The 117,402-nt window shown below is 48.1% G+C and overlaps 2 protein-coding genes across 2 annotated transcripts; both read left to right on the top strand.

The window, feature by feature from the left end:
* The first annotated feature begins 23,437 nt into the window (after positions 1-23,437).
* On the top strand, positions 23,438-49,406 carry EPCAM (epithelial cell adhesion molecule). Its single transcript, XM_038751583.1, has 10 exons — positions 23,438-23,487; positions 27,220-27,461; positions 34,709-34,816; positions 39,848-40,088; positions 42,073-42,138; positions 42,218-42,281; positions 43,278-43,379; positions 43,568-43,768; positions 45,871-45,915; positions 48,885-49,406. The coding sequence occupies exons 1-10, from the start codon at positions 23,438-23,440 to the stop codon at positions 48,924-48,926; spliced, it is 1,161 nt and encodes a 386-aa protein (XP_038607511.1). The 3' UTR covers positions 48,927-49,406.
* Positions 49,407-54,415: 5,009 nt separating this feature from the next.
* Positions 54,416-117,112, top strand: MSH2 (mutS homolog 2). Its single transcript, XM_038751671.1, has 16 exons — positions 54,416-54,661; positions 61,766-61,917; positions 65,658-65,936; positions 69,766-69,912; positions 78,936-79,085; positions 83,347-83,480; positions 84,962-85,161; positions 86,995-87,104; positions 89,497-89,620; positions 92,026-92,176; positions 94,725-94,822; positions 97,667-97,912; positions 103,271-103,475; positions 110,262-110,509; positions 114,305-114,480; positions 116,621-117,112. The coding sequence occupies exons 1-16, from the start codon at positions 54,451-54,453 to the stop codon at positions 116,819-116,821; spliced, it is 2,832 nt and encodes a 943-aa protein (XP_038607599.1). The 5' UTR covers positions 54,416-54,450; the 3' UTR covers positions 116,822-117,112.
* Positions 117,113-117,402: the final 290 nt, after the last annotated feature.

The raw sequence follows: 117,402 nt of genomic DNA on the forward strand, positions 1-117,402 counted from the left end.
GCTCAGTCTTAGTCCCCATTTTACAGATGAGGGAACTGGGGCACAGAGAAATGAAGTGACTTGCCCAAAGTCACCCAGCTGACAAGTGGCGGAGCCGGGATTTGAACCCATGACCTCTTACTCCAAAGCCCGGGCTCTTTCCGCTGAGCCGCGCTGCTTCACAAATAACAAAAGCAGCGTAGCTGTTGAGAAGCAGCGTAGCTCAGCGGAAAGAGCCCGGGCTTTGGAGTCAGAGGTCATGGGTTCGAATCCCAGCTCTGCCTATTGTCAGCTGTGTGACTTGGGGCAAATCACTTAACTTCTCTGGGCCTCAGTTACCTCATCTGGAAAATGGGGATTAAGACTGTGAGCTCCCCGTGGGACAACCTGATCACTTTGTAACATCCCCAGCGTTTAGAACAGTGCTTTGCACATAGTAAGCGCTTAATAAATGCCATTATTATTATTATTAAATAACAAATAACATTTTTTAAAAAGGGATTTAAGCTGATCCTCACAATGCCACGCACCTAGTAAGCGCTTAACAAATAACATTTTAAACAAAGAGGTTTAAGCTGATCCTCACGGAAGGATCCGGCACTTAGAACAGTGCTTTGAACGTAGTAAGCGCTTAATAAATGCCATTATTTTTATTATTATTATTATCCTCGCTGATGGAGACGTCAGGTTGGTTCTTACATATTTTTTGTGTAAGCACTTTGCCCTACTGAACCGGTATCCATTTCAAAGAGGAGTAAGCATGTTAGGACACATTCTAGGGGTGGAGATTGAGAGTCCAGCACTCTCCTGGAGAGAGGAGATTAAACAGTTGGAAACCAAAACCCCAGTATAGTCTGCTAGGGCTGGCGATTCCTGAAAGGGCCTGCTTTTCTTAAAGCCCCATACGGGGCAGATTTCCTCTAGACTATAAGTGGGCAGGAATGTATCTGTTTGTTGTTATACTGTGCTCTCCCTAGCATTTAGTACAGTACTTTGCACATAGTAAGCGCTAAGTAAATACAGTCTGCTTGGGCTGGCGATTCCTGAAAGGGCCTGCTTTTCTTAAAGCCCCATACCGGGCAGATTTCCTCTAGACTATAAGTGGGCAGGAATGTGTCCGTTTGTTGTTATAGTAAGCACTTAACAAATGCCATTATTATTATTATTATTATACCGTGCTCTCCCTAGCATTTAGTACAGTACTTTGCACATAGCAAGCGCTCAATAAATATGACTGAATCAATTTCCACCAAAGTTACCTCATCTGGAACGTGGGGATTAAGACGGTGAGCCCCACGTGGGACAGGGACTGTGTCCAACCTGATTAGATTGTACTTTCCTAGCACTCGGTACAGTACTTTGTACATAGTAAGCGCTAAGTAAATACAGTCTGCTAGGGCTGGCGATTCCTGAAAGGGCCTGCTTTTCTTAAAGCCCCATACCGGGCAGATTTCCTCTATACTATAACTGGGCAGGAATGTGTCTGTTTGTTGTTATAGTAAGCGCTTAACAAATGCCATTATTATTATTATTATTATTATTATACTGTGCTCTCCCTAGCATTTAGTACAGTACTTTGCACATAGTAAGCGCTCAATAAATATGACTGAATCAATTTCCACCAAAGTTACCTCATCTGGAACATGGGGATTAAGACCGTGAGCCCCACGTGGGACAGGGACTGTGTCCAACCTGATTAGATTGTACTTTCCTAGCACTTAGTTCAGTACTTTGCACATAGTAAGCGCTAAGTAAATACAGTCTGCTAGGGCTGGCGATTCCTGAAAGGGCTTGCTTTTCTTAAAGCCCCATACTGGGCAGATTTCCTCTAGGCTATAAATGGGCAGGAATGTATCCGTTTGTTGTTATACTGTGCTCTTCCTAGCATTTAGTACAGTACTTTGCACATAGTAAGCACTAAGTAAATACAGTCTGCTAGGGCTAGCGATTCCTGAAAGGGCCTGCTTTTCTTAAAGCCCCACACCGGGCAGATTTCCTCTAGACTATAAGTGGGCAGGAATGGGTCCGTTTGTCGTTATAGTAAGTGCTTAACAAATGCTATTATTATTATTATTATTATTATACTGTGCTCTCCCTAGCATTTAGTACAGTACTTTGCACATAGTAAGCACTCAGTAAATATGCCAGAATCAATTTCCACCAAAGTTACCTCATCTGGAACATGGGGATTAAGACTGTGAGCCCCACGTGGGACAGGGACTGTGTCCAACCTGATTAGATTGTACTTTCCTAGCACTTAGTACAGTACTTTGCACATAGTAAGCGCTAAGTAAATACAGTCTGCTAGGGCTGGCGATTCCTGAAAGGGCCTGCTTTTCTTAAAGCCCCATACTGGGCAGATTTCCTCTAGACTATAAATGGGCAGGAATGTATTTGTTTGTTGTTATAATGTGCTCTCCCTAGCATTTAGTACAGTACTTTGCACATAGTAAGCACTAAGTAAATACAGTCTGCTAGGGCTGGCGATTCCTGAAAGGGCCCGCTTTTCTTAAAGCCCCATACCGGGCAGATTTCCTCTAGACTATAAGTGGGCAGGAATGTGTCCGTTTGTTGTTATAGTAAGCACTTAACAAATGCCATTATTATTATTATTATTATACTGTGCTCTCCCTAGCATTTAGTACAGTACTTTGCACATAGTAAGCGCTCAATAAATATGACTGAATCAATTTCCACCAAAGTTACCTCATCTGGAACATGGGGATTAAGACCGTGAGCCCCAAGTGGGACAGGGACTGTGTCCAACCTGATTAGTATTGTACTTTCCTAGCACTTAGTACAGTACTTTGCACATAGTAAGCGCTAAGTAAATACAGTCTGCTAGGGCTGGCGATTCCTGAAAGGGACTGCTTTTCTTAAAGCCCCATACTGGGCAGATTTCCTCTAGACTATAAATGGGCAGGAATGTATCCGTTTGTTGTTATACTGTGCTCTCGCTAGCACTTAGTACAGTACTTTGCACATAGTAAGCGCTCAATAAATATGACTGAATCAGTTTCCACCAAAGTTACCCCATCTGGAACGTGGGGATTAAGACCGGGAGCCCCACGTGGGACAGGGACTGTGTACAACCTGACTAGAGTATAATTTCCAAGCGCTTAGTACAGTGCTCTGCACACAGTAAGTGCTCAATAAATAATAATGACGGCATTTGTTGAGCACTTACTACTGTTCTAAGCGCTGGGGAGGTTACGAGGTGATCACGTTGTCCCATGGGGGGTTCACAGTTTTAATCCCCATTTTACAGTTGAGGGAACTAAGGCACAGAGACGTGACTTGCCCAAAGTCACCCAGCTGACAGTTGGTGGAGCCGGGATTTGAACCCATGACCTCTGACTCCAAAGCCCGGGCTCTTTCCACTGAGCCACGCCGCTTCTCCACTAAATACAACTGAACGAACGAATGAATGAGTTCTAATCCCGGCTCTCCCACTTGTCTGCTGTGTGACCTTGGGTAAGTCACTTAACTTCTCTGTGCCTCAGTTCCCTCACCCATAAAATGGGGATTAGGACCGTGAGCCCTATGTGGGGCAGGGACTGTCCAACCTGATTATCTTGTATCTACCCCAGTGCTTACGACAGTGGCTTGGCACATAACAAGTGCTTAACAAGTGCCATTATTATTATTCATTCATTCATTCAATCGCATTTATTGAGCACTTACTGTGTGCAGAGCACTGTACTAAGCGATTATTATTATTATTACAGTGCCTGGCTCATAGTAAGCGCTTAACAAATGCCATTAAAAAAAAAAAAAAACAGAATCCCATGACAGACGAAGATGTTGACAGCCAAAGACCTCCCCATCCCTGCCTTCCCAGCTGAATGAATTCAGCGGGGGAGAGAAATGGGAATCCTGTCATTTTTTTGGTACTTGATAAATGCCTATTTTGTGCCTGTACTACACACTGGGGTAGATACAAGACAATCAGGTTGGACGGAGTCTCTGTCCCACATAGGACTCACCGTCTTAAATCACAGGGAGGAGGATTTAATATAGATGAGGAAACCGAGGCACCTAGAAACGAAAAGACTTACCTTCTAGACTGTGAGCCCGTTGTTGGGTAGGGACCGTCTCTCTATGTTGCCAACTTGGACTTCCCAAGCGCTTAGTACAGTGCTCTGCACACAGTAAGCGCTCAGTAAATACCACTGAGTGAATGAATGAATGAATAAGTGGCAGAGACAGGACTAGAACCCAGATGATGATGATGGCATTTGTTAAGCGCTTACTATGTGCCTAGCACTGTTCTAAGCTCTGGGGTAGGTACACAGTAATCAGGTTGTCCCACGGGGGGCTCGCAGTCTTAATCCCCATTTTCCAGATGAGGGAACTGAGGCACAGAGACGATAATCAATCAATCAATCAATCAATCAATCAATCAGTCGTATTTATTGAGCACTTACTGTGTGTAGAGCACTGTACTAAGCGCTTGGGAAGTCCAAGTTGGCAACATATAGAGACAGTCCCTACCCAACAGTGGGCTCAAGTTCACAAGCAGGAGCGTGGCTCAGTGGAAAAGAGCCCGGGCTTTGGAGTCAGAGGTCGTGGTTTCAAATCCCGGCTCCGCCACTTGTCAGCTGGGTGACTCTGGGCAAGCCACTTAACTTCTCTGGGCCTCAGTGACCTCATCTGTAAAATGGGGATTAAGACTGTGAGTTCCCCCCCATGGAACAACCTGATTACCTTGTAACCTCCCCAGTGCTTAGTAACAGTGCTTTGCACATAATAAGCGCTTAATAAATGTCCTTATTATTATTACTAATAACTTCTCTGGGCCTCAGTTACCTCATCTATAAAATGGGGATTAAGACTGTGAGCCCCACATGGGACAACCTGATCACCTTGTAACCTCCCCAGCGCTTAGAACAGTGCTTTGCACATAGTAAGCACTTAATAAATGCCACCATCATCACTATTATTATTATTATTATTATTAAGTAACTTGCCCAAAGTCACACAGCTGACAAGCGGCGGAGCCAGGATTAGAACCCACGACCTCTGACTCCCAAGCCCGGGCTCTTTCCACTAAGCCACGCTGCTCCCAAGCACTTAGTACAGTGCTCTGCACACAGTAAGGGCTCAATAAATACAATCGATTGATTGATTGATTGCTCCGCAGACCCTCGGACTCTCCCGGCACCGCCAAATGTCAGCTGTGTGACTTTGGGCAAGTCAATTCACTTCTCTGGCCCTCAGTTCCCTCATCTGTAAAATGGGGATAAAGACTGTGAGCCCCCCGTGGGACAACCTGATCACCTTGTAACCTCTCCAGCACTTAGAACAGTGCTTTGCACATAGTAAGCGCTTAATAAATGCCATCATTTATTGATTGATTTATTGATGATGCCATCATCATCATCTTTTAGACTGTGAGCCCACTGTTGGGTAGGGACTGTCTCTATATGTTGCCAACTTGTACTTCCCAAGTGCTTAGTACAGTGCTCTGCACACAGTAAGCGATTCTGCCTCCTCTCCATCCCCCCCACCTTACCTCCTTCCCCTCCCCACAGCACCTGTATATATGTACATATGTTTGTACATATTTATTGCTCTATTTTATTTGTACACATTTATTCTATTTATTTTATTTTGTTAATATGTTGTGTTTTGTTCTCTGTCTCCCCCTTCTAGGCTGTGAGCCCACTGTTGGGTCGGGACCGTCTCGATATGTTGCCAACTTGTACTTCCCAAGCGCTTAGTCCAATCAATCAATCAATCGTATTTATTGAGCACTTACTGTGTGCAGAGCACTGTACTAAGCGCTTGGGAAGTCCAAGTTGGCAACATCTAGAGGCAGTCCCCACCCAACAGTGGGCTCACAGTCTAAAAGGGGGAGACAGAGAACAAAACCAAACATACTAACAAAATAAAATAAATAGAATAGATATCAACATCATCAATCGTATTTATTGAGCACTTACTGTGTGCAGAGCACTGTATTAAGCGCTTCGGAAGTACAAATTGGCAACATATAGAGACAGTCCCTACCCAACAGTGGGCTCACGGTCTAAAAGGGGGAGACAAAACCAAACATACTAACAAAATAAAATAAATAGAATAGATATGTACAAAATAAATAAATAAATAAATAAATAGAGTAATAAATCTGTACAAACATATATCCATATATACAGGTGCTGTGGGGAAGGGAAGGAGGTAAGATGGGGGGGATGGAGAGGGGGGCGAGGGGGAGAGGAAGGAAGGGGCTTAGTCTGGGAAGGCCTCCTAGTCCAGTGCTCTGCACACAGTAAGCGCTCAATAAATATGATTGAATGAATGAATGAATGAATACGATTGATTGATTGATTGATTGATCATTATTCCGCCTCCAGAGATAAATTAGTTTGTCAGCTCTCTCTCTCCTACCCCAGGAGAAAGAGGCACCCTAAGGGGCCCGGTTTATCATCATCATCATCAATCGTATTTATTGAGCGCTTACTATGTGCAGAGCACTGTACTAAGCGCTTGGGAAGTACAAGTTGGCAACATTATCATCATCATCAATCGTATTTATTGAGCGCTTACTGTGTGCAGAGCACTGGACTAAGCGCTTGGGAAGTCCAAATTGGCAACATATAGAGACAGTCCCTGCCCAACATTGGGCTCACAGTCTAAAAGGGGGAGACAGAGAACAAAACCAAACATACTAACAAAATAAAATAAATAGAATAGATATGGACAAGTAAAATAAATAAATAGAGTAATAAATATGTACAAACATATATACAGGTGCTGTGGGGAAGGGAAGGAGGTAAGATGGGGGGGATGGAGAGGGGGACGAGGGGGAGAGGAAGGAAGGGGCTCAGTCTGGGAAGGCCTCCTAGTCCAGTGCTCTGCACACAGTAAGCGCTCAATAAATACGATTGAATGAATGAATGAATGAATAGGATTGATTGATTGATTGATCATTATTCCGCCTCCAGAGATAAATTAGTTTGTCAGCTCTCTCTCTCCTACCCCAGGAGAAAGAAGCACCCCAAGGGGCCCGGTTTATGAAATCGGGCCGGAAGAAACTGGAATAAAAGGGGAGGTTGAGGGGCGAAGAAAATGGAATAAAAGGGAGTTGGGGGACGGGCTTAGCCAACATTTCCCCGTCCGGTGTCACAGTAAAACAGAGAACTATTTACCTGCCCTGTTGTGGGAGGCAACTGTCTGCTCAGGGCCAACATTTCAAACAAAGGAGGTGAGGAGGAAGCCAGAGACTCACAGAAACCAGTGTTGGGTGTGGATGGGTCAGGGTGGAAAGTGCTCGCCCAGTAGCAGAAGGAGTCACCGCTTACCCTCTGGACGGGAGCAATTAAAAAAGGTTAACTGCGCGAGAGGCCTGCTGGGTGGACGAAGCCATTTTCCAGTGCATGACTTATCATCATCATCATCATCATCAATCGTATTTATTGAGCGCTTACTGTGTGCAGAGCACTGGACTAAGCGCTTGGGAAGTCCAAGTTGGCAACTTATAGAGACAATATATGTTGCCAATTTGTACTTCCCAAGCGCTTAGTCCAGTGCTCTGCACATAGTAAGCGCTCAATAAATACGATTGATGATGATGATATAGAGACAGTCCCTACCCAGCAGTGGGCTCACAGTCTAAAAGGGGGAGACGGAGAACAGAACCAAACATACTAACAAAATAAAATAAATAGAATAGATATGTAAATATATAGAATAGATATGTAAATAAATAGAATAGATATGTAAATGAATAGAATCACATTTATTGAGCGCTTACTGTATGCAGAGCAACATATAGAGACGGTCCCTACTCAACAGTGGGCTCACGGTCTTATAATACCCCCACGTGCCCCACGTGGGACAACCTGATTGCCTTGTATTCCCCCCCCCCCCCCGGTGCTTAGAACAGTGCTTTGCACATAGTAAGCGCTTAACAAATGCCATCATTATTATTATTATTTCAAGTTGCCCTTATAATAATTATAACGGTGGCATTTGTTAAGCACTTCCTATGTGCAGAGCACTGCTCTAAGCGCGGGGTGGGGGGATACAAGGTGATCAGGTTGTCCCACGGGGGGGCTCACAGTCTTCATCCCCATTTTACAGATGAGGTCACTGAGGCACAGAGAAGTGAAGAGACTTGCCCAAGTTCACACAGCAGACGTGGCAGAGATTGGATTCGAACCCATGACCTATGACTCCAAAGCCCGGGCTCTTTCCACCGAGCCACGCTGCTTCTCTTGAAGCAGTCCTCCTCTTAATAATAATAATAATAATAATGGCATTTGTTAAGTGCTTCCTATGTGCAGAGCACTGTTCTAAGCGCTGGGGAGGATACAAGGTGATCAGGTTGCCCCACGTGGGGCTCACAGTTTTAATCCCCATTTTACAGATGAGGTCACTGAGGCCCAGAGAAGTGAAGTGACTTGCCCAAAGTCACCCAGCTGACAATTGGCGGAGCCAGGAATCGAACCCATGACCTCTGACTCCAAAGCCCAGGCTCTTTCCATTGAGCCACGCTGCTCTTATGACTGATTAATTTTAGCATCTCTTCGTCACTCAGAGGAGAGAGCCAAGGTTGATGAGGTGTGGGGAGTCCATAAAGTGAGTCACCTAAGGAGGTTGATTTATTTATTTATTTTACTTGTACATATTTATTCTATTTATTCTATTTGTTTTATTCTGTTAATATGTTTGGTTTCGTTGTCTGTCTCCCCCTTCTAGACTGTGAGCCCGCTGTTGGGTAGGGACCATCTCTATATGTTGCCAATTTGTACTTCCCAAGCGCTTCGTACAGTGCTCTGCACATAGTAAGCGCTCAATAAATACGATTGATGATGAATGAATGAATGAGGGAATTGGGGGAGGGACTTTTCCCAAGGAGATGCACATCCTTTGCGCACCCCTCCCTCAAAGCACTTATCTGAGCTCATAATAATAATAATAATGATGATAATGGTATTTGTTCAGCGCTTACTATGTGCCCAGCACCGTTCTAAGCACTGCGGTAGTTACAAGGTGATCAGGTTGTCCCCCGTGGGGCTCACAGTCTTAACCCCCATTTTACAGATGAGGGAACTGAGGCACAGAGTGGTAAAGTGACTTGCCCAAGGTCACACAGCGGGTAAGTGGCGGAGCCAGGATTCAAACCCATGACCTCTGACTCCCAAGCACGCGCTCTTTCCACTGAGCCACACTGAGTGCTTACTCTGTGCAGAGCACTGTATTACTACTACTAATAATAATACTAATAATGATGGCATTTATTAAGCGCTTACTATGTGCAAAGCACCGTTCTAAGCGCTGGGATAGTTACAATAATAATAATAATGATGATGACATTTATTAAGCGCTTACTATGTGCAAAGCACTGTTCTAAGCCCTGATACAAGGTCATCAGGTTGCCCCCCGTAGGGCTCACAGATAATCAGGCTGGACACAGTCCCCATCCCACAGGGGACTTAATCTAGCGCTTAGAGCAGTGCTTCGCACTTAGTAAGCGCTTAACAAATGCCATCATTAAAAGGGAGTAGGATTTAATCCCCATTTTATAGAAAGCTGATGAATCACGTATGAAACATCTCTACCTCACGGACATTCAACAGTTTAAACTACGGCTCAAAATAAAGACAGGGAAGACGTTCAGGGAAGCCGAAAGCCCTACTCTTTGGAGACGGAACAGCTCGGTCATCAGTGGGTTGAAAACTTTGCTTCTTTGGCTCGTCAGATATTAAATTAAATGCAGATTACACATGAATCACGTGTGAAACATCTCTACCTCATGGACATCCAACAGTTTAAACTACAGCTCAAAATAAAGACAGGGAAGACGTTCAGGGAAGCCGAAAGCCCTACTCTTTGGAGATGGAACAGCTCGGTCATCAGTGGGATGAAAATTTTGCTTCTTTGGCTCGTCAGATATTAAATTAAACGCCGATTACGCGTGAATCACGTACGAAGCATCTCTACCTCACGGACATCCAACAGTTTAAACTACAGCTCAAAATGTAGACAGAAAAGATGTTCAGGGAAGCCGAAAGCCCTACTCTTTGGAGACGGAACAGCTCGGTCATCAGTGGGTTGAAAACTTTGCTTCTTTGGCTCGTCAGATATTAAATTAAACGCAGATTACGCATGAATCACGTGCGAAGCATCTCTACCTCACGGACATCCAACAGTTTAAACTACAGCACAAAATATAGACAGGGAAGATGTTCAGGGAAGCCGAAAGCCCTACTCTTTGGAGACGGAACAGCTCGGTCATCAGTGGGTTGAAAACTTTGCTTCTTTGGCTCGTCAGATATTAAACGCAGATTATGCATGAATCACGTACGAAGCATCTCTACCTCACGGACATCCAACAGTTTAAACTACAGCTCAAAATAGAGACAGGGAAGATGTTCAGGGAAGCCGAAAGCCCTACTCTTTGGAGACGGAACAGCTCGGTCAGCGGTGGGTTGAAAACTTTGCTTCTTTGGTTCGTCAGATATTAAATTAAACGCCGATTACGCATGAATCACGTGTGAAACATCTCTACCTCATGGACATCCAACAGTTTAAACTACAGCTCAAAATGTAGACAGAAAAGATGTTCAGGGAAGCCGAAAGCCCTACTCTTTGGAGACGGAACAGCTCGGTCATCAGTGGGTTGAAAACTTTGCTTCTTTGGCTCGTCAAATATTACATTAAATGCAGATTACGCATGAATCACGTGTGAAGCATCTCTACCTCACAGACAGCCAACAGTTTAAACTACGGCTCAAAATAGAGACAGGGAAGACGTTCAGGGAAGCCGAAAGCCCTACTCTTTGGAGACGGAACAGCTCGGTCATCAGTGGGTTGAAAACTTTGCTTCTTTGGCTCGTCAGATATTAAATTAAATGCAGATTACGCATGAATCTCGTGCGAAGCATCTCTACCTCACGGACAGCCAACAGTTTAAACTACGGCTCAAAATATAGACAGGAAAGACGTTCAGGGAAGCTGAAAGCCCTACTCTTTGGAGACGGAACAGCTCGGTCATCAGTGGGTTGAAAACTTTGCTTCCTTGGCTCGTCAGATATTAAATTAAACGCAGATTACGCATGAATCACGTGCGAAGCATCTCTACCTCACGGACATCCAACAGTTTAAACTACAGCTCAAAATAAAGACAGGGAAGGTGTTCAGGGAAGCCGAAAGCCCTACTCTTTGGAGACGGAACAGCTCGGTCATCAGTGGGATGAAAACTTTGCTTCTTTGGCTCGTCAGATATTAAATTAAATGCAGATTACGCATGAATCACGTATGAAGCATCTCTACCTCACGGACACCCAACAGTTTAAACTACGGCTCAAAATAGAGACAGGGAAGATGTTCAGGGAAGCCGAAAGCAATGCTCTTTGGAGACATAACAGCTCAGTCATCTTGAAAACTTTGGCTCGTCAGATATTTTGCTCCAAGCCAAACTGGGTGTGACTCCGAACGAGCGAAACAAACTGGTTGACTGAAGTCCAACGAGCCAACTAACATTGCCTAAAGTGTTTTTTCTGTGTTTTTTTTTTTCCTTAGAAGACTAGGTTTCTTCTTTTCAAGAGTTTAAGCAGGTCGTAGATGACGAGGCTCACTGAGGCTGTAAGATAAATTTGTTTGGATTCATTCATTCATTCGTTCAATCGTATTTATTGAGCCCTTACTGTGTGCGGAGCACTGTACTAAGTGCTTGGGAACATATTCAATTTGTACTTCCCAAGCGCTTAGTACAGCGCTCTGCACACGGTAAGCGCTCAATAAATACGATTGATGATATAGAGATGGTCCCTACCCAACAACGGGCTCACAGTCTAGAAGGGGATAATGCATTTAATAATAATAATAATAATAATGATTTTTAGAACAGTGCTTCGCACATAGTAAGCGCTTAAATAATGCCATCAAAAAAATAATGATGGCATCTGTTAAGCGCTTACTATGTGCGAAGCACTGTTCTAAAGTGGGGGGGATACAAGGTGATCAGGTTGTCCCACGGGGGGCTCACAGTCTTAATCCCCATTTTCCGGAGAAGTGAAGTGACTTGCCCAAAGTCACACAGCTGACAAGTGGCGGAGCCGGGATTAGAACCCACAACCTCTGGCTCCCAAGCCCGGGCTCTTTCCACTGAGCCACGCTGCTTCTCCGTATCATTTAGTATCGTCAGTAGTATTTAGAAGCATTCATTCATTCGATCGGATTTAGTGAGCGCTTACTGTGCACCGAGGACTGGACTAAGCGCTTGGAAAGTGAGCCCGCTGTTGGGTAGGGACTGTCTCTATATGTTGCCAATTTGTACTTCCCAAGCGCTTAGTACAGTGCTCTGCACATAGTAAGTGCTCAGTAAATACGATTGATGATGATGATGAAAGTATAATATAGACTGTGATCTCACTATTGGGTAGGGACTGTCTCTATATGTTGCCTTAGAACAGTGTTTTGCACAGAGTAAGCGCTTAATAAATGTCATCATTATTATTTCTTAAGTGTTTACTATGTGCTAAGCACTGGGGAGGATACAAGGTGATCAGGTTGCCCCACGGGGGGCTCACAGTCTCCATCCCCATTTTATAGATGAGGGAACTGAGGCACAGAGAAGTGAAGCGACTTGGCCAAAGTCACACAGCTGACAATTTTAGACTTTTAGATCTTTTAGACTGTGAGCCTACTGTTGGGCAGGGACTGTCTCTATATGGTGCCAGCTTGTACTTCCCAAGTGCTTAGTACAGTGCTCTGCACACAGTAAGCGCTCAATAAATACGATTGATTGATTGATTGACAATTGGTGGAGTCGGAATTTGAACTCATGACCTCGGACTCCAAAGCCCAGGCCCTTTCCACTGATCCACGCCACTTCTCCCAAAGAATCAATGTTCTTTCTATCCTGTTTTTTCCCCGTCCAGCTTTCGGATCCACGCATGGCTTACCCATTTCTTTTTATAAACACGGCCTTTTTGGCTTTTTCTAAACTACAGGATATTACAAATCTAAATTCCGGAAGTTCCCAATCAACGTGGTCAATAAAGTCGCCAATTGCTTCTATCTTTCAGTCCCTAAAGAACTGACTCCTTTCTGAATAGACCGCTCTTAATCCGACCTATATGGGAACGCCTTTCTGACAAATGGCAGCGTGGCTTAGTGGAAAGAGCAAGGGCTTGGGAGTCCGAGGTCGTGGGTTCAAATCCTGACTCCGCCCCTTTGGGCAAGTCACTTCACTTCTCTGTGCCTCAGTTCCCTCATCTGTAAAATGGGGATGAAGATTGTGAGCCCCACGTGGGACAACCTGATCACCTTGTATCCCCCCCCCCAGTGCTTAGAACAGTGCTGGGTACATAGTAAGCTCTTAAATATCATATTTTACTTGTCCATATCTATTCTATTTATTTTATTTTGTTAGTATGTTTGGTTTTGTCTCCCCCTTTTAGACTGTGAGCCCACTGTTGGGTAGGGACTGTCTCTATATGTTGCCAATTTGTACTTCCCAAGCGCTTAGTACAGTGCTCTGCACACAGTAAGCACTCAATAAATACGATTGATGATGATGATGATGATCAGTATTATTATATGGACTATGTCGGTGCTGACCACTGGCATTGCCTATAATTGAGACAGAAACCCTGACCAAAAAAATACCTAAAAACTTGGGAGCCCTTGGGGTATATATCTGTCACCAGAATTTTCAAAAATACTTTCCATCTGGGGCCAAAGGACATAGTAAGCACTTAATAAATGCCATTATTATTTTTTTTATTATTATGTAACATCAAACGACTGCAGGAATAATACCTTTTGCGCACTTACTGTGTGCAGAGGACGGCACTTAATGCTGGGAGAAAATACACAGGCGCGAATTAAAAGCGGGCCCTGTCCCTCGTGGGGCTTTACGCCCTAACAACGATCAAACGATGAAAAGAAAAAGCTCGGAAAGAATGGGATCCATTACTCGGCAAAATATTAAAGGTAATAACAATCCACATTACCGGGGACACAGAATCACACGCCGAGTGAGTCAGAGGGAATACTGTGGTTTCTTGGTGACAGAACACAACAGTCATTCTTAATAATTCCCTCCTCATTCATCTAAGAAGATAACATAAAAAGACATCGCGGTAAAGCCCTGACACACAGATTCGAGGAGATAAATTCCTGCAAAATTCAAACGATGCTAGAGTTGGACCAGCAATCCGAGACGTCAGAGTAAAACCAGTACTAGAAAGTGAAGTTATTTTTTTGAGTCATATTTCCCGAGGGGCAATCATTTCTCTGCCAAATAACAGACTCGACCAACAGGTCCGCAGTGCCCGATGATTATTTCGTGGATTTTTGTCTTCTATTGTTGGGGGAATCCCAAAGCTTTCTACTGGAAAGGTTTTTTCTTCTACATCTCAGCAGAGGCGTTTGCGTAACAGCGTACCCAAATAAATGGTGACACTGTAATAGGCTTTGAATTGACTGATTGATTGATTGATTGATTGAAACTTTAGACTTGAGAAATTTTTAGACTGTGAGCCCACTGTTGGGTAGGGACTGTCTCTATATGTTGCCAATTTGTACTTCCCAAGCGCTTAGTACAGTGCTCTGCACATAGTAAGCGCTCAGTAAATCAATCAATCAATCAATCGTATTTATTGAGCGCTTACTATGTGCAGAGCACTGTACTAAGTGCTTGGGAAGTACAAATTGGCAACACATAGAGACAGTCCCTACACAACAGTGGGCTCACAGTCTAAAAGGGGGAGACAGAGAACAGAACCAAACATACCAACAAAATAAAATAAATAGGATAGAAATGTACAAGTAAAATAAATAAATAAATAAATAAATAGAGTAATAAATATGTACAACCATATATCCCTATATCCAGGTGCTGTGGGGAAGGGAAGGAGGTAAGATGGGGGGATGGAGAGGGGGACGAGGGGGAGATGATGATTGATGATTGATGATGATGATTGAAACTCAGTTGTTGGGGGAAAGCGGTCTTGGCGAAGAGGACGGCATCAAGACACGGAACTCTTCATTATTTCGTGAAAACGTGACCGTGGATTTTCCAGGAATTTTCCCCTTCTCCGGACGGTGAGCTTGCTGCGGGCAGGGACGGTCTCTCTTTATTACTGCGTTGCACTTTCCCCGGCGCTTAGTACGGTGCTCTGCACACAGTGAGCGGTCGATAAATTCGAGTGAATGAATGAATGAATGAAATCCATAGATCAATCAATCAATCGTATTTATTGAGCGCTTACTGTGTGCAAAGCACTGTACTAAGCGCTTGGGAAGTACAAGTTGGCAACATATAGAGACAGTCCCTACCCAACAGTGGGCTCACAGTCTAAAAGATCAATCTTGCTTAGCTCCATTTTATGACTGGGTAGATTTACTATCTGTAAATATCTGGATCTGTGACCTTTGGACGTTTGATTTTCGCCCCACCCTCAACCTCATAGTACGTATCTTTAAATTATATCTTAGAAATGATTTATGTATCTTAATGTCCGTTTCCCCTCTAGGTTGTAAGCTCACTGAGGGCAGGGAATGTGTCCTCTCCCAGGTGCTCCGTACAGTGCTCCGCACATAGTGAGCGCTCATCATCAATCGTATTTATTGAGCGCTTACTATGTGCAGAGCACTGTACTAAGCGCTTGATAAATACTCAATAAAAATAGCTCAATAAATACCTCTGATGATGATGACGAGGACTACTATGACGGTACTATAATCGTAGGCGTAGACGCCGCGCGTAAGCGATTTCTCGGCCGGTATTTTAGAACGTGGCTTTTTCTGTTCAACAGAAAAGGTAACTAGTGGCGGGCGTATCTACCAACATCAATCAATCAATCGTATTTATCGAGCGCTTACTGTGTGCAGAGCACTGTACTAAGCGCTTAGGAAGTCCAAGTTGGCAACATATAGAGACGGTCCCTTCCCAACAGTGGGCTCGCAGTCTAGACACGGCGAGCACTAAACCATAAAAACGGTCTGAACGCTTCTTTCGACGCTCGAGTTTCTTTTCCCAGGTTTTGCTGCCGAGGAATGATGATTTCCCACACGGAAATGACGAGCTCTCACCCAGGCTCTCCTCTGGGGAGACAGAGTGATGGGAAACGAACTTGTCTAAAGACCACAAAACCATTTTGAGAGTCCCCTAGATCCGAATATCGCAAACCCAATATTAAAATTCTCCCCCTGCGGCCTTGAGCGATGAACGGGGGTGAGCCCCGAAGGATCTGCAATAAATGATTTATCATGGATTCGGGCAGGTTCATTTTACATAATAATAATGATGATGGCATTTGTTAAGCGCTTACTATGTGCAAAGCACTGTTCTGAGAGCTCGTTCTTTGGTTGGGGCAGTGGTTTTCGTTTTATTTTGTGTGTGTGCTGGGGGTTTTTTCTGGTGGGGGAAAAGCAGCGTGGCGAAGTGGGAAGAGGACGGGCCCGGGTTCTAATCCTGCCTCTGACGCCTGCCTCCCCATCCCCCCCGCCTTACCTCCTTCCCCTCCCCACAGCGCCTGTATATATATATATATATGTTTGTACGTATTTATTACTCTATTTATTAATGTATTTAATTAATTAATTAATTTATTTATTTTTATTTTATGTAGTTTTAATTTATTTTATTTATTTATTATTTATTTTATTTATTTTATATATTTGTTTTATTTTATTTATTTTATTTGTACATATTTATTCTATTTATTTTATTTAGTTAATATGTTTTCGTTTTGTTCTCCGTCTCCCTGTGAGCCCACTGTTGGGTAGGGACCATCTCTATATGTTGCCAACTTGTACTTCCCAAGCGCTTAGTACAGTGCTCTGCACACAGTAAGCGCTCAAGAAATACGATTGGATGAATGAATGAATGAATGAATGAATGAATGAATGAATTTGACTTTGGGCAAGTTGACCCACTTGTCTCTGCTCAGTTTCTGCTCAGTCTCTGCTCAGTTTCCTCATCTGTAAAGTGGGCATTAAAGACTTAATAATAATAATAATAATGATAGCAGTTGTTAAGCGCTTACTATGTGCAACGCACTGTTCAAAGCGCTGGGGATGATACAAGGTGATCAGGTTGTCCCACGCAGGGCTCCCCGTCTTCATCCCCGTTTTCCAGATGAGGGAACTGAGGCCCAGAGAAGTGAAGTGACTTGCCCAGAGTCACACAGCTGACAAGGGGCGGAGGCAGGATTTGAACCCACGACCGCCGACTCCCAAGGCCGTGATCTTTCCGCTGAGTCACGCTGTTGCTCTCCCTTCTCCTTAGATGGCCGATTTGTACCTTCCAAGCAGTTAGTACAGTGCTCTGCGGACAGTAAGCGCTCAATAAATACAATTGAATGAATGAATGAACAAAGACGGCTGACTGAATGAGCACTGTGAATGAGAAGGTGGAGAAGGTGGTGAGAAAGTCGAGAAGCAGCGTGGCTCAGTGGAAAGAGCCCGGGCTTTGGAGTCAGAGGTCATGGGTTCAAATCCCGGCTCCGCCAATTGTCAGCTGTGTGACTGTGGGCAGGTCACTTGACTTCTCTAGGCCTCAGTTCCCTCATCTGTAAAATGGGGATTAAGACTGTGAGCCCCCCATGGGACAACGTGATCACCTTGTAACCTCCCCGGCGTTGCACGGAGTAAGCGCTTAACGAATGCCATCATCATTATTATCAAGCGCTTAGTACAGTGCTTTGCACATAGTAAGCGCTCAATAAATACGAGTGATGATGATGAATTGTGTTGGAGGGAGAAGTGGGGCCTGGGGCTTTGGGGTCTCTGGGATGTCCCCCTCCTTGTCTGGCTCATTCATTCAATCGTATTTATTGAGCGCTTACTGTGTGCAGAGCACTGTACTAAGCGCTTGGGAAGTACAAATCAGCAACGTATAGAGATGGTCCCTACCCAACAACGGGCTCACAGTCTTGTGCTATATGTCAAGGGCTGTACGTGGGGTAGTGGAGAGGGCACCGGCTGAGGATTCAGAAGGTTGTGGGTTCTAATCCTGCTTCTGCCACTTGTCTGCTGTACAACCCTGGGCAAGTCACTTCCCTTCCCCAGCCCTCAGTCACCTCATCTGTAGAATGGTGATTGAGACTGTGAACCCCACGTAGGGCAGGGACTGGGTCAACCCGATTTGTTTGTATCCACCCCAGCGCTTAGTACAGTGCCTGGAACCCAATAAGAGCTTAACAGATATTCATTCAATCGTATTTATTGAGCACTTACTGTGTGCAGAGCACTGTACTAAGCGCTTGGGAAGTACAAGTCGGCAACACATAGAGACGGTCCCTACCCAACAACGGGCAATATCACAATCAGTATTATTATTATTATCACTAAGTCACTTAACTTCTCTGTGCCTCAGTTACCGCATCTGTAAAATGGAGATTAGTCAGTCATTCAATCGAATTTATTGAGTGCTTCCTGTGTGCAGAGCACTGTACTAAGCGCTTGGAAAGTACAATTCAGCAACAAATAGAGAAAATCCCTACCCAACAATGGGTCACAGTCCCTCCATCGGCCTCCATTTCCCCTTTCTCCCCATCCCCATCCCCACCCCTGCCCCCCATTCATCATCATCATCATCATCAATCGTATTTATTGAGCGCCTACTGTGTGCAGAGCACTGTACTAAGCGCTTGGGAAGTACAAATTGGCAACATATAGAGACAGTCCCTACCCAACAGTGGGCTCACAGTCTAAAAGGGGGAGACAAAACCAAACATACTACAAAATAAAATAGATATGCACAAGTAAAATAAATAAATAAATAAATAAATAAATAAATAAATAAATTCATTCACTGTCGTATTTATTGAGCGCTTACTATGTAGATTTATTGTGGGCAGAGCACAATTGTCAGCTATGTGACTTTGGGCAAGTCACTTAACTTCTCTGTGCCTCAGTTCCCTCATCTGTAAAATGGGGATGAAGACTGTGAGCCCCCCCCCCCCGCCCCGTGGGACGACCCGATCACCTTGTAACCTCCCCAGCGCTTAGAACAATCAATCAATCAATCAATCAATCAATCGTATTTATTGAGCGCTTACTATGTGCAGAGCACTGTACTAAGCGCTTGGGAAGTACAAATTGGCAACACATAGAGAAAGTCCCTACCCAACAGTGGGCTCACAGTTTAAAAGAACAGTCTAAAACAGTCTAAAAGAACAGTGCTTTGCACATAGTGAGCGCTTAATAAATGCCATTGTTATAGTTAGTTATAGAGGGGGGAGTGCGGGACTGTGAGGAGGAAGTAACTCTATTTATTTCTACTGATGTCGCTGAGGCCTATTTCCTTGTTTTGATGCCTGCCTCCCCCCCTCTGGACTGTCAGCTTGTTGTGGACAGGGATTGTCTCTCTTGGTGGCTGAATTATCCCCTCCCAGGCACTTAGTACAGTGCTCTGCCCACAGGAAGCGCTCAATAACTACAACTGAATGGACGAATGAATGCCTTCCCCCCCTCTGGACTGTGAGCCCGGTATGGGAGGGGATTGTTTCCTTTGTGGCTGAATGGTCCTCTCCCAAGCGCTTAGTACAGTGCTCTGCCCAAAGGAAGTGCTCAATAAATACTATTGACTGAATGAATACCTGCCTCCCCCGCTCTGGACTGTGAGCCTGTTGTGGCCCGGAATTGCCTCTCTTGGTGGCTGAATGGTCCTCTCCCAAGCGCTTAGTACAGTGCTCTACCCACCGGAAGTGCTCAATAAATATGACTGAATGAATGAATGCCTGCCTCCACCCCCTCTGGACTGTGAGCCCGGTGTGGCCTGGAATTGCCTCTCTTGGTGGCTGAATGGTCCTCTCCCAAGCGCTTAGTACAGTGCTCTGCCCACAGGAAGTGCTCAATAAATACTATTGACTAAATGAATGCCTGCCTCACCCCTCTGGACTGTGAGCCCGGTGTGGACAGGAATTGTCCCTCTTTTTGTGGCAGAATGGTCCTCTCCCAAGCGCTTAGTACAGTGCTCTGCCCACAGGAAGTGCTCAATAAATACTATTGAATGAATGAATGCCTGCCTCTCCCCCCTCTGGACTGTGAGCCCGGTGTGGACAAGAATTGTCCCTCTTTTTGTGACTGAATGGTCCTCTCTCAAGCGCTTAGTACAGTGCTCTGCTCACCGGAAGTGCTCAATAAATATGACTGACTGAATGAATGAATGAATGCCTGCCTCCCCCCCTCTGGACTGTGAGCCTAAATGGTCCTCTCCCAAGTGCTTAGTACAGTGCTCTGCCCACAGGAAGTGCTCAATAAATACTATTGACTAAATGAATGCCTGCCTCACCCCTCTGGACTGTGAGCCCGGTGTGGACAGGAATTGTCCCTCTTTTTGTGGCTGAATGGTCCTCTCCCAAGCGCTTAGTACAGTGCTCTGCCCACAGGAAGTGCTCAATAAATACTATTGACTGAATGAATGCCTGCCTCTCCCCCCTCTGGACTGTGAGCCCGGTGTGGACAGGAATTGTCCCTCTTTTTGTGGCTGAATGGTCCTCTCCCAAGCGCTTAGTACAGTGCTCTGCCCACAGGAAGTGCTCAATAAATACTATTGACTGAATGAATGCCTGCCTCTCCCCCCTCTGGACTGTGAGCCCGGTGTGGACAGGAATTGTCCCTCTATTTGTGGCTGAATGGTCCTCTCCCAAGCGCTTAGTACAGTGCTCTGCTCACCGGAAGTGCTCAATAAATATGACTGACTGAATGAATGAATGAATGCCTGCCTCCCCCCCTCTGGACTGTGAGCCTAAATGGTCCTCTCCCAAGTGCTTAGTACAGTGCTCTGCCCACAGGAAGTGCTCAATAAATACTATTGACTGAATGAATGCCTGCCTCCCCCCTCTGGACTGAGAGCCCGGTGTGGACGGGAATTGTCCCTCTTTTTGTGGCTGAATGGTCCTCTCCCAAGCACTTAGTCCAGTGCTCTGCCCACAGGAAGTGCTCAATAAATACTATTGAATGAATGAATGCCTGCCTCTCCCCCCTTTGGACTGTGAGCCCGGTGTGGACAAGAATTGTCCCTCTTTTTGTGGCTGAATGGTCCTCTCCCAAGCGCTTAGTACAGTGCTCTGCCCACCGGAAGTGCTCAATAAATATGACTGACTGACTGAATGAATGAATGCCTGCCTCCCCCCCTCTGGACTGTGAGCCTAAATGGTCCTCTCCCAAGTGCTTAGTACGGTGCTCTGCCCACAGGAAGTGCTCAATAAATACTATTGACTGAATGAATGCCTGCCTCCCCCCTCTGGACTGAGAGCCCGGTGTGGACGGGAATTGTCCCTCTTTTTGTGGCTGAATGGTCCTCTCCCAAGCACTTAGTCCAGTGCTCTGCCCACAGGAAGTGCTCAATAAATACTATTGAATGAATGAATGCCTGCCTCTCCCCCCTCTGGACTGTGAGCCCGGTGTGGACAAGAATTGTCCCTCTTTTTGTGGCTGAATGGTCCTCTCCCAAGCGCTTAGTACAGTGCTCTGCCCACCGGAAGTGCTCAATAAATATGACTGACTGACTGAATGAATGAATGCCTGCCTCCCCCCCTCTGGACTGTGAGCCTAAATGGTCCTCTCCCAAGTGCTTAGTACGGTGCTCTGCCCACAGGAAGTGCTCAATAAATACTATTGACTGAATGAATGCCTGCCTCCCCCCTCTGGACTGAGAGCCCGGTGTGGACGGGAATTGTCCCTCTTTTTGTGGCTGAATGGTCCTCTCCCAAGCACTTAGTCCAGTGCTCTGCCCACAGGAAGTGCTCAATAAATACTATTGAATGAATGAATGCCTGCCTCTCCCCCCCTCTGGACTGTGAGCCCGGTGTGGACAAGAATTGTCCCTCTTTTTGTGACTGAATGGTCCTCTCTCAAGCGCTTAGTACAGTGCTCTGCTCACCGGAAGTGCTCAATAAATATGACTGACTGAATGAATGAATGAATGCCTGCCTCCCCCCCCTCTGGACTGTGAGCCTAAATGGTCCTCTCCCAAGTGCTTAGTACAGTGCTCTGCCCACAGGAAGTGCTCAATAAATACTATTGACTAAATGAATGCCTGCCTCACCCCTCTGGACTGTGAGCCCGGTGTGGACAGGAATTGTCCCTCTTTTTGTGGCTGAATGGTCCTCTCCCAAGCGCTTAGTACAGTGCTCTGCCCACAGGAAGTGCTCAATAAATACTATTGACTGAATGAATGCCTGCCTCTCCCCCCTCTGGACTGTGAGCCCGGTGTGGACAGGAATTGTCCCTCTATTTGTGGCTGAATGGTCCTCTCCCAAGCGCTTAGTACAGTGCTCTGCTCACCGGAAGTGCTCAATAAATATGACTGACTGAATGAATGAATGAATGCCTGCCTCCCCCCCTCTGGACTGTGAGCCTAAATGGTCCTCTCCCAAGTGCTTAGTACGGTGCTCTGCCCACAGGAAGTGCTCAATAAATACTATTGACTGAATGAATGCCTGCCTCACCCCTCTGGACTGAGAGCCCGGTGTGGACGGGAATTGTCCCTCTTTTTGTGGCTGAATGGTCCTCTCCCAAGCACTTAGTCCAGTGCTCTGCCCACAGGAAGTGCTCAATAAATACTATTGAATGAATGAATGCCTGCCTCTCCCCCCTCTGGACTGTGAGCCCGGTGTGGACAAGAATTGTCCCTCTTTTTGTGATTGAATGGTCCTCTCTCAAGCGCTTAGTACAGTGCTCTGCTCACCGGAAGTGCTCAATAAATATGACTGACTGAATGAATGAATGAATGCCTGCCTCCCCCCCTCTGGACTGTGAGCCTAAATGGTCCTCTCCCAAGTGCTTAGTACAGTGCTCTGCCCACAGGAAGTGCTCAATAAATACTATTGACTAAATGAATGCCTGCCTCACCCCTCTGGACTGTGAGCCCGGTGTGGACAGGAATTCTCCCTCTTTTTGTGGCTGAATGGTCCTCTCCCAAGCGCTTAGTACAGTGCTCTGCCCACAGGAAGTGCTCAATAAATACTATTGACTGAATGAATGCCTGCCTACCCCCTTCTGGACTATGAGCCCGGTGTGGACAGGAATTTTTCTTTTTGTGGCAGAATGGTCCTCTCCCAAGCGCTTAGTACAGTGCTCTGCCCACAGGAAGTGCTCAATAAATACTATTGACTGAATGAATGCCTGCCTCCCCCCCCTCTGGACTGTGAGCCCCGTGTGGACAGGAATTGTCCCTCTTTTTGTGGCTGAATAGTCCTCTCCCAAGTGCTTAGTACAGTGCTCTGCCCACAGGAAGTGCTCAATAAATACTATTGAATGAATGAATGCCTGCCTCCCCAACTCTGGACTGTGAGCCCGGTGTGGACAGGAATTGTCCCTCTTTTTGTGGCAGAATGGTCCTCTCCCAAGCGCTTAGTACAGTGCTCTGCCCACAGGAAGCGCTCAATAGGTAGGATTGGATGAATGAATGGATGGATGAATGAATGAAGGGGTGAGGGAAGGAATGCAAAGTGAGGGGTGCGGCGTGTGGGGGAGGGGCGGCGCGCGCATGCGCGCTGAGCCACCCTCGGGTTTCCCCCGAGAGGGGCCCGGCCTCAAGTGGGGGTGGGGAGGGGGGGAGGGGCTGAGAGCTCACCTCCTCATTCATTCATTCATTCATTCATTCATTCATTCGTATTTATTGAGCGCTTACTGTGTGCAGAGCACTGTAGTAAGCGCTTAGGAAGTCCAAGTTGGCAACATATAGAGACGGTCCCTACCCAACAGCGGGCTCACAGTCCAGGAGGCCTTCCCAGAATGAGCCCCCTGTTTTAATAATAATAATAATAACAATAATAATAATAATAATAATATACTCTCTTTGTGTTATTATTGTGTTTATTATTATTATTATTATTATTCTCTGGGCCTCAGTGACCTCATCTGTGAAATGGGGATTGAGACTGTGAGCCACCCTTTTACAGATGAGGGAACTGAGCCACAGAGAATAATATCAATCAGTCAATCGTGAGCCACAGAGAATAATATCAATCAATCAATCAATCGTATTTATTGAGCGCTTACTGTGTGCAGAGCGCTGTACTAAGCGCTTGGGAAGTCCAAGTTGGCACCATATAGAGACGGTCCCTACCCAACAGCGGGCTCACAGTCCCGGAAGCCTTCCCAGAATGAGCCCCCCGTTTTAATAATAATAATAATAATAATAATAATAAACAACTCTCTTTGTGTTATTATTGTGTTTATTATTATTATTATTATTCTCTGGGCCTCAGTGACCTCATCTGTGAAATGGGGATTGAGACTGTGAGCCACCCTTTTACAGATGAGGGAACTGAGCCACAGAGAATAATATCAGTCAATCGTGAGCCATAGAGAATAATATCAATCAATCAATCAATCAATCAATCAATCTTATTTATGGAGCACTTACTGTGTGCAGAGCACTGGACTAAGCGCTTGGGAAGTCCAAGTTGGCACCATATAGAGACGGTCCCTACCCAACAGCGGGCTCACAGTCCAGGAGGCCTTCCCAGAATGAGCCCCCGTTTTAATAATAATAATAATATACTCTCGTTGTGTTATTATTATTATTATTATTATTATTATTATTATTATTATTATTATTATTATTCTCTGGGCCTCAGTGACCTTATCTGTGAAATGGGGATTGAGACTGTGAGCTACCATTTTACAGATGAGGGAACTGAGCCTCAGAGAATAATAATAATAATAATGATATAATTATCATATCACAATAATATATCATTAATATGATGATATATAATGATGATACAATATAATGACATATTAATATATCATTAATAATAATCATTATAACGTCATCCCCCTGGCCTGGAATGCCCTCCCTCTGCCCATCGCCAAGCTAGCTCTCTTCCTCCCTTCAAGGCCCTACTGAGAGCTCACCTCCTCCAGGAGGCCTTCCCACACTCAGCCCCTTCCTTCCTCTCCCCCTCCTCATCCTCTCCATCCCTCCCACCTTACCTCCTTCCCTTCCCCACAGCATCTGCATATATGTATATATGTTTGTACATATTTATTACTCTATTATTTATTTATTTTACTTGTACAGATTTATTCTATTGATTTTATTCTGTTAATACGTTTTGTTTTGTTGTCTGTCTCCCCCTTTTAGACTGTGAGCCCACTGTTGGGTAGGGACTGTCTCTATATGTTGCCAATTTGTACTTCCCAAGCGCTTAGTACAGTGCTCTGCACATAGTAAGCGCTCAATAAATACGATTGATGATGATGATGATGCATATTTGTTGGGTAGGGACCGTCTCTATCTGTTGCCGACTTGGACTTCCCAAGCGCTTAGTACAGTGCTGTGCCCCCAGGAGCGCTCAATAAATACGATTGAATGAATAAATATGTATATACATATTTGTTGGGTAGGGACCGTCTCTATCTGTTGCCGACTTGGACTTCCCAAGCGCTTAGTACAGGGCTCTGCACACAGGAGCGCTCAATAAATACGACTGAATGAACGAATGAATGAATGTATATGTACATATTTGTTGGGTAGGGACAGTCTCTGTTGCTGACTTGGACTTCCCAAGCGCTTAATACAGTGCTTTGCACACAGGAGCGCTCAATAAATACGATTGAATGAATAAATATGTATATACATATTTGTTGGGTAGGGACCGTCCCTATCTGTTGCCGACTTGGACATCCCAAGCGCTTAGTACAGTGCTCTGCCCCCAGAAGCGCTCAATAAATACGATTGAATGAACGAATGAATGAATATATATATATATATATATACATATTTGTTGGGTAGGGACCGTCTCTGTTGCCGACTTGGACTTCCCAAGCGCTTAGTACAGTGCTCTGCCCCCAGGAGCGCTCAATAAATACGATTGAACGATTGAACGAACAAATGAATGTCTAGATACATATTTGTTGGGTAGGGACCGTCTCTACATGTTGCCGACTTGGACTTCCCAAGCGCTTAGTACAGTGCTCTGCACACAGTAAGCGCTCAATAAATATGATTGATGATGATGATGATGATTTGTTGGGTAGGGACCGTCTCTATCTGTTGCTGACATGGACTTCCCAAGCGCTTAGTCCAGTGCTCTGCACACAGGAGCGCTCAATAAATACGATTGATTGAATGAATGAATGAATATATATATATGTATATATATATGTATATATATATATATACATATTTGTTGGGTGGGGACCGTCTCTATCTGTTGCCGACTTGGACTTCCCAAGCGCTTAGTACAGTGCTCTGCCCTCAGGAGCGCTCAATAAATAGGATTGAATGAATAAATATGTATATACATGTATGTTGGGTAGGCACCATCTCTATCTGTTGTCGACTTGGACTTCCCAAGTGCTTAGTACAGTGCTGTGCCCCCAGGAGCGCTCAATAAATACAATTGAATGAATGAATATATATATATATATATATATATATATATACATATATATATACATATTTGTTGGGTAGGGACCGTCTCTATCTGTTGCCGACTTGGACTTCCCAAGCGCTTAGTACAGCGCTCTGCCCCTAGGAGCGCTCAATAAATACGATTGAATGAATGAATATAATGATGTCATTTATTAAGCGCTTACTATGTGCAAAGCACTGTTCTAAGCATAAATATATATGTACATATTTGTTGGGTAGGGACCGTCTCTATCTGTTGCCGAATTGGACTTCCCAAGCGCTTAGTACAGTGCTGTGCCCCCAGGAGCGCTCAATAAATACGATTGAATGAATGAATATATATATATACACATATATATATATACATATTTGTTGGGTAGGGACCGTCTCTATCTGTTGCCAACTTGGACTTCCCAAGCGCTTAGTACAGTGCTCTGCACACAGGAGCGCTCAATAAATACGATTGAATGAACGAATGAATGAATGTATATGTACATATTTGTTGGGTAGGGACCGTCTCTGTTGCCGACTTGGACATCCCAAGCGCTTAGTACAGTGCTGTGCCCCCAGGAGCGCTCAATAAATACGACTGAATGAATAAATATAATGAGGTCATTTATTAAGCGCTTACTACGTGCAAAGCACTGTTCTAAGCACATATTCGTTGGGTAGGGACCGTCTCTAGATGTTGCCGACTTGGACTTCCCAAGCGCTCAGTACAGTGCTCTGCACACAGTAGGCGCTCAGTAAATACGGTTGAATGAATGAATGAACGAAGGCGGGGCTGAGGAGAAGGGGGGAGGGGGAGGAGCGCACACCTGAGGCGGCCGGGCCGTCTGCGCCTGCGCCTCGGCAGGTGGGGGGTGGGGGGCGGGGACGGTGACGTCACGGATCCCGCCGAACAGGTCGGGCGGGTGGGCGGGGCCGGCCGGCCGGGGCTGCTCCTGGCGCCAGTCGGCTGCTTCCCCTCCGTCCGCTTGCTTCGTCTCTTCGTCTCTCTTCGTCTCCGTCCGTCCGTGCGCGCGCGCGCTCCCCTGCGGCTGCTCGCCCCCGCGCGCGCGCGCTCCCGCCCCCCCGATGGCGCTCCCGGCGCTGGGCTGCGCGCTCCTGCTGGCCGCCGCCGCCGCGCTCGCGTCGGCCGACGAAGGTGAGGCGGGGGCGCGCGCGGTGGGGGGGGGGGTGCTGGGGGGGGGGGGTTTACTGTGCTGGCCGCCCCCGGCTCTTTTAGTAATAATGATGGCATTTATTAAGCGCTTACTGTGTGCAAAGCACTGTGCTAAGCGCTGTTCTAAGCCCTTTTCCCGGGCCGCGCCCTTCCGCCCGCGCAGGTGAGGACACCTGGCCGGGCCGGGCCGGGCCGGGCCGGGCGGGGAGCGCGGTGACCTGTTGGCCCGGAGCCCCGCCCTTCCCCCCTCCCCCTCTCTCCCACCCCCATCCCCTCCCCCCTTTCCCACCCCCTTCCATTTCCTCCCCCCTCCCATCTCCTCCTTTTTCCCCCCTCTCCCACCCCCTTCCATTTCCTCCCTCTCTTCCACCCCCTGCTTTTTTCTCCCCCCCCTCCCATCTCCTCCTTTTTCTTCCTCCCTCTCCCATCTTCTCCTTTTTCTCCCCTCTCTCTCCCACCCCTTTCCATTTCCTCCCCCCTTTCTCCCATCTCCTTTTTCTTCCCTCTCTCTCCCATCTCCTCCTTTTTCTCTCCTCTCTCTCCCACCCCCTTCCATTCCCTCCCTCTCTCCCACCCCTTTCTTTTTTCACCCCCCTCTCTCCCATCTCCTCCTTTTTCTTCCCTCTCTCCCATCCCCTTCTTTTTTCTCTCTTCTCTCTCCCATCGCCTCCTTTTCTTCCCCCTCTCTCTTACCCCCTTCCATTTCCTCCCTCTCTCCCACCCCCTTCTTTTTTCTCCCCCCTCCCATCTCCTCCTTTTCTCCCCTCTCACCCACCCCCTTCCATTTCCTCTCCCACCTCCTTCTTTTTCCCCCATCTCTCCCACCCCCTTCTTTTTTTTTCCCCTCTCCCATCTCCTCGTTTACCTACCCCCTCACTCCCATCTCCTCCTTTTCCTCCCCCCTCACTCCCATCTCCTCCTTTTTCTCCCCTCCCTCTCCCATCGCCTCCTTTTTCTCTCCTCTCACCCACCCCCTTCCATTTCCTCCCCCCTCTCCCACCTCTATTTTTTTCCCCTCTCTCCTAGCCCCTTTTCTCCCCCTCTCCCTCCTTCTCCATTTCCTCCCCCATCTCCTCCTTTTTCTCCCCCCTCACTCCCATCGCCTCCTTTTCTCCCCCTCTCTCCCTACTTCTCCATTTCCTCCCCCATCTCCTCCTTTTTCTCTCCCCTCTCTCCCACCTCCTCTTTTCTCCCCCACCTCCTCTTTTCTCCCCCACCTCCTTTTTTCTCCCCCCTCCCACCTCCTTTTTTCTCCCCCCTCTCTCCCACCTCCTTTTTTCTCCCCTCTCTCTCCCACCTCCTTTTTTCTCCCCTCTCTCTCCCACCTTTTTTCTCCCCTCTCTCTCCCACCTCCTTTTTCTCCCCCTCTCTCCCACCCCTTTTTTCTTCCTTCTCTCCCACCCCTTTTTTCTCTCCCCTCTCTCCCCCACCTTCGTTTTTCTCCCCTCTCTCCCATCTCCTCCTTTTCTTCCCCTCCTCCTCCACTTCCTCCCCCTCCCTCCCATCTCCTCCTTTTTCTCCCCCTCCTCCATTTCCTCCCCCTCCCATCTCCTCCTTTTTCTCCCCCTCTATCCCCCTCCTCGTATTTTCTCCCCCCCTCCTCCGTTTCCTACCCCTCCCGTCTCCTCCTTTTTCTCCCCTCTGTCCCCCTCGTCCTCCATTTCCTCCCCGTCTCCCATCTCCTCCTTTTTCTCCCTTCTCCCCCTCCTCCATTTCCTCCCCCTCTCTCCCATCTCTCCCTCCCTCTCCCTCCTCCTCCATTTCCTCTCCCCTCTCTCAAATCCTCCTTTTTTCTCCCCCTCTCCCTCCTCCTCCATTTCCTCCCCCATCTCCTCCTTTCCCCCTCCTCCATTTCCTCCCCCTCTCTCCCATCTCCTCCATTTCTTCTCCCCTCTCCCCCTCCATTTCCTTCTCCCGCTCTCCCCTCTCCTCCTTTTGCTCCCCTCTCTCTCCCTCCTCCATTTCCTCCCCCCTCTCTTCCGTCTCCTCCATTTCCTCCCCCTTTCTCCCACCTCCTCTTTCTCCTTCTCCCCCACCCCCTTCCTTTCTCTCCCCGTCTCTCCTACCTCCCGCCCTGTTTCACCCCCATCTCCCGCCCCCTCCCTTCGCCTCTCTCCCACCCCCTCCTTTTCCTCCCCCACTCTCCCACCCCTTCCCGTCTCCTTTCCCCTTTCCCCCTTTTCCTCTGTCCCCCTCCCTCCCTCCCTCCCTCCCCACCCCGGATGAGCTCCAGCTGGACTCCGGGGAACTCCCTCCCTTAGCCCCAACAGTGCACCTTTGCCGAATCCTACCTTCCAAGCGCTTAGTCCAGTGCTGTGCACACAGTAGGCGCTCAATAAATACCATTGGATGAAGGAATGAAAGTGCACCTGCCATGTCCCTGCGACTGCTCCCCCTCTCCACCAGCACTGGGCGTGTCTTGCCACTCAGGGCGGCTTAATCATCCCCTCGGGCCCAGAAAGCCCTGGGAGTCAAAGGACCTGGGTTCAAATCCCGACTCCGCCATTTGTGAGCCCCCCCGTGGGACAACCTGATCACCTTGTAACCTCCCCAGCGCTTAGAACAGTGCTTTGCACATAGTAAGCGCTTAACAAATACCATCATCATTATTATTAGTTGTCTGCTGCGTGACCTCGGACAGGTCGCTTCGCTTCTCTGGGCCTCAACAACGGAGCTTAAGACAAGAGCCCGGACTTGGGAGTCAGAGATCATGGGTTCGAATCCAGGCTCCGCCACTTGCCGGCTGTGTGACCTTGGGCAGGTCACTTCACTGGGCCTCAGTGACCTCATCTGGAAAATGGGGGTGAAGACCGTGAGCCCCCCGTGGGACAGCCTGATCACCTTGTAACCTCCCCAGAGCTTAGAACAGTGCTTTGCACATAGTCAGCGCTTAATAAATGCCATAATTATTATTATTAACAAATACCATTTAAAAAAAGGCCGTGAGCCCCTGGGGGGGGCGCAGAATGAGTAGCTTGGATCGACCTCAGCGCTTAGTACAGTTCCTGGCACGTAGTAAGCCCTTAGCAAATACCAGGAAGCAAAGTAAAGTGGTTTTCAGCTTCACCCCAGGGCCGCCCCTGGAGAGCGCAGACTTCTCTAGGTGGAAGTTGTGGTTGCTTCTGGAAAAAAACGCAGTCAGTTGGGGGCAAAGATTTCTTTTTTTCCGAGCGCCCCTCTCCCCCTCCACCTCAATCAATCAATCAATCGTATTTATTGAGCGCTTACTGTGTGCAGAGCACTGTACTAAGCGCTTGGGAAGTCCAAGCTGGCAACATAGAGAGACGGTCCCTACCCAACAGCGGGCTCACAGTCTAGAGCCCGGGCTTTGGAGCCAGAGGTCATGGGTTCGAATCCCGGCTCCACCACGTGTCTGCTGTTTGACGTTGGGCAAGTCACTTAACTTCTCTGAGCCTCAGTTCCCTCATCTGTAAAATGGGGATTAATACTGTGAGCCCCACGTGGGACAACTTGATCACCTTATATCCCCCCCAGCGCTTAGAACAGTGCTCTGCACATAGTAAGCGCTTAACAAATGCCATCATCATCATTATTATTATTATTATTTATTCTATTTATTTTATTTTGTTGATTTGTTTTGTTGTCTGTCTCCCCCTTCTAGACTGTGAGCCCGCTGTTGGGTAGGGACCGTCTCTATATGTTGCCGACTTGTACTTTCCAAGCGCTTAGTACAGTGCTCTGCACACAGTAAGCGCTCAATAAATACGATTGAATGAATGAATGAATAGAAGGGGGAGACAGAGAACAAAACCAAACATATTAACAAAATAAAATAAAGAGAATAGATAGGTAGAATAGATAAAATAAATAGAATAGATGCCTCCTGAGGGAAGGCACAGGGTTATGGGAGGGAAAAGGGGAGTCTAAACCTGGGTTATGCAAAATAAGAGATACAGGTAAGTCAGGACCAGGAACGTGTCCCAAAGGGAAAGGGTAGTAATTACCCTCCGTCTGTTGGGAACAGGAAGAAGCGGTCCCGTGGAGACAGTTGTTGCAACAGAGAAATTCCAGTTGTTGGAAACAAAGGGAAAGAAAACAGGCATAAAAATAGAAAGGAACCCTCTCTGGAAGACTGAGCCCCCTTTTCCCTCTCCTCCTCCCCATCCCTCCCGCCTTACCTGCTTCCCCTCCCCGCAGCACCTGTATATCTGTTTGTACAGGTTTATTACTCTGTTTTACTTGCACATATTTGCCATTCTATTTATTCATTCATTCAGTCATATTTATTGAGCGCTTACTGTGTGCAGAGCACTGGACTAAGCGCTTGGGAAGTCCAAGTCGACAACATCTAGAGACGGTCCCTACCCAACAGCGGGCTCACAGTCTAGAAGGGGGAGGCAGAAAACAAACCATATTAACAAAATAAAATAGAGAAGCAGCGTGGCTCAGTGGAAAGAGCCCAGGCTTTGGAGTCGGGGTCATGGGTTCAAATCCTGGCGCCACCACTCGTCAGCTGCGTGACTTTGGGCAAGTCACTTAACTTCTCTGGGCCTCAGTTCCCTCATCTGGAAAATGGGGATCAAGACTGTGAGCCCCCCGTGGGACCACCTGATCACCTTGTAACCTCCCCAGCGCTTAGAACAGTGCTCTGCACATAGTAAGCGCTTAATAAATGCCATTAAAAATAATAAAAAACAAATAAACAAAATTTTGTTAATCATGTGCATTTAACTTTAATTCTATTTGTTCTGGCGACTTGACACCCGTCCACATGTTTTGTTTTGTCCGTCTCCCCCTTCTAGACTGTGAGCCCGTTGTTGGGTAGGGACCGTCTCTATATGTCGCCAAGTATGTAAGTATGAGCTTACTATGCTCCAGGCACTGAACTAAGTGCCGGGGTGAATATAAAGATCAATCAATCATCAATCGTATTTATTGAGCGCTTACTGTGTTCAGAGCACTATACTAAGCGCTTGGGAAGTACAAGTTGGCAACATATAGAGACAGTCCCTACCCAACCGTGGGCTCACAGTCTAAAAGGGGGAGTCAGTGAACAAAACCAAACATACTAACAAAATAAAATAAATGGAATATGTATGTACAAGTAAAATAAATAAATAGAGTAATAAATATATACATACATATATACAGGTGCTGTGGGGAAGGGAAGGAGGTAAGATGAGGGGGATGGACGAGGGGGAGAGGAAGGAAGGTTATAAAGATAACCAAGTCCCACACAGGGCTCTCAGTCTTCATCCCCATTTTATCTTGTAGACTGTGAGCCTGTTGTTGGGTAGGGACCGTCGCTATATGTTGCCAACTTGTACTTCCCAAGCGCTTAGTCCAGTGCTCTGCACACAGTAAGCGCTCAATAAATGTGACTGAATGAATGGTTTATTCGAAAGAAGAGCTATAGGTAAGTCAGGACCAGGGAAAGTTTCCCGAGGGTAAAGGGTAGTAACTGCCCGCCATTTATTGCAAAGAGGAAGGAGCCGACCTGTGGAGACGGTTGTGGCGATGGAGAAATGGTGGTTTGTGGAAACAAAGGGACAGAAAACAGGCATAAAAATGGAAAGGGACTCCGCGGAAGTTGGTAGGGACCTGTTTGGGGCCCGTGGAAGCATTGAGGCAGTCGCGTTTAGTGAGAGCTTACCGTTTGCAGAGTGTTGTTTTAGTGCTTGGGAGAGTACAATATAACAAGAGTTGGCAGATAATAATAATAATGATGATGATGGCATTTTTTAAGCGCTTACTATGTGCAGAGCACTGTTCTAAGCGCTGGGGAGGTTACAAGGTGATCAGGTTGTCCCACTGGGGACTCACAATCAATCCTCATTTTACAGATGAGGGAACAGAGGCCCGGAGAAGTGAAGTGACTCGCCCAAAGTCACACAGCTGACAATAGGCGGAGCCGGGATTTGAACCCGTGACCTCGGACTCCAAAGCCCGGGCTCTTTCCACTGAGCCACGCTGCTTCTCCAATAGATTTCCTGCCCCCAGGAAGCTTACAGTCTAGAGGACAACTGAAGCTGAACTACATAGTTACTGCTCTATTCATTTTATTAATGATGTACATATAGCTAATAATTCTAGCTATAATTAGAGTAGCAGCGTGGCTCAGTGGAAAGAGCTCGGGCTTGAGAGTCAGAGGTCATGGGCTTAAATCCCGGCTCAGCCAATTGTCAGCTGTGTGACTTTGGGCGAGTCACTTCACTTCTCTGGGCCTCAGTTCCCTCATCTGGAAAATGGGGATGAAGAGTGGGAGCCCCACGTGGGACAACCTGATCACCTTGTAACCTCCCCAGCGCTTAGAACAGTGCTTTGCACATAGTAAGTGCTTAATAAATGCCATTATTATTATTACCGTGTAACCTCCCCAGCGCTTAGAACAGTGCTCTGCACATAGTAAGCGCTTAATAAATGCCATTATTATTATTATATTCTGTTTATTCTGATAGTTTTAACACCTGTCTACTTATTGTCTTCTAGACTGTGGGCCCGCTTTTGGGTAGGGACTGTATATGTTGCCGACCTGTACTTCCCATTCATTCATTTAAACGTATTGAGCGCTTACTGTATGCAGTGCACTGTACTAAGCGCTTGGGAAGTCCAAGTCGGCAACTTATAGAGATGATCCCTACCCAACAGCGGGCTCACCGTCTAGAAGGGGGGAGACAGACAACAAAACATGTAGACAGGTGTCAAAATCAAGCGCTTAGTATGAATGAATGAACTGTGGTAGTTTATATCATTCATTCAATCGTATTTATTGAGCGCTTACTGTGTGCAGAGCAGTGTACTAAGCGCTTGGGAAGTCCAAGTCGGCAACATATAGAGACGGTCCCTACCCAACAGCGGGCTCACAGTCTAGAAGGGGGAGACAGACAGCAAAGAAGCAATGTAAAAACAGTTATTTGGCGAGTTATTTTTAGACTGTGAGCCCACTGTTGGGTAGGGACTGTCTCTATATGTTGCCGACTCGGACTTCCCAAGCGCTTAGTACAGTGCTCTGCACACAGTAAGCGCTCAATAAATACGATTGATTGATTGATTGAGCGCACCAAGGTGGTAACTGTCAGTGGAATGATGAGGTTGAATTTACTCTGTGAGAATAACACCAAATCGGTCATCCATGGAGGGTCTTCCGCGGATAACACCATCCTAAGCTCTCGGAAGAGTTGAATAAAGTCATAATACATCCCTCCTTGCCCCCAAAGAGCGCGTAATCTATTTTTATAAAAGCAACATCCTTATCTTTCCTCCCTCAGGTTGCATCTGCGACTCCAGCAAGCTGACAACAAACTGCTCTTCCCTTCCAAGTGGGGAATGCCAGTGTCAGGCCCTGGGTTCGCCGAATAAAGTCCTGTGTTCGAACCGTAAGCGTTAAAACATAGGTGGACTGACTGACGTCTGTCCGCTTGAAACATTTATCGGGCGGTGGCGGAAGACGCGTTAGCGTCTCGAGTTTCGGTTCCCTGAGATCCACCTCCTAGTGAATTGTCCCATTTGTCGGTCAACGGATATTTATTTTGCACCCACTTGGTACCCAGCTCTGTATAAGGCCGTCTCAAATTAAAAAAAACGCTTAGTACAGTTCTCCGCACGCAGTAAGGGCTGAAGCAGCGTGGCTCAGTGGAAAGAGCAAGGGCTTGGGAGCTGGAGGTCATGGGTTCTAATCCCGGCTCCGCCACTTGTCAGCTGTGTGACTGTGGGCAAGTCACTTCACTTCTCCGTGCCTCAGTTACCTCATCTGTAAAATGGGGATTAAGACTGGGAGCCCCACGTGGGACGACCTGATCACCTGGTATCCCCCCCAGCGCTTAGAACAGTGCTTCGCACGTAGTAAGCACTTAACCAGTGCCATCATCATTATTATTATTATTATTAATAAATACGATTGAATGAATGAATAAAAAATATAGGTGGTCTCTGGTCTCAGTAGGAGAGCCTTCATTCATTCATTCATTCAATCTAAAATAAATAGACCAGCCAGGCAAACGTTATTCATTCATTCAGTCGTATTTATTGAGCACTTACTGTGCGCAGAGCACTGTACTAAGCACTTGGGAAGTACCAGTTGGCGACGTATGGAGACGGCCCCTACCCAACAGCGGGTTCACAGTCTAGAAACGTTATGTACATATTAGTACGGTAATTACAAAAATGCCCTGATAGAAGTCAGTCAGTCATTTATTAAGCGCTTATTGTGTGCAGACCACTGGATTAAGCTCTTGGGAGAGCATTCATTCATTCAGTTCATTCAGTTGTATTTATTGAGCGCTTACCGTGTGCAGACCACTGGACTAGGCGCATTGGAGAAGCAGCGTGGCTCAGTGGAAAGAGCCCGGGCTTTGGAGTCAGAGGTCATGGGTTCGAATTCCGGCTCCACCAGCTGTCAGCTGTGTGACTTTGGGCAAGTCACTTCACTTCTCTGGGCCTCAGCTACCTCATCTGTCAAATGGGGATTAAAACTGTGAGGCCCTCCGTGGGACAACCTGATCACCTTGAAACCTCCCCAGCGCTTGGAACAGTGCTTGGCACATAGGAAGCGCTTAGCAAATACCATTATTATTATGGAAAGTATAATTCAGCAATAAAGAGAGACAATCCACAACGGATTTACTGGCTCGAAGCGGGGAGACAGACATCAAAACAAGTAAACAGGCATCAGTAGCATCAAAAGAAATAGAATTATAAATATAGACACATCACAGAAAGTAAACAGGCGTTAATATAAATAGAATTATAGATATGCACATATATAAACAAGGGCTATAGGGTGGCGGGGGGTACATTATAGCAGTATAACAGACAACATTCTCTGCCCACAGCGTGCTTCCAGTCTAGAGGAGGCAACAGACGTCAATGTAAATAAATTACAGACAGGTCCTAAAATCCATTCCTCCGACGAATCGCTTGAATTCTTACTCTGAACAGAATTCCCTGCTAGGCACCGGGGAGAATATGGTACAGTATCAATCAATCAATCAATCAATCGTATTTATTGAGCGCTTACTGTGTGCAGAGCACTGTACTAAGCGCTTGGGAAGTCCAAGTTGGCAACATATAGAGACGGTCCCTACCCAACAGCGGGCTCACAGTCTAAAACGGGGAGACAGAGAACAAAACCAAACATACTAACAAAATAAAATAAATAGAATAGATATGTACAATTAAAATAAATAAAGAGTAATAAATATGTACAGTAGATAGAGAAGCAGCGTGGCTCAATGGAAAGAGCCCGGGCTTTGGAGTCAGAGGTCGTGGGTTCAAATCCTGGCCCTGCCACTTGTCAGCTGTGTGACTTTGGGCAAGTCACTTCACTTCTCTGTGCCTTAGGTCATCTGTAAAATGGGGATTCAGAGTGTGAACCTCCCCGTGGGACAACCTAATCACCTTCTAACCTCCCCAGCGCTTAGAACGGTGTTTGGCACGTAGTAAGTGCTTAATAAATGCCATTATTACCTTGTGGCCGCCTTCGAGAAGCTTACGCCGTAGTGAGGGAGACCGACGTTAAGATCAGCCGGAGATAAGGGATATGGCGGGATATCAGGATATGGACGTTGGAGTGTTGTGGGGCCGGGTGTCTAGGCTTGAAGAAGGGCAAGGTTCACCGGGATAAACTTCCTGAATGAGGTGGACTTTTATCCGTGATTATAAAAGAGGGAGGGGAGGCTACTATTGCCCGTAAAGAACCTGTCGGGCGCGACCTTGGAGGTTGGAGAAGAAGAACTGTTGGCAAAGGGAAACGATCGTAATCATCATCAATCGTATTTATTGAGCGCTTACTATCATCATCATCATCAATTGTATTTATTGAGCGCTTACTATGTGCAGAGCACTGTACTAAGCGCTTGGGAAGTACAAATTGGCAACATATAGAGACAGTCCCTACCCAACAGCGGGCTCACAGTCTAAAAGGGGGAGACAGAGAACAAAACCAAACATACTAACAAAATAAAATAAATAGGGTAGACATGTACAAGTAAAATAAATAAATAAATAGAGTAATAAATATGTACTATGTGCAGAGCACTGTACTAAGCGCTTATATATATAGCCGGGGTTGGTAGTGGGCAGGTAGAGGGGAAACAGTTGGTGGAAAAAGACTGGTTTGGGCAGCCGAATAATGCCAGTATATCCAGGAGCGGTGTGGTTTCATTAAAAAAAAATAAATAATCGTATTTATTGAGCGCTTACTGTGTGCAGAGCACTGTACTAAGCGCTTGGGAAGTACAAGTTGGCAACATATAGAGACTCCCTACCCAACAGTGGGTTCACAGTCTAATCACCCAAAGCTATCGGCTTCGTTCCACGGGAACTTTGGACCCGGACGTTGCGAAGGGGCACTTGCCTCTCCCGCAGATGCCACGGGACGGAGGGGAGGAAGGTCAGCTGGGCGTACGGAGAAGCAGCGCGGCTCAGCGGAAAGAGCCCGGGCTTTGGAGTCGGAGGTCAGGGGTTCGAATCCCGGCCCCGCCAATTGTCAGCTGGGTGACTTGGGGCGAGTCACTCAACTTCCCTGTACTTCAGTGACCTCATCTGTAAAATGGGGATTAAGACTGGGAGCCCCCCGTGGGACAACCTCATCACCTTGTAACCTCCCCAGCGCTTAGAACAGTGCTTTGCACATAGAGAAGCAGCGTGGCTCAGTGGAAAGAGCCCGGGCTTTGGAGTCAGAGGTCAAGGGTTCAAATCCCGGCTCCGCCACTTGTCAGCTGGGTGACTCTGGGCAAGTCACTTCACTTCTCTGGGCCTCAGTTCCCTCATCTGTCAAATGGGGATGAAGACTGTGAGCCCTACGTGGGACAACCTGATCACCTTGTATCCTCCCCAGCGCTTAGAACAGTGCCTTGCACATAGTAAGCACTTAATAAATGCCATTATAGTAAGTGCTTAATAAACGCCATTATTATTATTATGCGGCACCTGGGGTGGCTGGTTTTCCTGGCATAATTCGGATGCAGTGGGGTGGAAAGGGACGCAGATCTGGCTCTTGGAAATGGCTTCTGCCCCTTCCTCAAGTTTCCTGCGGGGCTGAAGCGGTGGCGTAGCGATTAGGCCAATCAATCAATCAATCAATCGTATTTATTGAGCGCTTACTGTGTGCAGAGCACTGGACTAAGCGCTTGGGAAGTCCAAGTCGGCAACACACAGAGACGGTCCCTACCCAACAGCGGGCTCACAGTCTAGAAGGGGGAGATGGAGAACAAAACCAAACATACTAACAAAATAAAATAAATAGAATAGATATGTACAAGTAAGATAAATAGAGTAATAAATATGTACAAACATATAGGACAGGCCACCGTCCTGGGAGTCAAAAGGACCTGGGTTCTAATCCCGGCCCTGCCGCTTGTCTGCTGTGCGACCTGGGCCAAGTCACTCCACTTCTCTGGGCTGCGGTTGCCTCACCTGTAAAATGGGGATTAAGAGCGGGAACCCCACTGTGGGACAGGGACCGTGTCCAACCCGATTTGCCGGTATCCGCCCCAGCGCTTAGTACAGTGCTTGGCACATAGGAAGCGCTCAACAAGTACCAAAGCAAATTCCACAGTTGTTATTACTGAAGGCGAAGGGTGATTAACTTGTTAATCTACCCCCAGCACTTAGAACAGTGCCTGGCACAGAGTAAGCGCTTAACAATCAATCAATCGTATTTATTGAGCGCTTACTGTATGCAGAGCACTGTACTAAGCACTTGGGAAGTACAAGTTAGCAGCATATAGAGACAGTCCCTGCCCAACAGTGGGCTCAACAATTACCATAATTATGATTATGATGGGGTTTATTTATTTATGATTGTTACAGTGCCTGGAACATAGTAAACAGAGTCAGAGGTCGTGGGTTCAAATCCTGGCTCCGCCCCTTGTCAGCTGTGTGACCTTGGGCAAGTCACTTCTCTGTGCCTCGATGACCTCATCTGTAAAATGGAGATGAAGACTGCGAGTCCCCGGTGGGACAACCTGGTCACCTTGTAACCTCCCCAGTGCTTAGAACAGTGCTTTGCACGGAGTAAGCGCTTAATAAATGCCATAAAAAAGTGCCATAATTATGATTGTGGAACATAGTAAGCACTTAACAAATATCACAATCATTATGATTATTATCGCTGAAGACGAGGGGTGCAGTTTGGAGCAAGCGTCGATTCCCCCCCGTCCTGAGGGTTCTGGGTTCGGTCTCCGTTAGCGTTTCTAAATCAGTCAAGGTTCCCTTATCGGGCTAATGCCCGTGACTGTCGGGCGTTAAAGAGGTCAGTCTGAACCGTTTGGCAACGGACCTGTCTCTCTATGTTGCCAATTTGTACTTCCCAAGTGCTTAGTCCAGTGCTCTGCACATAGTAAGCGCTCAATAAATACGATCGATGATGGTGATGACCGATTTTAACGTGGAGATTTCCTCTGCAGTGGTGTCGAAATGCCTGCAGATGAAGGCGGAGGTGACCGGGGCCAAGACCGGGCGTCGGAAGAGACCCGAAGGGGCTTTCAGAAATAACGACGGGCTGTACGACCCCGTGTGCGATAACGCGGGCGTCTTCAAGGCGCGCCAGTGCAACGACACCAGCACTTGCTGGTGCGTTAACACCGCCGGCGTCCGGAGGACCGACAAGAGCTCCGAAATCACGTGCAGCGAACTCGTCAGGACCTAGTAAGTCCCTCTTTCCCAGATCGTCATCATCAATCGTATTGAGCGCTTGCTATGTGCAGAGCACTGTACTAAGCGCTTGGGGAGTACAAATTGGCAACATATAGAGACAGTCCCTACCCAACAGTGGGCTCACGGTCTAAAAATCGTTTGCGCGCCCGCTCGCGTCCTCAACCGCGTGACGGCCGTAACTTCCATCATCGGTGGAAACACCGCAGAATCGACCATTAGTCTATTTGTGGCAATTGTTACAAAAGATGATTAGTATTATTATCGACCGACCGACTGAAGCGAGACCGCGCTCCAGAATGGGAGGGAAGGCATGGAGAGCTGAGAGAAGAGAGCCATGGTCTGTTAGAGTAGCAGAGAGCCCTAAATGGGGACGCAGGAGAGATTCATTCATTCAGTTGTATTTATTGAGCGCTTACTGTGTGCCGAGCACTGTGCTAAGCGCTTGGGAAGTACGAGTTGGCAACATATAGAGACGGTCCCTACCCGACAACGGGCTCACGGAACACAAGAGAGCTAAAAAGCCCCAAAGCTGATGAGCGAGAGCTTTTTTTCATTGTGCCCAAGGTGACGGAGGGAATTATTGCCCTCCAGTCGTCATTTACAAGGAGAATCCGGGCAATGGGTGTGATTGGTTTTGATGCGAGAAAAAATCTGACTTCAGAGTCTCTGCAATCCTTCTCCACGTTCACCTTTTTTTGGAGTACTGCTTCAGGAATCCTCCTGAACGGTGCTAAAGCGATCCGGATTTATTTTTGCTTTCAACACCCCGTCTAAGCGTCTCCTATACTTCCATGATATGGCAAAGTCACCTCAGTGGCCGCTTTGGAACCCAAGAGTTCCTCAGGCAGAACTTGAAGGAAGCGTTAATGCTCGCGGCCTCAACCGCGTGACTGCCGTCACGCTAAGGTGGGCACGGGCCCGTTTTCATTCCTCGCATGTTTTCGTCTCTGGGCGTATTTATTGAGCGCCGACTGTGAGGGCGCGGTCCCGTTTTCATTCCTCACATGGTTTCGTGTTCGGGGGTATTTACTGAGCGCTGAGTGTGTGCCCAGCCCCGGACTAAGTGCTTGGGGGAGGACAGTATAACTATATAATGGATGTATTCGCTGCCCACAGTGGGTTGACGGTCTAGAGGGGGAGACGGACGTGAGCAGAAATAAATAAATGACAGATATGGACGTGAGTGTTGGGGGGATGAAGAAAAGGAGCATGTCAGGGCGACACAGAAGGGAAGGGAGAAGAGGAAAGGGAGGTTTAGTCTGGGAAGGCCTCTTGGAGGAGGTGGGCCATCAATAAAGCTTTGAAGGGGGGGATGTCATGGTTGGATTTGAGGAGGGTGGGCTTTCCAGGCCAGAGGGAGGACACGGGAGAAGGGTCGGTGGCGAGATGGAAGTAAAGGGAGCGGGTTAGCGGTGTGAGCAAAGGGTATCCGAGTTTAATTTGCTTCATTCGGGGTTCCTATTGTGCTCTGTTTGGCCGTGGGGAGGATTTCAGTAGTGTCCCATCATGAGAGTTGGTGGGAGCAAAGAAAATTGAATTGATAATGGCAGTAATAATAATGATGGTACCGGTAAAGCGCTTACTATGTGTCAAGCACTGTTCTAAATGCTGGGGTAGATACAGGTTCATCAGGTTGGGCCCAGTCACTGTCCCACCCGGGGCTCCCAGTCTTCCCCCATTTTAAAGATGAGGGAACTGAGGCCCAGGGAAGTGAAGTGACTTACCCAAGGTCACCCAGCAGACAAGTGGTGGAGCCGGGATTAGAACCCGTGACCTCCCGCGTGGCAGGCCCAGGAGGATGTGCTGTTAAAGTTTTTCACAGTCTTTTAGACTGTGAGCCCACTGTTGGGTAGGGACTGTCTCTATATGTTGCCAACTTGGACTTCCCAAGCGCTTAGTCCAGTGCTCTGCACACAGTAAGCGCTCAATAAATACGATTGATCGATTGATTTTCGCTGTGATCTTTCTCGCGCAGCTGGATCATCATCGAACTGAAGCATAAAGCGAGAGAGAAGCCCTTCGACAGTCAGGAGTTGGAGAAGTAAGTCTTAGTCTTTTGTCGTGCCCAACTAGCAGCGGGATTTCCTTGTCGTAACGCGTATCCTTAATCCTCCTCTTAGGGCTCTGAAAGACGAAATTCAGAAGCGGTACAAGCTGGAGAAGAAGTTTATCACGAACTTTGTGGTAAGGAAAAGAGTCGGAGAGACCGGGCTTTTTGTGCGGGCAGTGCGACAATAATAATGATAATAATAATTAGAGTTTGGCCCGGCACCTTAGGAAGAGGTGAGGTCATCTCCCCGATATCGTTGCTGGCACATTTTGGGGGCCCTTGGGTGGGGATGCAGTTGCAGTAGATACCAGCTGACGGTCTGAATAATAATAATAATGGCATTTATTATTAGATATTACATATCTATTCTATTTATTTACATATCCTATTTATTTACATATCTATTCTATTTATTTTATTTTGTTAGTATGTTTGGTTCTGTTCCCTGTCTCCCCATTTAAGACTGTGAGCCCACTGTTGGGTAGGGACTGTCTCTAAATGTTGCCAACTTGTACTTCCCAAGCGCTTAGTACAGTGCTCTGCACACAGTAAGCGCTCAATAAATACGATTGATTGATTGATTAAGTGACTTGCCCAAGGTCACACAGCAGACGTGGCGGGGCTGGGATTCGAACCCCTGACCTCTGACTCCAAAGCCCGGGCTCTTTCCATTGAGCCACGCTGCCTCATGTCCGCTGTGTGACCTCGGGCAAGTCACTTAACTTCTCTGAGCCTCAGTTCCCTCATCTGTAAAATGGGGATGACGACTGTGAGCCCCATGTGGGACAACCTGGTCGCCTTGCATCCCCCCCCAGCGCTTAGAACTGTGCGTCGCACATAGTAAGCGCTTAACAAATGCCTTGCACATAGTAAGTGCTTAACAATTGCCATTATCATCATCATTATTATTAAGTGACCAGAATAATCTGAGAATGAGCAATTAACAATAGTCTCCACCCCTTCCCAAGACTAAGCTCGTCGTGGGCAGGGAAGGTGTCCGTTTGTTGTTGTATTGTACCCTCCCAAGCGCTAAGCACAGTGCTGTGCGCACCGCACTCAATAAATACGACTGAGCGAGTATTATCTGGTGTTTCTAAAGTCTTAACCATGGCGCCTGTCGTCTTTTTCAGTACGAAAAAGACGGTATCATCATCGAGCTGATGCAGAATTCCTCGGAGAGCGCTGCCTCGAACGTGGACATAGCTGACGTGGCCTATTACTTCGAAAAAGATGTGAGCGCAAGCGTTCGCTTATCCGTCGTCGGGCGAATTGGCTTTTCGACGAAAACTCCCGTAGCTCCCGTTAACAACTGCACAATTCCGTTTTTCCCTGACCCTCATCCGCATCTGTCGGGATGGCAAATTCGCCCTCGCTGTTTTCCCCATAAACGCTCCCGGTTGCTCCCTCTCTCCCGCTACAGATTAAAGGAGAGTCTTTCTTCCACGCGAGCAAGGGCAACATCTTCGTAAACAACGAGGTCCTGGAGCTGGAACCGGATGAGACCTTAATTTATTACGTGGACGAGAAGGCCCCCGAGTTTTCCATGAAGGGCCTCACAGCCGGCGTCATCGCCGTCATCGTGGTGGTGGTCCTGGCCGTCGTCGCCGGGATCGTCGTGCTGGTAACTCGCGCTCCGTCCTCTAAAGGCGGGACAACGACCGGGACGCGGACAGCTTCCCCCGCCGATGGAAAAACCGGACGGGATTTCAATTTCTAATTAGATTTCTTAGAGTCAGCTCCCTGCGGGCAGGGAACGGGTCTACCGACCCTGTGTCGTACCCTCCCGAGCGCATAAGCGCAGCGCTCCGCGCACCGTAAGCACTCGATAAATTCCGTCCCATCCCTTCCTTTTAGACTGCGAGCCCACTGTTGGGTCGGGACTGTCTCTATACGTTGCCAACTTGGACTTCCCAAGCGCTTAGTCCAGTGCTCTGCACACAGTAAGCGCTCAATAAATGCAATTGATTGATTGATTGATCGCCAGGGCATTTCCAGCCTGTGGCAGCAGCGGCAGTACTCGGTCAATCTGTCGTATTTACTGAGCGCTTACTGGGTGCGGGGCCCTGTACTAAGCGCTTGGGAGGGGACAACGCAACAATAAGCAGACACGTTCCCCGCCCGCAATGAGCTTACCGTCTAGAGGAGGAGACGGACGTTAATAGAAATAAAGAAATTGCAGATCAATCAGTCAATCGTATCGATTGAGTGCTTACTGTGTGCAGAGCACTGTACTAAGCGCTTGGGAAGTCCAAGTTGGCAACATATAGAGACGGCCCCTACCCAACAGCGGGCTCGCAGTCTAGAGGATACGGACGTAAGTGCCGTGGGGCTGGGAGGGAGCGATGAACACCTCCCAAGCGCTTAGTACAGTGCTCTGCACACAGTAAGCGCTCAATAAATACCATCATCATCATCAATCGTATTTGTTGAGCGCTTACTATGTGCAGAGCACTGTACTAAGTGCTTGGGAAGTACAAATTGGCAACATATAGAGACGGTCCCTACCCACCAGTGGGCTCACAGTCTAAAAGGGGGAGACAGAGAACAAAACCAAACATACTAACAAAATAAAATAAATAGAAAAGATATGGACAAGTTAAATAAATAAATAGAGTAATGCCACTGTTTGAATACAGGGAGCAAGGCAGGGTGACGCAGGAGCACCTGTATATATGTATATATGTTTGTACATATTTATTACTCTATTTATTTTACTTGCACATATCTATTCTATTTATTTTATTTTGTTAGTATGTTTGGTTTTGTTCTCTGTCTCCCCCTTTTAGACTGTGAGCCCACTGTTGGGTAGGGACCGTCTCTATATGTTGCCAATTTGTACTTCCCAAGCGCTTAGTCCAGTTCTCTGCACATAGTAAGCGCTCAATAAATACGATTGATGATGATGATGATGATGAGGGATTGGAGGGTGGGGAAAGGAGGGGGTGGAGGAAGGCGTCTTGGAGGGACGCCTCCAAGTAATAGTAAGTAATCATCATCATCATCAATCGTATTTATTGAGCGCTTACTATGTGCAGAGCACTGTACTAAGCGCTTGGGAAGTACAAATTGGCAACATATAGAGACGGTCCCTACCCAACATTGGGCTCACAGTCTAAAAGGGGGAGACAGAGAACAAAACCAAACATACTAACAAAATAAAATAAATAGAATAGATATGCACAAGTAAAATAGAGTAATAAATCTGTACAAACATATACATATATACAGGTGCTGTGGGGAAGGGAAGGAGGTAAGATGGGGGGGATGGAGAGGGGGACGAGGGGGAGAGGAAGGAAGGGGCTCAGTCTGGGAAGGCCTCCTGGAGGAGGTGAGCTCTCAGCAGGGCCTTGAAGGGAGGAAGAGATAATAAGAAGAGAAGAATAAGTAATAGTAATAGTAAGCAGCACTATTGTTTGAAGACCCATTTAGGTGCAGTTAGTCCTAGGCACCTGAAAAGTGCAAACCAATGTGACACACCCCTGCCCACAAGAGACTTACCTCCTTAACGGGGGCAAGATAAAAGCATCGCCTCCACCCAACAGGTGTTGTGAGCCGCTTTTAATAATTCTCCCCATTTGCTGTACGCCCTTGGATTTGAGTCAGAGCATGCCCACCTAGAAACTATCGTCAACTTCTGCTGTTGTTTAACTGTTTCGTCAACTTCTCCTGCTGCGGTTTAAGACCGGAGCTCGAAAAAACCTGCCGAATTTTTCTTCCGTTCAGGTTGTCACCAGAAGGAAAAGAAAGAATCGCTACGAGAAAGCCGAAGTAAGTGACGGTGGGAAAATCATAAAAAAAAGACGCCTTTTGTGTTCCTGGCGTTGGCGGAAAAATCGCAAAAAACGCCTTTTGTGTTCCTAGCGTTGTGACTAAAATCGCGAGGCGCTGCTGGCCTGTGGCATTGGTGGTGTTTTCATAATTACGGATCAATCGATCGTATTTATTGAGCGCTTACTGAGTGCAGAGCACTGGACTAAGCGCTTGGGAAGTACAAGTTGGCAACGTATAGGATCAGCGTCATCCAGCGCTTAGCACAGTGCTCTGCACCCAGTAAGCGCTCAGTAGATACGATTGAATTTCTGCTGCAACAAGCGGAGGGGGGTGATTGCAGTGTGGTTTGCCTCGGGACGCGCGACGCAGTTGCAGCCGTTTCGTGCATTCGTTCATTCAGTTGTATTTATTGAGCGCTTACTGTGTGCAGAGCACTGTACTAAGCGCCTGGAAAGGACAATTCGGCAACAGATACAGTCCCTACCCAACAACGGGCTCACAATCATCTAGAAGGGGGAGATGGACAACAAAACAAAACAATCAGACGGATTGCCCCGGCCTTCCAGGCTCGGCCCTTCCCTCCTGGGATTTGGGAATCCTCACCAAGCGACGCGGCCACCACGGAGTGCGGTCTTGGAAAAGCGTGGCCCGGGGAGTCAGAGGTCGTGGGTTCTAATCCCGGGTCTGCTGTGGGACCTTGGGCAAGTCACTTCGCTTGGGGGCCTCGGTTGCCTCGTCTGTAAAATGGGGAGTAATAATAATGATGGTATTTTTCGAGCGCTTACTCTGTGCCGAGCACTGTTCTAAGCGATGGTAGGATTGGGAGCACCGCGTGGGACAGGGAATGTGTCCAACCCGATTTGATTGTAATAATAATAATGATGGCATTTATTAAGCGCTTACTATGTGCAAAGCACTGTTCTAAGCGCAGGGAAGGTTACAAGGTGAACAGGTTGTCCCTTGGGAAGCAGCGTGGCGCAGTGGAAAGAGCCCGGGCTTTGGAGTCAGGGGTCATGGGTTCGAACCCCGGCTCTGCCAATTGTCAGCTGTGTGACTTTGGGCAAGTCACTTCACTTCTCTGGGCCTCAGTTCCCTCATCTGGAAAATAGGGATGAAGACTGTGAGCCCCACCGTGGGACAACCTGATCTCCTTGTAATCTCCCCAACGCTTAGTACAGTGCTTTGCACATAGTAAGTGCTTAATAAATGCCATTATTATTATTATTGGGGAGTTTACAGTCTTAATCCCCATTTCACAGATGAGGTAACTGAGGCACAGAGAATAATAATAATAATAATGTTGGTATTTGTTAAGCGCTTCTTATGTGCAAAGCACTGTTCTAAGCACTGGGGGGAACACAAGGTTATGAGGTTGTCCCATGTGGGGCTCACAGTCTTAATCCCCATTTTACAGATGAGGTAACTGAGGCCCAGAGAAGTGAAGTGACTTGCCCAAAGTCACCCAGCTGACAATTGGCAGTGCCAGGACTTGAACCCATGACCTCTGAGTCCAAAGCCTGGGTTCTTTCCGTTGAGCCGCGCCGCTTCTCTTATCCACCCCAGCGCTTAGTACAGTGGCTGGCACACAGTACGTGCTTAACAAATAATAATAACAATGGTATTTAAGCACCTACTTAAATACCATTAAGAGGAGCAGCATGGCTCAGTGGAGAAGAGCCCTGGCTTTGGAGTCAGAGGTCATGGGTTCGAATCCCGGCTCCGCCACCTGTCTGCTGTGTGACCTTGGGCAAGTCGCTTCACTTCTGAGCCACAGTTCCCTCATCTGGAAAATGGGGATTAAGACTGTGAGCCCCACGTGGGACAACCTGATCTCCTTGTAACCTCCCCAGCGCTTAGAACAGTGCTTTGCACATAGTAAGCGCTTAATAAATGCCATTATTATTATTATTATTACCTACTATGTTATGCACTGTTCAAACTGCTGAAATAGATACCAGGTCACAAGTGTCACAATTATTATTCATTCATTCAATCGTATTTATTGAGCGCTACTGTACTAAGCGCTTGGGAAGTCCAAGTTGGCAACATATAGAGACGTTCCCTACCCAACAGCGGGCTCACAGTCTAGAAGGGGGAGACAGACAACAAAACATATTAATAAAATAAAATATTATGTGGGACATGGACTGTGTCCAATCTGATTACTTGGTATCTACCCAACAGTCCTGGCACATAGTAAGCGCTTACCAAATACCATTAAAAAGAAAAAAAAAGCTCATTTTTCCCAGCTGCACTTCCCCGCCACCTTTCATTTCCACTCACAACTTCTAGAATCGGATGGCTGGGCTACTTAAGCTCTGAACTGAGCGCCCCATCCTATTCAACCGCGTACTAATCGACTGTTAGGGGCATTGGATTCATTCATCCAATCGTATCTATCGAGCGCTTACTACGTGTGCAGAGCACTGTACTAAGCGCTGGGGTGGATACAATCAAATTGGGTTGGCAACAAATAGAGCCAATCCTTACCCAAAAATGGGCTCACAGTCCAGAATTGGGGAGACACACAACAAAACAAAGCAAGGGTGGGCAGGTATTCGGTAGCATCAATGTAAATAAATCATCAATCGTATTTATCATCGATCGTATTTACTGAGCGCTTACTATGTGCAGAGCACTGTATTAACAAACAAATAAATAGAATTATAGGCATATACACGTGAATAAAATAGAATACTAATTATGTGCACGTTTACACAAGTGCAGTAGGGATAAGGAGCGTGTTTTTTGGCTGCGGATTTTTCTTTTTTTCCGGCTTCTCACGTGTTTTTTTTTTTTTGGCTGGAGATTTTTCTTTTTTTCCGGCTTTTCACGTGTTTTTCTTTTTTTTTTTGGCTGGAGATTTTTCTTTTTTTCCGGCTTCTCACGCGTTTTTTTTTTTTTTTTTGGCTGGGGATTTTCCTTTTTTTCCGGCTTCTCACCTGTCTTCCCTCCCCCCCCTACAGATAAAGGAGATGGGAGAGATGCGCAGAGAGCTCAACTCATAACCAGCCTGTTTTCGGAAGATTGGACGAGAACAGAGACAAAACGGCAGCACCGATACAAGGGGGTGCACATGGGAGGGAGGGAGGGGGGTGTAGTGTCTTTATAGGTAAAAATCCGACTTTTCGTATGCTTTTAAAATACGCTCAGCATTTTCAAATGCTCACTGAGGAAACGGTAGCTTTCGGGATCGGAAATGGGTCAGCCGTACTTTAAGCGAATGGACAGTTCTTAAATTCTCTGGCAAAGCTTCGACTATCACTTGCCTAAATTAAAGAAGGTGTACTTTTTTTTTTAATAATATCCTTTTAATAGCGGGCGTGGGGGGATGAAATTTGGGTGGTGGGCTTTCGGTCTCGCTTATTTGTAAATGCGGAGACGGCCTCCGGTAACTTTTGTTGTTCAGAGATTTGTGTGTATATATTTTTTGACCGTAGATTCCCGTCACTTTTTGTATGAACACCGAAATAAAACACGTTGTCTACGTCCAGCTTCCTTTTATTCCACCCGATCAATCCAAGAGGGTCTGAAAAGACCAGTCCGGAAAACGGGTTAAATTAAAACGTCGCCGAGCCACCTCTCCACGGACTCCTAGGAGTCGGAAGTTCGCGGGTTCTAATCCCGGCTCTGCTGCTGTGTGACCTTGAGCGAGTCACTTCACTTCTCTGTGCCTCAATTCCCTCATCTGTAATTTGGGGATTAAGAGCGTAAACCCCGTTTGGTACAGGGATTATATCCAGCTTGATTACCTTGTATCTGCCCCAGTGCTCAGAGCAGTGCCTGGTGCATAGTGAACGCTTACAGATATTATTTGGGGCAAATTGAACACTTACAAATATTATTAATATCAATCAATCGTATTTATTGAGCGCTGACTGTGTGCAGAGCACTGTACTAAGCGCTTGGGAAGTACAAGTTGGCAACATCTAGAGACGGTCCCGACCCAACAGTGGGCTCACATTCTAAATGGGGGAGACAGAGAATAAAACCAAACATACTAACAAAATAAAATAAATAGAATAGGTATGTACCAGTAAAATAAATAAATATTCAATAATAAATAATAAATAAATAAAATAAATAAACAGCTCCCTTCATAGCTGTTGTCCTCCAGCGGACTTGGCATGACTGACTCCATTTTGTGCACGTTGACAGAAACCCTCCATTTTGTGCAGGCCGAGAACAACTCCTTTGTGTATTTTATGCAAGGCTCAATGACAGAATCAATCAATCAATCGTATTTATTGAGCGCTTACTGTGTGCAGAGCACTGTACTAAGCGCTTGGGAAGTACAAGTTGGCAACATCTAGAGACGGTCCCTAACAGGGGGCTCACAGTCTAGAAGGGGGAGACAGACAACAAAACATATAAACCAAATAACATAAATAACATAATGTCTTCAAGGCCTGCAGTAAGTAACACCTACCTATGTGAGGTTGTAGGGCCGATAATCAATCAATCAATCGTATTTATTGAGCGCTTACTGTGTGCAGAGCACTGTACTAAGCGCTTGGGAAGTCCAAGTTGGCAACATCTAGAGACAGTCCCTACCCGACAGTGGGCTCACAGTCTAAAAGGGGGAGAAAGAGAACAAAACCAAACATACTAACAAAATAAATAGAATAGATATGTACAAGTAAAATGAATAGAGTAATAAATATGTACAAACATATATGCATATATACAGGTACAGATAATAAGTAACCCCCTTTTAGACTGTGAGCCCACTGTTGGGTAGGGACTGTCTCTATGTGTTGCCAATTTGTACTTCCCAAGCGCTTAGTACAGTGCTCTGCACATAGTAAGCGCTCAATAAATACGATTGATTAACTCCCATCTGTACGGCAAGGTTGTAAGGCCTACAACAAGTAACTCTTGTCTGTACAAGGCTGTAATAAGCGCTCAAATACGATTGATTGATTAATAACAGAGACCATTGAAAATTCACAACCATGTCGGTCCTTCATCGCTCATCCTCGCGTCGCTGTAACTCAATAAAAGGACAGTGGGAACGGAACTCGGGGCTGCTCGCCGCTCGTGCCTCTCTTGGGAGGTGAGCGCGTGTTTTGTTTCGTCGTCCGTCTCCCCCTTCAATTAATCAATCAATCAATCAATCGTATTTACTGAGCAGGGTTCGAGAACCCAAGATGGTGACGCAGACGATAGGAAAAATGACTCGGAGACATGAATTCAGATGGACCAGGAAAGGAGGAGAGTTGACTACCTGCCCATTCATTCATTCATTCATTCAATCGTATTTATTGAGCGCTTACTGTATGCAGAGCACTGGACTAAGCGCTTGAGAAGTACAAGTCGGCAACATATAGAGACGGTCCCTACCCGAGTCATTTTTCCTTCTAAGCCGTGAGCCCGTCGTCGGGTAGGGACCGTCTCTACATGTCGCCGACTTGTACTTCCCAAGCGCTTAGTTCAGTGCTCCGCACACAGTAAGCGCTCTATAAATACGATTGAATGAATGAATATTCTATTTATTTTGTTAATGATGTGCATTTAGCTTTAATTCTGTTTGTTCTGACGACTCGACACCCGTCCACATGTTTCGTTTTGTCATCCGTCTCTCCCTCCTAGACCATGAGCCCATCGTCGGGTAGGGACCGTCTCTACATGTTGCCGACTTGTACTCCCCAAGCGCTTAGTTCAGTGTTCCGCACGCACTAAGCGTTCTATAAATACGATTGAATAAATGAATATTCTATTTATTTTGTTAATGATGTTCATTTAGCTTTAATTCTGTTTGTTCTGACGACTCGACACCCGTCCACATGTCTCGTTTTGTCATCCGTCTCCCCCTTCTAGACCGTGAGCCCGTCGTCGGGTGGGGACCGTCTCTAGACGTTGCCGATTTGCACTTCCCAAGCGCTTAGTACAGTGCCCTGCTCACAGTGAGCGCTCAATAAATATGATTGAATGAATGAATGAATGAACGGGCAGGTAGTCAACTTTCCTCCTTTACTGCTCCATCTGAACCCATGTCTCCGAGTCATTTTTCCTATCATCTGCGTCACCACCTTGGGTTCTCGAACCCTGCGGCCGATTTACACCGGTTAACCTATTTTGCACCCTACTTTTCGATAACAGCGCTTAGAACAGTGCTTTGCACATAGTAAGCGCTTAACAAATACCATCTTTATTATTATTATTCTTAACAAAAGCCCTACTGAGAGCTCACCTCCTCCAGGAGGCCTTCCCAGACTGAGCCCCCTTTTTCCTCTCCTCCTCCCCATTCCCCCCACCCCAGCCCTACCTCCTTCCCCTCCCCACAGCACCTGTAATAATAATAATAATAATAATGATAATAATAATAATAATAATGGCATTTATTAAGCACTTACTATGTGCAAAGCACTGTTCTAAGTGCTGGGGAGGTTACAAGGTGATCAGGTTGGCCCACGGGGGGCTCACAGTCTTCATCCCACTAAGCCATTCCTAATCAATCAATCGTATTTATTGAGCACTTACTGGGTGCAGAGCACTGGACTAAGCGCTTGGGAAGTACAAATTGGCAACGTATAGAGACAGTCCCTACCCAACAGTGGGCTCACAGTCTAAAAGGGGGAGACAGAGAACAAAACCAAACATACTAACAAAATAAAATAAATAGAATAGATATGGACAAGTAAAATTCGCGGGGGACGGGAGAGAGCCGGGCTCTGATTGGTCCTCGGCTGCCCCCTCGTGAGGGGCAGGAGAAAGCCGGGCCCTGATTGGTCCTCGGCTGCCCCTTCGCGGCGGACGGGAGAGAGCCGGGCCCTGATTGGTCCTCGGCTGCCCCCTCGTGAGGGACAGGAGAAAGCCGGGCCCTGATTGGTTCTCGGCTGCCCCTTCGCGGGGGACGGGAGAGAGCCGGGCCCCGATTGGTCCTCGGCTGCACATTCGTGAGGGACAGGAGAAAGCCGGGTTCTGATTGGTCCTCGGCTGCCCCTTCGCGGGGGACGGGAGAGAGCCGGTCCCTGATTGGTCCTCGGCTGCCCCCTCGTGAGGGGCAGGAGAAAGCCGGTCCCTGACTGGTCCCCGGCTGCCCCGCGGAGTAGGAGGAGGAGGAGGAGGAGGAGGAGGCGGGTCCTGATTGGCTCTCGGCTTCCTCTTCTCGGGGGACGGGAGAAAGCCGGGCTCTGATTGGTCCTCAGCTGCCTCCTCGTGAGGGACCGGAAAAAGCCGGGCCCTGATTGGTCCTCGGCTGCCCCGAGGAGGAGGAGGAGGAGGAGGAGGAGGAGGAGGAGGAGGAGTCTGATTGGTCCTCGGTTGCCCCTTCGTGAGGGACAGGAGAAAGCCGGGCCCTGATTGGTTCTCGGCTGCCTCTTCGTGAGGGGCAGGGGAAAGCCGGGCCCTATTGGTCCTCGGCTGCCAGGAGAAGGAGGAGGAGGAAGAGGAGGAGGAGGAGGAGGAGGAGGAGGAGGCGGGCTCTGATTGGTCCTCGGTTCCCCCCTCGTGAGGGACCGAAGGAAGCCGGGCCCTGATTGGTCCGCGGCTTCCCCTTCGTGAGGGACAGGAGAAAGCCGGGCCCTGATTGGTCCTCGGCTGCCCCGAGGAGGAGGAGGAGGAGGAGGAGGCGGGCTCTGATTGGTCCTCGGCTGCCCCCTCGTGAGGGACCGAAGAAAGCCGGGCCCTGATTGGTCCGCGGCTGCACATTCGCGAGGGACAGCAGAAAGCCGGGTTCTGATTGGTCCGCGGCTGCCCCTTCGCGAGGGGCAGGAGAAAGCCGGGCCCTGATTGGTCCGCAGCTGCCCCTTCGTGAGGGACAGGAGAAAGCCGGACCCTGATTGGTCCTCGGCTGCCCCTTCGTGAGGGGCAGGAGAAAGCCGGGCCCTGATTGGTGCTCGGCTGCCCCGAGGAGGAGGAGGAGGAGGAGGAGGAGGAGGAGGAGGCCTTTTGTGATTGGTCCTCGGCTGCCCCCTCGTGAGGGACCGAAGAAAGCCGGACCCTGATTGGTCCGCGGCTGCCCCTTCGTGAGGGGCAGGAGAAATCCGGGCCCTGATTGGTCCGCGGCTTCCCCTTCGTGAGGGGCAGGAGAAATCCGGGCCCTGATTGGTCCTCGGCTGCCCCTTCTTGAGGGATAGGAGAAAGCCGGGCCCTGATTGGTGCTCGGCTGCCCCGAGGAGGAGGAGGAGGAGGAGGAGGAGGAGGAGGAGGCGGGCTCTGATTGGTCCTCGGCTGCCCCGAGGAGGAGGAGGAGGAGGAGGAGGAGGAGGAGGCGGGCTCTGATTGGTCCTCGGCTGCCCCCTCGTGAGGGACCGAAGAAAGCCGGGCCCTGATTGGTCCGCGGCCGCCCCTCGGAGTCGGAGTCGGAGTCGGAAGCGGGCCCTGATTGGCCCTCTGCTTCTTCTTCGCGGTGTGGGGGACGGGAGAGAGGCGGGTCCCGATTGGTCCGCGGCTGCCCCTTGGCGGGGGACGGGAGAGAGGAGGCGGGCGCCGATTGGTCCGCGGGTGCGCGCGCGTGCGCGGGGCCGTGGCGGGAGTCGTTCCGTCGGTGTGGTCTCCCCCATCGCATCTCCTCCTCCCTTGTGCGCGATGTCGGTGCAGCCGAAGGCGTCCCTGGGCCTGGACGGGCCGGCCGAGCTGGGCTTCGTGCGCTTCTACCTGGCCCTGCCCGCCAAGCCCCAGACCACCGTGCGCCTCTTCGACCGGGGCGACTACTACACCGCCCACGCCCACGACGCCCTGCTGGCCGCCGCCCACGTCTTCAAGACCCAGGCCGTCGTCAAGATGCTCGGCGCCCCCGGTGACCCGGCGGGGCTCCGAGGGAGGCGGGGGGGGCGCTCAGTACAGTGCCCTGCGCGCGGCAATCAATCAATCATATGTATCGAGCGCTTACTATGTGCAGAGCACTGGACTAAGCGCTTGGGAAGTCCAAGTTGGCAACATCTAGAGACGGTCCCTGCGCGCAGTAATCAATCAATCATATTTATTGAGCGCTTACTATGTGCAGAGCACTGTACTAAGCGCTTGGGAAGTACAAGCTGGCAACATCTAGAGACGGCCCCTGCGCGCAGTAATCAATCAATCATATGTATTGAGCACTTACTATGTGCAGAGCACTGGACTGAGCGCTTGGGAAGTCCAAGTTGGCAACATCTAGAGACGGTCCCTGCGCGCAGTAATCAATCAATCAATCAATCATATGTATTGAGCGCTTACTATGTGCAGAGCACTGGACTAAGCGCTTGGGAAGTCCAAGTTGGCAACATCTAGAGACGGTCCCTGCGCGCAGTAATCAATCAATCATATTTATCGAGCGCTTACTATGTGCAGAGCACTGGACTAAGCGCTTGGGAAGGACAAGTTGGCAACATCTAGAGACGGTCCCTGCGCGTGGTAATCAATCAATCAATCAGTCGTATTTATTGAGCGCTTACTATGTGCAGAGCACTGGACTAAGCGCTTGGGAAGTCCAAGTTGGCAACATCTAGAGACGGTCCCTGCGCGCAGTAATCAATCAATCAATCATATGTATCGAGCGCTTACTATGTGCAGAGCACTGTACTAAGCGCTTGGGAAGTACAAATTGGCAACATCTAGAGACGGTCCCCGCGCGCAGTAATCAATCATCAATCAATCGTATGTATCGAGCGCTTACTATGTGCAGAGCACTGTACTAAGCGCTTGGGAAGTACAAGTTGGCAACATCTAGAGACGGTCCCTGCGCGCAGTAATCAATCAATCAATCAATCATCATATTTATTGAGCGCTTACTATGTGCAGAGCACTGTACTAAGCGCTTGGGAAGTCCAAGTTGGCAACATCTAGAGACGGTCCCTGCGCGCAGTAATCAATCAATCAATCAATCAATCATATTTATTGAGCGCTTACTATGTGCAGAGCACTGTACTAAGCGCTTGGGAAGTCCAAGTTGGCAACATCTAGAGACGGTCCCTGCGCGCAGTAATCAATCAATCAATCATATGTATCGAGCGCTTACTATGTGCAGAGCACTGGACTAAGCGCTTGGGAAGTACAAATTGGCAACATCTAGAGACGGTCCCCGCGCGCAGTAATCAATCATCAATCAATCGTATTTATTGAGCGCTTACTATGTGCAGAGCACTGGACTAACCGCTTGGGAAGTACAAGTTGGCAACATCTAGAGACGGTCCCTGCGCGCAGTAATCAATCAATCAATCAATCATCATATTGAGCGCTTACTATGTGCAGAGCACTGTACTAAGCGCTTGGGAAGTCCAAGTTGGCAACATCTAGAGACGGTCCCCGCGCGCAGTAATCAATCAATCGTATGTATTGAGCGCTTACTATGTGCAGAGCACTGTACTAAGCGCTTGGGAAGTCCAAGTTGGCAACATCTAGAGACGGTCCCTGCGCGCAGTAATCAATCAATCAATCATATTTATTGAGCGCTTACTGTGTGCAGAGCACTGGACTAAGCGCTTGGGAAGTACAAGTTGGCAACATCTAGAGACGGTCCCTGCATGCAGTAATCAATCAATCAATCAATCATATGTATTGAGCGCTTACTGTGTGCAGAGCACTGTACTAAGCGCTTGGGAAGTACAAATTGGCAACATCTAGAGACGGCCCCTGTGCGCAGTAATCAGTCAATCAATCATATGTATTGAGCGCTTACTATGTGCAGAGCACTGGACTAAGCTCTTGGGATGTCCAAATTGGCAACATCTAGAGACGGTCCCTGTGCGCAATAATCAATCAATCAATCAATCATATTTAATGAGCGCTTACTATGTGCAGAGCACTGTACTAAGCGCTTGGGAAGTACAAATTGGCAACATATAGAGACGGTCACTACCCAACATTGGGCTCGCAGTCTAAAAGGGGGAGACGGAGAACAAAACCAAACATACTAACAAAATAAAATAAATAGAATAGATATGGACAAGTAAAATAAATAATAGAGTAATAAATCTGTACAAACATCTATACATATGTACAGGTGCTGTGGGGAAGGGAAGGAGGTAAGATGGGGGGGATGGAGAGGGGGACGGGGGGGGAGCGCAGTAGGCGCTCAATAAGGGCGACTGAGTGAACTGGACGGGCTGGGCAATCAATCAATCAATCAATCCGTCGTATTTATTTTTAGACTGTGAGCCCACTGTTGGGTAGGGACCGTCTCCATATGATGATGATGGCATTTGTTAAGCGCTTACTATGTGCCAAGCACTGTTCTAAGCGCTGGGGAGGCTACAAGGTGATCAGGTTGTCCCACTTGAGGCACACAGTCTTCATCCCCATTATACAGATGAGGTAACTGAGGCCCAGAGAAGTGAAGGGACTTGCCCAAAGTCACCCGGCTGACAATTGGTGGAGCCGGGATTTGAACCCACGACCTCTGACTCCCAAGCCTGGGCTCTTTCTGATGAGCCACGCGACTTGCCCTTCCCAAGCGCTTAGTCCAGTGCTCCGCACACAGTAAGCGCTCAATAAACACGATTGATGATGAGGATTGATTGAGCGCTCACTGTGTGTGGAGCACTGGACTGAGCGCTTGGGAAGTTAGGAGAAGCAGCGTGGCTCAGTGGAAAGAGCCCGGGCTGGGGAGTCAGAGGTCGTGGGTTCAAGTCCCGGCTCCGCCGCTTGTCAGCTGGGGGACTTTGGGCAAGTCGCTTCACTTCTCTGGGCCTCAGTGACCTCAGCCGCAAAATGGGGATTAATATTGTGAGCCCCACGTGGGGCAACATGTTCGCCTTGTATCCTCCCCAGCGCTTAGGACAGTGCTTTGCACATAGTAAGCGCTTAACAAATACCAAAATTATTATTTTTATTATTACAATTTGGCAACACATAGAGACAGTCCCTACCCAACAGCAGGTCACAGCCTAGAAGGGGGAGACAGAGAACCAAACCAAACATATTAACCAAATAAAATAAATGGAATAGGTATGTACAAGTAAAATAAATAGAGTAATAAATATGTACAAACATATACACATATATACAGGTGCTGTGGGGAAGGGAAGGAGGTAAGACGGGGGGGATGGAGAGGGGGAGGAGGGGGAGAGGAAGGAGGGGGCTCAGTCTGGGAAGGCCTCCTGGAGGAGGTGAGCTGTCAGTAGGGCCTTGAAGGGAGGGCAGGGGTCTCTGGGGGGCTGAGGGGGACTGGGCAGGGTCTCTGGGGGGCTGTGGGGGACTAGGGCTCAATAAATGCGATTGATTGACTAGGGCTGAGCAGGGGTCTCTGGGGGGCTGAGGGGGGTGGGCAAAGTGCTGGGCAGGGGGCTCTGGGGGGGCTGAGGGGGGTGGGCAGAGGGCTGGGGGGCTGGGAGGGGCTGGGCAGGGGGCTCTGGGGGCTGTGCTGGGCAGGGGGCTGTGAGGGGCTGTGGAGGCTGGGCAGGGGGCTCTGAGGGGCTGTGGAGGTTGGGCAGGGGGCTCTGGGGGGCTGAGAGGGCTGGGCAGAGGACTGGAGGCTGTGAGGGGCTGCGCAGGGGCCTGAGGGGACTGGGGAGGGGGCTGAGGGGCTGGGCAGGGGGCCCTGGGGGGCTAGACAGGGAGCTGAGGGAGGTGGGCAGAGGGCTGGGGGCTGTGGAGGCTGGGCAGGGGTTTCTGGGGGGCTGGATGGGGGCTGGGCAGGGGGCTCTGGGGGGCTGAGGGGGCTGAGCAGGGGGCTCTGGGGGGCTGAGGGGGGTGGAGGGGCTGGGCAGGGGGCTCTGGGGGGCTGGGCAGGGGTTAAGGGGACTGGGGAGGGGGCTGGGAGGCTGGGCAGGGGGCTCTGGGGGGCTGGGCAGAGGGCTGAGGGGGCTGTGGAGGCTGGGCGGGGGGGCTCTGGGGGGCTGTGAGGGGCTGCGCAGGGGCCTGAGGGGACTGGGGAGGGGGCTGAGGGGCTGGGCAGGGGGCTGAGGGGGGCTGAGAGGCTGGGGAGGGGGCTCTGGGGGCTGTGAGGGGTGGGCAGGAGACTGAGGGGACTGGGGAGAGGGCTGAGGGGCTGGGGAGGGGGCTGAGGGGCTGGGCAGGGGGCCCTGGGGGCTGGGCAGGGGGCTGAGGGAGGTGGGTAGAGGGCTGGGGGCTGGGAGGGGCTGGGCAGGGGGCTGAGGGGACTGTAGAGGCTGGGCAGGGGGCTCTGGGGGGCAGAGGGGACTGGGCAGGGGGCTCTGGGGGGCTGAGGGGCTGTGAGGGGCTGGGCACGGGGCTGAGCAGGGGGCTGAGGGGGTTGGGCAGGGGGCTTTGGGGGGCTGGGCCCAGGGCTGAGGCCTGGGGCTGTGGAGGCTGGGCAGGGGATTGGGTGGGGGGCTGAGCGGGCACTGAGGGGGCTTTAGGGCTGAGGGACTGACTGGGCAGGGGTCTTGGAGGGGGATGTGGACGCTGGGCAGGGGTCTCGGAGGGTGGGCAGGGGGCTGGGGGGGCTTATGTTGCCAACTTGTACTTCCCAAGCACTTAGTACAGTGCTCTGCACACCGTAAGCGCTCAATAAATACAATTGATTGATTGAGAAGGGGGATTAGAACCCGGGTCCTTCCGACTAAAAGGCCCAGGCTCCGTGAACTGAGCCATGCTGCTTCTCAGCTTCCCTCCGGGGAGGTGGGGAGGGATGTTCGTTCATTCATTCATTCAATCGTATTTATTGAGCGCTTACTGTGTGCAGAGCACTGGACTAAGCGCTTGGGAAGTCCAAGTTGGCAACATCTAGAGACGGTCTCTGCCCAACAGCGGGCTCACAGTCTAGAAGGGGAGACAGACAACAAAACAAAACATATTAGCAGAATAAAATAAATAGAATAAATATGTACAAGTAAAATAAATAGAGTAGTAAGTATGTACAAACATATATACAGGTGCTGTGGCAGGGGGGGAGAAGAAGGTAAGGCGGGGGAGAGGGGGGAGTCCCGTTAGCACCTCTCGATGAGGGAAAAATAATAATAATTAATAATGGTCGTATTTGTTAATAATAATAATAATGGTGGTATTTGTTAAGCGCTTACTGTGTGCAAAGCACTGTTCTAAGCACTGGGTAGGAAACAAGGTGATCAGGTTGTCCCTCATGGGGCTCACAATTTTAATCCCCATTTTACAGATGAGGTAACTGAGGCACAGAGAAGTGAAGTGGCTTGCCCAAGGTCACCCAGCTGACAAGTGGCAGAGTCAGGATTCATTCATTCATTCAGTCGTATTTATTGAGCGCTTCCTGTGTGCAGAGCACTGGACTAAGCACTTGGGAAGTCCAAGTTGGCAACATCTAGTGACGGTCCCTACCCAACAGCGGGCTCACAGTCTAGAAGGGGGAGGCAGACAACAAAACAAAACATATTAACAAAATAAAATAAGTAGAATAAATATGTACAAGTAAAATAGAGCAAATATATACAAATATGTACAAATATATATATACATATATACAGGTGCTGTGGGGGGGCCTTTTGAAATAATAGCCTCACATCTCACCACAAAAACTTTATTGAGCACGAGGCCGACAGGGGGATACAACCCCGCCCCCTCCGCCCGGGACGACTTTAAATAATAATAATGATAGCATTTATTAAGCACTTACTACTACTAATAATAATGGTAGCATTTATTAAGCGCTTACTATGTGCAAAGCACTGTTCCAAGCGCTGGGGAGGTTAACTAGGTGATCAGGTTGTCCCACGGGGGGCTCACAGTCTTCATCCCCATTTTCCAGATGAGGTGACTGAGGCCCAGAGAAGTTAAGTGACTTGCCCAAAGTCACACAGCTGGTAAGTGGTGGAGCCGGGACTTGAACCCATGACCTCTGACTCCAAAGCCCAGGCTCTTTCCACTGAACCACGCTGCTTCTCCAGTAAATGGAACAGTCACCCAGCTGATAAGTTGCCAATTTGTACTTCCCAAGCGCTTAGTACAGTGCTCTGCACACAGTAAGTGCTCAATAAATACGATTGATGATGATGATAAGTGGCAGAGCTGGGATTTGAACCCATGACCTCCGACTCCAAAGCCCGGGCTCTTTCCACTGAGCCACGCTGCTTCGCTCTGTGCAAAGCACTGTTCTAAGTGCTGGGGAGGGTACAAGGTGATCAGGTGGGCCCACGGTGGGGGCTCACAGTCTCCTCATCCCCATTTTACAGACGAGGTAACCGAGGCCCAGTGAAGTGACTTGCCCAAAGTCACATGGCTAATTGGCAGAGGCGAGATTCGAACCCATGACCTCTGCCTCCCAAGCCCGCTCTCTTTCCACTTAGTACAGTGCTCTGCGCATAGTAAGCGCTCAATAAATACGATTGATGATGATGATGATGATGATGAGCCACGCTGCTTCCCCAAGCGCTTACTACATGCCCAGCACTGCTCCAAGTGCTGGGATGCGGTGGACCATCTTGGGGGCGGGGAGGACGTGGCCCATAATAATAATAATAATGATGATGGCATCTGTTAAGCGCTTACTATCATCATCATCATCATCATCAATCGTATTTATTGAGCGCTTACTATGTGCAGAGCACTGTCCTAAGCGCTTGGGAAGTACAAATTGGCAACCTATAGAGACAGTCCCTACCCAACAGTGGGCTCACAGTCGAAAAGGGGGAGACAGAGAACAAAACCAGACATACTAACAAAATAAAATAAATAGGATAGATATGGACAAATAAAATAAATAAATAAATAGAGTAAAAAAATATGTACAAACATATATCCATATATACAGGTGCTGTGGGGAAGGGAGGGAGGTAAGATGGGGGGATGGAGAGGGGGACGAGGGGGAGAGGAAGGAAGGGGCTCAGTGTGGGAAGGCCTCCTGGAGGAGGTGAGCTCTCAGCAGGGCCTTGAAGGGAGGAAGAGAGCTAGCTTGGCGGAGGGGCAGAGGGATTGGGGGCATTACTATGTGCAAAGCACTCCGTCCCTCCTCCGGCGGAGGCGAACACGGCGTCGCTTGCGCCTGTCCCGTTAGGCGCCCAGCGGCTGGAAAGCGTGGTGCTCAGCAAGATGAACTTCGAGGCCTTCGTGCGAGACCTGCTGTTGGTGTTGCACTACCGCGTCGAAGTCTTCAAGAACAAGACGGGGAGAGGCGCCAAGGACAACGACTGGCACGTGGCTTACAAGGTGGGCCCCCGGTCGCCCCCGCCGGGCTACGTATCGGACGGTGGTGGAACAGGGACCTGATGATGATCATCGTCAATCGTATTTATTGAGCGCTTACTGTGTGCAGAGCACTGTACTAAGCGCTTGGGAAGTCCAAGTTGGCAACATCTAGAGACAGTCCCTACCCACCAGTGGGCTCACAGTCTAAAAGGGGGAGACAGAGAACAAAACCAAACATACCAATAAAATAAATAGAATAGATATGTACAAATAAAATAGAGTAATAAATATGTACAAACATATATACAGGCTGATGATGGTATTCCTTAGGCGCTTACTATGTAATAATGGCATTTGTTAAGCGCTTACTATGTGCCAAGCACCGTTCTAAGCGCTGGGGGGATACAAGGTGATCAGGTTGTCCCACGGGGGGCTCACAGTCTTAATCCCCATTTTCCAGATGAGGGAACTGAGGCTCGGAGAAGTGAAGTGACTTGCCCAAGGTCACACAGCAGACATGTGGCGGAGTCGGGATTCGAACCCATGACCTCTGACTCCCAAGCCCGGGCTCGTTCCACTGAGCCACGCTGCTTCTCTGCCGAGCACCGTTGGGTAGTTACAAGGTGATCTGGTTGTCCCACGGTGGGGGGCTCCCAGTCTTCACCCCCATTTTGCAGATGAGGCAACTGAGGCTCAGAGGAGTGAAGTGACTTGCCCAGGTCCACACAGCAGACATGTGGCGGAGCTAGGATTCGAACCCGCGACCTCTGACTCCAAAGCCTGGGCTCTTTCCACTGAGCCAAGCTGCAGTAGTAGACTTTTAGACTGTGAGCCCACTGTTGGGTAGGGACCGTCTCTATATGTTGCCAACTTGTACTTCCCAAGCGCTTAGTACAGTGCTCTGCACACAGTAAGCGCTCAATAAATACGATTGGTGGATAGTAGGAAGAAATAGAAGTAGTTGTAGTAGAAGAATCAGCGTGGCTTAGTGGTAAGAGTCTGGGCTTGGGGGTCAGGCCGTGGGTTCAAATCCCGGTTCCGCCACTTGTCTGCTGTGTGGCCCTGGGCAAGCTACTTAACTTCTCTGTTCCTCAGGTCCCTCATCTGGAAAATGGGGATTCATTCATTCATTCAATCGTATGTATTGAGCGCTTACTGTGTGCAGAGCACTGTACTAAGCGCTTGGGAAGTACAAGTTGGCAAAACATAGAGACGGTCCCTACCCGACAGCGGGCTTACAGTCTAGAAGCGGGAGACAGACAACAAAACCAAACATACTAACAAAATAAAATAAATAGAATAGATATGGACAAGTAAAATAAATAAATAGAGTAATAAATATGTACAATTTACAGTGCTTGCCAAAATAAAAAAAAAGATAATCAGAAGGAAGAAATAATCAGAGATTGTGCACATATCTGGGATAGAACATCATCAATCATCAATGGTATTTATTGAGCACTTACTGTGTGCAGAGCACTGTACTAAGCGCTTGGGAAGTCCAAGTTGGCAACATATAGAGACAGTCCCTACACAACAGTGGGCTCACAGTCTAAAAGGGGGAGACAGAGAACAAAACCAAACATACTAACAAAATAAAATAAATAGAATAGATATGGGCAAGTAAAATAAACAAATAGAGTAATGAATATGTACAATTTACAATGCTTGCCCAAAAAAAAAGATAATCAGATAGAAGAAAAAATCAGATTGTGCACATATCTGGGATAGAACATCATCAATCATCAGTGGTATTTATTGAGCACTTACTTTGTGCAGAACACTGTCCTAAGCGCTTGGGAACTACAAGCTGGCAACATATAGAGACAGTCCCTACCCAGCAGTGGGCTCACAGTCTAAAAGGGGGAGACAGAGAACAAAATCAAACATACTAACAAAATAAAATAAATAGAATAGATACGGACAAGTAAAATAAACAAATAAATAGAGTAATAAATATGTACAATTTACAATGCTTGCCAAAATAAAAAAAAGATAATCAGAAAGAAGAAAAAATCAGAGATTGTGCACAGATCTGGGGTAGAACATCATCAATCATCAATCGTATTTATTGAGTGCTTATTGTGTGCAGAGCACTGTACTAAGCACTTGGGAAGTCCAAGTTGGCAACATATAGAGACGGTCCCTACCCAATAGTGGGCTCACAGTCTAAAAGGGAGACAGAGAACAAAACCAAACATACTAACAAAATAAAATAAATAGAATAGATATGTCCAAGTAAAATAAACAAATAAATAGAATAATAAATATGTACAATTTACAATGCTTGCCAAAAAAAAAAAGATAATCAGAAAGAAGAAAAAATCAGAGATTGTACACCTATCTGGGATAGAACAGTCTGACTGTGAGCCCCACATGGGACAACCTGATCACCTTGTATCCCCCCCAGCGCTTAGAACAGTGCTTGGCACATAGTAAGCGCTTAACAAATGCCATTATTATTATTATAACTAGTTCTGGTATTACACGGAAAAGGGGAGGAGCAATATTTTGAATTTAGACAAGCGTCTTTCGAACACCCTGTTTTAAGCGTGAGGCATGTGAACGTTCTTCATGTCTTCACTAAAGAAAAGGTAAAAAGAAAGAGGCAAATTGTTGTTTTAAAATTACCCAGCTATTCCATTGCATCATCCTCATTGTCAATCTTCCGTTAATCTCCTGTCAGTTTTCATTGTCATCTGTTACGGATGGGGTCGGACTGTGGACCGAATCAGAGGAATCTTGAGACAACGTTGCGGCCCGAAGTTTCTTTATGTTGTTGATGCTGATTGATTGACTGATTGATTGATGTCTGAATCCTTTACTGTTCGGTTCCATTTCTCCCACCCAGCAATTCCATTGCATCATCCTCATTGTCAATCTTTTGTTAATCTTCTGTCAGTTTTCATTGTCATCTGTTACGGATGGAGTAGGACTGTGGACCGAATCAGAGGACTCTTGAGACAGCGTTGCGGCCCGAAGTTTCTATATGTTGTTGATGCTGATTGATTGATTGATTGATGTCTGAATCCTTTACTGTTCGGTTCCATTTCTCCCACCCAGCTATTCCATTGCATCATCCTCATTGTCAATCTTTTGTTAATCTTCTGTCAGTTTTCATTGTCATCTGTTACGGATGGAGTAGGACTGTGGACCGAATCAGAGGACTCTTGAGACAGCGTTGCGGCCCGAAGTTTCTTTATGTTGTTGATGCTGATTGATTGATTGATTGATTGATGTCTGAATCCATTGCTGTTCGGTTCCATTTCTCCCACCCAGCAATTCCATTGCATCATCCTCATTGTCAATCTTCCGTTAATCTCCTGTCAGTTTTCATTGTCATCTGTTACGGATGGGGTCGGACTGTGGACCGAATCAGAGGAATCTTGAGACAGCATTGCGGCCCGAAGTTTCTTTATGTTGTTGATGCTGATTGATTGATTGATTGATTAATTGATGTCTGAATCCTTTACTGTTCGGTTCCATTTCTCCCACCCAGCAATTCCATTGCATCATCCTCATTGTCAATCTTTTGTTAATCTCCTGTCAGTTTTCATTGTCATCGGTTACGGATGGGGTAGGACTGTGGACCGAATCAGAGGACTCTTGAGACAGCATTGCGGCCCGAAGTTTCTTTACGTTGTTGATGCTGATAAATACGATCGATTGATTGATGTCTGCTGATAAATACGATCGATCGATCGATCGATTGATGTCTGAATCCTTTACTGTTCTGTTCAATTTCTCCCGGGCCCCCTCAGGCATCCCCGGGCAACCTCTCCCAGTTCGAGGAGGTGCTCTTCGGCAACAGCGACTCGTCCACGTCCATCGGCGTGGTGGGCGTCAAGCTGTCCACGGCCGACGGGCAGCGGTGCGTTGGCGTCGGCTACGTGGACTCGACCCACCGGAGGCTGGGCCTGTGCGAGTTCGCCGACAACGACCAGTTCTCCAACCTGGAAGCGCTGCTCGTGCAGCTCGGACCCAAGGAGTGCCTGCTCCCGGCCGGGGACACGGCGGGGGACATGGGGAAACTGAGGCAGGTGGGTTCCCGGCCGGGCCGGCCCCGCCCCTGCCAAACCGGGCCCTCCTCATCATTCAGTATGAAGAAATTCAGTCATTCAGTCGTATTTAGTGAGCGCTTACTGCGTGCAGAGCACCGGACTAAGCGCTTGGGAAGGCCAGGCTGGCAACAGATAGAGACGGTCCCTACCCGACAGCGGGCTCACAGGCTAGAAGGGGGAGACAGACAACGAAACAAAACATATTAACAAAATAAAATAAATAGAGTAATAAATATGTACAAACATATATACATATATATGTATAATAATAATAATAATGATTGTATTTATCAAGCGCTTACTATGTGCAAAGCATTGTTCTAAGCGCTGGGGGGATACAAGGTGATCAGGTTGTCCCACGGGGGGTCACACAGCTGACAGTTGGCAGAGGCGGGATTTGAACCCATGACCTCTGACTCCAAAGCCCGGGCTCTTTCCACAGAGCCACGCTGCTTCTCCATGTATATGTGTCATATTAAAGGTGGCATTTATTAAGCGCTTACTATGTGCAAAGCACTGTTCTAAGCGCTGGGGGGGATACAGTGTGATCAAGCTGTGCCACGTGAGGCTCACAGTCTTAATCCCCATTTTTACAGATGAGGGAACCGAGGCTCAGAGAAGTGAAGTGACTTGCCCAAAGTCACACAGCAGACTTGTGGTGGAGCCGGGATTCGAACCCATGACCGCTGACTCCAAAGCCCGGGCTCTTTCCACTGAGCCACGCTGACGTATTGTTATAATAATAACGATGGCATTTACTAGAAGCAGCGTGGCTCAGTGGAAGGAGCCCGGGCTTTGGAGTCAGAGGTCAGGGGTTCCAATCCTGGCACCGCCAGTTGTCAGCTGTGTGACTCTGGGCAAGTCACTTCACTTCTCTGGGCCTCAGTTCCCTCATCTGGAAAATGGGGATGAAGACTGTGATCCTGTGAATATATATATATATATATATATATATATATATAATGGCAATTTGTACTTCCCAAGCGCTTAGTACAGTGCTCTGCACATAGTAAGCGCTCAATAAATACGATTGATGATGATGATGATATATATATATATATACAGGTGCTGTGGGGAGGGGAAGGAGGTAAGGCAGGAGGAGGGGAAGAAATACTAGTAGTAGTAGAAGAAATAGTAGTAGAAGAAGAAATAGCTGTAGAAGAATTAGTAGTAGTGATAATAATAGTAATAATGATGACATTTATTAAGCGCTTACTATGTGCAAAGCACTGTTCTAAGCGCTGGGGAGGTTACAGGGTGATCAGGTTGTCCCACGGGGGGCTCCCAGTCTTAATCCCCATTTTCCAGATCATCATCATCATCATCAATCGTATTTATTGAGCGCTTACTATGTGCAGAGCACTGTAGTAAGCGCTTGGGAAGTACAAATTGGCAACATATAGAGACAGTCCCTACCCAACAGTGGGCTCACAGTCTAAACGGGGGAGACAGAGAACAAAACCAAACATACTAACAAAATAAAATAAATAGAATAGATATGGACAAGTAAAATAAATAAATAAATAGAGTAATAAATCTGTACAAACATATATCCATATATACAGGGGCTGTGGGGAAGGGAAGGAGGTAAGGTGGGGGGGATGATGAGGGGGACGAGGGGGAGAGGAGGGAAGGGGCTCAGTCTGGGAAGGCCTCCTGAAGGAGGTGAGCTCTCAGCAGGGCCTTGAAGGGAGGAAGAGAGCTAGATGAGGGATGAGTGAACAGATGAGGGAACAGTGCTTTGCACATAGTAAGCGCTTAATAAATGCCGTCATTATTATTATTATTAGTGGAAAGAGTCAGGCTTGGGAGTCAGAAGAGGTGGGTTCTAATCCCAGCACCGCCACTTGTCTGCTGTGTGGCCTTGGGCAAGCCACTTAACTTCTCTGTGCCTCAGTTAACCCATCTGTCATCTGTCATAGCCCCACGTGGGACAACCTGATCACCTTGTATCCCCCCCAAGCGCTTAGAACAGTGCTTGGCACATAGTAAGCGCTTAACAAATACCAACATATGCTGGTATTGGCAATATGCTGCCAAGTTGTACTTCCCAAGCGCTTAGTACAGTGCTCTGCACAGAGAGCACTCCCCCTTCTAGACTGCGAGCCCGTTGTTGGGTAGGGACCCTCTCTGTATGTTGCCCACTTGTACTTCCCAAGCGCTTAGTACAGTGCTCTGCACACAGTAAGCGCTCAATAAATACGATTGAATGAATGAATGAACTGAGGCCCAGAGAAGTGAAGTGACTTGCCCAAAGTCACACAGCTGACAAGCGGCGGAGCTGGGATTTGAACCCATGACCCCCGACTCCAAAGCCCGGGCTGTTTCCACTGAGTCACGCTCCTTCTAGTAAATGCCATCATTATTATCGTGGCTCAGTGGAAAGAGCCCGGGCTTTGGAGTCAGAGGTCACGGGTTTGAATTCCGGCTCCACCACATGTCTGCTGTGTGACCTTGGGCAAGTCACTTCACTTCTCTGAGCCTCAGTTCCCTCATCTGTAAAATGGGGATTAGGACTGTGAGCCACACATGGGACAACCTGATCACCTTGTATCCGCCCCAGCGCTTAGAACAGTGCTTGGCACATAGTAAGCGCTTAACAAATGCCATTATTATTATTATTATTATTAATATGACAGACACATTCCCCGCCCACGCTGAGCGTTCAGTCTAGAGGGGGAGACAGACATTAAAAGAAAATACAGACATGGTACCTGGCTTGGGTTCAGCCCCACTTTTCCTCAGCTCCCGTTCTCTTCTGCGTCACCCTGACTCGCTCCCCCTTGCTCAGGTTGTCCCACGGGGGGCTCACAGTCTTCATCCCCATTTGACAGATGTGGGAACTGAGGCCCCTCGGGGGGCCAAAGTCACACAACTGACAGTTGGCGGAGTCGGGATTTGAACCCGTGACCTCCGTCTCCAAAGCCCGGGCCCGTCCCACTGAGCCACGCTGCTTCTCTAATGGCGATGCTGGGTTCCCTTAGCCAAGTCACTTCTCCGCGCCTCAGTCGCCTCCTCTGTCAAGCGGGGATGAAGACCGCGCGCCCCACGTAATAATAATAATAATAATAATGGCATTTATTAAGTGCTTACTATGTGCAAAGCACTGTTCTAAGCACGGGGGAGGCTACAAGGTGATCAGGTTGTCCCTCGTGGGGCTCACAAATTTAATCCCCGTTTTCCAAATGAGGTAACTGAGGCACAGAGAAGTGAAGTGACTAGGAGGCCTTCCCAGACTGAGCCCCTTCTTTCCTCTCCCCCTCGTCCCCCTCTCCATCCCCCCGTCTTACCTCCTTCCCTTCCCCACAGCACCTGTATATATGGATATATGGTTGTACATATTTATTACTCTATTTATTTATTTACTTATTTATTTATTTTACTTGTACATTTCTATCCTACTTATTTTATTTTGTTGGTATGTTTGGTTCTGTTCTCCGTCTCCCCCTTTTAGACTGTGAGCCCACTGTTGGGTAGGGACTGTCTCTATGTGATGCCAATCTGTACTTCCCAAGCGCTTAGTACAGTGCTCTGCACATAGTAAGCGCTCAATAAATACGATTGATTGATTGATTGTCCAAAGTCACCCAGCTGACAATTGGCAGAGCCGGGATTTGAACCCTCCAAAGCCGCTGCTCTTTCCTACTAAGCCATGCTGCTTCACGTGGGACGGGGACCGCGTCCAGCCCCGACCGTCCGGACCCCAGCGCTCAGCACAGCGCCCGGCACCTAGGAAGCGCTCCCCGCCTACCGGCCTTGGCACCGCGGCCGGCACCCGGGCATCCGGTGTCTTTTGGTTCCCGAACAGGTCGTCCAGCGCGGGGGAATCCTGAGCTCCGACCGGAAGAAGGCGGAATTCGCGACCAAGGACGTCGTGCAGGATTTGAACCGCCTGCTCAAGGCCAAGAAGGGGGAGGCGGTAAACAGTGCCGCCTTGCCGGAGATGGAGAACCAGGTGGGCCGGCGGGGGGCTTCTGCCCGGGGGGCTACCGCGGCGGCGGCGGCCGCGCCGGGCCGGGAGAACCGCCCCGTCGGAAGAACGGCGCCTTTCCGGGAGTCCCACAGCTCACTCAATCCGTCAGTCGTATTTCTGGAGCGCTTCCTGTGTGCAGAGCGCCGGACAAAGCGCTCGGGCGAGGAGATGATGATGATGGTGATGTCATCGGTTAAGCGCTTACTATTCATTCAGTCGTATTTATTGAGCGCTTACTGTGTGCAGAGCACTGGACTAAGCGCTTGGGAAGTCCAAGTTGGCAACGTATAGAGACGGTCCCTACCCCACAGTGGGCTCACAGTCTACAAGGGGGAGACAGAGAACAAAACAGAACAAAACATATTAACAAAATAAAATGAATAGAATTAAAATAAAATGAATGGAACAGACTATCGTCTTAAGAGAAGGCGATAGAACAATAAATATAGTAAGCGCTTAATAAAGGCCGTCATTATTAATAAACAGACACATTCCTTGCCCGCAAGAGGCTTCCGTGGGACATGGAATGGGCCAGTCAGTCATCATCATCATCATCATCAATCGTATTTATTGAGCGCTTACTGTGTGCAGAGCACTGTACTAAGCGCTTGGGAAGTACAAGTTGGCAACATATAGAGATAGTCCCTACCCAACAGTGGGCTCACAGTCTATTACTTAAGGATACCACCATTATTATTATTATTATTAGTGATATTAGTAATATTACTGTGTGCAGAGCGTCTGCTGAGCACCTGGGAGACGACAGAACAATAAATATAGTAAGCGCTTAATAAATGCCGTCATTATTAATAAACAGACACATTCCTTGCCCCCAAGAGGCTTCCATGGGACATGGAATGGGCCAGTCAGTCCATTACTTAAGGATACCACCATTATTATTATTATTAGTGATATTAGTAATATTACTGTGTGCAGAGCGTCTGCTGAGCACCTGGGAGAGGATAGAACAATAAATATAGTAAGCGCTTAATAAATGCCGTCATTATTAATAAACAGACACATTCCTTGCCCACAAGAGGCTTCCATGGGGACATGGAATGGGCCAGTCAGTCCATTACTTAAGGATACCACCATTATTATTATTATTATTAGTGATATTAGTAATATTACTGTGTGCAAAGCGTCTGCTGAGCACCTGGGAGACAGTAGAACAATAAATATAGTAAGCGCTTAATAAATGCCGTCATTATTAATAAACAGACACATTCCTTGCCCACAGGAGGCTTCCATGGGACATGGAATGGGCCAGTCAGTCCATTACTTAAGGATACCACCATTATTATTATTATTAGTGATATTAGTAATATTACTGTGTGCAGAGCATCTGCTGAGCACCTGGGAGACGATAGAACAATAATATAGTAAGCGCTTAATAAATGCCGTCATTATTAATAAACAGACACATTCCTTGCCCACAGGAGGCTTCCATGGGACATGGAATGGGCCAGTCAGTCCATTACTTAAAGATACCACCATTATTATTATTATTATTATTGGTGGTATTAGTAATATTACTGTGTGCAGAGCACCTGCTGAGCACCTGGGAGAGAAGAGAATGAGTAGACATGATCTCTGCCCTCAAGGTACTTTTCCAAATGCTAAGTTACATCATCACCATTATTATTATTATTATAATTATTATATTATTATAATTATTGAGCGCTTTCTATGTGCAAGAGCACTGTATTAAGCGCTTGGGAGAGGACAGTACAACGGAGTTGGCAGACACATTCGCTGCCGACAAGAAGCTCACAGTCTAGAAGGGAAGAATTGCTCAATAAATGTTCATTCATTCAGTCATATTTCTTGAGCGCTTATTGTGTGCAGAGCATTGATTAATTAAATAATAATGATAATGATGGTATTTGTTAAGCGCTTACTATGTGCAAAGCACTGTTCTAAGCACTGGGGGGATACAAGGTGATTATGTTGTCCCACGTGGGGCTCACGGTCTTACTCCCCATTTTCCAGATGAGGGAACTGAGGCCCAGAGAAGTGAAGTGACTTGCCCAAAGTCACCCAGCTGACAGTTGGTGGAGCCGGGATTTGAACCCATGACCTCCGATTCCAAAGCCCGGGCTCCTTCCGCAGAGCCACGCTGCTTCTCCAAGGGGCGACTATAGAATCCCCGTGGAAGTAAAATCATTTTCAATCAATCAGTGGTGTTTATTGAGCACTTACTGTCTTCAGAACACTGGACTAAGCATTTATAATAATAATAATAATTGTGGTATTTGTTAAGCGCTTAGAACGGTGCTTGGCACATAGTAAGCGCCTAACAAATACCATCATTATTATTATTATGTGCCAAGCACTGTTCTAAGCGCTAGGGGAGATACAAGGTAATCAGGGTGTCCCACAATGGACTCACAGTCTTAGTCCCCATTTTCCAGATGAGGTAACTGAGGCCCAGAGAAGTGAAGTGACCTGCCCAGAGTCACCCAGCTGACAGGTGGCGGAGCCGGGATTTGAACCCACGACCTCTGACTCCCAAGCCCGGGCTCTTTCCACTGAGCCACGCTGCTTCTCTAGATGCAGGGTGATTGTGTTGAGTACAGTCCCCGTCCCACATGGGGCTCATAGTCTCCTAATCCCCATTGTCCAGAAGAGATAAACGGCGTGGCTCAGTGGGGAGAGCCCGGGCTTGGGAGCCAGAGGTCGTGGGTTCTAATCCCGGCTCCTCCACTTGTCTGCTGTGTGACTCTGGGCAAGTCACTTCCCTTCTCTGGGCCTCAGTTCCCTCATCTGGAAAATGGGGATGAAGACTGAGCTCCACATGGGACAACCTGATTCCCTTATATCCCCACTGTGCTTGGCACATAGTAAGCGCTTAACAAATACCACCATTTTAGCGCTTAGTACAGTGCTCTGCACACAGTAAGCACTCAATAATGATGGCATTTGTTAAGCGCTTACTATGTGCAAAGCACTGTTCTAAGCACTGGGGGGATATAAGGTGATCAGGTTGTCCCACGGGGGGCTCACAGTCTTAATCCCCATTTTACAGATGAGGTAGCTGAGGCTCAGAGAAGTGAGGTGACTTGTCCAAGGTCACACAGCAGACGTGGGGGAGCCGGGATTAGAACCCATGACCTCTGACTCCCATGCCCAGGCTCTTTCCACTGAGCCACGCTGCTTCTCTGCCTGCTCAATAAATACGATTGATGGAACTTGTACTTCTCAAGCGCTTAGTACAGGGCTCTGCACACAGTAAGTGCTCAATAAATATGAATGAATGAATGAATAATCAATCAATCAATCGTATTTATTGAGGCACAGTAACTGAGGCACAGTAACTTCCCCAAGGTCACATGGCAGATAAGGGGAAGCAGCGTGGCTCAGTGGAAAGAGCCCGGGCTTTGGAGTCAGAGGTCATGGGTTCAAATCCTGGCTCCGCCACTTATCAGCTGTGTGACCTTGGGCAAGTCACTTCATCATCATCATCATCAATTGTATTTATTGAGCGCTTACTATGTGCAGAGCACTGTACTAAGCGCTTGGGAAGTGCAAATTGGCAAGTCACTTCACTTCTCTGGGCCCCAGTTCCCTCATCTGGAAAATGGGGATGAAGACTGGGAGCCCCCCGTGGGACAGTCTGATTACCTTGTATCTACCCCAGTGCTTAGAGCAGTGCTTGGCACATAGTGAGCGCTTAACAAATACCAACATTATTATTATTATTATCATTATTATTATTATTATTATAAGTGGCGGAGGTAAGTTTAGAACCCAGGTCCTTCTGAAGCCCAGGCCCGGGCTCCGTCCACTAGGCCACGTTGCTTAGACACGATAAATACGATTGAATGAATGAATGAATGTATATGTTTGTACATATTTATTACTCCATGTATTTATTTTACTTGTACATATTTATTCTATTTATTTTATTTTGTTAATATGTTTTGTTTTGTTGTCTGTCTCCCCCTTCTAGGCTGTGAGCCCTCTGTTGGGTAGGGACCGTCTCTAGGTGTTGCCTACTTGTACTTCCCAAGCGTTTAGTGCAGTGCTCTGCACACAGTAAGCGCTCAATAAATGTGATTGAATGAATGAATGAATGTGTTTGTACATATTTATTACTCTATGTATTTTACTTGTACATATTTTTTCTACTTATTTTATTTTGTTAATATGTTTTGTTGTTTGTCTCCCCCTTCTAGGCTGTGAGCCCGCTGTTGGGTAGGGACCGTCTCCCTATGTTGCCGACTTGTACTTCCCAAGCGCTTAGTACAGTGCTCTGCACACAGTAAGCGCTCAATAAATACGATTGAATGAATGAATGAATGAAAGAGCTTACGGTCTAATGAAACGATCCGTTTTCACTCCCCCCTTCTCAACGGTGAGCCTGTCGTTGGGTAGTGACCGTCTCTGTCCGTTGCCGACTTGGACTTCCCAAGTGCTTAGTACAGTGCTCTGCACACAGTAAGCGCTCAATAAATACGATTGAATGAATGAATGAATGAAAGAGCTTACGGTCTAATGAAACGATCCATTTTCACTCCCCCCTTCTCAGCGGTGAGCCCGTCGTTGGGTAGTGACCGTCTCTGTCCGTTGCCGACTTGGACTTCCCAAGCGCTTAGTACAGTGCTCTGCACACAGTAAGCGCTCAATAAATATGATTGAATGAATGAATGAATGAATGAAAGAGCTTAGGGTCTAATGAAACGATCTGTTTTCACTCCCCCCCTTCTCGACGGTGAGCCCGTTGTTGGGTAGGGACCGTCTCTGTCCGTTGCCGACTTGGGCTTCCCAAAGCGCTTAGTCCAGTGCTCTGCACGCAGTAAGCGCTCAATAAATACGACTGAATGAAGGAACGAATGAACTCCAGTCCTGCAGCCAGTGAAATCATCATCATCAATCGTATTTATTGAGCGCTTACTATGTGCAGAGCACTGTACTAAGCGCTTGGGAAGTACAAATTGGCAACATCTAGAGACAGTCCCTACCCAACAGTGGGCTCACGGTCTAAAAGAGTGGGCTCACATGGCAGATGTAGGGTAGGTAGGGTAGGGACCGTCTCTACCTGTTGCCAACTTGGACTTCCCAAGCGCTTAGTACAGTGCTCTGCACAAAGTAAGCGCTCAATAATTGATTGATTGATGTAGGGGTTTTTTTTTCCACTCCCCGATACAGTTGACCCGCCTTAGGACTCGTTTTTCCCGACTCCTTTTTCAGCGGCACGGCATAGCGGGAGACCGATCCCTCGTGACGACATTACGGTCTTGTGACCCCCCATAAGCTGCGGTTTGATCACGTTGTCGCGAGCCGGCCGGGGTATCAAAATAAAACCCGTGCGTGCCTGGGAAATACTTTCATTTGTCCAGGCCCCCGGGGTCGGGTGATTTATTTATTTTTTCCCCTCCACCCGTGTCAGTGAGAGGTTCATCTGCTGGTGGATAACAGCAGTGTGTGTTTCAGGACTTTAATTAATTTCCTTTTATAATAATAATAAAGATGATGACATTTATTAAGCGCTTGCTATGTGCAAAGCACCGTTCTAAGCGCTGAGGGGGTAACAAGGTGATGAGATTGTCCCACGGGGGGCTCACAGTCTTCACCCACCGTTTTACAGATGAGGGCACTGAGGCCCAGAGAAGCGATGGGACTTGCCCAAAGTCACCCAGCGGACAAGCGGCGGAGGCGGGATTTGAACCCGTGACCTCTGACTCCCAAGCCCGGGCTCTTTCCACTGAGCCACGCTGCTCCTTCTTTTATGGTATCCGATTGGCGTTTGTAATCCCGTCTCCACCGCTTTGTGTGACCTCGAACAAGTCACTTCACTATTTGTACTTCCCAAGCGCTTAGTACAGTGCTCTGCACATAGTAAGCGCTCAATAAATACGATTGATTGATTGATTGATTCACTTCCCTGGGCCTCAGTTCCCTCATCTGTAAAATGGGGATGGAGACGGCGAGCCCCCCGTGGGACAACCTGATCACCCCATAACCTCCCCAGCGCTTAGAACAGTGCTTTGCAAATAGTAAGTGCTTAATAAATGCCATTATTATTATTATTGTATCCCCTCCAGTGCTTAGAGCAGTGCCTTGCACATAGTAAGCACTTAAGAAATATCATTATTATTATTATTATTTATTACGTGCCAGGCACTCTAGTATATGCTGGGCTAGCTACAAGTTGATCAGGTTGGACCGAGTCTCTGTCCCACACAGGGCTCACGGTCTTAATCCCCATTTTACAGCTGAGGTAACTGAGGTTCAGAGACGGGAAGTGACTTAGCCAAGGTCCCACAGCACAGAAGTGGCGGAGCAGGGATTTCATTGATTTAGCTGAGTTTTTGTCGTCGCGTGGGGACGGTTTTAATTAGCTGCACTGTCACGGAGCCTGTCTGAGTTTTTAGAGGATCCCTTCAGCTCCTTACTTTGAATCAGAGAGGGGCTGTTGAATAATAATAATGGCATTTGTTGAGCGCTTACTGTGTGCAGAGCACTGTTCTAAGCGCTGGGGAGGATACAAGGTGATCAGATGGTCCCAAGCGGGGCTCACAGCCTTCATCCCCATTTTCCGGATGAGGGAACTGAGGCCCAGAGAAGTGAAGTGACTTGAAGAGAAGCAGCATGGCTCAGTGGAAAGAGCCCGGGCTTTGGAGTCAGAGGTCATGGGTTCAAATCCCGACTCCGCCAGTTATCAGCTGTGTGACTTCAGGCAAGTCAGTTCACTTCTCTGGGCCTCAGTTCCCTCATCTGTAAAAATGGGGTTGAAGACTGTGAGCCCCCCGTGGGCCAACCTGATCACCTTGAAATCTCCCCAGCGTTTAGAACAGTGCTTTGCACATAGTAAGTGCTTAATAAATGCCATCATTATTATTATTATTGCCCAAAGTCACACAGTGAGCCCACTGTTGGGTACCGTCTCTATATGCTGCCAACTTGTACTTCCCAGGCGCTTAGTACAGTGCTCTGCACACAGTAAGCGCTCAATAAATACGATTGATTGATTGGCGGAGCCGGGATTTGAACCCATGACCTCCGACTCCCAAGCCCGGGCTCTTTCCATTGAGCCGCGCTGCTTCCCTGAAGTTGAAGTAAACTGCCAGTGTTTGGAGGGAAGTTGCTTAAATTTGTTCACGAAAACTTGCAAAGTGGTTAGCGCCTGGAATTAAAATAATAATAGTAGTAATAATAATAATAATAATAATAAATGGTATTTGATAATCAATCGTATTTATTGAGCGCTTACTGTGTGCAGAGCACTGTACTAAGCCCTTGGGAAGTCCAAGTTGGCAACATACAGAGACGGTCCCTACCCAACAGTGGGCTCACAGTCTAGAAGGGGGAGGCAGAGAACAAAACCAAACATACTAACAAAATAAAATAAATGGAATAGCTATGCACAAGTAAAATAAATAAATAAATTGTGATAAATATGTACAACCATTTATACATATATATGTATATGTACATATACATTTATGCATATATACAGGTGCACTTACTCATCATCATCATCAATCGTATTTATTGAGCGCTTACTGGGTGCAGAGCACTGTACTAAGCGCTTGGGAAGTACAAGTTGGCAACATATAGAGACAGTCCCTACCCAACAGTGGGCTCACAGTCTAAAAGGGGGAGACAGAGAACAAAACCAAACATACTAACAAAATAAAATAAATAGAATTGCTATGCACAAGTAAAATAAATAAATTGTGATAAATATGTACAAACATTTATACATATATAAATATGTATACGTACATATACATTTATGCATATATACAGGTGCACTTACTCATCATCATCATCAATCGTATTTATTGAGCGCTTACTATGTGCAGAGCACTGTACTAAGCGCTTGGGAAGTACAAATAGGCAACATATAGAGACAGTCCCTACCCAACAGTGGGCTCACAGTCTAAAAGACTGTGCCAGGCACTGTACTAATCGCTGGGGTAGATCCAAGCTGATCATGTTGACACAGCCCGTGTCCCACACGGGGCTCACAGTTGATCAGTAAGCGCTTAGTACAGTTCTCTGCACATAGTAAGCGCTCAATAAATACGGTTGAAGGAATGAACGAATCCCCATTTTACAGAGGAGATATCTGAGGCCCAGAGAGAGGCAGCGGGGCTCAGTGGAAAGAGCAGGGGCTTTGGAGTCCGAAGTTCGAATCCCGGCCCCGCCAGTTGTCAGCTGGGTGACTTTGGGCAAGTCACTTCACTTCTCTGGGACCTCAGTTGTCTCATCTGGAAAATGGGGATGAAGACTGGGAGACCCCAGGGGACAACCTGATCACCTTGTAACCTCCCCAGCGCTTAGAACGGTGCTTTGCACATAGTAAGCGCTTAATGAATGCCGTCATTAGTATTTAAAAGTGAAGTGACTCGCCCAAAGTCACAGAGCAGACAGTAGTAATAATAATGATATTTGTTGAGCACTTACTATGTGCAAACCACTGTTCTAAGCGCTGGGGGGGTTACAAGGTGATTCATATATATATATATATATATATATATATATGTACACACACACACATATATATACATATGTATATATGTTTGTACATATTACTCTGTTTTATTTATACATGTTTATTCTAACTATTTTATTTGGTTAATATGTTTTGTTTTGTTGTCTATCTCCCCCTTCTAGACTGTGAGCCCACTGTTGGGTAGGGACCGTCTCTATATGTTGCCAACTTGGACCTCCCAAGCGCTTAGTCCAGTGCTCTGCACACAGTAAGCGCTCAATAAGTACGACTGACTGACTGAATGAATCAGGCTGTCCCACGCTCAATAAATGCGATTGAATGAATGAATGAATGAATGAACGTGGGGCTCACCGCCTTCACCCGCCTTTTACAGATGAGGGGACTGAGGCACAGGGAAGCGAAGTGACTCGTCCAAGGTCACACAAAGTGGTGGCGGCGGGATTAGCACCCAGGCCCGGGCTCTTTCAACTAGGTCACACCGCTGCCCGGTGAAAATCTCGATGTCACCCGCAATTTTCCTTTCCGCTTGGCCTCTTCTCAGGTCGCCGCCGCCTCCTTGTCGGCTGTAATCAAGTATCTCGAACTCCTGTCGGATGACTCCAATTTCGGACAGTTCGAACTGATGACTTTTGACCTCAGCCAGTACATGAAGCTGGATAACGCGGCCGTCCGAGCCCTGAATCTCTTTCAGGTAAACCCCAAGTTTCCCTCAATGCGGGGAAACTCGGTCGCCGTAATTGTGGTATTTGTGTACGTGCGTGGCTATTTTTAACAGTATTTAAGCGCTTACTATGTAACTGAAGTGCTGGGGTAGCTACAAGATAATCAGGTTGGGCGCCTGGTCGCAATCCCCCACAGGGATCGCAGCCTTAATCCCCATTTTGCAGATGAGGGAACTGAGGCCCAGGGAAGTGAAGCGACTTATTCAAGGTCACACAGCAGATTCGTTCATTCACTCAGTCGTGAGCGCTTACTGTGTGCAGAGCACTGGACTAAGCGCTTGGGAAGTACAAATTGGGAACATATAGAGACGGCCCCTACCCAACAACGGGCTCACAGTCTAGAAGTCGACTGTATATATGTATATACGTTTGTACATATTTATTACTCATTTATTTATTTTACCGGTACATATCTATTCTATTTATTTTATTTTGTTAGTATGTTTGGTTTTGTTCTCTGTCTCCCCCTTTTAGACTGTGAGCCCACTGTTGGGTAGGGACTGTCTCTAGATGTTGCCAACTTGGACTTCCCAAGCGCTTAGTACAGTGCTTTGCACACAGTAAGCGCTCAATAAATACGATTGATTGATTGATTGAAGTCGAGCAGGTAAGTGGCAGAGCCGGAATCAGAGCTCGGATGGTCTTGCCACTAAGCCACGCCGCTTCTTATTAGAGAAGCAGCGTGGCTCAGTGGAAAGAGCCCGGGCTTGGGAGTCAGAGGTCCTGGGTTCTAATCCCGCCTCCGCCACTTGTCTGCTGTGTGACTCTGGGCAAGTCACTTCACTTCTCTGGGCCCCAGTTCCCCCATCTGGAAAATGGGGATGAAGACCGTGAGCCCCATGTGGGACAACCTCATTACCTTGTATCCCCCCCCCAGCGCTTAGAACAGTGCTTGGCACATAGTAGGCGCTTAACAAATGCCATAGTTGTTAAACCGAGCCCGTTGTTTGGGTAGGGATTGCCTCTATCTGTTGCCGAGTTGTACCTTCCAAGCGCTTAGTACAGTGCTGTGACACAGTAAGTGCTCAGTAAATACAATTGAGTGAATGAATAAACGCCTTCCACTTGCCAAGCCCTGTGCTAAATGGGGGATAGGTACAATAATGCAATGAATGAATGAATAAATACACAAATAAATAAATAAATAAATAAATCTCCCCCTCGTCCCCCTCTCCATCCCCCCATCTTACCTCCTTCCCTTCCCCACAGCACCTGGATATATGTTTGTACATATTTATTACTCTATTTATTTATTTTACTTGTACATATCTATTCTATTTATTTTATTTTGTTAGTATGTTTGGTTTTGTTCTCTGTTTCCCCCTTTTAGACTGTGAGCCCACTGTCGGGTAGGGACCGTCTCTCTATGTTGCCAACGTGGACTTCCCAAGCGCTTAGTCCAGTGCTCTGCACACAGTAAGCGCTCAATAAATACGATTGATTGATTGATAATGGCATTTATTAAGCACTATGTGCAAAGCACTGTTCCAAGCACTGGGGAGGTTACAAGGCGATCAGGTTGTCCCACGGGGGGCTCCCAGTCTTCATCCCCGTTTTCCAGATGAGGAAACTGAGGCCTAGAGAAGTGAAGTGACTTGCCCAGAGTCACACAGCTGACAAGCGGCGGAGCTGGGATTTGAACCCATGACCTCTGACTTCAAAGCCCGGGCTCTTTCCACTGAGCCACGCTGCTTCTCGTAAGATAATCAGGTTGGACATAGTCCTGCCCCTAGTACAGTGCTCTGCACATAGTAAGCGCTCAATAAATACGATTGATGATGATGATGCCCCACAAGGCGCTGACAGTCTGAGGGGAGGGAGAACTATTATTTAACCCCCATTTTACAGATGACTTGCCCAAGGTCACCCAGCAGACACTCCGGAGGGAGAGACTGTCGACCTGTGTAGAGTAGAGTGATTACCCGAGCGTGACTCAGTGGAAAGAGCCCGGGCTTTGGAGTCAGAGGTCATGGGTTCCAATCCCGGCTCCGCCACTTGCCAGCTGGGTGACTTTGGGCAAGTCACTTCACTTCTCTGGGCCTCAGTTCCCTCATCTGGAAAATGGGGATGAAGACCGTGAGCGCCCCGTGGGACAACCTGGTCACCTTGTAACCTCCCCAGCGCTTAGAACAGTGCTTGGCGCATAGTAAGCGCTTAATAAATGCCATCATTATTATTATTAGTCAGAGGAAATTTCTGTAATTTGCAGTTATTCATTCATTCAATCGTATTTATTGAGCGCTTACTGTGTGCAGAGCACTGGACTAAGCGCTTGCGGGGGTCCAAGTCGGCAACATATAGAGACGGTCCCTACCCAACAACGGACTCACAGGCTAGAAGGGGGAGACGGACAATGCAAAACATGTAGACCGGTGAAATCAAAATCGTCAGAACAAATAGAATTATAGCTATAATGCACATCATTAACAAAATGAATAGTCCACTTAGTGGGCCAGTAGAGTGAAGGACCTTTCCAAAGAGGCTAACACGATGAAAGATTAATTTTAGGCATTGAGATAATTGGATTTAAAATGTCTCAGTAATTCGAGGGAAATATCGCTTTTGGCTGAAAATGTCAAGCCACAGGTATTCAGGACTCTTATTGAAGAGTTGAACAAAATGAATGACAACAAATTTCAACCCAAGTTACTTTGGTTGAAAGCCATAAAACTTCAGTTTCCATCACGGAAGGGTGTCTCATTCATTTGGTCGTATTTATTGAGCGCTTACTGTGTGCAGAGCACTGTACTGCACACATCATCATCATCAATCGTATTTATTGAGCGCTTACTATGTGCTCAGCACTGTACTAAGCACTTGGGAAGAACAAATTGGCAACACAGTACTTACCTAGTACTTACTTAGCACTTACCTCCTTCCCTTCCCCACAGCACCTGTATATATGTATATATGTTTGTACATATTTATTACTCTATTTATTTATTTATTTTATTTGTACATATCTATTCTATTTATTTTATTTTGTTAGTATGTTTGGTTTTGTTCTCTGTCTCCCCCTTTTAGACTGTGAGCCCAGTGTTGGGTAGGGACTGTCTCTCTATGTTGCCAATTTGTACTTCCCAAGCGCTTAGTACAGTGCTCTGCACATAGTAAGCACTCAATAAATACAACTGATGATGATGATGATGATATGTTTGCACATATTTATTACTCTATTTATTTACTTATTTTACTTGTACATATCTATTCTATTTATTTTGTTAGTATATTTGGTTTTGTTCTCTGTCTCCCCCTCTTAGACTGTGAGCCCACTGTTGGGTAGGGACTGTCTCTATATGTTGCCAACTTGGACTTCCCAAGCGCTTAGTACAGTGCTCTGCACACAGTAAGCGCTCAATAAATACGATTGATGATGATGATGCCGAGCGCTCGGAAAGTACAATTTGGCAACATAATAGAGACGGTCCCTACCCAACTCGCAGTCGAGAAGGGGAGAAGCCTCATCTCCCCCGATCTCTGAAATAACATCCCGGCCGGCTTAAAAGTTCTCCGGGATGGTTTGGTGAGAGAAGGGGCGGAAGGAAGTGATGATATGTTTTCTTTTAATGGCATTTATTAAGCGCTTACTATGTGTCAGGCACCATTAGAGTCACTGGGGTAGTTAAAAGTGAAATAGGTGGGACGCAGTCCCCACCCTGCAAGGGGCTCCCAGTCAAAGCGGGAAGGATAACCGGCAAACTGAGGCACAGAGAAGCAGCGTGGCTCAGTGGAAAGAATCAGGGGTCATGGGTTCGAATCCCAGCTCTGCCAGTTGTCAGCTGTGTGACTGTGGGCAAGTCACTTCACTTCTCTGGGCCTCAGTTCCCTCATCTGAAGACTGGGAGCCCCCCCGTGGGACAACCTGATCTCCTTGTAACCTCCCCAGCGCTTAGAACAGTGCTTGGCACGTAGTAAGCGCTTAATAAATGCCATCATCATTATTATTAGGGAAGTTAGGCGACTTGCCCAAGGTCACCCAGCAAGCATTTGGCAACGCCGGGATTAAAACCCAGATCCTCCGACTGCCGGGCCCGTGTTCTTCCCACTAGGCTTGTCTCGTTTTTACTGTGCGCGTGTGTGTTTTCTAGACCGTGAGCCCACTGTTGGGTGGGGACCGTCTCTATAAGTTGCCCACTTGGCCTTCCCAAGCGCTTAGTACAGTGCTCTGCACACAGTAAGCGCTCAGTAAGTACGACTGACCGGATGAAGGAATGTTTTCTCGCTCCTCAGGGTTCAGCGGAAGACACCAGCGGGTCTCAGTCTTTAGCCGCCTTGCTCAATCGCTGCAAAACCCCTCAAGGACAGAGACTGGTGAATCAGTGGATCAAGCAACCGCTTCTGGATAAAAACAGAATCGAGGAGAGGTACCTAGATGAGAACCCAACTGAGGGCAAGTAGACGAAGTGGCGGAGCTGGGGTTAGAAGAATGACAATAACTCTGGTATAATAATAATAATAATGATAATAATAATAATGGCATTTATTAAGCGCTTACTACGTGCCAAGCACTGTTCTAAGCGCTGGGGAGGTCCCAAGGTGATCAGGTTGTCCCACGGGAGCCTCACAGTCTTCATCCCCATTTTCCAGATGAGGGAACTGAGGCCCAGAGAAGACTTGCCCAAAGTCACGCAGCTGAGACTTGGCGGAGGCGGGATTTGAACCCATCACCTCCGACTCCAAAGCCCGGGCTCTTTCCACTGAGCCACGCTGCTTCTGTTGAGCGCTCACTACGTGCCGAGCGCCGGTCTGAGAGCTGGGGTAGATGCAGAGTCGTCAGTTGGTCCCCCGTGGGGCTCACAGGCTTCATCCCCATTTTCCAGAGGAGGGAACTGAGGCCCAGAGAAGACTTGCCCAAAGTCACACAGCTGAGAATTGGCGGAGGCGGGATTTGAACCCGTGACCTCCGACTCCAAAGCCCGGGCTCTTTCCACTGAGCCACGCTGCTTCTGTTGAGCGCTTACTACGTGCCGAGCGCCGGTCTCAGCGCTGGGGTAGATGCAGAGTCGTCAGTTTGTCCCCCGCGGGGCTCCCAGGCTTCATCCCCATTTTCCAGAGGAGGGAACTGAGGCCCAGAGAAGACTTACCCAAAGTCACACAGCTGAGAATTGGCGGAGGCGGAATTCGAACCCATGACCTCCGACTCCAAAGCCCGGGCTCTTTCCACTGAGCCACGCTGCTTCTGTTAAGCGCTCACTACGTGCCGAGCGCCGGTCTGAGCGCTGGGGTAGATGCAGAGTCGTCAGTTTGTCCCCCGCGGGGCTCACATCCTTCATCCCCATTTTCCAGGTGAGGGAACTGAGGCCCAGAGAAGTCAAGCGACTTGCCCAAAGTCACACAGCTGAGAATTGGCGGAGGCGGGATTCGAACCCATCACCTCCGACTCCAAAGCCCGGGCTCTTTCCACTGAGCCACGCTGCCTCTGTTGAGCGCTCACTACGTGCCGAGCGCCGGTCTGAGCGCTGGGGTAGATGCAGAGTCGTCAGTTGGTCCCCCGCGGGGCTCCCAGGCTTCATCCCCATTTTCCAGAGGAGGGAACTGAGGCCCAGAGAAGTGAAGCGACTGGCCCAAAGTCAACCATCCCACTTTGTATCCTCCCCAGCGCTTAGAACAGCGCTTTGCACATAGTAAGCGCTTCCCAAATCATCATCAATCGTATTTATTGAGCGCTTCCTGTGTGCAGAGCACTGTACTAAGCGCTTGGGAAGTACAAGTTGGCAAATGCCATCATTATTTATTTATTATCATTAAGAACTAGGACCGCTCACTCCCAGGGGGCCGGGTGAAAAGCAGAGCGGCCTCAGCCCCGTCTCTCCCTCTCCCTCTCTCCCGCCAAACGTTGGCTCAGGCTGAATCTGGTGGAGGCTTTTGTCGACGACGGGGAACTGAGGCAGACGCTCCAGGAAGACCTCCTCCGCCGCTTCCCGGACCTCAATCGGCTGGCCAAAAAGTTCCAGAGGCAAGCGGCCAACCTGCAGGATTGCTACCGGATCTATCAGACCATCAACCAGTTGCCTGGCGTCATCCAGGCCCTGGAAAAGTATGAAGGTAAAAAAGAAAAAGCCCCGGCATTCAATCAGTCAATCAATCAGTCGTATTTATTGAGCGCTTACTGTGTGCAGAGCACTGGACTGAGCGCTTGGGAAGTCCAAGTTGGCAACGTATAGAGACGGTCCCGACCCAACAGCGGGCTCGCGGTCTAAAAGGGGGAGACGGAGAACAAAACCAAACGTACTAACAAAATAAAATAAATAGAATAGATATGGACAAGTAAAATAAATAAATAGAGTAATAAATCTGTACAAACATATATCCATATATACAGGTGCTGTGGGGAAGGGAAGGAGGTAAGATGGGGGGGATGGAGAGGGGGACGAGGGGAAAGATTGGCTCTACTCCCCACCCCCCAAATCCCTACTCAATCAACTTATTCATTCATTCAATCGTATTTATTGAGCGCCTACTGTGTGCAGAGCACTGGACTAAGCGGTTGGGAAATACAAGTTGGCAACATATAGAGATGGTCCCTACCCATTCATTCATTCATTCAATCGTATTTACTGAGCGCTTACTGGGTGCAGAGCACTGTACTAAGCGGTTGGGAAATACAAGTTGGCAACATATAGAGATGGTCCCTACCCATTCATTCATTCATTCAGTCGTATTTATTGAGCGCTTACTGTACTAAGCAGTTGGGAAATACAAGTTGGCAACATATCGAGATGGTCCCTACCCATTCATTCATTCATTCAGTCGTATTTATTGAGCGCTTACTGTACTAAGCGGTTGGGAAATACAAGTTGGCAACATATAGAGATGGTCCCTACCCATTCATTCATTCATTCAGTCATATTTATTGAGCGCTTACTGTACTAAGCGGTTGGGAAATACAAGTTGGCAACATATCTAGATGGTCCCTACCCATTCATTCATTCATTCAGTCGTATTTATTGAGCGCTTACTGTACTAAGCGGTTGGGAAATACAAGTTGGCAACATACAGAGATGGTCCCTACCCATTCATTCATTCATTCAGTCGTATTTATTGAGCGCTTACTGTACTAAGCGATTGGGAAATACAAGTTGGCAACATATAGAGATGGTCCCTACCCATTCATTCATTCATTCAGTCGTATTTATTGAGAGCTTACTGTACTAAGCGATTGGGAAATACAAGTTGGCAACATAGACGGTCCCTACCCAACAGAGAAGCGAAGTGACTTGTCCAAGGTCACACAGCGAACAGGTTGCAGAGGCAGGATTAGAACGGACGACCTCCGAACCCCAAGCCCGGGCTCTTTCCACTAAACCACGCTGCTTGTCAACGCTGGTTGGATTGTACTCTTTCCACCGCTTAGTCCATCATCATCATCATCATCAATCGTATTTATTGAGCGCTTACTATGTGCAGAGCACTGGACTAAGCGCTTGGGAAGTACAAATTGGCAACATCTAGAGACAGTCCCTACCCAACGGTGGGCTCACAGTCTAAAAGGGGGAGACAGAGAACAAAACCAAACATACTAACAAAAGAAAATAAATAGAATAGATATATACAAATAAAATAAATAAATATATAAATAAATAGAGTAAAAAATCTGTACATACATATATACAGGTGCTGTGGGGAAGGGAAGGAGGTAAGATGGGGGGGATGGAGAGGGGGACGAGGGGGAGAGGAAGGAAGGGGCTCAGTCTGGGAAGGCCTCCTGGAGGAGGTGAGCTCTCAGCAGGGTTGAGCTCTCCAGTGCTCTGCACGCGGTAAGCGCTCAATAAATGCAACCAAGTTGGATGACTTACAGCGTTGCGTGGGTAAAAATAACTCGCCCTTCCCCACTAACCCTCCCTATTTTATTTTTTTGTGGTGTTATCGTCCCGACAGGGGCACACCAGATGCTGCTGCTGGCCATCTTCGCCACTCCGCTCAACGACCTCCGCTCCGATTTCTCCAAGTTTCAGGAAATGATCGAGACGACGCTCGACATGAACCAGGTACGCGTCCGCGCGAAAAGGTGGAGCATCTTGGGACCGAGAACGTTGGCCGGTTTGAGGGAGCCGCTTGGACCCTTGTAAAAACAAAAAAAAATTGGGTATTTATAATAGGTGTATTTGTTAGGCGCTTACTATGAGCCCGTATAATAGTTGTGGTATTTATTGAGTGCTTACTATGAGCCCGGATGTAAGTACACCAGTGCTCGTCCCCAACAGGGCTCGGATTCTCGTTTTTTGTTGGAGTCTCTCTCCCCCGATGGATAAGCTTTTATCTTATCACCTGTATATATGTGTATGTGTTTGGATGGATAAGCTTTTATCTTAGCACCTGTATATATGTATATATGTTTGTACATATTTATTACTCTATTTATTTATTTATTTATTATACTTGTACATAGCTATTCTATTTATTTTATTTTGTTAGTATGTTTGGTTTTGTTCTCTGTCTCCCCCTTTTAGACTGTGAGCCCACTGTTGGGTAGGGACCGTCTCTATATGTTGCCAATTTGTACTTCCCAAGCGCTTGGTACAGTGCTCTGCACTGCAGTAAGCGCTCAATAAATACGATGGATGATGATGATGATGATGTTTATGAAGCAGCAGGGCTCAGTGGAAAGAGCACGGGCTTCGGAGGCAGAGGTCATGGGTTCGAATCCCGGCTCCGCCACATCAATCAGTCGTATTTATTGAGCGCTTACTGTGTGCAGAGCACTGTACTAAGCGCTTGGGAAGTCCAAGTTGGCAACATCTAGAGACAGTCCGTACCCAACAGTGGGATCACAGTCTAAAAGGGGGAGACAGAGAACAAAACCAAACATACTAACAAAATAAAATAAATAGAATAGATATGGACAAGTAAAATAAATAAATAAATAGAGGAATAAATATGTACAAACATATATACATATACAAGTAAAATAAATAAATAAATAAATAGAGTAATAAATCTGTACAAACATATATACATATATACAGGTGCTGTGGGGAAGGGAAGGAGGTAAGATGAGGGGGATGGAGAGGGGGACGAGGTCTGCTGTGTGACCTCGGGCAAGTCACTTAACTTCTTGGAGCCTCAGTTACCTCATCTGTAAAATGGGGATTATGACTGTGAGCCCCACGTGGGACCACCTGATCGCCTTGTAGCCCCCCCAGCGCTTAGAACGTGCTTTGCACATAGTAAGCGCTTAACAAATGTCATTATTCTTCTTATTATAAGCTAAACGGAAGGCAACTCTGTGTTTTGGTTGTGTGCTTGCCTGGGTGTGAGCCCACTGTTGGGTCGGGACCATCTCTATATGTTGCCAACTTGTACTTCTCAAGCGCTTAGTACAGTGCTCTGCACACAGTAAGCGCTCAATAAATACGATTGATGATGATGATGATGATGGGTGGTGTTTTTTCCAGGAAGTTTCTTATTTGTGTGCCTCATCGTGTTTCAGTGTACCAAAACACACTTGGAAGAGCGCTGTAAAAGTGCTCAGTACAGGGAGTTGCATTCAAGAGGCACGTAATAATAATAATAATAATAATAATAATAATAATAATAATAATAATGCTAATAGTAATTGTGGTTTTGCTTATATACTTTGGGCCAAGACACCATTTCTGGCCCTCGTGGGGCTCACAATTGACGGGGGAGCAGGGAAAGGATCAAGTATTTCTCCCTCGTTTTACAGATGAGGAAACTGAAGCCCGGAGAAGGGAAGTGAGTTGCCCAAGGTCACGCCAAGCAGCGGGGCTCGGTGGAAAGAGCCTGGGCTTTGGAGTCAGAGGTCATGGGTTCAAATCCCGGCTCTGCCAGTTGTGGGGCTCACAGTTGACGTAGGAGCAGGGAAAGGATCAAGTATTTCTCCCTCGTTTTACGGATGAGGAAACTGAAGCCCGGAGAAGGGAAATGAGTTGCCCAAGGTCACACCAAGCAGCGGGGCTCGGTGGAAAGAGCCTGGGCTTTGGAGTCAGGGGTCGTGGGTTCAAATCCCGGCTCTGCCAGTTGTCAGCTGTGGGACTTGGGGCAAGTCACTTCACTTCTCTGGGCCTCAGTTACCTCATCTGGAAAATGGGGATTAAGACTGTGAGCCCCAGGTGGGACAACCTGATTGCCTTGTATCCCCCCAGCACTTAGAACAGTGCTTTGCACATAGTAAGCGCTTAACAAATGCCATTATTATTATTATTATGGAATGGAGATGAGCCCACTGTTGGGTAGGGACTGTCTCTATGTGTTGCCAACTTGTACTTCCCAAGCGTTTAGTACAGTACTCTGCACACAGTAAGCACTCAATAAATACGATTGATGATGATGATGATCTATTGAGCGCTTACGGTGTGCGGAGCACTGGACTAAGCGCTTGGGAAGTCCGCGTTTTAACCGTTCCTTTGGCCTGGGCAGGTGGAGAACCACGAATTCCTCGTCAAGGCCTCCTTTGATCCGAACCTGACGGAGCTGCGGGCGACGATGGACGGGTTGGAGGAGAAGATGCAGTCCGCTCTCGCCACGGCCGCCCGCGAGCTGGGTGAGGGGGCGCGAGGGCGGGCCGCCCCGGGTCTCCGGGGAAGCGGCGGGATGTGGATTGGGACAAATCCGGGAATCCCCCTTCCCCGTCCACCCCTTGGAAGCCGGGGTCCGTCCGCCGCGGCCGGCCGAGACGCCTCCGAGGTGGAAAGTCGAATTGATCGATCGGTGGTACTTTTTTTATTTTTAATAGCATTTATTAAGCGCTTACTATGCGCAAAGCACCGTTCTAAGCACTGGGGAGATCACAAGGTGATCAGGTTGTCCCACGGGGGGCTCCCAGTCGTCATCCCCATTTTCCAGATGAGGGAACTGAGGCCCAGAGAAGTGAAGTGACTTGCCCCAAGTCACCCAGCTGACAGGTGGGGGAGCCGGGATTTGAACCCGTGACCTCCGACTCCAAAGCCCGGGCTCTTTCCACTGAGCCACGCTGCTTCTCCGTTCCTCTCGGGAGCGGAGTCCCGGGCGTCTGTGGCGTCTTTTCTCCGGACGCGGGCGTTGACTGTGGTTCTCGTCTCTCGGGTCCGACGCAGAATGAATCGTCATCGATCGTATTTATTGAGCACTTACTATGTGCAGAGCACTGTACTAAGCGCTTGGGAAGTACAAATTGGCAACGTATAGAGACAGTTCCTACCCAACAGTGGGCTCACAGTCTAAAAGGGGGAGAATGAATGAATGAATGGTCTGTAGAAGCCTGAAAATAGACCTGGGCTAATTCCGCTTTGGCGGTCCCCTCGGAGTTGGTGCCGTGAGTTTTCCCAAACCATTTCATCCCTCTCCTTCAGCTGGCGGTGAAGGTATTTATTGAACGCCTGCTTGGTGCAGAGCATTGTGCAAGGTGGTTGGGAAAGGACAGCCCGGCGGAGCCGGTGGGCGCATTCCCTTGCCCACAACGAGCTTCCCGTCGAGAGGGGAAGCAGCGGGATTTAGGGGAAAGAGCCCGGGCTTGGGAGTCGGAGGATGCGGGTTCTGATCGCGGCTCCGCCGCTCGTCTGCTGGGCAAACCAATCTGTCAATCAATCGTATTTATTGAGCGCTTACTGTGTGCAAAGCACTGGACTAAGCGCTTGGGAAGTACAAGTTGGCAACATATCAATCAATTGTATTTATTGAGCATTTACTGTGTGCAGAGCACTGTTCTAAGGGCTTGGGAAGTACAGGTTGGCAGCATATCAATCAATCAATCAATCGTATTTATTGAGCGCTTACTGTGTGCAGAGCACTGTACTAAGCGCTTGGGAAGTACAAGTTGGCAACATATCAATCAATCGTATTTATTGAGCGTTTACTGTGTGCAGAGCACTGGACTAAGCGCTTGGGAAGTACAAGTTGGCAACATATCAATCAATTGTATTTATTGAGCGTTTACTGTGTGCAGAGCACTGTACTAAGTGCTTGGGAAGTACAAGTTGGCAACATATCAATCAATCGTATTTATTGAGCGCTTATTGTGTGCAGAGCACTGTACTAAGCGCTTGGGAAGTCCAAGTTGGCAACATATAGAGACAGTCCCTACCCAACAGCGAGCTCACAGTCTAAAAGGGGGAGGCAGAGAACAAAACCAAACATCCCAACAAAATAAAATAAATAGAATAGATATGGACAAGTAAAATAAATAGGTAAATAAATAGAGGAATAAATATGTACAAACATATATACAACCTGATCACCTTGTCAATCAATCAGTCATATTGAGCGCTTACTGTGTGCAGAGCACTGTACTAAGCGCTTGGGAAGTCCAAGTTGGCAACATCTAGAGACAGTCCCTACCCAACAGTGGGCTCACAGTCTAAAAGGGGGAGGCAGAGAACAAAACCAAACATACCAACAAAATAAAATAAATAGAATAGATATGGACAAGTAAAATAAAGAGAGTAATAAATATGTACAAACATATATACAACCTGATCTCCCCCTTTTAGACTGTGAGCCCAGTGTGGGATAGGGACTGTCTCTAGATGTTGCCAATTTGTACTTCCCAAGCGCTTAGTACAGTGCTCTGCACATAGTAAGCGCTCAATAAATACGATTGATGATGATCACCTTGTCAGTCAATCAATTGTATTGAGCGCTTACTGTGTGCAGAGCACTGGACTAAGCGCTTGGGAAGTCCAAGTTGGCAACATATAGAGACGGTCCCTACCCAACAGTGGGCTCGCAGTCTAGAAGGGGGCTCACAGTTGCCTCCCCAGCGCTTAAAACAGTGCTTTGCACAGAGTAAGCGCTTAATAAATGCCATTATTATTATTATTATTATTATTATAAGTAGGCACCAGTGCTCACTTAAACTCTTCTCCTGTCCTTGAGCTGAAAGGTAGGGTAGGTTGGGGCCCGGATAGCTATTCCTGATTTGTGATGTGGCTTAAATCTGTTTTCTCTGTCTCTCTGTCTCATATCATAAAGGGTTGGAAGCAGGAAAAAGCATTAAGCTGGAGTCCAACGCGCAGATGGGATTTTACTTCCGGGTGACCTGCAAGGAAGAAAAATCCCTCCGGAACAATAAGAAGTTTAACACGCTGGACATCCAGAAGAACGGCGTCAAATTCACCGACAGGTTTGACGGCCTACACTCGCTCATTCGCTCGGTGATATTTGTCGAGCGCTTACTGGGTATATATCATCATCAGTCGTATTTATTGAGCGCTTACTATGTGCAGAGCACTGGACTAAGCGCCTGGGAAGTACAAATTGGCAACATATAGAGACAGTCCCTACCCAACAGTGGGCTCACAGTCTAAAAGGGGGAGACAGAGAACAAAACCAAACATACTAACAAAATACAATAAATAGAATAGATATGTACAAGTAAAATAAATAAATAGAGTAATAAATATGTACAAGCATATATCCATATATCCAGGTGCTGTGGGGAAGGGAAGGAGGTAAGATGGGGGGGATGGAGAGGGGGAAGAGGGGGAGAGGAAGGAAGGGGCTCAGTCTGGGAAGGCCTCCTGGAGGAGGTGAGCTCTCAGCAGGGCATTGAAGGGAGGAAGAGTCGAGGCCGAGGTGGTCGGTAAAGAGGACTGTCGCCTCATTGTAATAATAATAATGATAATAATGGCATTTATTAAGCGCTTACTATATGCAAAGCACTGTTCTAAGCGCCGGGGAGGTTACAGGGATGATCCGGTTGTCCCACGGGGGGCTCACAGTTGTGGGCAGGGAACGTGTTTTCCGGCTCTGTTGTATCATCCCCTCCCGAGCGCTCAGGGCAGCGTTGTGCGCGTGGTAAGCGCCCAATAAATAGCATCGGGGGTGATGCTGAAGTCTAGTGAAGGGCTTGGAAGCGAGCGGTCCGGGGAACAGTTGAGTGAGAAACACGACCCTCCTCTCCGGGGGTGACCACGTATGTGAGTTAGAAGTAGGAGCTGTGAGGTATCGACAGAAAAGCCACGGGAGGTAAGGCTGTTTTGGCAGAAATGAGTCCGTTGTTGGGAAGGGATTGTCTCTATGTGTTGCCGAATTGTACTTTCTAAGCGCTCAGTACAGTGCTCTGCACACAGTAAGCGCTCGATAAATACGAATGACTGAATGAGAGAGTCGGGCTGAGAGTTTGGGGGCTTTATCCAGGGAACTGGGCGAAGAGCGGCCGGAGGTTTCGTGCGTGAGAGAGCATTTTGCTCGCCCCAACAATTATAATGATGGCATTTGTTAAGCACTTACTATGTGCCATTCATTCAGTCGTATTTATTAAGCGCTTACTGTGTGCAGAGCACTGTACTAAGTGCTTGGGAAGTACAAGTTGGCAACCTATAGAGAAGCAGCGTGGCTCATTGGAAAGAGCCCGGGCTTTGGAGGCGGAGGTCATGGGTTCAAATCCCGGCTCTGCCAGTTGTCAGCTGTGTGACTTCGGGCAAGTCACTTCACTTCTCTGGGCCTCAGCGACCTCATCTGGAAAATGGGGATTAAGACCGTGAGCCCCCACCATGGGATAACCTGATCACCTTGTAACCTCCCCAGCACTTAGAACAGTGCTTTGCACATAGTAAGCGCTTAATAAATGCCATTATTATTATTGATATTATTATTATTGTTCTCTGGGCCTCAGTGACCCATCTGGAAAATGGGGATGAAGCCCGTGAGCCCCCAGTGAGACAACCTGATCACCTTGTAACCTCCCCAGCGCTTAGAACAGTGCTTGGCACATAGTAAGCGCTTAATAAATGCCATCATTATTATTATTATTATTCTCTGGGCCTCAGTGACCTCATCTGGAAAATGGGGATGAAGCCTGTGAGCCCCCCGTGGGCCTACCTGATCACCTTGTAACCTCCCCAGCGCTTAGAACAGTGCTTTGCACATAGTAAGCGCTTAATAAATGCCATTATTATTATTCTCTGGGCCTCAGTGACCTCATTTGGAAAATGGGGATGAAGCCCATGGGCCAACCTGATCACCTTGTAACCTCCCCAGCGCCTAGAATGGTGCTTGGCACATAGTAAGCACTTAATAAATGCCATTATTATTATTATTATTATTCTCTGGGCCTCAGTGACCTCATTTGGAAAATGGGGATGAAGCCCGTGGGACAACCTGATCACCTTGTAACCTCCCCAGTGCCTAGAATGGTGCTTGGCCCATAGTAAGCGCTTAATAAATGCCATTATTATTTTTATTATTATTATTCTCTGGGCCTCAGTGACCTCATTTGGAAAATGGGGATGAAGCCCCGTGGGGCAACCTGATCACCTTGTAACCTCCCCAGCGCTTAGAACAGTGCTTGGCACATAGTAAGTGCTTAATAAATGCCATCATCATTATTATTATTATTATTATTCTGTGGGCCTCAGTGACCTCATTTGGAAAATGGGGGTGAAGCCCGTGAGCCCCCCGTGGGACAACCTGATCACCTTGTAACCTCCCCAGCGCTTAGAGCAGTGCTTGGCACATAGTAAACGCTTAATAAATGCCATCATTATTATTATTAGTAGTAGTAGTTTGGTGCTGTGCACACACTAAGCCCTCAATCAACCCGATTGATCGATTGTTACAACTAAAGGGGTGGGAGAGGAACGGCCAAAAACGTGAAGTCGCGGAGTCTTTGCAACATGAGACATTTTTGCGGGTTTTTTTTAAAATTTTTTCCTTCCTTTCGTGTCCAGCGGACTGAGCTCCTTGAACGAAGAGTACACCAAAAGCAGAGAAGAGTACGAAGAAGCCCAGAATGCCATTGTTAAAGAAATCGTCAACATTTCTTCAGGTAAATAAATATGTTGCCAACTTGTACTTCCCAAGCGCTTAGTACAGTGCTCTGCACACAGTAAGCGCTCAATAAATACGATTGATGATGATGAAATAAGACGCCAAGGGGGCTCGCGGTCCTTAGCCTCAGGGCCTGGAGGGGCCGGAAGTCTCGGGAGCGTGTCTGCGTGATCATAAATAATCATAATTTTGGCCTTTGTTAAGCACTTACTATGTGCCAGACACTGCGCTGAGAGCACTGGGGTGGGGAAGAAGCAGCGTGGCTCGGTGGAAAGAGCCCGGGCTTGGGAGTCAGAGGTCCTGGGTGCTAATCCCGGCTCTGCCACTTGCCTGCTGTGTGACTTGGGGCCAGTCGCTTCACTTCTCTGGGCCTCAGTCGCCCTCATCTGGAAAATGGGGATGAAGACTGCGAGCCCCACGTGGGACGACCTCGATGACCTTGTATCCCCCCCAGCGCTTAGAACAGTGCTTTCATTCATTCATTCATTCATTCAATTGTATTTATTGAGCGCTTACTGTGCAGAGCACTGTACTAAGCGCTTGGGAATCAATCAATCAATCGTATTTATTGAGCGCTTACTGTGTGCAGAGCACTGGACTAAGCGCTTGGGAAGTACAAGTCGACAACATATAGAGACGGTCCCTACCCAACAGTGGGCTCACAGTCTAGAAGGGGGAGACAGACAACAAAACCAAACATATTAACAAAATAAAATAAATAGAATAAATATGTACAATCAATCAATCATATTTATTGAGCGCTTACTGTGTGCAGAGCACTGGACTAAGTGCTTGGGAAGTCCAAGTTGGCAACATCTAGAGACAGTCCCTACCCAACAGTGGACTCACAGTCTAGAAGGGGGAGACAGAGAACAAAACAAAACATATTAACAAAATAAAATAAATAGAATAAATATGTACAATCATATTTATTGAGCGCTTACTGTGTGCAGAGCACTGGACTAAGCGCTTGGGAAGTCCAAGTTGGCAACATCTAGAGACGGTCCCTACCTAACAGTGGGCTCACAGTCTAGAAGGAGGAGACAGAGAACAAAACAAAACATATTAACAAAATAAAATAAATAGAATAAATATGTACAATCAATCAATCGTATTTATTGAGCGCTTACTGTGTGCAGAGCACTGTACTAAGCGCTTGGGAAGCCCAAGTTGGCCACATATAGAGATGATCCCTACCCGACAGTGGGCTCACAGTCTAGAAGGGGGAGACAGACGACAAAACAAAACATATTAACAAAATAAAATAAGTAGAATAAATATGTACAAGTAAAATAAGTACGTATATACATATATACAGGTGCTGTGGGGAAGGGAAGGAGGCAAGGCGGGGGGGGATGGAGAGGGGGAGGAGGGGAGTGCTTGGCACACAGTAAGCGCTTAGCAAATACCAACATTATTATTATAAGCAAATCGGGTTGTAATAATCAATCGTGTCACGATGGTATCCTTGAGGCCTTCCCAGACTGAGCCCCTTCCTTCCTCTCCCCTTCGTCCCCCTCTCCATCCTCCCCATCTTACCTCCTTCCCTTCCCCACAGCACCTGTATATATGTTTGTACAGATGTATTACTTTATTTATTTTACTTGTACATATCTATTCAATTTATTTTATTTTGTTAGTATGTTTGGTTCTGTTGTCCGTCTCCCCCTTCTAGACTGTGAGCCCACTGTTGGGTAGGAACTGTCTCTAGATGTTGCCAACTTGGACTTCCCAAGCGCTTAGTCCAGTGCTCTGCACACAGTAAGCGCTCAATAAATACGATTGATTGATTGAGCCCACTGTTGGGTAGGGACCGTCTCTATATGTTGCCAACTTGGACTTCCCAAGAGCTTAGCACAGTGCTCTGCACACAGCAAGCGCTCAATAAATACAATTGATTGATTGAGCCCACTGTTGGGTAGGGACTGTCTCTATATGTTGCCAACTTGGACTTCCCAAGCGCTTAGTACAGTTCTCTGCACACAGTAAGCGCTCAATAAATCCGATTGATTGATTGAGCCCACTGTTGGGTAGGGACCATCTCTATATGTTGCCAACTTGGACTTCCCAAGCGCTTAGTCCAGTGCTCTGCACACAGTAAGCGCTCAATAAATACGATTGATTGATTGAGCCCACTGTTGGGTAGGGACTGTCTCTATATGTTGCCAATTTGTACTTCCCAAGCGCTTAGTACAGTGCTCTGCACACAGTAAGCGCTCAATAACTACGATTGATTGATTGATTGATTGAGCGAGCCCACTGTTGGGTAGGGACCGTCTCTAGATGTTGCCAACTTGGACTTCCCAAGCGCTTAGTCCAGTGCTCTGCACACAGTAAGCGCTCAATAAATATGATTGATTGAGCCCACTGTTGGGTAGGGGCTGTCTCTATATATTGCCAACTTGGACTTCCCAAGCGCTTAGTCCAGTGCTCTGCACACAGTAAGCGCTCAATAACTACGATTGATTGATTGATTGAGCCCACTGTTGGGTAGGGACCGTCTCTAGATGTTGCCACTTGGACTTCCCAAGCGCTTAGTCCAGTGCTCTGCACACCGTAAGCGCTCCATAAATACGATTGATTGATTGATTGAGGTGCCGGGCACTGAGCTGAACGTCGAGACGGAAGCGAGTCGAGTGTATTTTGTTCACGACGTGCATCCCGCTCTAAGTCCGTTCGTTCCGACGACTGGACCCCCGTCCACGCCACCCGTCTCCCCCTCCCAGACCGTGAGCCCGCCGTCGGGGAGGGACCGCCCCGCGGCGTCGCCGACTCGGGCGCTCAGTAAATAGGATGGAACGAATGACGGGCTCTGGGGCGGGCTGGGGGGGCTCTCCACCAGGCTACGTGGAGCCCATGCAGGCCCTGAACGACGTCCTGGCCCAGCTGGACGCGGCGGTGAGCTTCGCCCACGTGGCCACCAGCGCTCCCGTCCCCTACGTGCGCCCCGTCGTCCTGGAGCGGGGCCGCGGGCGGCTGGCGCTGCGCGGCTGCCGGCACGCCTGCGTCGAGGTCCAGGACGAGGTGGCCTTCATCCCCAACGACGTGCTCTTCGAGAAGGGCGGCCACACGTTCCACATCGTGACAGGTGAGGGGGACCCGCGGGGCCGGTGGTGGTTCCGTTTTGTTGTCAGTTTCCCCCCCTTCCGGACCGTGAGCCCGTTGTCCGGTGGGGATCGTCTCCATCTGCCGCCGAATTGGACTTTCCAGGCGCTCAGTACAGGGGTTGTCTCTGTCTCTATTGTCTCTATTGTCGTGTCTCCTGCGTGACCCTGGGCAAGTCAGTTACCTTCTCTGAGCCTCAGTTACCGCATCTGTAAAATGGGGGTTAAGACTGCGAGCCCCACGGGGGACAACCTGAACACCTTGTATCCCCCCAGCGCTTAGAACAGTGCTTTGCACATAGTAAGCGCTTAACAAATGCCATTATTATTATTATTATTATGATTATTATTATTATTATTATCTGCAGCCGAATTGGACTTTCCAAGCGCTCAGTACAGGGGTTGTCCCTATCTGCGGCCGAATTGGACTTTCCAAGCGCTCAGTACAGGGATTGTCCCTATCTGCGGCTGAATTGGACTTTCCAAGCGCTCAGTACAGGGATTGTCTCTATCTGCGGCCGAATTGGACTTCCCAAGCACTCAGTACAGGGGTTGTCCCTATCTGCGGCCGAATTGGACTTTCCAAGCGCTCAGTACGGGGGTTGTCTCTATCTGCGGCCAAATTGGACTTTCCAGGCGCTCAGTACAGGAGTTGTCTCTATCTGCGGCCGAATTGGACTTTCCAAGCACTCAGTACAGGGATTGTCTCTATCTGCGGCAGAATTGGACTTTCCAGGCGCTCAGTACAGGGGTTGTCCCTATCTCTATTGTCTCTATTGTCGTGTCTCCTGCGTGACCCTGGGCAAGTCAGTTAACTTCTCTGAGCCTCAGTTACCGCATCTGTAAAATGGGGGTTAAGACTGTGAGCCCCACGTGGGACAACCTGAACACCTTGTATCCCCCCAGCGCTTAGAACAGTGCTTTGCACATAGTAATCACTTAACAAATGCCATTATTATTATTATTATTATTATTATTATTATTATTATTATTATCATTATCTGCAGCCGAATTGGACTTTCCAAGCGCTCAGTACAGGGATTGTCTCTATCTGCGGCCGAATTGGACTTCCCAAGCTCTCAGTACAGGGGTTGTCTCTGTCTGCGGCCGAATTGGACTTTCCAAGCGCTCAGTACAGGGGTTGTCTCCATCTGCGGCCGAATTGGACTTTCCAGGCGCTCAGTACAGGGGTTGTCTCTATCTGCGGCCAAATTGGACTTTCCAAGTGCTCAGTACGGGGGTTGTCTCTAACTGCATCCGAATTGGACTTTCCAAGCGCTCAGTACAGGGATTGTCTTTATCTGCGGCCAAATTGGACTTTCCAAGCGCTCAGTACAGGGATTGTCTCTATCTGCCGCCGAATTGAACTTTCCAAGCGCTCAGTACAGGGATTGTCTCTATCTCTATCCCAGCTCCGCCACGTGTCTCCTGTGTGACCTTGGGAAAATCAGTTAACTTCTCTGAGCCTCAGTTACCGCATCTGTAAAATGGGGGTTAAGACTGTGAGCCCCACGTGGGACAACCTGAACACCTTGTATCCCCCCAGCGCTTAGAACAGTGCTTTGCACATAGTAAGCGCTTAACAAATGCCATTATTATTATTATTATTATTATTATCTGCAGCCAAATTGGACTTTCCAAGCGCTCAGTACAGGGATTGTCTCTATCTGCGGCCGAATTGGACTTTCCAAGCGCTCAGTACAGGGGTTGTCTCTATCTGCGGCTGAATTGGACTTCCCAAGCGCTCAGTACAGGGGTTGTCCCTATCTGCGGCCGAATTGGACTTTCCAGGCGCTCAGTACAGGAGTTGTCTCTATCTGCGGCCGAATTGGATTTTCCAAGCGCTCAGTACGGGGGTTGTCTCTAACTGCATCCGAATTGGAATTTCCAAGCGCTCAGTACAGGGATTGTCTTTATCTGTGGCCGAATTGGACTTTCCAAGTGCTCAGTACAGGGATTGTCTCTATCTGCCGCCGAATTGGACTTTCCAAGCGCTCAGTACAGGGATTGTCTCTATCTCTATCCCAGCTCCGCCACGTGTCTCCTGTGTGACCCTGGGCAAGTCAGTTAACTTCTCTGAGCCTCAGTTACCGCATCTGTAAAATGGGGGTTAAGACTGCGAGCCCCACGGGGGACAACCTGAACACCTTGTAGCCCCCCAGCGCTTAGAACAGTGCTTTGCACATAGTAATCACTTAACAAATGCCATCATTATTATTATTATTGTTATTATCTGCGGCCGAATTGGACTTTCCAAGCGCTCAGTACAGGGATTGTCTCTATCTGCGGCCGAATTGGACTTCCCAAGCGCTCAGTACAGGGATTGTCTCTATCTGCGGCCGAATTGGACTTCCCAAGCGCTCAGTACAGGGGTTGTCCCTATCTGCGGCCGAATTGGACTTTCCAAGCGCTCAGTACAGGGGTTGTCCCTATCTGCGGCCGAATTGGACTTCCCAAGCGCTCAGTACAGGGATTGTCTCTATCTGTGGCCGAATTGGACTTCCCAAGCGCTCAGTACAGGGGTTGTCCCTATCTGCGGCCGAATTGGACTTTCCAAGCGCTCAGTACAGGGGTTGTCCCTATCTGCGGCCGAATTGGACTTTCCAAGCGCTCAGTACAGGGGTTGTCCCTATCTGCGGCCGAATTGGACTTCCCAAGCGCTCAGTACAGGGCTTGTCTCTCTCTGCGGCCAAATTGGACTTCGCAAGCGCTCAGTACAGGGGTTGTCTCTATCTGCGGCCGAATTGGACTTTCCAAGCGCTCAGTACAGGGATTGTCCCTGTCTGCGGCCGAATTGGACTTCCCAAGCGCTCAGTACGGTGCTCTGCACACAGTAAGCGCTCAGTAAATACAAAGGAATGGTCACACGTTCCACATCGTGACAGGTGAGAAGGAGCCGCGTGGCTGGTGGTGTTTCATTTTGTTGTCAGTTTCCCCCCCCTTCCAGACAGTGAGCCCATTGTCCGGTGGGGATTGTCTCTATCTGCCGCCGAATTGGACTTCCCAAGCGCTCAGTACAGGGATTGTCTCTGTACATAGTACAGATTGTCTCTTGGCACATAGTAAGCGCTTAATAAATGCCATCATTATTATTATTATCGTCTGTGGGCCTCAGTTACCTCATCTGTAAAATGGGGATTAATAATGATAATGGCGTTTATTAAGCACTTACTATGTGCAAAGCACTGTTCTAAGCACTGGGGAGGTTACAAGGTGATCAGGTTGTCTCACAGGGGGCTCACAGTCTTAATCCCCATTTTACAGATGAGGGAACTGAGGCACGGAGAATAATAACGATGGCTACTAAGTTAAGCGCTTACTATGTGCAAAGCACTGTTTTAAGCGCTGGGGAGGATACAAGGGTTCTAATAATAATAATGATGGTATTTGTTAAGCGCTTACTATGTGCAAAGCACTGTTCTAAGCTCTGGGAGGGGGGGATATAAGGTAAACCAGGTTGTCCCCCGTGGGGCTCACAGTCTTAATCCCCATTTTGCAGATGAGGGAACTGAGGCACGGAGAATAATAACGATGGCATTTATTAAGCGCTTACTATGTGCCGAGCACTGTTCTAAGCGCTGGGAGGGGGCAGATATAAGCGAAACCAGGTTGGCCCCGCACAGTCTTAATCCCCGTTTTGCAGATGAGGGAACTGAGGCACGGAGAATAATAATAATGGCATTTGTTAAGCGCTTACTATGTGCAAAGCACTGTTCTAAGTGCTGGGGAGGTTACAAGGTGATCAGGTTGTCCCACGTGGGGCTCACAGTCTTCATCCCCATTTTGCAGATGAGGGAACTGAGGCACGGAGAATAATAATGATGGCATTTATTAAGCGCTTACTATGTGCGAAGCACAGTTCTAAGCGCTGGGGAGGATACAAGGGGTCTAATAATAATAATGATGGTATTCGTTAAGCGCTTACTATGTGCAAAGCGCTGTTCTAAGCGCTGGGGAGGTTACAAGGGGTCTAATAATAATAATGATGGTATTTGTTAAGCACTTACTATGTGCAAAGCACTGTTCTAAGCACTGGTCGGGGGGATACAAGGTAAACCAGGTTGTCCCCCGTGGGGCTCACAGTCTTAATCCCCATTTTGCAGATGAGGGAACTGAGGCACGGAGAATAATAATGATGGCATTTATTAAGCGCTTACTGTGTGCAAAGCACTGTTCTAAGAGCTGGGGAGGATACAAGGGTTCTTCTAATAATAATGATCATATTTGTTAAGCGCTTACTATGTGCAAAGCACTGTTCTAAGCACTGGGAGGAGGGGGATACGAGGTAAACCAGGTTGTCCCCCGTGGGGCTCACAGTCTTAATCCCCATTTTACAGATGAGGGAACTGAGGCACGGAGAATAATAACGATGGCATTTGTTAAGCGCTTACTATGTGCAAAGCACTGTTCTAAGCGCTGGGGAGGATACAAGGCGATCAGGTTGTCCCATGTGGGGCTCACCGTCTTAATGAGAAGCAGCGTTGCTCAGTGGAAAGAGCCCGGGCTTTGGAGTCAGAGGTCATGGGTTCAAATCCCAGCTCCGCCAATTGTCAGCTGTGTGACTTTGGGCAAGTCACTTCACTTCTCTGTGCCTCAGTTACCTCCACTGTAAAATGGGGATTCAAACTGTGAGCCCCCCGTGAGACAACCTGATCACCTTGTAATAATAATAATAATAATAATAATGGCATTTGTTAAGCGCTTCCTATGTGCAAAGCACTGTTCTAAGTGCTGGGGAGGTTACAAGGTGATCAGATTGTCCCACGTGGGGCTCTCAGTCTTCATCCCCATTTTACAGATGAGCTAACTGAGGCCCAGAGAATAATAATAATAATGGCATTTGTTAAGCACTTACTGTGTGGAAAGCACTGTTCTAAGCGCTGGGGAGGTTACAAGGTGATCAGGTTGTCCCACGGGGGGCTCACACAGTGCTTTGCACATAGTAAGTGCTTAATAAATGCCATTATTACTATTAATCCCCATTTTACAGATGAGGTAACTGAGGCCCAGGGACAGTAATAACGATGGCATTTATTAAGCGCTTACTATGTGCCAAGCACTGTTCTAGGAGCTCAAGGTGATCAGGTTGTCCCTCGGGGGGCTCACAGTCTTAATCCCCGTTTTACAGATGAGGTCACTGTTAAGTGACTTGCCCCAGGTCACACGGCTGACAGTTGGCGGGGTGGGGATTCGAACCCGTGACCTCTGAGCCCGAAGCCCGGGCGCCCCCCCCCCCAATCCCCGCTCCGCCTCACTGGCCGGCGCTCCGTCGTCCCGGCCGAGGCGCGAATCGGGGCCGCGGGGGAGGGAAGCGTCTCCCCCAGCCCCCTTCCTCTCCGCAGGCCCCAACATGGGGGGCAAGTCGACGTACATCCGGCAGACGGGCGTGGTGGTCCTCATGGCCCAGATGGGCTGCTTCGTCCCCTGCGAGGCCGCGGAGGTGGCCATCGTCGACCGCATCCTGGCCCGCGTCGGGGCCGGCGACAGTCAGCTCAAGGGCGTCTCGACCTTCATGGCGGAGATGTTGGAGACGGCCTCCATCCTCAGGTGACGCCCACCAGGCGCCGGGGACCCGCGGGGCGGGGGGGGGCCGTTCGGCGCCCGCCGCCGGCCGGGCTGGATGCGGGGCAGCCTCCGTCCTCCCCCCGCCACCCCTGGGGCTTGCGGTCCAAGAGGGAGCGCGAGAACGGGCCTCCGATCCCCACTTTCCTTCATTCATTCATTCATTCCTTCAGTCGTATTTAGTGAGCGCTTACTGTGTGCAGAGCACTGGACTAAGCGCTTGGGAAGGCCAAGATGCGGGACAGTCGGGACAGACCCAATCCCCGTCATTCCACCACCACCCCTGGGGCTTGCGGTCCAAGAGGGAGCCAGAACAGGCCTCCAATCCCCACTTGCATTCATTCATTCATTCATTCAGTCGTATTTATTGAGCGCTTACTGTGTGCAGAGCACTGGACTAAGCGCTGGGGAAGTCCAAGATGCGGGACAGTTGGGTCAGACCCAATCCCCGTCCTCCCCCGACCACCCCTGGGGCTTGCGGTCCAAGAGGGAGAGCAAGAACAGGCCTCTGATCCCCGCTTTCATTCATTCATTCATTCAGTCGTATTTATTGAGCGCTTACTGTGTGCAGAGCGCTGGACTAAGCGCTTGGGAAGGCCAAGATGCGGGACAGTCGGGTCAGACCCAATCCCCGTCCTCCCCCCACCACCCATGGGGCTTGAGGTCCAAGAGGGAGCGAGAACGGGCCTCCAATCCCCACTTTCATTCATTCATTCATTCCTTCAGTCATATTTATTGAGCGCTTACTGTGTGCAGAGCACTGGAATAAGCGCTTGGGAAGGCCAAGATGCGGGACAGTCGGGTCGGACCCAATCCCCGTCCTCCCCTCACCACCCCTGGGGCTTGCGGTCCAAGAGGGAGCCAGAACGGGCCTCCAGTCCCCACTTTCCTTCATTCATTCATTCCTTCAGTCGTATTTATTGAGCGCTTACTGTGTGCAGACCGCTGGACTAAGCGCTTGGGAAAGCCAAGATGCGGGACAGTCGGGACAGACCCAATCCCCATCTTCCCCCCACCATCCCTGGGGCTTGCGGTCCAAGAGGGAGCCAGAACGGGCCTCCAGTCCCCACTTTCCTTCATTCATTCATTCCTTCAGTCATATTTATTGAGCGCTTACTGTGTGCAGAGCACTGGAATAAGCGCTTGGGAAGTCCAAGATGCAGGACAGTCGGGTCAGACCCAATCCCCATCCTCCCCCAACCACCCCTGGGGCTTGCGGTCCAAGAGGGAGCGAGAACGGGCCTCCAATCCCCACTTTCATTCATTCATTCATTCATTCATTCATTCATTCAGTCGTATTTATTGAGCGCTTACTGTGTGCAGAGCGCTGGACTAAGCGCTTGGGAAGGCCAAGATGCGGGACAGTCAGGTCAGACCCAATCCCCATCCTCCCCCCACCACCCCTGGGGCTTGCGGTCCAAGAGGGAGCGCGAGAACGGTCCTCCGATCCCCACTTTCCTTCCTTCCTTCATTCATTCATTCGTATTTATTGAGCGCTTACTGTGTGCAGAGCGCTGGACTAAGCGCTTGGGAAGGCCAGGATGCAGGACAGTCGGGTCAGACCCAATCCCCGTCCTCCCCCCACCACCCCTGGGGCTTGAGGTCCAAGAGGGAGCGAGAACGGGCCTACAATCCCCACTTTCATTCATTCATTCATTCATTCATTCATTCATTCATTCAGTCGTATTTATTGAGCGCTTACTGTGTGCAGAGCACTGGACTAAGCGCTTGGGAAGGCCAAGATGCGGGACAGTCGGGTCGGACCCAATCCCCGTCCTCCCCTCACCACCCCTGGGGCTTGCGGTCCAAGAGGGAGCCAGAACGGGCCTCCAGTCCCCACTTTCCTTCATTCATTCATTCCTTCAGTCGTATTTATTGAGCGCTTACTGTGTGCAGACCGCTGGACTAAGCGCTTGGGAAAGCCAAGATGCGGGACAGTCGGGACAGACCCAATCCCCATCTTCCCCGCACCATCCCTGGGGCTTGCGGTCCAAGAGGGAGCGAGAACGGGCCTCCAATCCCCACTTTCATTCATTCATTCATTCATTCAGTCGTATTTATTGAGCGCTTACTGTGTGCAGAGCACTGGACTAAGCGCTTGGGAAGGCCAAGATGCGGGACAGTCGGGTCAGACCCAATCCCCGTCCTCCCCTCACCACCCCTGGGGCTTGCGGTCCAAGAGGGAGCCAGAACGGGCCTCCAGTCCCCACTTTCCTTCATTCATTCATTCCTTCAGTCGTATTTATTGAGCGCTTACTGTGTGCAGACCGCTGGACTAAGCGCTTGGGAAAGCCAAGATGCGGGACAGTCGGGACAGACCCAATCCCCATCTTCCCCCCCACCATCCCTGGGGCTTGCGGTCCAAGAGGGAGCCAGAACGGGCCTCCAGTCCCCACTTTCCTTCATTCATTCATTCCTTCAGTCATATTTATTGAGCGCTTACTGTGTGCAGAGCACTGGAATAAGCGCTTGGGAAGTCCAAGATGCAGGACAGTCGGGTCAGACCCAATCCCCATCCTCCCCCCACCACCCCTGGGGCTTGCGGTCCAAGAGGGAGCCAGAACGGGCCTCCAATCCCCACTTTCATTCATTCATTCATTCATTCATTCATTCATTCAGTCGTATTTATTGAGCGCTTACTGTGTGCAGAGCGCTGGACTAAGCGCTTGGGAAGGCCAAGATGCGGGACAGTCGGGTCAGACCCAATCCCCGTCCTCCCCCCACCACCCCTGGGGCTTGCGGTCCAAGAGGGAGCGCGAGAATGGGCCTCCAATCCCCACTTTCCTTCCTTCCTTCATTCATTCATTCATTCAATCGTATTTATTGAGCGCTTACTGTGTGCAGAGCACTGGACTAAGCGCTTGGGAAGTCCAAGTTGGCAACATATAGAGACGGTCCCTACCCAACAGTGGGCTCACAGTCTAGAAGGAGATAAGGAGACCGAGACGTTCGTTAAACGACCCTCCCGAGAAGCAGCGTGGCTCGGTGGAAAGAGCCCCCGCTTTGGAGTCAGAGGTCGTGGGTTCAAATCCCGGCTCCGCCACTTGTCAGCTGGGTGACTTTGGGCAAGTCACTTCCCTTCTCTGGGCCTCGGTTCCCTCATCTGTAAAATGGGGATGAAGACTGGGAGCCCCCCCGGGACAACCTGATCACCTTGTAACCTCCCCAGCGCCTAGAACAATCAGTCAATCAATCAATCGTACTTATTGAGCGCTTACTGTGTGCAGAGCACTGTACTAAGCGCTTGGGAAGTCCAAGTTGGCAACATATAGAGACGGTCCCTACCCAACAGTGGGCTCACAGTCTAGAAGAACAGTGCTTTGCGCATAGTAAGCGCTTAATAAATACCATCGTTACTGTTATTATTATTAGTGGATAGAGCCCGGGCTTGGGAGTCAGAAGAATCTGAGTTCTAATCCTGGCTCCTCCCCTTGTCTTCCGGGTGACCTTGGGCAAGTCACTTCACGTCTCTGGGCCTCAGTTCCCTCATCTGGAAAGTGGGGATTCAGAGTGGAGCCCCACGTGGGACACAGACTGTGTCCAACCTGCTTTACTTGTATCTTCCCCAGCGCTCAGAACAGTGCCTGGCACATAGTAAGCTCTTAACGAGTACCATCACGATTATTATTATTATTATTAGCAGTCTTCTAGACTGTGAGCCCACTGTTGGGTAGGGACCGTCTCTATATGTTGCCTACTTGGACTTCCCAAGCGCTTAGTACAGTGCTCTGCACACAGTAAGCGCTCAATAAATATGATTGAATGATTGAATGAAGTGGCAGAGCCAGGATTAGAACCCAGGGCCCCAGTCTCCTGCCCTTTCCCGACCTGAGGGAGGGAAGGGTTCCAGGATGGAAAAGCGGGTAGGGAGCGTGTCTGTTTATTGCTGTGGTCTCCCAAGCGCTTAGTACAGTGCTCTGCACACAGTAAGCGCTCAATAAATCCGAGTGAATGAACCATCATATTGAGCCGGTCAGAAAGAGGTCGTCGGGCTCCCCGGCGGCCCTTGGGTATGGTCAGCTGGGCCTCAACCGTGGGGCCCCCGGGACTTTGGCGTCCGGGGGGCCAACTGCATCTGATGATGATATTAATAATAATAATAATAATGGCATTTATTAAGCACTTCCTATGTGCCAAGCACTGTTCTAAGCGCTGGGGAGGTACAAGGTGATCAGGTTGTCCCACGGGGGGCTCACAGTTTTAATCCCCATTTTCCAGATGAGGGAACTGAGGCCCAGAGAAGATAATAATAGTAATATTAGTAATAGTAATAATAGTAATAGTAGAGACAGTCCCTACCCAACAGTGGGCTCACAGTCTAAAAACCAGAAAGCTTCCCAGACTCTTCTCAGATTACCTATCATCATCATCAATCGTATTTATTGAGCGCTTACTATGTGCAGAGCACTGTACTGAGTGCTTGGGAAGTACAAATTGGCAACATATAGAGACAGTCCCTACCCAGCAGTGGGCTCACAGTCTAAAAGTCCCATCATCATCATCATCAATCGTATTTATTGAGCGCTTACTATGTGCAGAGCACTGTACTGAGCGCTTGGGAAGTACAAATTGGCAACATATAGAGACAGTCCCTACCCAACAGTGGGCTCACAGTCTAAAAGTCCCTTGGGTTTGCATTAGAGCTGCAAGGCCATTTCCCGTAACATCAGTCATGTTTCCAGTTTAGTATTAAAGCCTTTTTTCTGGTCAGTGGGAGGGCCCCACTAGCTGGGGATGGGTGAGGAAGGGGAGAGGAGGAAAGCAAAGATCATCATCATCATCAATCGTATTTATTGAGCGCTTACTATGTGCAGAGCACTGGACTAAGCGCTTGGGAAGTACAAATTGGCAACATCTAGAGACAGTCCCTACCCAACAGTGGGCTCACAGTCTAAAAGGGGGAGACAGAGAACAAAACCAAACATACTTACAAAATAAAATAAATAGAATAGATATGTACAAATAAAATAAATAAATAAATAAATAGAGTAATATAAAGAAAAAGTTGTAGCCCCTCCCTCCTCCTTGCTGACTTAAGCAGAACTCTGTACAGATTTACTACTCTATTTATTTTACTTCTACATGTTTACTATTCTATTTATTTTATTCCGTTACTATGTTTTGTTTCGTCGTCTGTCTCCCCCGTCTAGACCGTGAGCCCGCTGTTGGGCAGGGACCGGCTCTATCTGTTGCCAGCTTGGACTTCCCAAGCGCTTAGTCCAGTGCTCTCATCAATCGTATTTATTGAGCGCTTACTATGTGCAGAGCACTGGACTAAGCGCTTGGGAAGTACAAATTGGCAACATCTAGAGACAGTCCCTACCCACCAGTGGGCTCACAGTCTAAAAGGGGGAGACGGAGAACAAAACCAAACATACTTACAAAATAAAATAAATAGAATAGATATGGACAAATAAAATAAATAAATAAATAGAGTAATATAAAGATAAAGTTGGAGCCCCTCCCTCCTCCTTGCTGACTTAAGCAGAACTCTGTTGGTACAGATTTACTACTCTATTTATTTTACTTCTACATGTTTACTATTCTATTTATTTTATTCTGTTACTATGTTTTGTTTCGTCGCCTGTCTCCCCCGTCTAGACCGTGAGCCCGCTGTTGGGCAGGGACCGGCTCTGTCTGTTGCCAACTTGGACTTCCCAAGCGCTTAGTCCAGTGCTCTCATCAGTCGTATTTATTGAGCGCTTACTATGTGCAGAGCACTGGACTAAGCGCTTGGGAAGTACAAATTGGCAACAGATAGAGACAGTCATCATCAATCGTATTTATTGAGCGCTTACTATGTGCAGAGCACTGTACTAAGCGCTTGGGAAGTACAAATTGGCAACATATAGAGACAGTCCCTACCCAACAGTGGGCTCACAGTCTAAAAGGGGGGAGACAGAGAACAAAACCAAACATACTAACAAAATAAAATAAATAGAATAGATACGCACAAAGAAAATAAATAAATAAGTAAATAAAGTAATATCATCATCATCATCAATCGTATTTATTGAGCGCTTACTATGTGCAGAGCACTGTACTAAGCGCTTGGGAAGTCCAAATTGGCAACATCTAGAGACGGTCCCTACCCAACAGTGGGCTCACAGTCTAAAAGGGGGAGACAGAGAACAAAACCAAACATGTGAGCCCACTGTTGGGTAGGGACTGTCTCTAGATGTTGCCAATTTGTACTTCCCAAGCACTTAATACAGTGCTCTGCACATAGTAAGCGCTCAATAAATACGATTGATGATGATGATACTAACAAAATAAAATAAATAGAATAGATATGGACAAATAAAATAAATAAATAAGAGTAATAAATATGACCAAACATATATACATATATACAGGTGCTGTGGGGAAGGGAAGGAGGTAAGATGGGGGATGGAGAGGAGAGAGGAAGGAGGGGGCTCAGTCTGGGAAGGCCTCCTGGAGGAGGTGAGCTCTCAGCAGGGCCTTGAAGGGAGGAAGAGAGCGAGCTTGGAGGATGGGCAGAGGGATTGGGGGCATTCCGGGCCCGGGGGAGGACGGGGGCCGGGGGTCGATGGCGGGACGGGCGAGAGCGAGGTACGGTGAGGAGATTAGCGGTGGAGGAGCGGAGGGTGCGGGCTGGGCTGGAGAAGGACAGAAGGGAGGTGAGGTAGGAGGGGGCGAGGGGATGGATGGACAGCCTGGAAGCCCAGGGTGTGCTCTGCACACAGTAAGCGCTCAATAAATACGATTGATTGATTGATTGATTGATTGGTGTGCCACGGCTCCTTTCAGGTCGGCCTCCCAGGACTCCCTGATCATCATCGACGAGCTGGGGCGGGGCACGTCCACCTACGACGGGTTCGGGCTGGCCTGGGCCATCTCCGAGCACATCGCCACCCGCGTCGGGGCCTTCTGCCTGTTCGCCACCCATTTCCACGAGCTGACGGCCCTGGCCGACCAGCTGCCCGCCGTCAACAACCTGCACGTCACGGCGCTCACCAGCAACGACACCCTCACCATGCTCTATCGCGTCAGGCCCGGTGAGGCCCGCCGGGCCGTGGCGGGCGGACGGGGCGGCGGGGCGGTCCCCCCCCAAGGCTGGACATTATTAGTTTATTATTTATTTATTATCTGGGACAACCATAGCACTTTGTATCCTCCCCAGCGCTTAGAACAGCGCCTTGCACATAGTAAGCACTTCACAAATGCCATCATTATTTGTTTATTCTTTATTATCTGGGACAACTGTAACACTTTGTATCCTCCCCAGCACTTAGAACAGCACCTTGCACATAGTAAGCACTTCACAAATGCCATCATTATTTGTTTATTCTTTATTATCTGGGGCAACCATCTCACTTTGTATCCTCCCCAGTGCTTAGAACAGCGCCTTGCACATAGTAAGCGCTTCACAAATGCCATCATTATTTGTTTATTCTTTATTTATTATCTGGGACAACCATCTCACTTTGTATCCTCCCCAGCGCTTAGAACAGCGCCTTGCACATAGTAAGCGCTTCACAAATGCCATCATTATTTGTTTATTATTTATTTATTATCTGGGACAGCCATAGCACTTTGTATCCTCCCCAGCGCTTAGAACAGTGCTTTGCACTTAGTAAGCGCTTCACAAATGCCATCATTATTATAATAACAATAATAAGACCGTGAGCCCACTGTTGGGTAGGGACCATCTCTATATGTTGCCAACTTGGACTTTAGTAATAATAATAATAATAATAATAATAATGGCATTTGTTAATAATAATAATGATTGGCATTTGTTAAGCGCTTACTATGTGCAAATAATAATAATAATGATGGCATTTGTGAAGCACTTACTATGTGCAAAGCACTGTTCTAAGCGCTGGGGAGGAGACAGGCTGATCAGGTTGTCCCCTGTGGGGCTCCCAGTCTTCATCCCCATTTTCCAGAGGAGGGAACTGAGGCCCAGAGAAGTGAAGTGACTGGCCCAAGATCACACAGCAGACAGGTGGCAGAGCCGGGATTCGAACCCGTGACCTCTGACTCCAAAGCCCGGGCTCTTCCCACTGAGCCACGCTGTTAAGTGCTTACTATGTGCAAAGCACTGTTCTAAGCGCTGGGGGGGATACAAGGTGATCAGGTTGTCCCACGGGGGCTCACAGTCTTCATCCCCATTTTGCAGATGAGGGAACTGAGGCACAGAGAAGTGAAGTGACTTGCCCAAGGTCACACAGCAGACAGGTGGCGGAGCTGGGATACGAACCCGTGACCTCTGACTCCCAAGCCCGGGCTCTTCCCACTGAGCCACGCTGCTTCTCATAGCACACAGTAAGCGCTCAATAAATACAATTGATTGATTGACTGATTGATAATGATGGTGTTTGTTCATTCATCCATTCGTTCAGTCGTATTTATTGAGCGCTTACTGTGTGCAGAGCACTGGACTAAGCGCTTGGGAAGTCCAAGTTGGCAACATCTAGAGACGGTCCCTACCCAACAGTGGGCTCACGGTCTAGAAGGGGGAGACAGACAACAAAGCAAAACATATTAACAAAATAAAATAAATAGAATAAATGTGTACAAACAGAGTAGGAAATACATACGAACGTATATACATATATAGACTTGTCTGCTCTGTGACTTTGGGCAAGTCACCTCGCTTTCCTGGGCCTTAAGCGCTTACTATGTGCCAAGCACTGTTCTAAGCGCTGGGGAGGTTGCAAGGTGATCAGGTTGTCCCGTGGGGGGGGGGCTCACAGTTTGAATCCCCATTTTCCAGATGAGGGAACTGAGGCCCAGAGAAGTTAAGTGACTTCTGACAGTTGGTGGAGCCGGGATTTGAACCCACGACGTCTGACTCCAAAGCCCGGGCTCTTTCCACTGAGCCACGCTGCTTCTCTTGTATTCCCCCCTCAATATGTAGTGCAGTGCCTGGTACATAGTAGGTACTAAACAATAATAATAATAATAATGATGGTATTTATTAAGCGCTTACTATGTGCAAAGCACTGTTCTAAGTGCCGGGGGGGTTACAAGGTGATCAGGTTGTCTCACGTGGGGCTCACAGTCTTCATCCCATTTTACAGATGAGGTAACTGAGGCCCAGAGAAGTTAAGTGACTTGCCCAAAGTCACACAGCTGACAAGTGGTGGAGATGGGATTCGAACCCATGACCTCTGACTCCAAAGCCCGGGCTCTTTCCACTGAGCCACGCTGCTTCTCTAATAATAATAATGATGATGATGATGGCATTTATTAAGTGCTTACTATGTGCAAAGCACTGTTCTAAGCGCTGGGGAGGTTACAAGGTGATCAGGTCGTCCCATGGGGGGCTCACAGTCTTAATCCCCATTTTACAGATGAGGTAACTGAGGCCCAGAGAAGTTATTAGTAATAGTAATAAAGACATTTATTAAGCGCTTACTATGTGCAAAGCACTGTTAGTAAGTGCTGGGGAGGTTACAAGTTGATCAGGTTGTTCCACGGGGGGGGCTCACAGTTTTAATCCCCATTTTACAGATGAGGTCACTGAGGCACAGAGAAGTTAAGTGGCTTGCCCAGAGTCACTCAGCTGACAAGTGGCGGAGCCGGGATTTGAAACCACGACCTCTGACTCCAAAGCCCGGCCTCTTTTCCACTGAGCCACGCTGCTGCTCAGTGGAAAATACCACAATTGTTGTTACTATTATTATTATTATTAATTTTTAAATCAGTATCCGAGCTGCAGTAAATGACAGAACCCAAGCTATGACTCTCCTGGGCTCACTGTTAAGACTGTGAGCCCCATGTGGGACAGGGATTATAATAATAATAATAATGATAGCATTTATTAAGCGCTTACTATGTGCCAAGCACTGTTCTAAGCGCTGGGGAGGTTACAAGGTGATCAGGTTGTCCCTCGGGGGGGGGCTCACAGTCTTCATCCCCATTTTCCAGATGAGGTCACTGAGGCCCAGAGAAGTGAAGTGACTGGTCCAAAGTCACCCAGCCGACAATTGGCAGAGCCGGGATTTGAACCCAAATCTGAAGAAATTGTAACTACCCCAGGGCTTAGAATGGTGTTTAACGCATAGGAAGCGCTTATCAAATACCATCATCAGCATCAGCATCACTTATAGATTGATCACTTATAGAGAAGCAGCGTGGCTCAGTGGAAAGAGCCCGGGCTTGGGAGTCCGAGGTCGTGGGTTCAAATTCCGGCTCCGCCAATTGTCAGCTGGGTGACTTTGGGCAAGTCACTTCACTTCTCTGGGCCTCAGTTCCCTCACCTGTAAAATGGGGATTAATGTGAGCCCCCCGTGGGACAACCTGATCACCTTGTAACCTCCCCAGCGCTTAGAACAGTGCTCGGCACATAGTAAGCGCTTAATAAATGCCATTATTATTGTTAATACAAGCAAATGGGTTTAGGCTCCGCCAATTGTCAGCTGGGTGACTTTGGGCAAGTGACTTCACTTCTCTGGGCCTCAGTTACCTCATCTGTAAAATGGGATTAAGACTGTGAGCCCCCCATAGGACAACCTGATCACCTTGTTATAATAATAATAATGGCATTTATTAAGCATTTACTATGTGCAAAGCACTGTTCTACGCTCTGGGGAGGTTACAAGGTGATCAGGTTGTAACTTCCCCAGCACTCAGAACAGTGCTTTGCACACAGTAAGCGCTTAATAAATACCATTATTATTATTATTATTATACCTACCTCCTTCTTGCTATGCTAAACTCCATTTGCCAAGCGTCGTCTTGTCCGTTTCCCCATCCAAAGAGGAGAGAGGGAATTTTCTCTCCGTTTCACTCTCCCCTTTCTCCCCGTTTTCCTCGGTTTCCCCCCGACCTTTGTCCCTCAGGGGTGTGCGACCAGAGTTTCGGGATTCACGTAGCGGAGCTGGCCAACTTCCCCAAGCACGTGATCGAGAGCGCCAAGGAGAAAGCCCTGGAACTGGAGGAATTCCAGAACGTCGGAAAACCACGGGAGTCGGATGAATCCGAGCCCGCCGCCAAGAGATGCTACCGGGAGAGAGAGGTGGGTCGGTCTGGGGCCGGGCGGAAACGAAGACGAGACGATCCCCCGCCCCTTTCCCGGTGCCATCCTGGGAAAAGCGCCCCAACCGCGGGATTTCATGTTCCTCCTTTTTTTTTTTTTAATCGTATTTATTGAGCGCTTACTGTGTGCAGAGCACTGTACTAAGCGCTTGGGAAGTCCAAGTCGGCAACATATAGAGACGGTCCCTATCCGACAGCGGGCTCACAGTCTCGAAGGGGGAGACAGACAACAAAACAAAACACATTAACAAAATAAAATAGAGTAATAAATACATGCAAACATATAATAATAATGGCATTTATTAAGCGCTTACTATGTGCAAAGCACTGTTCTGCATATACACAGGTGCTTGTATTCTCCCAGCTGCTCAGTACATCATCATCATCATCATCAATCGTATTTATTGAGCGCTTACTATGTGCAGAGCACTGTACTAAGCGCTTGGGAAGTACAAATTGGCAACATATAGAGGCAGTCCCTGCCCAACAGTGGGCTCACAGTCTAAAAGGGGGAGACAGAGAACAAAACCAAACATACTAACAAAATAAAATAAATAGAATAGATAGGTACAAGTAAAATAACATATAGGACGTACTCAATAAATACCATTGACTGATTGATTGATTATCATCATCATCATCATCATCAATCGTATTTATTGAGCGCTTACTATGTGCAGAGCACTGGACTAAGCGCTTGGGAAGTACAAATTGGCAACATATAGAGACAGTCCCTACCCAACAGTGGGCTCACAGTCTAAAAGGGGGAGACAGAGAACAAAACCAAACATACTAACAAAATAAAATAAATAGAATAGATATGTACAAATAAAATAAATAAATAAATAGAGTAATAAATCTGTACAAACATATATACAGGTGCTGTGGGGAAGGGAAGGAGGTAAGATGGGGGGGATTATAGGTTAACGTAAGTGATTTCGGCTAAGTCGCCGAGTGCCCAAAGATTCATTCATTCAAACGTATTTATTGAACGCTTACTGTGGGCAGAGCACTGTACTAAGCACTTGGGAAAGTACAACTTGCACAGGCTGGAGCGGGGGCAAGGGGATTGTCAGCTTTAAAGCTTTTGAGAAGCTTTTGTTTGATATGGAGGCGGATGGGCAACCGCTGGCGTTTTCTTTGGAGAAAAATGATCCGGGCAGCTGAATCAATCAATCAATCACATTTATTGAGCGCTTACTGTGCGCAGAGCACTGTACTAAGCGCTTGGGAAGCTTTGAGTCCTATAATCGCCTTTAAGACCCATCTCGGGAGCCCTCATTTCAGACCTTTCTGAAATGGCTGAACAGATGATGATGATGAGGATGGCATTTATTAAGCGCTTACTATGTGCAAAGCACTGTTCTAAGCGCCGGGGAGGTGACAAGGTGGTCAGGTTGTCCCACGGGGTCTTAATCCCCAGTTTACAGATGAGGGAACTGAGGCTCAGAGAAGTGAAGTGACTTGCCCAAAGTCACCCAGCTGACAATTGGCGGAGCTGGGATTTGAACCCATGACCTCTGACTCCAAAGCCCGGGCTCTTCCCACTGAAGCCACGGTGCTCGGGAAACGCCACCGGCCGACCCCTCCGGACGTGGCACTCGGACTGTATTTATTTCCCCAAGCTGCCGCTCCTTCCCAGCCCCCTCGTCATCATCATCATCCATCGTATTTATTGAGCGCTTACTATGTGCAGAGCACCGTACTAAGCGCTTGGGAAGTACAAATTGGCAACATATCGAGACGGTCCCTACCCAACAGCGGGCTCACAGTCTAAAAGGGGGAGACAGAGAACAAAACCAAACATACTAACAAAATAAAATAAATAGAATAGATATGTACAAATAAAATAAAGTAAAAAATATGTACAAACATATATACAGGTGCTGTGGGGAAGGGAAGGAGGTAAGATGGGGGGGGGATGAGCGGCCCTGACGTCCCGCCCGGAGTTGAGGGCCTCCCAAGGGGCAGATACGGGGTCCGGTGGGATTGCGTAGGTCGGATGCGGCCGTTTCCCACCCTCTTTCTTGGGGGCGGAGAGGGGGAGACGCCTCCTCCGGCTCCGCGTGGAGGGAGGGACGGCTTTCGGAGAGGGCCCTTCGCCGCCGCGTGTGTTTCAGCAAGGCGAGAAGATCATCCAGGACCTGCTGTCCGAGGTGAGGGCGTTGCCGTTCCCGGAAATGTCCGAGGAGGACGTCCGCGCCAAGCTGAAGCAGCTGAAAGCCCAGGTGGTGGCCCAGAACAACGGCTTCGTCAACGAAATCATCGCCCGCGTCAAGGTGTCGGCCGAGAACCGGCTCCCCGGGGCCCGGGCCCTGTAGCGGCCGGCGTCTTCCCGGGACAGCGGACGATCCGCGCTTCACCCCGCTTTTTATCGCTCTGTACATAGTGTCCTTCTTACCGGAAGGCAACACTCCCCCCCACCTCGACCCAAAGTAATAAAGCGTTCCACGGAAACGCCGCTCCGACAGTTCTCGGGGGCGACACGACACTCCTAATTCCCAATTTTAGTACTTCGGAAATCACGTGTTTTTTCCAACAGCCAGAACGTACGGGACGCTGATTTAGTACAGCTCATTCATTCAATCAATCAATCAATCAATCAATCGTATTTATTGAGCGCTTACTATGTGCAGAGCACTGTACTAAGCGCTTGGGAAGTACAAATTGGCATCACATAGAGACAGTCCCTATCCAACAGTGGGCTCACAGTCTAAAAGGGGGAGACAGAGAACAGAACCAAACATACCAACAAAATAAAATAAGTAGGATAGAAATGTACAAGCAAAATAAATAAATAAATAAATAGAGTAATAAATATGTACAACCATATATACATATATACAGGTGCTGTGGGGAAGGGAAGGAGGTAAGACGGGGGGATGGAGAGGGGGAGGAGGGG

This window comes from Tachyglossus aculeatus, chromosome 9, assembly GCF_015852505.1.
Source record: "Tachyglossus aculeatus isolate mTacAcu1 chromosome 9, mTacAcu1.pri, whole genome shotgun sequence".
NCBI lineage: Eukaryota > Metazoa > Chordata > Mammalia > Monotremata > Tachyglossidae > Tachyglossus > Tachyglossus aculeatus.

What these genes read in the sequence shown, in the direction of transcription:
- MSH2 (XM_038751671.1), top strand. Translation starts at nt 54,451, where the DNA reads ATGTCGGTGCAGCCGAAGGCGTCCCTGGGCCTGGACGGGCCGGCCGAG. An exon ending in TGCCGGAGATGGAGAACCAG is followed by an intron (nt 69,913 to 78,935) that starts GTGGGCCGGCGG and finishes GCCTCTTCTCAG; the next exon opens with GTCGCCGCCGCCTCCTTGTC. An exon ending in CGACGCTCGACATGAACCAG is followed by an intron (nt 87,105 to 89,496) that starts GTACGCGTCCGC and finishes TGGCCTGGGCAG; the next exon opens with GTGGAGAACCACGAATTCCT.
- EPCAM (XM_038751583.1), top strand. Translation starts at nt 23,438, where the DNA reads ATGCGCGCTGAGCCACCCTCGGGTTTCCCCCGAGAGGGGCCCGGCCTC. An exon ending in CGAGAGGGGCCCGGCCTCAA is followed by an intron (nt 23,488 to 27,219) that starts GTGGGGGTGGGG and finishes CCCGCCGAACAG; the next exon opens with GTCGGGCGGGTGGGCGGGGC. An exon ending in GACAGTCAGGAGTTGGAGAA is followed by an intron (nt 42,139 to 42,217) that starts GTAAGTCTTAGT and finishes TCCTCCTCTTAG; the next exon opens with GGCTCTGAAAGACGAAATTC.